The sequence below is a fragment of the Tetrao urogallus genome (genome assembly GCF_951394365.1).
Source record: "Tetrao urogallus genome assembly, chromosome: 1".
Lineage (NCBI taxonomy): Eukaryota > Metazoa > Chordata > Aves > Galliformes > Phasianidae > Tetrao > Tetrao urogallus.
In genome coordinates, this window is record NC_136813.1 from 160,135,907 (window position 1) to 160,280,085 (window position 144,179).

At 41.5% G+C, this 144,179-nt stretch overlaps 2 protein-coding genes across 2 annotated transcripts; both read right to left on the reverse strand.

The window, feature by feature from the left end:
- Nucleotides 1–649: 649 nt before the first annotated feature.
- Nucleotides 650–64,854, reverse strand: MSRB3 (methionine sulfoxide reductase B3; the record flags this gene model as incomplete). The annotated part of the gene is made up of 6 exons (XM_079542905.1): nucleotides 650–814; nucleotides 5,474–5,571; nucleotides 39,553–39,581; nucleotides 50,015–50,092; nucleotides 51,875–51,983; nucleotides 64,779–64,854. The coding sequence occupies 6 exons, from the start codon at nucleotides 64,852–64,854 to the stop codon at nucleotides 650–652; spliced, it is 555 nt and encodes a 184-aa protein (XP_079399031.1).
- Nucleotides 64,855–84,565: 19,711 nt separating this feature from the next.
- On the reverse strand, nucleotides 84,566–132,043 carry LEMD3 (LEM domain containing 3; the record flags this gene model as incomplete). Its single annotated transcript, XM_079538498.1, has 14 exons — nucleotides 84,566–84,729; nucleotides 85,016–85,094; nucleotides 85,177–85,282; nucleotides 90,204–90,285; nucleotides 98,615–98,793; nucleotides 99,037–99,139; nucleotides 100,023–100,124; nucleotides 101,940–102,088; nucleotides 102,167–102,246; nucleotides 103,430–103,497; nucleotides 109,691–109,757; nucleotides 111,871–111,908; nucleotides 113,377–113,430; nucleotides 130,621–132,043. 14 exons carry the CDS (start codon nucleotides 132,041–132,043, stop codon nucleotides 84,566–84,568), a joined length of 2,694 nt encoding a protein of 897 aa, XP_079394624.1.
- Nucleotides 132,044–144,179: the final 12,136 nt, after the last annotated feature.

Below are 144,179 nucleotides of genomic sequence, written 5' to 3' on the forward strand. Positions count from 1 at the left end.
CAGATGCTGAGACAATGTTTACACCCTTTCTAACCATGCCCTTGAAATTTTGGCAGTAAGTTAGTCAAAGGATGGGCTGTGCATCTTATCCATCTCTTCTAGTTGGGAAGTACTGCCATAAATACAAGCCTTTGCAGGGTGCGGCTGAAACTCGGGGATGGCTGAATGCATATGACCGAGGGTGCGTGCCTCGCAAGTCAGAACAAAGCAGAGATGTGCTGGGAATCTGGGATTTCTTATAGCCAGAAATTTCCTATAACCTGGAGATAAACACAATTCCCATCCCCCACACAAAAAGGAATATTATTCAGATCTACTGTAAGAAACTCCTAACTCGCAATGCCAAAGCCCCTTGATTTAAGGATTCCCCAAAGCAATCTCTAAAAAAAAAAAAAAAGAAAGAAAGAAAGAAAAAGAAAAAAGAAGAAAACCTGTAGAATCAGTCAATGCATTTTTTTTCAATCCAATTATATAGTAAAATGCACTGGCAGGCAAGGCCCCAGCTCCAGAAAGGAGCGGAAGAAAAAGGATGGTGCAAAATGCTCTCATACATTTACACATTCTTAGGATATAAGGTAGCAGGCAACTCAGAAAACATGCCTTGTGAGCTGTGCGGGATGAGAGCAGCTCTCTGAGGGTTTGCCATGTCCTACAGCTCAGCTTTGCCTGTTTGGGCAGGACGGGTGCTACCACTGCCTTCTCCAGCGCTGTTCTTCTCTGCAGGCTTGAAGGATAACGAAGCAGAGTTTATGCAGTATCGTTTGCCAGTTGGACGAGGTCCATCGTCAAAAATGTGCCCCAGGTGTGCACCGCACTGAAACAAAACACAACAGAGTATCACTGGGATTCTGCACAGCCCAACGGCGTCACAGCAGCATTACGCAGTGCTGCTTCCAGGAAAGCACGCTGGTGCCTATGTGGCCATTGCAGTTGGGATCCGCAACCTATGTTTATGGATGAGAGCTATCCAGGAGGATGATCTGCTGATACCACCAGTGCCTGAGATATAAAGCCCGACCTTCCTGCGTGTTTCATGTCATGTCACTGCACGTGACCAGCTGAGCTGCTCTCTGCTGGATCCTCATAAGGAAACATTAAGCTCCCTGATGATCCTGGCAAGGACTTGGAGCAATGAAGACATTCCTTGAAGGATGTCCTGATACTCATCCTTTTAATTTCTACAGTCTGCCATTTTGTTGAGCCTCTGGGTCCTTCTGAGTGTACCTCTGCTCCTGTCCCATGGAGGGAATGGAGCTCACCCACCACCACTCATCCCACACTACTTTCTGCAGCACATGGGACATAGAGACGAGTGACTGAAATACACCCACGGGGAGATGTGTAAAATATATCTCAATGAATACTCTCTAGCTGGGGTTAATTTATAAATAGGAATGATGCTAGATTTGTTTTCTGAAAGGAATATGAAACCACAAATCTGCCTGTTGACACTTCAGTGCTGTATGAACTGGCTTCACACACATGCAGTGTTATTTAGGGTAAACACAACTGCTCCTGTCTGAGGGAAAGGTACAGTCCCAAGACTTTCAGAAGAGCACAACATTTTGAAGTTGATCCAATTGGTCCTCATTCAAAACCAGGATTACTATCCCTGCACATTGCAGCTGACAACGTTATCAGGATAATATTAACTTCTTATAATTATTCACTTAAATTCCACAAGTTCATTTTTACAGTCTGCCACGAGAAATAAAAAAAAAAAAATAAAAGGTTGCACTGGAGAAATATTTATCTTCAACAGGAAAGTCATGCTGCTTTCCTAAAGAGCCTTTGCCTTTCAAGTCAATGGCTGATCTCAGTGAGAGCTGGAATGATGTAACTGAGATCACAGAGCTGTTAGCAGGCTCGCAGTCAGACAGCAAAAATTAGGGAGTGCCAATTATTCTTAACATTTAATTAATTCACAGCATCCCAAATGCAGAGAGGCACTACTGATTACTCTGAATGGTGAATGAGTTAGTGATGGCAACTTTCTACCCTGCAGTTAATGTGCTGCTAATGTGCTCCTGCTGTTACTGCTTTTAATTCATCAAAGCAGTAAGAAGGAGGCCTGCAAAAGCAGGTAGAGTCTTGGCTTCAGGTTATACTCTCAGCAGACTGAAGCTTTCAGGGCAGCTAGGAGAGACAAAAATGCTTCTGGTTAATGGCAGCCCACAGAAACCCTCAGGACCTGCAGCCCCAACCTCTACATCCCAGAGCAGGCTCCCAGATCTCACAGACAAGCAGAGGGAGCACCGTAGCCCAGCAGGACTTTGCAATGATGTAAGAAAAAACAAGAAAAATAGGAAAAGGCAAAGAAAAGTTGCAGGGGTATTACAGAAGACAAAGCTTGTTTTCCTGGAAGATCACTGCCTTGCAACCTTCTCTTCCATTCTCCAGCCCTTACTTCATTTTCCTTTACGCTTCCCTAAGAAGGAGGCCCTTCTTAAGGCAGCTTGGACAGAAAACCTGAGGAGTTTCTACAAGCGGAGTCTCTCACAATGAGGCATTTCACTTTGATTAAAGCTGTTCCATACCTCAGAAAAAAATCTAAGAAACTTAGTGTCCCAGAGAGAGCATTTTTCTAAATGCTCAGCATCTAATTAAATCATTTCGAGGAAGAATGCTTCAAAACCTCCTGCCTAGAAGTGTTAAACAGATCTTTTCCAGATTAACATTTGCCTGAAGATAAATCATTCCCTCTCCATTGGACAGAAACAGAAGAAGAGAAACCGTAGAGAGAAACAGTCTGCAGGAATAATATACTCACAAACATATAGACTAGGGAGACAATCTATCAAAAAGGCTTTCCTCACAAAACCTGAAAAGCTGTGCTCAAGTTCAAGGTAGTCGCATTACACCTTCTTGTGCTGGCAGAATCACACCAGGGTTGGATTACTGCAAAATTTGTTACCTTTTGAGATTACCCCTCACCAAAAATTTATGTGGCGATTCTCTCTGTAGAGGACTCTATAACTCATCTGCCCTGAAAAGAAACGTAATTCAACCCTTTGTATCGCAGCATAAGAACCCTGGCCCTCAGCTGAGAGCACAAAGGATGAATTGATTTTGCTGTCCTCTCCATGCACAATAGGTGCCGACCATTTTTCTAGGGTGTACTGCAAAGCCTCCCCAGAAGCAACAATCATCTGTTGAGGCCTTATGCACAAATATCCTTGGCAGAACGCACTGGGACGGTGACATGGTTGGAGTGAAGCATCTGAACTATGTGTTTAGGAGCAGGAAAGGGGGGGGCTGCTGCTAGCTGTCAGTATGCTTGGATCTCCAGCCTCCTGGTTCTAATATGCTGCCAGGAGTTGCAGAGAGCAGCTTGCAGTCAGCTGCTGCAACCCATTCTGAGCTAGCAATGTGCAAACAACTCTTCTGCAACTACAAAACTTTATTGATTCTTACAGGTACAAATAATAGCAAGGGAGACCTCAGGGGAAGGAACTCTCAAGCAGAAAAGAGAAAAAAAAGAGAGCTGCAAACAGATTTACATTATTCCTCAAATGCATTTGCAATTAAATTCCACCTGCCACTAAAAATTGACCTTTTAAATTCATCCAGGGTAAGGTAACATGTTTCCAAAAAGTTATTTTTAGGATAAGCCAACAGATGTCATTGCTGTATATTACAGCCATTTTCCCCTACTGTACACTTTCTATTGCGGAAAAGATTAAAAGATGTTTCTTACTCTCTCAGAGAGGTGAAAGGACTTTGAAAGAAAAAGCAACTACATTTTCATCTGCAAAAGATTAATAAGGGCTTGGTTGTAGGTTAGGGTGCTTCCCTTCTGTTTCACTAAGGCCTGCCATATCAATCCCGTGCATTTCCAAGCTGCAGTAAAGTTGTGCCTTTCTTTGCAGCTGCACGTGCGATTCACATTCCGACAGCTCTGAGGAGGAGAGGAAATGGTTTTGTTATGGATACACAATGTGGTGGTATTAACTTGTGCTGAGCAGTGGCTGCAAAGATGTTCACCACTCTTTGAGCTATTTTCCTGTGTGACTTGATTGTCTGTGGGGTTACTGCACGAGGAAGCTGGCAGAACTGATCACATGTTGCCAGTGGATTATATAGCGACTTTGGTTGCATTTTTTTCTTAACACTGTACATTCTGTTTTCGGTTTTGCTCTAAGTTTATGGTGTCTGTATGTTGCTCTGTTTATGGTGACTGCTGCTAATACTGATGGTCTCAGGTCTGCTAGTTTTGTTTGCCAACAGGCAAATGATATTCCCAGATTCCATGTCCTGACCACAGGCTGCCTTGGGCTTTGCTCCAGTGACCCCAGGAGCTGCAGCCATCTCTTGAAGGGTGTCGGCAGACACATGTTCAGCAAGCTGGCAGCACACTTATTTTAGCACTGTTCAGCCCTAAGGAGAGGTGAAGAAAGTAAGTTACATTTTTGATTACTCCTGTAATTACTGATGAAGCAAGAGACTCCCATCCTGTAGTCCTGTTGCTACCTTGCTAGGGAATATAGGCAAATGGATGTTCCAAAAGCGTTAAACAGATCTCCTAAACAATAGCCTTAATGTAAAAACTATAGAACTGTGCACAAGATATGCTGATTTGGCCATAAATATATTGGGCCAGACCCTCTACCCAGAGTGAAGTTAGTGGATTCTCCAAATAATGATGATCTTGCCTCTCTTCAGGAAGCTTCTTAACTCACTTTGAGCATTCCTATATGAGAACTGATCAACATGTAAAGACATGTTGTTCATCAGCAACGTGTATCATCAGCATTGAAATCAGTTATCCTGCCAGCACTGCTGTCTGGAAAGGGCACAGCAAGTTCTCACGGCCCAAAGGAAGCCCTGCTTCTCTTAGGAGGAAAGTGGGTGCATGGGGCACGGGCTGCAAGCTGCTGGGTGCATCTGCCGAGTGCCTCTGTTAGGCAATGGCTGCACTGTTCCCTTTGCAGAGCAGCACAAAGGGTGAGAGCAAGCAGAACAAGACAGATAACGGAAAATTTGGGTGTGATGTGAATGACTACTGACTTCATTATTACGGCAGACAGGATGGACTGTGCTGGGAATGTGTGCTGGGGCTGACTTAGCGCTGCTGCACGGTAATGTGCAGTGATGGAATCAGCACACGGGCAGTTGCTCCACTGTTTCCAGCTTCCATCCTGGCTGCTCACATGTGGAGGAGGTCGGCCAGGTGCAGAAGCTCCTCTGAAAGGACCCTCTTCAGGAAGACAATTTCTGTAGATTCAGCACCAAGCCTGGCCATTTACATCTGCTCTGTTAAATCTCACACCAGACAACAACGTGCATTCCAACAAGCCCTTTGTGCCTTCAGTCATTCCACCCAGCTGTTATACCTACAGCCCATTGTGCTCTCTTACAATGATTACTATTTAATGGAACTGAAAGGTTTGCAAATCTTAGAGAAAATACAGCAAGCTGTAATGATTTTTGCAGCCTTTGCCATCAGAATGGTCTTTGTGTGCTATAAACTAACCTGACTGCAGGATATTTCAATCCGATGCATCCCATAGGAAAAATCATCAGTGAGAGTAATTGTATCGGGACTGATCACATCATAGAAGGAAGGCCAACCTGGAAAAGAGGAACAAGGTAAGTATGAAAAGATAGTGTATATGTGGCAGAAGATGGAATTCTAAAAAGCAGAGATATAATCACATTTTGAAAAATGTTTACTTAATTCCAGAGCCTAGAAATACAGAAATGGAGATTTTAGGTCACAAACCATGTAAGTATTTTGGAAAATTTTTCTCTAAATACAAAATCTTTATTAAGCTTATTCTAGATGTCCATCTTGTATCTCTACAGAGACTCTCACACGTCACTTAGTTCAGAAAAGAAAGTGGTCAGGTAAGCCAGTTTCAGTCTCATCATCAACACAAAACACAAGTGAAAAGCAATTCCATACCAGTAGATGCATATTAGGTATAACTTTTAAGCCACCCCTCAAAAACTAGTCATAGAATCATAGAATGGCTTGGGTTAGAAGGAACCTGAAAGTTAATCCAGTTCTAACTCTCCTGATCTGTTCCTATGTCCCTAAGGACAGGGTATCTCATCCAATAATTCCTTAAACAGCCAGAATTTTGCTCTCCTGGTGTTCAGGATCCTGACTCCATTCTTTGTCAGGCCCATATTCCTCAAGATCAGAAACTCAACCAGGGCATGGTTACTATGGCCCAGACTGCTTCCAACCTTAACCTGTTTAATGATCTTCTCTGCATGTTATGCCACTGCTCCTGTCCCCATCCCTGCTCTTGAGAGGACCAAGGGCTCCAGACAGCCCTCTCCTCACCCTCGCTTCTCAGCTTTTGGAACTTCCTTTCACACGGTGAGAGGTGCTGCTCTTCAGAATGTGGCTGCAGTGGTGCTGACCACCTCGGAAAATGTCATCATACGCACCATTTCCTGAAGCTCAGTTCCCACATAAGGACCTGATAGGCCTTAGGGTCATGTCAACATCCACCAGGGCCCATCTGAAATCCCACCAGATATGCCTCCCTCTCATTCAGTCTCCTGCCAAATATTGCAACACACACAGATAACTCTTGCTCTCTGTGTATTACACATATGCCCATGCAGAGGGAACTTCCTTGTTTGTTCTTCTAGTATCTGCTAAGCATTTGCTACAGATGATTTCATAAAATGCAATAAGCTATTAACAAATAGCAGCAGTTGTGAATCACTGCATGCAGATGAGTAAAGGATGCATACAGCTTTCCATGAGTAACAGAAGTAAAATTTCCTATTCAGTAAAAGAAGATGTGGAAGCTGTCTAAATGTGGGTAAGGAAAATGTGTAAACTGAAAAAGAAAACTGTATGTCTTCAGTTGTATCTTAAGCCATTAAATACAGAATACATTTAGTAGGATGCAAGCAAAGTAGTCATACAATTTTAAGAAAAAAATGCTCAAAAATGCATTTCTCTCTCCCTTTTAGGAACCTCTGTACATATACAGCAGCATTCCTGAGCCTGAAGCCTGAAGGCACTGCAGGTCCCAAGTCCTATGCTCCCCAGGAGCCTACTAATATCACAAGTGTTTCCCCTCCCAGAACTCACTGCAGAAGTAGAGTCATTATTTTTCCCAAAAGTATTGCAGATGGGAGAATAGCAGACAGCAGACAGACTGGAGTGCAAGAACTCTGAACAGGGAAAATATCCCACAAGACAGGAACTCAATGCAGCAATGACAACCGTAAAAAAACAATTTATAAGTTCTTCCCCTCATGCAAAATAGCCCTGCCAAACAAATACCTTCACAAACAGAAAAGGAACAAACATATGACAAGTTATGAAGAAGGGCTTATCCTGTTGACAGAAAAATTGATGCCTCCTAATCGGTGGCACCTCTCCAACATCATTCATCATCTCCTTAGCTGGGCCTCTGTCTAATGAAAATTGAGGTTTTACAGAGAGTTGGTCAGAATATTTTTAATGAAACATTTTAGTTACCGAAATTTAAATATTTTGCAAACTAGACATTGCCTACTTGTCAGTTTGCCCTCATATGATGGCAGAGAATTCCCAAAGACAGAACTGCTTGGAGCAACCAGCTATCTCATCGTGTGAAAGCATTTGGAGGAGGAACACTGCAGTGCTGCAGAAATCCTCAAAGGCAACCCTCCCTCCTCCACAACGGCAACAAGGGGGAAGCTTCAAAGGCTGCTACACAGAGATTGAAGCAATCTGTGTCTTGCTGAGAAAATTATCTTGTGAGAAGAGTTTGGAGGAGATGTGTTTATGTCAGCTTTGACATTAAAGAAAGACCATCCATCCTCCTTTCTCCAGGCTTTTCCTTTTGGTCTTCCCATTCAGCACAGAAAAAAAAATTATTTGCTTTGGATACATTCCATGCACTTTTAAAAAATGAAGTCATCTGAAACCCATATAAATTGTCAAGCTCCTCCTAAAGAAGCCTTTGGACCCAAGTGGAGTGACTTCAGCTTCATTCTACACATGACACGTGTTCCAAAGACTCTACCATTGCCACATGTGTTCCCCGAGGCAGGGACTAGGAAGCAGCCTGTGCCACCATGGTGCAAACCTTCAATTCTCAGTCATGCTGTTTCTCCACTGCGGATTAGGCACCAGGCTCATTGGGCACTGGGACAAACTGGTAACTCCATAAGGGCTGACCAAAACCTGGGCAAACCTTGGGACGGAAATGTTCTTGAGGGCACTGTGAAACACTCTGTCAGTCAGCCCTGATGAGACAACAAACAAACTGCTCACCAAGTTGGGGAGCTGATCTCACCGGAAAATCAATCCCCTTCTGCTGTCCCATTTCCCCTCTTCAGACCTAAAGTGGAAAACCCATTTGATAGTTTGCTAAGCCTTCTCTGACCATCTCTTCTACTATAAAAGCTGCCAGGAACAAGCTGTGGAAGCAATCTGCTTGCCAGTACATCAGGCAATACCCAGTGACATTGGAAAACCAATTAGATTCCTGTAGGTTTTTCATATGCTCACTCTTTCTTCACAAGTGGTGAATGACCCAGTAGTGGACCGCCCTTGCAAGCCCCCGACAATCTTTCCTGCTATCCCACTGGCTGCTGTCAGCCATTCCTTCCCTTCCAGTGCCTGTTCCTTCCTGCTGTAAGGCTGCAACATGGCTGACTCACTACTTTAGACTGTTGCTGACTGTACAGGAGCACTCTGACCTGCCCCTGAAGGCTGTTTGGCTGGGCAAACACTTCTGCACTGAAGCAGGAATGGGTTGGAAGGAGATAATTTTGAATCTCTTCTGCTTCTACTAGGAGAAACAGTAATCCTTAGAGCAGTTGAGATGGAGCTCTGGAGAAGACCCTTTAAAAATGGTGGTGTCTAGTCCCAAACCTCCACAGGTTATGACCGTCTGTCGGATCTAGCTCAGCACATCTCATGGGCAGCAGGAGCAGAAGTGCTGCTATTTGAAGGATGGTAAACTGTGACAGCCAGGAAGAAATAGCTGCAGGAGGAAAGGGGCAAAGGGTAATTGCAGGGGACAGGATGGAGCAGAGAGGGGATCTCCCAGCTGAGTGAACAACTTCAAATGACATTTGCACAATTTCTCTTGCGAAGAACAGCTCAGCTTTGTGCATACATATGTCCCTGAATGTAAAGTTTAGTCTGAGGGAACATATGACACTAGAATGGTCAGCAATTCTTATCACATTATAGATATTTAGAATGGGATCATTCTTATTTTCACAATCATTTTACATCATACTGGCAATATAAAGCAAGAGTCTGTTGTGTTTGTGTTTGCTGTAGTGACCCTTTATGCAGGAATCAGACCATTATGTCCTAATGGTCAGTTTCTGGTACGTTAAGCCAGACATGCAGATGAACGGTTATTGAGATATAGCAGGTATGCTTTATTAGACCTAAAATACACCAAATAAAGGAATGATGTTTTATTTTGTCAAGTATCTAAGTGAAAGCCATCTGGAAACTGAACATCACTGACAGATCTTTTCCACTCCATCCTGCATGAGTAATAGAAGAGATCTCATGCTACAGGGCATCATACATACCAAGTCACATCCCATTCTTTCTCATTTCGGTACGTTCCCCAAATGTTTCATAAAAGCTGTGCAGCATTCATAAAATTCACCCTACACTCCTCACCAAAACAAAATCTTTTATTCCTCATGATGGGCTTTGTTCTGGCAAAGAGTAGACAGCCATTCTTACCTCGTCATCAAAGAATATCTTCTTCAGAGCAGAAACTGTGTGATACTGCCTTGGGCAGCAGAAGTGAGGAACAAGAAGGAAGAGAAGTGTTGGTTCTGGTAGCCTATGATGAATGACACTTTTGCAGCCCCGGTGATAGGGTTTCAAATTGTTTGAAAGAGGCATCTTTCTCATGGTCAGACTTATTCAAGATACCTGACTGAGATGGTGCTACCAGTGAGCCACCTAAGGTGGGCACCTTATGGGCAGCTGGCACAAGGTGAGTATCATGACAACATGGGCAACCGTCATGTGGCAGTCCAGATAGCAGATAAACTAAGATCATCTCCTTAAACTGACATGCCTAAGTCGTGGCAATGCCTGAGTAAGGCAGCTACAGCATTCCATGTGCCAAACATCTAGCATCTCCTGTGTACTCTTGGCAGAAGAACGAAGCCCCAGCCGGAGCAGGCTGTCTCATTCATGTTAACACAGGAAATTCTACAGCACCTTTGTCTCGTTGGCTTCTCCAAGACAATGCTGACCTCAGAAAGACATTTTGTTCTGTAAACATTTGGAACAGTCTAGCTGTTGATTGACTGATCAATTTTAGAAGCATCTCAATCATCCTTCCAATTTTGCACATTTGCACGCGTTTTACTGTACTTAGATCTCCAACATCCTAATAAATGGATGCAAGCACTTAGACATCTAACTGTTAAAATATGAGCCTATAATTACTTGCAGAAGCAAAACGGCAGGCTGCTTTTGAAAATCAGCCCTGCTAGGCTATTTTTCCCCCTCTCATGAACTAATATTCCTTTTGACGTTTTTTTTTGAACAGTACAATTGTGATCTCAAAGCATCTAGTGCTCTGACATTATTCCCATTTCATACACCTGCTGACTGGAGACCTCCACAGTCTTTTAATAACTGTGATGTCAGTAGTTATGTTTTTCATTTTAGAACCCAAAGAGACCCAAAGTTCAACCTGCATTTTATCATTCTTTACTGTAATTATTCCAAGCATTTACTTCAGTGAGTTATTTACAGATGGAGAAGTAGGGGGAGATGGAAGATGTTAGAACTACCAAATGGCACCAGATGGAAAAGGGGACCTTGACCTGAAAAATACCTCGTTTCTCTGATGTGCTGTATTTTTAGAATTCTGATTCCCTTTTAACCTAATGCGGATTGATGAAAACCCAAAGGCTTTTTAAGGTAGAGTATCATCATTTATCTTCACTGAGAAAGCTATGTCTGTGTAAAAGCATGAAGCATATAGGACTTTAAAAAAAAAAAAAAAGAGGTAATAAAGCTTCTGCTTTGAAATTGCTGTAAAGTTGAGGGGCCTTCACTTTCTTTCTCACAGGTTTATTGAAACGGAATCTGAAAGATGCAGGCATCCACAGCTGTAACTTCTCACATACAATTTTAACGCAGAACTACAAAGTGACATACTCCTATTATGTAGAATGCCTCTGCAAATACAGGGTTATTTTTCATAATATGCTGGGTTTTTTCATAGTATCTCCATGATGATGAATGCATAATAAATATACATACTTACAAATGTTTTACTGTCAGGTAACGCTACTTTCAGTGGAGGTCCATTTAATTTACCCAAGTGTAGCTAGAAACAGACTCAGGCAGAGAAACGTTCATGTTCACCAGCAAATGGCTGCACACTGGATACATATTTCATGAGAAAGAAAACATGGGTCCTTTCTAGCATCATCCAGGCTTAAGGACAGCATGCAGAACATGCAGAGCACTGGAGTGATAGCTAGGTTGGGGGGAAGACAAAGATAAAACGCATCTTAATTTTGGAAAGAAAAATAAAGATAAGGCTCGTCTCTAGCACACTGTCTCTCTCTTACCAGGAAAGTTTGGCTAGCATGACAGGTAAGCATGGCAAGTATCACTCTGACAGAATAATATGCAAATGGAATTTTACAAAGCAATTGAATTCCTAAAAACATATTTCACCAAACTATCACAATCTGGGCGGGTTTTTGTTGTTGTTGTTGCTGTTGTATTTTAGCTTGTGCTTCTCACAGGGGAAACAAAGAAGTAGGAATCATAAATAAATTTGGTCTTTTTCACTTTCTGTGAAACAGTACATGCAATCCAGATCCACTTCTTTGTTAGTGGGAGAAGGTTATATTTCTTTAAAGTGATTGTTAGGGAAGATCTGAAACTTCACATCTAGAATTTCATTTGGCATCTGAATTTCTCAGAATGAGACTGACTCTGATGTTTCTTGAGCAATGAAAGCATAGGGCCTGCTCACTTCAGCAATTAATAACTGTATCACAATACAGCTACTGCCACAATTGCTTCCTTAGTCCTCTTCCTGATTTCTAAAATACTGCTAAATATAAATTGGCCATTTTAGAGCCTTCCTCTAAAATACTTTTGACATCTCCAGCATCTGGGCTGCTGTTAAAATCAACAGGTAGGCAGAAGCTGGGATCTTCCTCAAGTCCTCCTGCAAAGATTGAGTTACAAATCGTTTCTTTCTTGGTTCAGGTTCAACAAAACTACTGAACCTAACTCACTTCCTCCCAAAGGATGGCTTTCTCCCCTCATCTGAACAGTGTCTCTTGTTACTTTAAATCACGGGTAATGTTTTTAAAAATATATCTTACACATAAGTCAGTTGTAGATCTTCAGCATCAAAGGAGCCAAGCAGAATCATGTAAGGTAGCATAACCTTAAGCTATAATTTTAAAATGCCACTAAGAAATGTCTCAAATAGTTTCTAAAATTTACTGGTGACCTAGTAACCTCACTCCAAAACATTCAACTTTCAGTAAGTGTTTTTATTTTCCTTCCAACAAATATATGTATCACAAAGTATCTTGAAATCTCTATTCTTATGAGTTATCTGCACAGTTCACTAAAATAACAGAAACTTTCAAGCAAGACGAGTAAATCGGGATAATAGTGTAGAAGGCAAGCTTTCCAGTAGAAATGATTTGATGAAAATCACAACCCTAATGGAGTATGTTCACAGAGAAAGTAAAAAAAAAAAAGCACACAAAAACAAAACAAAACAAACAAACAAAAAAAAAACAACAAAACACAGAACAACAAATGCAACTCCATCCGGCACTGAAACGAGCAGCAGTTGCAGATGAAGTACACATTTAAAAAATTTGTCACGGGGTGTTTCAAGTAATGAACATCCACAATTTGTTGTTAGACCGCTGAAATATTTTCCTGTCATGTTGTTGCACATGTCTGGGAAATAAAGTTTGTGAAGAATGGTCAGAACTCAGTTACACAGAAAAACTGTAACTCCAGAAGTTGATTTCTAACAGAAAATTGGTTTTAATGAAAAAGAGAAAGAAAAAGAAAAAGAAAAAAAAAAAGAAAAGGAAAAAGGAAAAAGGAAAAAGAAAAAGGAAAAAGGAAAAGGAAAAGAAAAGGAAAGAGAAAAGGAAAAAGAAAAAGAGAAAGAGAAAGAAAAAGAAAAAGAAGAGAAAGAGAAAGAGAAAGAAAAAGAAAACGAGAAAGAGAAAGAAAAAGAAAACGAAAAAGAAAAAGAAAAAGAAAAAGAAAAAGAAAAAGAAAAAGAAAAAGAAAAAGAAAAAGAAAAAGAAAAAGAGAAAGAGAGAAAGAAAAAGAAAAAGAGAAAGAGAAAGAAAAAGAAAAAGAAAAAGAAAAAGAAAAAGAAAAAGAAAAAGAAAAAGAAAAAGAAAAAGAAAAAGAAAAAGAAAAAGAAAAAGAAAAAGAAAAAGAAAAAGAAAAAGAAAAAGAAAAAGAAAAAGAAAAAGAAAAAGAAAAAGAAAAAAAGAAAAAGAAAAAGAAAAAGAAAAAGAAAAAGAAAAAGAAAAAGAAAAAGAAAAAAAGAAAAAGAAAAAGAAAAAGAAAAAGAAAAAGAAAAAAAGAAAAAGAAAAAGAAAAAGAAAGCTGCAGCCTTCATTGTCTTCCTTTTGGAGTGATACTCATGCTGACTACCATGCCCATATCAGCGTGTGCTGCAGCACACAGGCCCTCCTCAATACAGCAGGACAAACAGGCCCTCAGTGCAGTTCTAAAGCTCTGAAACAAGGGGAAGAGTTATTACACTAATGAAAAACTAAAGAAAGACAAAGGCTCCCTTTTTTCTGTTTACTTTAGATATTGAATGAGATGCCTTGGTAAGGGAACTTGGTCACAAATAACTGAGGAAGGATATCATACTCTCAGCCAGCAAGGAAATATTTGTCTGGGCCGATATGGGGGGCAGTTGGCAGCAGGCAAAGGCTGCTCAGGGTGCAAGGAGCAGCAGGGTGAAAGTGGAGCCACAAATGCCAGCTGTGCTGCAAAGGTCTTTGGCCATGGAACAAGAGGTGGGGTAGGATCCTTCTGATGGCACTGAGAGTGGTGGGGAACAGCCCCCTCCTCTCTGCTCTATATTACAGATTTTCAACTCAGTCCTTACAACAGATGCATTTCCAGCATAGGGACGTGCCTAAGGAGCTCCAGGCCAGCCAGACCCCATGAGGAGCCAGCCCTGAGGCCTTGCTTCACCTGGGAGCCACAGACAGATTGACCGCAAGGGCCACCCAGGCCCAGGGAGTGTGATCGTACCCTCTGCTGAGGCCCGGTCTGTTCAACGCATGCCTGCATGCTGCACCAAAGGATGCAACAGCAAAAGGCAGTGCATGAAGTCCTAAAAGAAGAGAAAGGGAATGATTTGTGGGGTTAGTTTGTTCCGAGTTAGTGTTGGCTTGGGGAGAGGTTTAAATCTTTTTAACAACCTCTTGTGCAAACAAAAGGAGGTAAGTAATAATGTTGACTAGAGAATAAAGACCTTTCCCCACAGAAAAGCCTGACAAAAACAATATACATGTGTACACACACCCCCACACACCCTTTTTCTTTTTTCTATGGAAAACTTCAACTGTACTTTGAAAAATTCTGAAAACTGAAACTACTGCAATGGAAAAGTTCATATTTCAGATTATAATGTTCACCTTCTGCTTTGCTTTCTGTTACGGTTCCTGAAGCAAAGCATGCCCTTTGTACTAAACCTGGCATTTTCTTTCAGGAAAGTTTTCAAAGAAAAACTTTTCACAGCCATACTCTATGACACAGACCAAGGAAAGAAGCAGCCTGGCAAACTGCTTGAAACAAACCTCATGAGGAGCATTCCTCCTTAATGCTGTGCTGGGGGAAGCCCAACATGCCTGTGGAACCACCTGGGCACAGACCAAACTACACATAGGCCTCTCATATTTGCCCATGCTATTCCTTACATGATTGCATCCTTTATCTTATTTTTTTTTAACAGATTCTACTATATTTTTGGCTTGGATAACAATAAAAAAAAAAATAAAACAGAACAAACACAACTGTGTATAAATTATGAAGATACGGAATTCATTTTCAACCTAAGCTAATAGCATTTGTAATGAGGTAAAGAACAGACCATCACAGTGGAAGTCAATCATATTCACTACATGTTTTTTTCAAACAAATAATGTTGGTTTATAAACATCCAGCTCACTTCAGGGTCTTGTTTTCTCTCACACTACCCTAAAATACACTTTAGAAGGAATAATCGGCTTGGAAAAGAAATATGATGCAATAAGCAAGAGGAGAAATAAGAGAAATTTTAGAGAGAATCAGTGAAAAGAAAATGAGCCAATGTGCAGAAGAAGATTGGAAGAGGCAAGATGCTGGAGCGGAAAGGTGGTCTTTCAAGAGATGCACTCAGATTCCTCACGGAAAACATTCTGCACTTGGGAAGATTTCTCCCTGGCTTCTCCATTATACAGCACATTCCATACTGTAATGCACATTGACAGCTCCTGGACACTTTGGGGATTATCTCTTCTATAATACAGAGTGGTGCTACAAATTTTCCTTCCTTGGGCTCTCCTTTCTCTCTCTCCTCTGAGCCTTTCAGATGTCCCAGGACTCAGACCTGTTCATGGCTCACACAGAGACCAGCGTAAGCTGCCCATGCTCAGAATGCCCCATATGGTCACAGATTGTATGGGGCCACTTTATATGGGTTGCATTAAGGCCACTGGCCTGACACAGCAAGTTTGATACACAGGTCAGCCATCAGATGTGTCTGATGCTGGGACACTCTGGACAACACAAGGGTCTGTCTTCCAAGTGAAAACACTGAAGTCCTTTTTGAGAATTACCTCCTATGAGTTATTAATGCTTTGGTTACCCACATTTGCTCCATAGACACCCTCCCAGCTATCATCAGACATAGGCGGTTTATAGTGCAACTGCTTTCTTCATGTTGCTACACACAGTTGGACCCAGTGTACCCATTCAACTGATTCTTGGGAAATAAGGAAGAAAGAAAAGAAACCTCTGTTCCTGGTGGCATCACAAAAATCACCAAATACACAGATCAGCTCCACCAAAGAGCTTCCCCACACATACAAAAGTGACAAGTGAAAGAGCTTTGTTTCGGCTGAAATGAGATAGACTGTGTTATGCCGGAAAGAGCAAAAGGAAGAAGAGCAAAGAAAATGCACTCAGACCATCAACTCTGGAGGAAAAAGCTGACGTATAGCAGCTGCTGAAGATATTCCTGCCATTCCCCCTATTTTGAACTGTCCAAGAAAGCAGAGGTCAGAAAACACCATGTAAAAATATCCCACTGGCTCCACATTCCGGAGCAGCAAACTGCGGGCAGCCCCACTCCGAGTGGGAGATGTATCCTGCCGGGGCTGAGCAGCTGCCAGCAGCCCCCAGCCAGCTTCCCCACTCTGCCTTGGGGGTGGCAGCCCCGGAGGGGGCCCCACTCGTTCCCTGCCGGTGCCACCAAACGAGGCTGCACAGTAGAGGATCCCAGAGTGCTTTTGCTTTGTTCGTGTCTCCACCTGCTGCCTGCGCAGTGAGTGTACCCGCGGCACGGGTGCACTTGCCAGCTGGTTTCCAGCCCTGCTTTCGGGAGATCTGTGAGCTCAGCCTCCAGTCAAACTGCCATTTGGAAGAGATGCGTGGATGGAATGGCAGCGAAAATAGAACTGGTGAGCAATTTCTTTCTGCTTTTTCAACCCAGCTTTTCGGAACGAACAGCGCCATGATACTCTCTGGCTCCCCTCCATGTTACTCCTGTTAGAGTATGCCCCTACACAATGTACAGCTGATGATATACAATATACTGGATTTGTCCCCTTCCTGCCACAAAAAAGCTCTTTAAAACCTGACATCGAATCATTAACTTGCTGTTTGGATCTCCAAATAAAGAATACAGCAACCTGCTATAATCAATTTTTCCCATCGGATGCACAGACCTCTGCACTCATTACGAAATGCCAAAATTGTAACTTTGAGAAATTGACTGTAACAGTCTGTAACAGACTGTAACTATCGCCCCTCACTGCCTCGCTGCCACAGGTCTGCACTGCAGTACGGGTCCGCAGACCAGCCAGTGAGCAGTGAGCCGGCTTGGCTCGCTGGGCACAGGGCAGGGCGAGACCAAAAAGGGCTGGGGCACACCAGGAGGCTCCAACAAGAGCTCGAGCAACAGCAGATTCTTTCCTTCTCCCCCTTTTCCTTCTTTTCCTTTTCCAACCCTGGGCTGTTATACCTCGTCTCCCAAAGCAGCGTGGTGAAGCTTCCTCACAGCTTTCACCTTGCCAAATGAATCTGAGCTTGCAGTGAAACCCCATCAGGTTCCCAAATCAGCTCCACTTGCTCAAAGACATTCAAACGTGCCGCCTGACCCCAATACCGGATGGCAGCTAGGCACCATCATGCTACGCATGGACGGAAACAAACACCAACAAAGTTCTTGTGTAAGCAGGACAATTTGCGCTACAATCACTCCATAAATTTCTGGAACTCACATGTCAAAAAGCATCATCCTCAACTCACTGAGCCTTTCAAAAAAAGAATGCACCAGGGCTCTGGAATTCCAGCCTAACCTGGGTTTCACCCTCTTCGGAGAGGACTAAAAAAAGACAGGGAAGGGATATACAAAGGCATTTCTCATCAACTGCTAAATGGTCCAATATACTCGTAACCTTAGCTCTCTGCTTTATAGCAAGTGAGTGATGAAAACCTGATGGGACAGGCTTGCAAGCTACACTCTAAGACTGAGCCACTGGGGTGCATTTTCAGAATTGGACAAAAATATTCTTAAGTGGACACCTGGAAAGGGCATGGGCAGCCAGGGGAAATACTGTCAGGAAAGGAAGAGTTTAAAAAAGCCAGGAAAATCACTGATTAAAACATTAAGAGGTAAAGTGCTGGCATAGATCTGTTTCCTTGAAAAGCAGAAATCAGCCTCTGAATTGGCTCTTCAGAAACTTTTGGGAGACCTCAACAGCAGAGTCATTTAGAAAGCAACCCCTTCAAAGAGTCCAACTAAAAGTACAAAGACATAAAATTCCAGTCAGACACAGGAAATTCTTAGGGGAATACAGGAATTTTATGAGTCAGAAGATAAAAATCCCTCTGAATACCTAACTAAACTAATCTAATGAAGTAGTCACCGGGAAGGGAGTTTGATGAATCTGCATGTCGTGAAGGACAAATTTAAACAAACAGGAAATTGAACAATCTGAATCTGTTTCCATTTTTACTCCCTGTGCCCTGATCCTTTTTTTCTTTAAAGGTGCAAACCAAGCTGACAGCTGCAGAAGCTGCCGAGCCAGTCTGAGGGGACCATTTTTCACCGAGATGAAGTCTCAATTTAAAATAAACGAATTGCCTGGCTTCCTTTTGCAAGGTTGGGAAGTCGTTTATTTATGATTCATTATTTGCACTATTGTAGACCCCACAGGCCCCAGTGCAATCAAGCCCACTAATCACTGCAAAGGAACACAGGGATAAAAAAGTCTTTGATGTAAAGTTTATAATCTAACATGCAGCTTCTTTCCTGTCAAGCAGAAGCGAGACAAAATTCTCTCCGGGATTTTACCCGTAGAGGGTTTGATCCCTAGTGACAGAACCACATCAGGTCCAGCTTCGTACCTGGGCACAGGGTTTGCTTTTGGCATGGAAAAGTTTGCCCTGGTTCCCAGAGAGGTGCTCATACACATGAAGGCCTTGAAGGCACAGAGAATTTCAAGACCACTTTGTAGTATAGTAGTACTGTACTGAATGCTACCATAGTCTTGACTCAAAAAGGAAGTGTTTTATCAATGCTCAGCATTGCATCCTGAATGTCTTTTCTAAGGAGAGAGAAGTTTTCCCAGTTTATAACCTTTTTGTTCCACACTCACTCACTTAGGAAATAAAAGATTAGAAATTTGGACTGTGCACTGATCCCACTAGGGATTCTTAAAACTATGAAGATTGCTACTGTTCTCTCAGTGCTGCTTCCAAAATCAAATGATGGTTGCATTAAAGCCCTTCTGTTATTTCAGTTTTACTTCAGCTTGAAGCAAATAAATCTACAGGGAAGCCCACATTTTTTCTTTCTTTCAATGATATTTATGATTTCAAATGTCTTTATTCCAGAATGAAAAAAAAAAAAAAAAAAGAAACAATCTTATTAAACAAGCTTTCCTCCAAAACTCATCTTGATTAATTAAAATGTTTCATGATGCAAAAATAAATAAATAAAATAAAAATAAAAATAAATTAGTTTTGCCGTAAACAAAATAAAATATAAAATAAACTTTGGTATTTCTCCCCTTCATTTCATGCTACATGCTAAAAGTTACAGATAAAAAATCACGCTAAAATAATTTTCAGATGAAAAATGAAACTTTCTTTCCAAAAAGACAAAAACTGCTCTCTCCACTCACATGGCCTAATGTGCTGCAGTAGGCAGCGTGTCAGGCAGAGGCCGAACTGCCTGCAGACCACTTCTACATAAATTTAGGGTACTGCTTAGTTTCCTATCTGAATGGCCTGTCTGAATCCTCCTATTTGGGGCTGATTCTGGACTCCACTTAAAATACTCATTGTTTATATTAAACCGACAAGAGAATGTGTGATGTATTTTAACTGTCAAAAGTGTTGTGAACAGCAGCAGCTGGAAGAAGAATGTTTAATTCCCTTCCCATTACCCTCAAGCTTTTTAGAATCCTCTATCAGCAGCTGTATCTTCCTCTTGCAGAGAAGAAAAGCCAGGGAAAGCAAATGGGTAGCACAGCAAAGCTGCTTGTATGGAAAAAATAAGAAGCATACAGCAGCACTGTCATCATTAGGTCAAAATAGAGCATCATTAAATCACTAAATCTACAGCATTGGTGTGTACATGAACGTTGTGCACATTTGTGTATAGAGCAGCTCACACTTGTGGCTCCCACCTTGTGCCTGTTTGCTCACTGTTGGCCCAGGCCAGAGTTGTGGTGCAGTCACTGATGGGAGGTATCACTTGAACCATCGCTGCATGACACCCCTGTAAAGGAGTCTTGATCCTACTGGTTCTGGCAATACTCCAAAATCTCCTGGTCAGCAGTGCGTGGGGGCCATCAGTAAGGGAAGCTTTCCACTCCCTGGCACTTCCCTCCCACAGGGCATCTCAGGGGAGTGGCTCCTGCTGGGCCAGGGGGCTCAAAGCAGCACAGACGGGCTGTTACTCATCAGGTGGTTTTAAATATCTGTAAAAACTTTTCAAAAGCAGAAAAAAATCTAACTACCATTAAACCATTTTGTGTATTTCCTTGAGGAAATAGGAACATAACAGCACATCAGCTGCACACAGACACATGGTTCTTCTAAAGTCGGGGGAAAGGAGTGTATGAAACACGAAATAAAGGGAAGCCAACCGCTGCAGTGCAGGTTTTCTAGGAAGGCCTCACTTCTGCGTTGGAGTCTGAGGTCTTTTTTTGTTCCAGTGCCACATTTACAGACTGGCTTTGGCACGCTCGGAAAAGGAACAACTCTTTTGTTCATCCCCTCAGTCTGTTACTTGTCCAATTGCCACCGGTGCATTAGTAGGAAAAACAGACCTAACGAGGTATAAAATAATGCTCTGCGGTCAAAGACAGCGCTGTCCCTCACTTCACTTTAATATTTACTTCAAAAGTAAACTCTGCTGAAACCTCACATAAATAGTGCCCCATGAGCATGCAGGTTATTCCCAGCTCAGCAAAGCAGCTGACTCCCACCCCTCACAGCCACAGCCTGTTTGGGTGCTCACTGCCAAGCTCAGCACTGAGCTCTGGGAAGGAGCAGGCAGGTTGGGGCAGGTAAGGCTGGGCAGGAGGGGACGTGGCTGCAGGAGCACAGCCAGGCCTGCTGTAGACCCAGCTGGGAAGCAGTAGCGGGTCGGGATTTTAATTTGAAATTAATGTGTTTTACACCTGATGTGTCCAACCTTTCATACTCAGCCTTTCCACTCTTCTCCGTTTCATTAGTCTTTCGTTACATTACAGGAAATATTCCTTTTCCTTTTTACACGAAAGGGTAGCAGTGTGGTTTCTGAGCTTTCTCTTGGGCAGTCTGCGCTTGGGAGTGTGAAGTCAAAGAACCATCTTTGGTTAGACTGGATTTTGGAAAGAGCCATACAGAGATGTTGTTTGCGTTTGAAAGACAAGTCTGTGGTTCATTTTAAAAGCAAAGTCTTTCAGAGACTTTTGCCTGAGTAGGCAGAATACAAAAACTTTACAAGGGCTCAGTAGGAAATTTTCCATAAAAACATTTTATTAAACAAAAGAAATGTAAAATGCTTACTTGCTGAAAATGAAGATTTTCAAAGGGATGTCTGGGTTGCAAAGCCCACTGAGCCCAGACCAGTTAGAATCTCATAATCATTTAGGTTGGAAAAGACTCCTAAGATCATCTAGTCCAATCATCAACTCTGGGTCCCTGCTCTCTGGCCATTCCCTGGCTCTGGTGCTTACCAGTTTGGAGGGAGAAAGTCTAACACTCAAAACCAACAGAAGATTATTCAGCTGTATTTTCTGAGTCAGACGAATCGATAAAGAGAGAGGTCAACCAACCGCTGGAGGCAAGGCAAGGCAAAATAATATAGGGCAAGGGGAGGAAGGAAAACAGAAATACAGTTCCTATGCCAGCAAGGTGTTAAATTGACTCAGCCACCTCATTAAACCTCTCCTCAAGGAGTGATGCTAAAGCAAAGGGCAAATGCACTATGGTGCAGAACTCAGAGCTGTTTTGTGCCTTGTGTCCGGTTCCAAGACTTGCACAGGAACCAAGATGTCTCTGCTGCTAGTGACAGCTCTCACTGCAACACCTCCCTTTCTCCCCTTCCAAAGCTCTCAGTTCACTATAATGCAGGACTCTGGAGACTCCCTTCCCACAGCACTCAGCTAACCCAATGCCATGGCACATCATTTCTGGGACAAACCACCCACAGAATCACACAGCCAACCTCTGTTTCACTGTCTGGGTCACCAACAAGTTATTCCTGGTTTAAAGGACTCCTCAGCAGATTGTTCTTAGGTTGGATCCATCTGTCGTGTCCTTATTTGCTGCAGCTCAAATTGCATGATAGGAACAGATCTCAGGAGGTCTCTTCCTCAAGGCTCCCTATGCCTGTACAAAAGATCACCTCTATCACAGCACTAGAAAAGGCAAAATACAAAAATTTAGAATTTAAAATAAATTACTCAAGTTATTATCTGGGATTAGTCTTTCCTTGGAGAGCGGGGAGCAGAGGATGCATTTTCCAAGAAAGGGACTGAACAGCTATAAGATATATATATTGATCAAAAAAAGCTACACTATGCCAGTTCCCAACCCTATCTTGGATATAACAAATCTAATCTTTGACACCAAGCTACCCCAATGTCAATCCTGCTCTATTCAACAACCTCAGACCTTTCTCAAATGCTGCATAACTCCACATAAGCACAATGTCTGTTTGCTTAAGTTCTGAGCGGGCAAAGCGGATTTAGCAGCACTGCAACAATGGAAGTTTCAAGGATGGGGAAGGCATGGAATGCAAGAGGCTGCTGGGCCTTCCCTCCTCTGCCCTTCAAGTGTTCATCAGATTGCAACCCAAATGGCACACATGCTGGCTGCTGAGCACTCTTAGGCACAACAGAAAAGCTTTGCCTGCAGGTAGCCAAAAGGAGCTGTTCCCAGCTTAGACCTCCACTGAAATATAAACAGCATCTACTACCCTGAAAGGTTTGTAGTCAAACTAAAAATCTCTGTGCCTCCATTACCTTCTTCCCAGCTTCCCAGAAAGCTGAGGCATACCAACAGTTTTAAATGTTTGTGCTGTAATTGTATCGTTCCAGGTGTTCTCAATAGGATTCTTCCCTATAAGAGGTAAAACACAGTCCAGGTCTCTGCAGGAAAAGAGCAGAGCCAATAGCTCAATCAGTTTGTAAAAAATGATTCAGTTCCCATGCCATGAGCAACAGCCCATAAAGCATCTTACAGAAAGTCCAAACACACCCCGCAGCTCCTGGCTTTACAGCAAGGACTGGAGGACCAGGGGACCACCGGCCCACATTCCGAAGTGGACCTTACAGTGCACTTTCCTCCCCTGCAGGCAACTTAACGATCTGCCAAGTTTCAGTGCTGGCCATATCTGACGTCAGTTTCAGAGCCCCACCTTCCACCAGATTAAAACATTTTGTACATTCTGACATGAAACATGGGGGTTCATCACTTGCACGGAACACCGTCCTATTGATTTGGTTTATTTTTGGCAGGGGAAGAGTGGGAGTGGGGAAAGCATTCCTACTCTACTGTAGTCAAAGCAAAATTTTCAGTGTTTACTATCTCTACTTCAGTGTCCAGTACTGCTATCAGGAGCTACAATGCCTGTTTCGTGATGTTACTCTTAAGTAAAAAAGCACTTTTAATCTGCACCCTAAGAATTGTTAAGCCAAAAATCCTTGCAAAACTAGGAATTGTTTTCTAGCAAGACTGAGCTGAGGGGGTCACCTCTGTGTGTGCAGGGATGGATTGTCCCCATTGTTGCTGTTCCCAGGGGTCACAGGCCAGTTCAGTTGCATTGTGCCAAGGCATCACCGAGGAGAAAGGCGGTCACGGCTGGCTGCCCGCGCCATCCCGGAAACCAGCCCGAGGGTGCCGCTAATTAAGAATCCAATTAAATGGGCCCTGAATTTGGTTTTAGTTTCTTTCTAAATCATTACATTTCCTTGAACTGCACTCTGTAGAATTCTAGAAAATTTTCTGCAAATTTCTCTAATTTTGTAGAAAATGTTGGCTGGAAATAATGGAGCATTTGGAGAAAATTCAGTAAGCTCAACTGTTTTCCACTTTCCATTTTTAAAGCACATAGTTCAAGCCTTTGTCTAAAATGTTTTCTTTCCAGTATCAACTTATGTTAAGGAAATAGGAGGGATATATATATACCATAATCTAGTTCAATACATTAAAGGAAACAAAGCTTTTGTTTCTGCTTGCCAGCTTAAAGCAAACTATCCTGTACATGCAAGTCCCAGCCTTGTTTCCAAGGTCAGGTTTGATTCTCAAATTAAGAAAGAACTATATCAAACTGTTCACACAGCTTCCAGTTGTGGCCACCACAGCCTCTGTGACTATCTTCATCCACCTCTGTTTGAACATGTTGTCTCTTCATACAGTAAAAGTGCACAGCAATGACAGTACATCCATCCAAATATGTAAAATGAGTAACCAGGGCAAACAACAAATTTATTTGCAGTTTTACACCAGCGTATCTTTCTGTCATCCCTCTGCTTAAACCATCTGCTTCCCTAAGCCCATCACACTATCAATTTTCTTCTTTTTCAATTCATTGATCTTTATTGGATCACTGAAACATTTGCACGGGCTTCAGTAAGTATCAGCTGGCTTCCTGAGAGAGAAGGATTTGACTGTCTTCACCCTTGTTTTGACTGTTTCTAATATACATGTTATCATTGTTCTTAATTCTCTAATTCCCCACCATTCAACAGTTTTAAAACAGGCTTGCACAAATAAAGCATAATGTTGAACTAATGAGACATGAGTGGGAAGTTCCCAGACATAGAGTCTGAATTAAAGATAGAATGCATAACGTAGGTAATTTTATCCTTTTAAATTACACTGAAGATGACACTGAATGCTCTTCATTTATTAATCTTTACGCATTTGAAGAACACTGTGCCTCATTTTTTAGGTTCTTCAACAGACTGCTTTTTCTTTTTTTTTTTTTTAAGTATGAAGTAATACACTGCTATGCAAAAGGTAAAGTAGAACCACAGGCTGTAATCCATTTGATTGCTTATGCATTTTAATGTTATTGTCTACATCCATCTGTGCAAGGTTTAAGCCTGGCACTGGCCAATGCTTTATGAAAATTTCAAGAAGATATGCAAGAACCACTGGCGAAGGAAGGAAAGAAATATACTGTTCTGCTTGTACAAATTACGAGAAACTCATTAAAGCTCAATCATTTGTGGATGAGTAAAAACATTCTCAGAGGCAAATTGCCAGTGGAAATCTCATGAGTTTCAGCTCCTGAAGTTTCCCAATAATCCTACTCATTGTGGGAAGGAGGGAGGGGAATGGACAAAGTCCTGTCACCATTCATCCCTTTTGTGATACGATGAAGGTCAGATCTACTCAGGGCCAAGACTGCTGGATGAAGATCTGTGTCCTTACTCCCACCCAGATGCAGGCAAGTTGCCTTGCCATGGGTCTCAGACACAGACTTTACAGGAGGTGGGAGACAGTCCCAGACTCCCTTCCCTCTGAAAGAGGAGCCCAAGAGGAGCAGTCCCACAAGGAGCTCCCAGTGAGCTGTACTTCCCAGCCCAGAGCAGGTCTGTGGGACACTGATCTTCTATGTGTGAGAAAGCAAAGGAGAACATGAAAATTTATGTTAATGTGTCATTAAAGAAATTACATTTACAGAGACTACAACAAGTGAGTTAAGATTACAGCTCTGCTATGTTCATTTCTCTGGGTTTTTAGGAGTGGGACCTTTTATACAGCCTACGCTGTGATGCTTGGAACCAGTGGAGTAAAAGCAGCTGCTGGCATGGGTTCCAGCAGCGTTCCTCATCAGTGAGACACAGCCCTGCTAACCATACTGCTACTACGGCACGGGTCCAGGTATAGATGAGGTACATCATTGTTGTGCAATGACAGAAGAGTCTCAGACATGCAAAAAGCAAAGAAAACAGAACAAATTAAAAAGAGAGATCCTGTTCTTCTCATCTCTACCAACACCTTGGTTAATAGGGTGAGTGATCATCAACGTAATTTCAGTTTGCCATGGCCTAACATGGACACTAACTCCTGACCTAATATCCAGCTCTGTCAGTTCTCTTTCAGTCAGGGATTTCCTCCTATCCTCTAATCCAGGAAGGGGTAAAATTTCAGGGAAATGCTATATCTTCCCCTCTTGTCTCTTAAACTCGTTTCCAGAGCCCTCAATACAGTATTTATGCAGCAGGCTTTATTTACTAGCACATTTTTTCCATCACTCTCCAGCCTAAATATGTCTTCATCAATTTCCAGATAGTTCATCTATCAGTGCTGGCAGTTGATGCTCCAAATCCCACCCTACTGCAAATCCATATTCCTTGGACTCTTTTAAAATCCCTTAAATATGGAGTGTGTGGCAGGAAAAAAAACTTTGAGTCAAGGTGAGATAATAGCATGGAAGGGAGCCTATGCGTTCTTTCAAAAAAATCTTGTGGCTAAACATTTCTTCAATGAGAATACAAACAGGAAAATTTAGTTCTCCTGACCACTGCTTTGAAATGCAACATGCAGAAATAGAACACTTCTGTTTCTAAATGTTAATGTTTCAATAAGACGCCTTTCAGTTTTCACAACTGCATTTATTGTGTCATCTATCCTCAGCTTGGTTGAAATGGTTAGCATAGACTACAAGATTTTGACTTCCTAAATGTTCCTAAGTAGCAGCATAAAATCAGCAAAATTTCTGCCAAGTAAAGTTTTGGAAAATTTCACCTGCTTTCTAAAAAATGCCAAAGATCACCGTAATATTTGGGTCCTGACTGAAATGAAGTTTAATACATTTCCAACACTTTTGATTCATTCTCATTACCTCCAGGCTGTCTTTCTTTACATAATTCTCTTCTTGCACAAGAATGAAGAGTGGTGAATGATGCACAAATGAATGATGATTTACAAAACATGTTTTGCCAGCTTTTACAAATCTGGTGATTCTTAGTCATTATTAGTTCAAGAGAAACAGAATAAAATTACTGCAGTTCACTGGGGTAATTATAATTAGAGATAGATAAATAGGTTGTGGGTTTGTTTTTTGTTTTTTTGTTTTTGTTTTTGCTTTTCCCCAAGAAAAGGGAAATGAGAAGAAAAACAAAGAGAACAACTAAAATAGACTCATCCAAGACAGGATGAGCTCGAGACCAATCACGCATGGTATTCCCCAGGGGTTGGTATTGGGGCTTGCCCTGTTTAATATCTTTAGCAATGACCTGGATGAGGGGATTGAGTGCACCCTCAGTAAGTTTGCAGATGACACCAAGCTGGGAGGAAGTGTCAATCTGCCTGAGGTAGGAAGGAACTTCAGAGGCATCTGGACAGGCTGGATTGCTGGGCTGAGATGAATGGGATGAAGTTCAACAAGACCAAGTCTTCGGTCCTGCATTTTGGCCACAAGAACCAAAGCCAACATTATAGGCTTGGGGCAGAGTGGCTGGAAGATTGCATGGAAGAAATGGACCTGGGGGTGCTGGTCAACACTTGACTAAACATGAGCCAGCAGTGTACACAGACCTGCAAGAAGGCTAATGGCATCCTGGCTTGTATTAGAAATAGTGTAGCCAGCAGGAGCAGGGAGGTGATTATACTCCTGTAACAGCTCTGGTTACTGTGTTCAGTTTTGGGCCCTTCAGTACTAGAAAGGCATGGGAGCCTTGGAGCGTGTTCAGAAAAGGGCACTGAAGCTGCCCTTCTTCACAAGTCTTATGAGGAGCAGCTGAGGCAACTGGGATTGCTCAGTTTGGAGAGGAGGATGCTCAGGGAAAGCCTTATTGTTCTCTACAACTACCTAAAAGAAGGTTGTAGTGAGGTGTGGGGTTGGCCTCTTCTGCATAACTAGCACAAGGATGAGAGGGAATGGCCTTAAGTATTGCCAATTAGATATTGGGAAAAATTTCTTCTCCAAAAGAGTAGTCAGGCACTGGAACAAGCTGCCTGAAACAGGGAGTCTTGGTGGAAGATGGACAGTTGGACTAGATGATCTTGGAGGTCTTTTCCAACCTTGGTGTTTCTACGACTCTGTGAACCTTCCCATAAACACACTACTTCCAGACCCTGTGTACAGGTGGTTCAGCAGCATCCAGCACAACTCAGGAGTGACTGGATTGTTCATCTCTTAAATTCACAATTTTTTTCTACTACACAGCAGCAGCTAAGTAACTTGAGGACCTCCTGCACTCAGCCTCAGCTCTCTGCTCATCCACTGTAGACATGCATAATCTCCCTTAAGTTTAACCATGCAGATTGCACGCCCAGCTAAAGTTAACAAGCAGGGATGGATACTTAGAAGGGTGACTCAATGCATGCTAGGCAGACTTCTCCAACAGAACCCCTCAGAATTAAACACTTCAAATATGGATTTTGTGACACTCATAAACATGGTATTTGGAGAAGGGTTCTAAGATCATTCAGACACCTTGGTCACGCCTGCTGAAAAGACTGGGACCACCTTGTCTGCAAGGAGCAGTGGGAGGGAATTACTACAGCATACCAAATGGTAATTCAGCCCCCTCTAACAGGAGACAAGGTTGCCAGAACTCCTATCAGATCACACAGGAACGCATTTCTCCTTGCAGACATACTTTCAGTCTTTGTAATTTAATTCATTGTCATCTGGCTTAAGGCCTGGTCATGCTGTCCTTACTTGAATAAAACTTGGTGCAAATTGTGTCTGACTTAAACTGGCAGCATTAGGCTTCATTGGTGTTTTGACTCAGCACTTAATCCCATGCAGATGGATGTTCACATGTGCAGTGGCAGTTGCAGTGGTATGACACAAACTTGTCTACCATTACATCTTAAATACTGTGGTTGCCACTAAATTAAGTCAACAAAAGGCAAATTAATGTTCTTTACCTCATACTCAGATCAACCCTGTAAGGATTTTAAAGGTGATCACTGAACATTCCAGTTTGATTAAAAGCAGCTTGAGTTTTTCCTCTCACTTTTAGTACTATAAAACCTGAAATCAGTTTCGATAAGAAACCAAAATGTGAGATAATAAAAGCTGACAGATCTTTCATATGGTTTCTTATTGGTCATAAATTTACAACACTCTATCAATGAAAGAAAAACATGAAACATTTTAATCCTCATTGAATCTTTTGTCATTAATCATTATCACTCGGCTAGTTCATAGAGTCTAATGACATGAAACTTTTTTTTTTTTCCTTCAAATAACAGACCTTTTCCTCTTTCAACTCATGCTAATCATTCTCATCATCTTACATAGGAAATACATTAAGGTTTTCTTTTCCCTTCTCTGACAAACCCAGAGGGAAGAAAAAAAAATAGCTCTCTTTTCTTTCTTATTCAAATTCATGACCTCATAAATCATGTTAATCAAAACACAAGATGTGCAGCTTTGGACAATATGCACTCAGGCACAGAAGATACCGTGCTTAATGAGACATTGCTTAAAACAAACAAACAAAAAAACTACGCTTTATGGTGGAGAGAAAATCATGAAAAAGCACACACACTGACTGTAACCATCCTGTCCTATTATATTAATCAAGGCACACAGGCAAAAAACACCTCGGTGGTCCTGCATGTCCAGTGTCTGGCTGCAGCTGGCCCATCCTCTAAGACAAGCTCATGAAATCAAAGGAGCTATCTGACAGGGCTGGAGGGGTGCACACGCAGTACACCACAGTCTTGCTCGCTCCTCTGTGCCAAAGACTGCAATGAAGCTGGTAGCAAGGTGCTCGTCCCACTGCTTATCCATGGCCCTAGCTCTCCTCTAGGCTGAACTCAGGCCAGATGCCTCCAGAAGATCACAGCTCAAATGACTCCATAGCTTTCTGAAGTAGGTGCTGTCCTTATTGACCTAGGGATCCATCCCAGAATGGGAAGGGAGAGCCAGGGCAGCTGAAGGAAAACATCCAAAGTAAGTCTCCTTCTCCCTCAACCAAAACGAGGGGGCTGGGTTGAGTTGGTTTTACTGTGGAAGTGAGCAGCCAACAAGCAGCAGATGCTAGGCTCTGTGGATGAAAAGATGGGAACACTCCTCAGCTGAGGAGTCAGGCTTTTCATATTTTTTTCTCTGATTTTAGCAAGAAGTTCCTTTCTCCATGAGAAACTGAGTGAAATTTAGTATTTCAGAGGCCATTTTGGCACTTTTCTCTCTGTTCTCCTTTGACCTTATCTATTTTCAAAGAGACATAACTGAAAGCACAATGAGGAACATGGGATACCCTTTTATAGGATGACTGATGCAGTGGTCTACCCCAAAGAAGGGTATAGGAACTACTGAGTCAGCATTTGATTTCCCAGCACAGCCATAGTCACTCTTTAAATCAAGGAAGGGCCCCAACCCAACCTTTTCAGCTGCTTGGCCTCCAGCCAAATAAATGATGAAACTTTCTGTTAGTCACTAGGAAGGAGAGTAACAGTAATTCTCAGGTGAGCAGGAATGAATGGAAAGGGAATGGAAGTACTTACGATATTTTTTGCTGCTCTTCCTGAAGGGTGGAATGGAGACTGACAAATTTACTGATTCAGTGTAAATTTGAACATATTGGGAGGGAAGTACAGCTTAAAAAGTGACTACTTAAGGAAGAAAAATCAATGTGTTTGAGAATTCCATCAGATTGTACCAAATACAGTCTATATTATAAATCATCTTAGTAAGTTCTCTTCAGTGTTAACAAGGCAACATCTCTCTGATTTCCCACCCTTTTCCCTTCAAAATCTGTGTTATTTCCACAATAGTGGAAAACACTGATCCATGGACTGATCCATGAGTGTGGAGCACCTTTAACTTGCTTGGCACCTTGCAAGATTAAAACACATTTCATGAGCTGACATTGAAAAGATGTTCAGCTTCCTCCAGGCCCCATCACGTTAAGTATCATTTACATTGGCAAACACAAAGTTGGTTTACATGTTATTGTGGTTTTCAGAAATTAATGTGTGTGTGTGTGAATGATCCTAAGATAATCACATAAAAAACTGATTTTCTAGACACAAAAGTTTTTGGAATTGTTGTATTCTATCTATATCCTCTCTTCTATATGCCTTGACCCTAATCATACCTACATGTAATTTAAACTCTGCTAATGTTACATATTGGACTCAAAGGCCTCAATTTGTTTATTAATCTATATCCACAGTCATGCATTCTGCTGCAGAAAGCATGCATTTCAGTTGGGTGAAGGTTTCTGGGCCTGGGAAGACTATATCAATTGTCTTTCTTCTTCGCATAACTGAGATCCCCTTGACACAAATACTGTGGTACTGGTGGTGACTCTTTTAGTTGAATACATTTACCATGCTGCTTTTTATACTACTTTTCAGAGACTCATTTGCTCAAACTTCATTTGCTCAGTCAAAACAGGATACTTTGCAAAGGCTACCAATTATTTGATTTATGGTGGACTTAGGAGGTAATCTCAAGTGAGAAAACCTTTCCTCCGCACTGGGTCTCAGACGTGTTCAACAGAAAGAGACAGCCCTCTCCCTTGAAAGTCTTGTAATGTAAACAAGCTCAACAGATGATGGGCAGGAGGAAAAAAGCATAGGGAAAAAGGACTTTACCCAAGGTCACTGAGCTGTCAGCCACGCTGGAACAGGGTACAGAATCTGTCAATACCCATGCAATATTAAAAATATGAAGAGCCATCCACATTGCATCCAAACCTGTGCAGTCCAGCCACCTACAAACACCCGATTGGATGCTGGTAGCTTCTGCACCAGAAGAGAGTGGAGATGTTAAGATTTCTCTTATCCTACAGAACTCCTGTTTACTGGGGTCACACAGTCAACTAAATAGTATCCCATTTTGTCATTCTTCAAAAGCTCTTCAGAAGCATATTTGTGATGCACAGTGCCATAATGTGTCATAATACTCTACTTACAAATGAATTACAGTTCATCTTCCAAATTACAAAGCAGACAAGCAATTTCCTTCCCCTCTTCATGGTTAAATGAATAGAGTACTAATAAGGCAGTGAAACAATACAACTGACTCGAACAGTACATGGTGTGGGTAAATTGCATTTGAGCTATATAACAATCTCAATGAGCCACAGCTGTGACCAGAAACCTCCCTGCTTGTTCATTCTTGGGGCTTCTCTTGTACATACTTCATTTTTGTCTAATTAAATGGGACTATGGTAAAGTTTAATTATCGCAGTTATTCTGTAACAGAGCTAATGTGACTGAATGAGTTTTCATCTATAAAGAACAGAAAAAGTCTTTATACTCTTTGTGAAGTTTGCGAGCATGGGATAACTCAAGAGTATCACCAAAAATCCTCTGCTTTGTCCACTGAACAAGACTGCAGCAATGCAAGTAGCTCTTGAAAAGTAATTAGGTAGCCTTGATCAGTAAGAAGGTGCACAACAATTAACAGGTTAATAATTAAGAGTTAACAGAAGAATCACATTTTTGTGTTTAAGAAGTCTAGCCCTCCAGGACAGTAAGGATGTTACACTGCTGAATGTTGCTAACTTGAAAGAGAAATTTCCCAACTAACAGAAATAATTCTCTTACAGGTCAAAGCTATGTGAAGAAAGTACACACATATGACAAATGAAAAATGCTCAATCTACATTATAGCTTTCATTATAATTTAGCAGAGCACTGTAGTTTCAATCCCATGTAATAAAACGATGATATAACTCACATCTTCTAAGACTGCTTTTTCCAAATTGCTTCTAAAAGACACTACTTTTTTAAGTAGCTATTTACAATGAAATGAAAAGTAGAAAAAGAAAGATCAACTTAGGTACCTAGAAAAGGGGGTAAAAAATTCCTCCTTAATAGATCTGATGAATTTGCTTACATGAACAATATTAAAATGGAAAACCTAAATCTAAATATTTTCATTACAGGGCCAATTTAAACACACTGCAAGCTTCCCAGCAAGATCCTCAGAGCAAGAGAAGAAAGAAACAGCAATGATTACTGAAGTTTATGTAAGACAAAAATAGAAAATTGTATTTGCCTTTGTTGATATTACATTACTGGCTCCTTGAGCAAGGCCTTTTAATGCACAGTTCTTACCACATGCCAAGAAAGCGCTTCACGCAGGAGTGGCACAGTGAGCATCTGTGCTAGCTTACAAGGGCAGAGCATGGTTTAGTAGCTGCCCTATTAATGAGACACAAACAGGACTTACTGCAGGGAGGCATACATAATTCAAACAATACAAAATAGAAATTACACATATCTTTAACACAGAAAGATTGAAGCCTGTTGTATGATCAAGGCCTTCAGTTGCACAGATCTAGCTTCACAGGTCTAGCTTCCCAAAATTAACAGTCTGCCTACTGATAATTCCTCAGCAGTGGAGAAGAACCATGCCCCTGACAGCAAGTAATAGCCAAGCTCAGATGCAAAGATGAACTGAGAAACTGGGGGAAAAAAAAACAACAACTGCAATTGGAACCCAGCAATAGAATTTGGAAAGGTGCACATCTGGAATCCTCTTGCAGCTGGCAGCCTTCTTCAAAAAACCTAGACAAGCAAGCTTTCCTGCATGCTTACGTTTTTAATCAGCCCTTTGCTGATTAAAACACTGTTCTATATGTTGAAATAATTTGACTGTATTTTGCCGTACTTGACAACAGAGAGAATAGGATGGCAATCATTTACCACAGGTCAGCGCTGTTACTAGCACGTAATCGCTGGGATGTATCACTTACGTGTCCCAGCCATCCATATTCCAGATCACATTTCGTGTGGCCCTGAAAGTATTCACCAGATGGTTCAGTTTGCATCTGGATCTAACGACTCATCCCACTGCTGACCAAATAGAGCAGACCATACTTTCCAACCACTGCATACATAATGATCTGCCCATAAAGATGTCAATGCAAAGAGCAAAACAGCACTACCAACTAATGACAAGTAAGATCATCTGAGCTGCTGATCTTTTCAGGAAGCTGCTTTCTCCCACTGTCTCACTGTGCCAGCTCATGTATCCTTTCAAGGATCCATACAGTTGTGGTGGACAGAGAGAAGGAAATAACTTAATTAAGAAGGAGACTCTGGAGAGGAGATTTGCCTCATCCAGAAAGCTGTGCAGCACCCCTGCTATTCATTATCCATGCTGATTTTTGCCACTTTCCCTGTTACAGACTCTGACAATAATCTGTTTACGTTTTTAAATGAAATTCCCTGATCATAGGTTGATTTGAATGAACTTGATACGATTTTGTTATGAACACCAAATGTCTTTCTCCCCCAGCTCCTCAGCCTTGTGAAGAAGAAATTAAGAACAACTCTAACAATCTGGATGCAGTTTCTGGATGAAGAAGTTGACATCAATAAACGTCAGAAATTGAGTCTGCAATCTGTACTTAGATCTACCCTCCAGTTGATAGATGGATGACATTACTTGCTGCTACAGAGACTTAAGGTTTCAGGCCAGTTTAGTGTCTTTTAGACACTGGTAGCAAGGATCAGAAAAGGATGCTTGCTTTCAAGATATCTCAGTTTTCATTTCTTTCTTATTCAGAAGATCTCTTTGTACTCTTAATAGTTGTACTGGTGGCTTTCATGCAGTGGGACTGATAAGAAGCTAAGGGAAATCAGGGCTGATAGAGTTTGGAAGGTTTACTGCTGAACATCTGGAAATGTAGCCGAGAGGAATTTATGAGAGGAAAATATCTGACCACCTCAACCTTATAATTTTCTTTGACTGTTTTCTGACACCTGTGCTGAATCATGTAGCCTAGCAAGTCAGTAGGACCTTATTAATCAGTAATTTAATTATTAATTATTAATCAGTAGGACCTTATTAAAGGAACTATAGCAGTAAATATAGAGGCAAGAGAGGAAAGGGTGGCGACTTTTATCAGGACAAAAGCGTGACAGCACTGTGCAGAGCCGAAGACACAAGGATACACTCTTTCTAGTGCAAAAAACAACATGCAGACAGGAGAAAAACCTACGGTATCATGAGTAGACACTGTGATTCCAGACAAGTGAAGGAAATTCCAGAAACTGTCGGGGTCTCTACAGCTTGCTTTGTATTTGATTTCTGGGGTGGCAAGAATCCAACAAAAGCTGGTGGATGTAGTTCTAGCTACATGGGCAACTATTATAGCTTAATTCCTGATGCTAATCAGACAATTTTCCAAAGTATGTACACAAATGGAGATACAAAATCACACAGATAATCTGTACATTTTGCTTAATCTGTATAGATGTTTGGTTCAGTCAAGCAGGGAGAGAGAACTGTTTTTCGGAGATGCACATCTCCATACATCTCTTCTGAGAGGAGTGCCAGCTGGCACAGGAAGCAATGAAGAACACGGCTGAAGGCAGCCTGCCCCCTTGGGCACACCTCTCTCTTCTGCCAGTGCTCAGAGGCATCACTAAAGCACAGAGCTTTCATCATTGTCATTCACCACACTCTGCTCACCTTGACTTCCTCCGTTCAACCATCTGAGTGACATGCACACAATAGAGACTCCACTGGAGCCCGAGTGCATTGTCCAGGGACTTGTCTCTTCTTTTTAACACAGAACTCAGATTTCTTCCCCTTCGTAATTTCACCGCCAACGCTATCACTTGAATATCATAGAGCTTACAGCCACAGTGACATGCAGGATACAACAAATGTTTCAGAGGGTGCCCCAAGAAAACTCCAGCCCTCTCTGCAGGCACTAGGAAATTCACCTCTCCCATTCACTGGTAAGCAGAGGACGTGCCAAGACAGTTGTCTGAGTTGTCTGTGCTTATTTTTCTATTCCTAAATTAGGATTAACAGCATTCAGTGACATCTTTTGAGATCTACAAGTTCTCCCTGCTATCAAACACCATTAAAAAAAGCCCTCTATTTGTATCATAATTAAAAAATAAATAAATTCCTTAACTTACTATTCTAAGATGTTTCTTGTAATTTAAATTCACTCTTATCAGCCTTGTATTGCTCTGCACCAAAAGCAAATGCGAGCCTTTAAAATTTGCTAACCAAGCACATAACACTAGAAGCGTTTTAGACACTCCCAAAATACTCATAATTGGAACAAAATTGATTCAGCTGTGCTTTTTGTGGTTTACTTTGTTCCTTCACAAATTTTGAGAAAAACTATTTTTTTTACAACCTTTCTTGCTTTCAAGTACTTTTTTAGAAAAATCTATTTTCAGTACCAGGGAAATCCATCATATTATGACAGGAAAGCAAAATTGTTTCATTTCATAAGATCTTCTAACAGCATGAAGCTAATCCCCTGGCCTCTGAGACAGAAACTCTGCCAGCTAGACTTATAAAATCAGCAGAGAAAAAAGTTTCTCAGATGGAACTGTTAGTCTTGATATGAAGAATGTGCGTCCCCTACAGATGTTATAGCTATTTATATGATAAATCCCGATCATCACTATAGGAATTTTACAGCCTTCTTTTAAGTTAATTCTCAAGTTCAAATTAATCTTCTTCTGACAATGTTTGCCTAATATTTCAGTGTTGAACAATATTTCCAAGGCTTCATTTACAGTGAGCCTACTGGGCACTTTTAAAGCTGTATCCCAGACTTTGTACTTGCTTTAGAAAGACTTCTTTCAGCTCTTCTATATTTCACACCTATTTCTAGGAAGGAGAAGTACAATAAGCATTGATAAATGCTTAACAGGGGCACATCTAGACTTGCAAGTTAACTGGAATTAACATTAAGGTTAATTTAGAGCATGCGACAGGTTGTAGAACAGCTCCCTGCAGGAAAATACTCATTCTAGAATGAAATTATCTCATTCTCAGGTTCAACACTTGAGCTGTTTTGAGTAACATGAGATATGCTCATACAAAGCATGTTTGTGTCCGTTTGCAGGATTGTTGCTTTACTCAGGAATCGAAGTCTGGGGAATTCAAAATGAAATGAGGGACATGAAAGTACCTTAAGGTGTCTCTGAGGAACTCAAGGTCATGTAAATGTAGAGTCACTGGTTTCAAATGGCAGCAACCCTTTCAAAAGCAATGTCACATTTACACATCTCAAAGGCATGCATTATGCAGAACATAGTGCTACATAGGGCATTACATCCCCTCATACAAGAAAGAGAATTTTTTGCAAAGATGCTTCTTTGTCACCACCAGTGCATACCTCCTCTCTCTGCCTTGACTCTCCTGATTGCCCAGGGGGAGCAGAAAGGTTGAGCTTAACGTCTGCTGTGGGGAAAGCGATGGCAAATTTTTTAGTGGAGAAACCAAATCAGTGGTATTTTATTTGGGTGACACATGTTGACTTGACCTCAGTGTCTCCATTTCTCTGCCTCTCTCACTTTCTGGCAACGAAAGATAAACTCTAAGTGCTTATACTATCTGACCATCAAGAACAGCTCTGTAGAATAACTGAGCACCATCCCAAGGACAGGCTGCTGTACTTTTCACAAAGATAAAGGTTTTTTCAGTCTTGATGTTTCCAGCTGTGAAGTGACTTTAAGGTTATGAACTTTCTGTGATTTCTTTTTTCTTAAAATTCCTCTTTGTTTGCTTAATCTGCTTTTTCTATTATCTTCTAACAACTATCCTTGGATGTGACACCAAAAGAGGCAGCACTGATAAAACCAAGTCATTAAAAGTCTGTAGTTCTCAATTCCAAGGATAACATTCATGGCAAAGAACAGAATGAGAGCCAGAGCCCAGCCTGGGCTGTCAGCCACCCACATGGCCATGCACTGGGAGAAGAGCCTTCAAAACTTGGGCAGATGGCTGATGTCCCATGGTAGGACTATTCTGACCAACATCTTCCTCAGGGGCTTAGGGGAAAGAATCACAAACAGAGTATGAAAGTGAGGCACTGCAGAAGGAGGAATAAATCTTAAAAGTTCCTCAGCCCTGGAACGTTCCTGTGTTGCATCCCTGATGATACGCGTACAAAGCACTCCAAAGTGAAAAGCAACACAGCACCTAAGGCCTTAAACTCCTGGTGACATCCGTGGTGCCTGTTAACATTCAGCAAAACAAAGTTAGCTGACTACCTGCTGCAAAGAATCCTGGTGCAAGTCCAGAGAATATTTAGGAGCAGCAAAAATTGTAGCGACAGAGAAGATCTTGGGGCTTTTACTGATCATTTCTATTTACATATTTTTTGTGTGATCTACAATAAATGGTCCTGATTTCCAAATTTCCTACTGCAGCATCTGGCCATGTACAAGCAATGCTTGCTCAGAAGAGCAGCGAGGCACAGAAGTGCTTGCCAGCCAGTCCTTGGGCAACCAGGCTTTTCCAGAAAGTAATGAGAGAAGACAGCCCATACACAAGGAAAGAAAGCCTGTGGGCCCCACACAGATGAAGAAGAGACATTTAAGAGCTCACACTCAGCCTACAGAGCCCAGAAAGAGAGGTGACATCTACTGAGCAGGCATTTGCCATCGCAGTGATGGTGCCGAAAGTGCATGGATACTCTGTGCTCCTAAGGAGATCCCACAGCCCCACATTCATAGCCACAGCACATGGTGGGAGTGCTGCTTCAAAGAAAACGTCAGAAGAGTGTTTGCAGCCTAACCCACTGAGCAAGCCGAAGTTCCACAGATAGCATTTTCTCCTTCAGAGAATAGTGAGACATTTGACATCCTGCTCTGCACCACGGTATTGGTGTCGTTATTAACAAGGAAAGGAGGTGACGGCACGAAATGTGTGAAGCTATCTTCCCTTGTAAAACTGATCTAAGAAACAATCTTAGCATACAGTTGACTCAAGTAACCTTGAACTCTCCGACTAAAATCATAATAGAAGCAAGATGACTCAAGTATACAAGATGTAGGAATTAGGTATATAAATGCTTCCTGCTGTAGATTTCACTCCCATACAGTTCCAAAGATAAAATCTAGCACGGAAAGAAAAAGCAAAGTAATACCTCACATTTCAAACCCAACTCATGCTGCAGCTGGGATAAAAGGGAACATGCTATTTCATAAATAATCTGAGTAATATATATTGTAAAATTCATATCATTATAAGCAATTACAACCACCACATTAAGCAAATCATATAGAAGATAACTTAAACACAAGGTTGGCCTGAACACAAGATTGCTATAATACCAGGCTTTCAGTTTAAAAAGTCATTTCCATCCTAACAAAAAATAAATTGTGAGCGATCGTTTCAGGCAATGGGCATTTCAGCTAGTTTCAGGACAACAGACTATTCTTAATCTACGTTAACATTAAGGAATGCCCAAGAATAGTTAACCAAGTAGCAGTCTGCTATTAGGAGCTCTGTTTTTCTCCCAACTGTTCTTCTGTTTGCTGTCCTGTGTTTTTTGTCTTGTTAGATACACATTAACCTGTTAGACTGACCTTCACTTCCCTCTCAATCCCTACCACACATTAAAATTCTTTAAAAAGACAACTTGAGAGAGACTGCCTTTTGGTAAACCTCCTAGAGAGAGCCCTACAGACTGGTCTGGCATGCATTGTGTACATGCATCTGTCATGAAAATTTGATGACAAATCATCTGTTTCCTGACAGATAGGCTGCACTGACTTCAAATTCCCATGAAATGTCTTTGTCCACCAGGAAGAAAAACACTCCCCTTTAAAGCAGCAATCATTCTCAAAACTTCACTTCAGTCCTCCATTTGCTTTAGTCTACATTATCATTTTTTGTTCTATAATTTTTCTGGATCAATTAAAGTCCATCAGGAGATATATCTTCCTGATCATCTTTTGGGGAAAAAAGACAGGGTATAATGAAAGGAACAAAAGCAAATGTTTCACGGTAATGACGCTGTTTGCAGAGGGTGAGAAATGAAGATCCTTTTTAAGACTGACCTACCCCAGTTTGTTTAAAACTAAACTGAACTTGAACTGATAAACTACTCTTTTGAGATTAACCCGAGTAGTGTACATTCAGCAAAACACTGTAAATCTAAACATACCTGAATTGGAGTCAAACTTCGTTTCTGACCTGCAAAAGAAAATAAAAAGATCACAAGTTACAAGATCTGCTTCATGCCACAAAAGGCTTTTGACAGACTGATACCCTCCTAGCAAATATTGTGTTTAACAAAGCTATCTGCCTGCTTGTGTTAATATTTAACGCATTCAATAGCATTTGAACCTAAAAGATAAATAAGATTCTTAATATTTGGGGCTTTTACAATGGACTGTTACAAAGACGATATTTTCAAAGACAAATCGCAAAATGAATGCAGAAAATAGAACATAAATTTAAAACAGGATTAAACTATATGCTGTTACTCATGACATACTGTTGTTCCTAACAAATAAATATTGTTTTCATTCATTTTCATTTTTAAAAAGTCATTAACAGGATTTGATTTATTCATGAATGTTTCCAATCTATTTTTGAAGCAGATACCATTTCATTAATGTCATATGTATTGTATCCAATGATCTGCACTTAATTGAACAACATCCTAGGAGGGTTTTGTTTGTGTGTGTCTTCAATTTACTCACTCTGCACATAGGAATAAGTGGTTTGATTTTCCTAAAAGTGGAAAGCAGGGGGTGGAAGAGAAGGAGAGAGGAAGGGAGCCAGACCTAAATTTTAACTTGTTTTAAAGTCTTTGCAAAAAGACAATGATGTGTGCATTATGCATCATTTGCTTTGGTCGTGCACTACAGATTTCTCTCTCTCTAACAAGCAGTGTTTTCTTCTAAGGGCTTAGCACTTAGCAAATGAACCCTATAACCTGTATATTTAATAAAAGGAAGAAAAAATTAGCCCTTGTGGGAACATCATGTTTCAGATATAGGTTAATAATACTTGTAAATGTAGAAGCCTTTGAAGATCTCAATTCAACTGTGGGAAAACTTAAGTTGGGTAATTACTCTCAAGATGCTGCTGATGTGCTGTCAAGCAGAATTAACCCTCTGACTAGGCCTATCTACACAATCTGCTATAAGACAGCATTGTCTATATCTCACTCTCAAACCAATTAGCAGGCATGTTCCAATCAGGTTCATGTTGCCCCCTAACAATCAGCAGCACACATGGTTGTGGCTGTCACAGCAGGACACCGGGTCTGACCTGCAGGAGTTGTGTTAAGGGACATTACACTGCCAGGAAAATGCATTTCCCCAGGAGTTCCAAGGGGGAACTATCTAAGGGGATCTTTGTACGTTGCATTAGGGAGGGGATGTATTTTTGGAAGTTACGGTCCTTTTTTAAAAAACAAACAAACAAATAACAGCAAAACCAACAGTTGATAAGCTCATGCATGCAAATCCCTGCAGATTTTTTTTACACATTCTATATATTCCGCGGAATTGGCACCGTAATACCTTTACCAGAGATCTACATTACAGCAAAAAGATTACAATCAAATCAATCCTAATGAAAAAGCAAACTAATTTGCACTATTGGTGCAAATAGTTAAAGCCATCAGAAAGGAAACTACTCCCTTCTCCCTTCCTGCTCATTCTCCGCCTTCCCCCTGTATGCAGTCTTTCATATTCTAAGTATAGCTCAGGTGGTGAAAAGATGGAAGAGAAAAATCACAGTTCAACTTTCTAATTGACAGAAAACCATCAAAAGCACTGAAGATGAAATGCCTTTCAAAATTCCACCAGCACCAATCGCCCAGCTACCAACCATGCTCTCATTCGGTAATACAAATAATACTTCAGTTTGTATTCATGAACAGAATGAAATTCTCACTCTGCAAAAGATGTGTGTCAGCCAAGTGTTGCCTTGTACCTGAACGCTCTGCTGATGAAGTTGTAGGCAACACTTCACACCCCCTGCTCACGCCTCTGTAGGCCTCAGTCTAGCACAAAAGCCTTCAACAGCTATCGATGCAGAATAAAGGAAATACTGACATTTCAATTTTCTTCAGGCAAGGAGAGTTTCCAACAGAGCTCTATTTAAGTGTCAGCCACCAGATGATCAGTTCATTTCCAGTTTTTTACTCCCAAACAGGCCCTCGCAGGTTTATAACTGACCTGTAATTACCCTCACAGTAAACCAATAAAGGGTGAATTATTTGTGTGTTTCTCTTTATTCATCTGTTAATTTTTTTGCAACAGACACGATACCCAGAAAAAAGCCTAAAAAGGCCAGGAGGGTCCTGCTCCATCGCTGCAGCAGAGCTAGGGGCCACCAGCAACCTCCTGGCCAGCATCTCATGGGGACAGTGACAGCATGGTGGTGACAGGTTGATGGCTGGACTTGATGATCCTAGAGGTCTTTTCCCACCTTTATGATCCTACAGATCTATGATTCTATCCTGACAGGTTGCTCAGTCTTTAGTAGTACATGCCTTTTGCTGTATTATTTTTTCTTCTGCTGAAATACCTTTCATGATACAGCACTGCACAGCCACTGTACTGACCCATGATGTCACATACTGAAAGCCGTGCAAGACCGGGCTGGTGACCTTTTATTCACCTTGGCACGGACAGAGGCCCTCCATCTTGCAGCAGTAACAACTAGCCCAGGGGCTAAGATGGCAGAGAGTAGGTGGGGAGGAGGGGTGGGTCACAAGGGTCACCGGGCAGCGTAATGAGCACCAAAGCTCCACGCAGTCATAAATTACTGGACAGCAAATCAGGAAACTGATACGGGAAGATAAATGAATAGAACTTTGTCTGGCAACAGCAGAATAGCTATGAAAGAAAATACAGCATGGGAGGTAGCACTAGGAGCCACTGATGGCCTCAACCTTTGTCATGGCCATCGTGTCACCATGGGAAAACAACACAGAATTTAAGGCACAGTATTATATAAATGGTTGGATGTTAGAAAGGTACAGAAAAGTGGGAAGAAGATAATACTTCCTGCAGTTTCAGTGGAACCAGCACTTTTCCCCTAGATCTTTTGGCACTTTGTAACATTCTCTTTATAGCACAGTAGGTAAATGTATCAGAAACAAGCTGCACATAGGAGTTAAAAAGCTGCAACTAAAAAAAAAGCCAATAAATAGAACATAGTTAAATGCTAAAAGTAAGTTCTAAAGGCATGTTCTGCTACAAACAAAAATATTTACTGTGATGCCTTTATACTTTCAATACCATGACAGCTAGGAGAAAAAAATTCTGTGCATTTTTTTTATTGCTGTACATGTTCTGATATCCAACATAAACCCCACACCAAATAAGATTCACTGTATACAGCCAGGTACTTTACAAACTGCTTTTTATCAGTTATTACACAAGAAGGCAAATTTTGAAAAAAGACCATCTTTGTGCATGTTTTCTCTGCTTTTGCTCCATAGAAGTACCTGGAAATGCAGGGAATTCAGAAATATCTTTGGAAATCTATGTGAACAAAAAGAACAAGGGGACATTTATAAAGTGCTTTCCATTTCCAACTGTGATATTATTCAGATACATATAACACACGGAAACACAACTGCTAAGTAGCTCAATTACCAAAACACAGTAGACAAGGAAAGAGGAAGCTATTGGAAAGGTTTAACTAAGGACAAAGTACCACAATACTTTTAAGTACCTCATAGATAATTAAATCCATCACAAACAACAAAATATAAAGACAGTCAATTTGTCTGTACTGTGAAAAGGTTAAAGATTGGGACCTAGGTCTTTTAAAAAGCATCGTAAACCTGATCCTCTATATGCCAAGTGGTAAGAAAAAGAGAGCAAAAGCGGGCTTGAGGGGAAAAAGGACTTACTGTTGCATTAAAACTGGCATTTTCTTTCACCTTTCTTGATGAAGTCTTTATCAGGTTTATTACGGTTTGGTTGAAGACCAATAAACGTTGAGAACAGACTTAGAAAGCAACACAGATCTCTCAGAAAGCATTCAGTGCAATTTCTGTAGTTCTGATCCTTGTAACAGTTCCTTTCTTTGTGACAGTGAGGGAGTCATTGTATCCTCTTGGCTTTCTTACACCTTTGCATTAGCGGTTTATTCCAGTCTATTCCTGGACAAAGTTTTGCTTCAAGTTTCTTTAGCACAGCATGGGAAGGGTCAGACACTGAAAATACAACTCCCCCCCATAAGGGCTTCAAATCAACATCTTCTGCAAATGTAAAAAATGACAGTCGTACCTCTGGTACAACTTCCTTCACACAGCACTTTATTCCACGCTGGCATTGGCAGTTTGCTGAAGAGACAAGGATCTAGCAGGTTCCTGACATAACGCAAGCCAACCAGTGTCCTGGCCAAGGTCACTGAGCAGAATAAAATCATTCCTCTCTTGGCAGTTTGCACCCAATAGTACAGAAAATACTAAGTTGAAGCATCAGCTTTCTTGGCTATAGCACTGCTGAAAAGTTAAGGAAGGCCAGGACAGAAGTGCTCAGTTATGCACACATCAGTGGACACTGTGCTGGCCCAAACCATGCTCATGAGAGCCAGCACATAAATGGGCAGGACAAAGGCGAGGCACAGGGCTGCACAGGCCAGGCACCATCTCCATGAGCAGCATAAGACCACACTGCTCTGCTGTGGAGCAGAGGAGAATTTAGGCTAACAAATACCAGCCATGTCTTGACCTGCCTTTAGGACCAGAGAAGAGGCTTTCATCCATTTTGTTCACAGGTAGGGACATAGCTCTTCTCTCCTGAAAAAATAAACTATTGATTGGACACGCTCACTGACCTTACTCATGAGCCCAAGCCCCAAGTAGCAAGGCAAGCTTCTAGAAGGAAAAACACAGAAGTATTTCAATGTAAGAATGAATGCCTGATGGAATACCTAGGAATTTACAAGACCTCCATCACCAGGGAATCTGAGGAGTGTTAAGGATCAAGGCATTCCGCAGGCAGCAGCAGAAGCAAAGCTGGGCTTCAGCTCCATTATGTCCAAGAGACAGGTACCAAAGTGCCTAATAAAGAAACTCATAGGCACTTCCCAGTTCTGGACATGCATAATGCCTCTCTCTCTTCCACCCTCATGTGAATTCTCTGCTATAATACAATAATATATATATATTATTTATAATAATATTATCTGGAATAATCTAATAATGTAGCTGAACTCTTGCTCAGGACTCTCCTCAGAGAGGTCATGAATGTGATCTCTCTCCCAGTTTCACAAAAGATTTAAGCACTTAATATCGTTGAGGTTTAATATCTACTCCCTTGTCAAATTTGGCTGAAATTGGCGAGTAGATTAAATAATAAGGTTTTGTTACTGAGAAGGGATTGACACACAGACAGCATGATCCTGTGAGCCACATTTCCCTAGGAAGCCTGGTTACTGATGTATTTTTAATGTTGCTTTCCTAGACTACAGAAAAAAAAGACTGATTCACTGCTGATGCAAGCCATGAGAATTTCTGTTTCGCATGTTGATGAAAAGATTCAAAAATCTTTTTAACATTTAAAAAATGTTAAAACACCATTTAAACATCATGTTAGTCAATGTGTACTCTGGGTGAGTTCTGTCCACAGTTTGCTTTAAAATGAGAGTTTAAAATAGATAAATATAGAAATCTGCACTTCTGTATTCATAATCCATAACAATACACTGTACTTGATTTTTAGTTCAGGTACGTATGTACATAGTGAGGCATAAGGTAGGTTAAGACCAGATGAAATCTGCTTCTCCAAGCTGTGAGACTGATAAGCAGTCAGCACAAAGCAGCATGTTTTCAAATAGGGGAAATTAGATATCAGACTTTAAAAATGACAGACAATAAAGGGAAATTTTACAGTACAATCAGTGGAAGTTATCTATGCATATTTTTATGATTATGGAAATCTCTGTATTTGTTTCTTTGAATTTCTTAATATGTTCTGCAGACATCTGCAATTCAGCAGTGCTCAGCAATAAGTAAATGAAAACAATTTCACAGGCTTGTCTCAGTGAGACTTTGAAATATCTAAAATGGTAAATTTGAAGTTCTCTGTTCCTTCCTTTTTGAATCCTAATTCCCGCCTCCTATAAAATCCACGTCGATCTTTTGCCTTTTGGAAATCATACTTGTTGAAAAGTCCTCTGTGAACAATGAGATCCCCCATCTTGTTGCACTTGTTTGTCCTGCTGGAGAGAGTCTTGTCCAGACGGCTCTGATGACGACAAGCACTGTGCTATTTTAATTTCAGCCAAGGTGATTAAAAGCACATAAGAATTTGTTGTCCAGAAGACTCAAAGCAAAGACACAGCAGACTCAAAACCAAGGCTGGTTTCAACCCTAAATTAATAGAGCAAGAGGAAACTAATGCTTGATTGATGATAGCAACTTCACTATTTGTTTCTCCCCTTTTCTAGGGAAGACTCACAAAAAGCTGCATCAGCTCTTACAAGTTTTAAGATCCTGAAGCTCCTCTGAGCTATGTAATACCCAAGATTTGGGTTCAGAGAAAGAACTGTTTGGTAACGCTCCCTACCATTCCTACACAAGCAAAAGCTTACTTATTCTAAATCAATTTTATTAAAAGGAAGCTCCTGGTTTTGACACACAAAACTAGAAATTTTATAAAGAAACTGAGAGTCAGTCTGGATGGATGAAATTGCTTCAGTAGGTCTATTAGCCTTATTATATCTTGTCAGAGATGCTACAGCAAGTATTTCATATGGGCTCTCCTTGCTAGATGGCCAGTGCTGATTTGTCATCTGGTCTGCCCAAATAGTGAGAAGAAAGCTACAGACCTAGCATAATGGCTGAAATCCTCCCTTACGTTAAGGAGAGGAGGGATATCATTCTAATGGCAGCATCACACAACTATGCTTTTTCCTCCTGATTTGCTTTTAGATGCCCGAGAGATGTTGAGAAGACCAGATACAGTTCATTGAAAACCAAATGAAAACATGACATGAATACGGGTGTTCCTGTTTCTCCTAGCACGTGTTCAGAATACCCAACACCATTACTGAGAGTTCCTTCCAGGAAGCAATAAAGGCAGTGGTGGGTGATTTATTAAGACTTGGCAATTCTTCCCTTGGCCCTAAAAATTGGAAACTGACACAACAATAATATTTCTTTTTTAAAGGGAAGTCATTCTCCTCAGCTTCCCAGTTCAACCCATGTATTCCACGCCTTTCTCACACGGTCTTGCATATGGTAAAGGACATGACTGCAGCTTATTAAATATGGAATATTGTTCTCCTATGGTAATAGTGCAAGCAGCAGGTTTCATTCCGGCCCCTTCTAACCTCTGCTTGCCATGGCAGAGGGCAGAATGATATTTTAGCAGAGAATACAAGACAATTCCTTGAAAAAAAAAAAAAAGTAGGTGCCATCCTTAAGTATCATCAGCCTTTAGAAGTACTGAATTTACTCATGCCCTCGGTGGCTCTCTGCGAATTGACATGGAAACAAGCACCACTGCTGCAGAGGCTGTCCAGCCATAAATGTGGCACACGAAGAACGAACATTGGAGAATACAGCTCACAGGGACTGAGTTTTTCTCTTGGTAGCTCAGTTTTCTGCTGGATCAATGTGCAGTGAAGGGGAAGCCATGAAGAACAAGAGGAAGGTGGGGGGCCAAGCCGCTGCCTTTAGCATAAGCCTGCTGCTAGACTGGGGTGTAACACAGTGTAACATAAAACCTCACATGGGCTGGCTTGCAGAAAAGGAGATACTTGAGATTAGTTTATTGTCTCTCTCATTTATTGCTTTCTTTGGGCAGCTGTACTGGGATGTAGGAGACTGTCTGGCGTGAAAGTTCAGAGATGGAGTAATTAGATTCAATGGCAAGATTATGGATTTTATGCGTGAGCCACCTTTGATTGTGGAAAAAGTTAAAGCATGTTCTCCATAAAGCTTGGGAGGTTTCTCATAACACTAGTACAAGTAGGTAGATGAAGAGATGTTAAATTCCTAATTGTTTCTTTTATCTTTCCTGTGATAGAGACAGAGTTCTGTTTTAAAGACGCACCAAAAACCAGGTCTTTCATCTGGAGTGTAAAATTCATGTGTTCCCTGACCTCGTGTGTCACATGGTAATGAAACAACGTAAATCAGAAATGTTAAAAGTTGAAGTTTGTTAATATTACTGCTGAAGCTTCAGTCTCTTTCCCGGTTAAACTGACAGGTCCATTGTCCAAATATATATATTTACAGATTACAATGACATGAAGAAAAAAATTAATGGACACCCAATGAGAACCAAATGGAAATACAAGTTTCAGATGACTATCTGGAAATTAAAAAGAAAGTTAAAAAAAAAAAAAAAGATAAAATGAAAAACCACTTGCATGCATTTTATCTAGGGCAATGGCCTTTCTTTGTGTTGTCCTACTCCTTATTCCAAAGCAAATATTCCAGTGATTCATATTTGTGGGGAAAATTTAGTAAACATCATACATTTTGCATTCTGTTATTTATGCTACCTTCTCGCTTCTTTAGTTGGCCGGGCAGAAGGAGGCACCAGGATACAGGAACGTATCTTCCCTAGTTGCAAAAAATTGTCTTCACGGTGCTAAAATCAGTTTTGTTGGTGCTGAGCATAATGCCCTCCATGGATCTTGCAGGCAAAAGGATAGATGAGGAGAGTTCCTACTGATACTGCAGTGACTGCACCAGTACTGAAAGAGCACCCATCCTACCTCAACTCTGCAGCTGTACCTGGCCCCATGGACAGAACTGATGGGCCCCTACAGTCCTCTCCATTTGTTCTCACCTCGGCCACTCATGTCAGCAGAACCAGCAGGACTCAGTGTGGATCAGAGGTGGTGAGAGCTCAGTGCCATAAAGCAACACAAAGGGCTTGGGAAGCTTGGGACACAATGAGGAAGGCTTTTTCAGGTGCCCACTGGCCTGGGAGTTATTAAAAATAAAAAACAACTTCCCTCTTTCCTCCTCTCTCCTCCCATAAAATCCATGGGGAGCCTCAAAGAGAATCTGAAAACAGGGACATTTCCATATAGCTCTTTTCACAGAAGGAAATCCAACTCATTACCTTTAACTTACAAAAGTCGACTATGCCAAAGCATACTGTGCTTTAGATAATCACAAGTAAGTCTCCTGTTGCAGTTTTTTTCCCATATGAAATAGATTGTGAAAGTGACTGGAAAGTAGTTCACATTCATTTATGTGAACTACTTCTGTCCAAATCTCACCTTACAAAAAATTACTCTTTCTCCAGCAGATGACAGAAAGGAAGCCAGTCTTGAAGGTACAAGGTGAAATCCTGGCTCCATTGTATTCATTTGCTAAATGTGAATTGACTTCAACAGAGCCAGGATTTCCCCCGCAAAGATTCAGCTATAGTAAGCAAGGGAATGTCTGAGTGGCAGAGTAGAAAAACAGGTTTTGGAGCCTTCAGATCCCCATGTGTATCCCCAAGCCAAGCACCTCAATAACACATGACATGAGAATATTGCCTTGGCTGAGCTCATAATGATCAGTTTTCCAACTCAAAAGATTCACATTATTACTAAAGTTTCTGCAGGTCATCTAACAGAGGAATCAAACTTAACAGAGATGAAGTTCTTTTCTCATCTTTACAGACAGTCTCTAGAGAAAAACTATCACTGCCACATCTTGTGATTCTGGAGCTCCATCAATTTTATTTTTGCAACCTATTACCAACCCAGTTTTCCTTACGCTATGCTGACCATCCTGCTTCATGCTGCTGCGAAGATGCCTCTCCAAGTGAGAGGGCTGAGACAATGTGAACTGAGGGAAAAACTCAGATGGAATTCTTCATCTGAATGAAGACAATTGGCCAAAAATATGAAAAAAAAAAATACACAACAGAAACGGGGCAAACAATGCAGTGATTGAGAAAATTCAATCAGCACAGCTTCTACCACCAAATTTAGAGCTGTAATTCCCACAGTACTTCTAAAGGGTATTTGTCATGCAAGACAGAAAATTTATTATGTCTTTCTTAATCCTTGCCTCAGTTTCCAACTGCAGGACAGAAAATTTATTATGTCTTTCTTAATCCTTGCCTCAGTTTCCAACTCAGCTCTCTCTGCGTGTTAATTGGGATGGATGAAAATCCAGTAAGTGATGTCATTTTCCTGAGTTTTGTTTGCTTAACTGCTTGAATTCTAAAAAAGCATCTCCTTATTTCTCCATTCTTGGACACAATGCTGTAGCATGGATGCAGCATTGCCACACAGGATCCAGATCTTAAAGTTGACTGCTAGTAATGCTAACGGCCATAACTCAGCGCTATCAGAACAGCAAAGTACTCTATTATAACTTGGCATGGGTACATATGGAAAAAAAATAAAAAAAAATATATATATATATATATATATAGTCAAAATGCCTGTTCTAATGCAGTGTTATCTTACTATGAAATTTGCTATCTTGTTTATTTACTATTTTTATGTATTTATTATTTTATTGTAACATTATTCATTACATTGCTTCTCTTGTACTCCTTATCAGTTTGAATGACTTATATTCTCTTACACAACTACATCAATACTGGAATATATGCAAGATTATATTGGAACACAGCACATAAACTAAGAGACAGTAATCTCAAAACTACATTTAGTATACTCACTTGAATAAAGGAGTTCCACAAACAACACATTTGTATATTCCTTGAGCTTTATGATGTGTGTACTCCCCCTCAAAGGCACTGGGAAAACAATAACACTACATTTTAAAAATAAATAGAGGATTTTTTTTTTTTAATTATTAAAGTAGGTAGGACTTTAGAAAAATATTACAGACAAAAGAGAAACAATTAAAAGTTTGTAGTTGTTTTTTTTTTTAATTAAATGAAGCAAATAAAGCAGGCACAGGAAAAGGGGAATGTCCTCATTAGTTAGTTTCAGGTGTTACGTATCATGCAAGAGGAAGCAAATTGTCACACAGTTCAAAGGACAGAACAACAAAAAGGAGAAAAACTGGAATCTTGGTAAGTGAAATGCACATTTTGTAAACGCGGACGCTTTCAAATTTAGTTTCATCCTATGTACTTCTATGCAAGAGGGTTTGCCTTTAGGAAATGTTTTAGCAGTGAGTTCAGATGCTGAGTGAGAGGTGCAAAGCTCTTGGGTGTCTGCCATTGAGATGATAATGAGGAATCAGTGTTTGGTTCGTCCAAGATGGGCTGCCAGGGCAACAGAAGTATTGTAGCTGAAAATGAAATAATTGCTCCATGATTTCAAGCTGCATGAGCCTTATATTTGTAGCTGAAAAGCAATATTACAGCTTTGAGGGAATATTTTTCTAAGTTAACAATCTAAAAGGCTAGGAGGTCATTCATCTAATACGAATCAGCTGTGCTAGTCCAACAAAAAGCCTATGTGCTCCGCAGCTTGTTTTTATTATCCTTTCACCCTTTTTATGAGGTCCAATTTTTTTTTTTTTTTTTTATAAACAGGATTTTTAAGAATGACCTTATCTCCGATTGTTTGTGCACATTAAATCACGTTGCTGGTCCCATACACAAGAGGGAGGGACGCGGGGCAGGAAAGCCTCGCAGCGGGGGCCGCTGTCCCCATCCCCTGGCCAGCCTGGGCGGCGGGGAAGCTGAAGGGATGGGAGCAGGGGACCGGCTCACTCGGCTCGTCCAGCAAACAGCTCGCTGTCGGGAAGAGTGCCGCCTATTAAGCAGGACCCCATGTGTGGTGAAGAGCCCTTTCAGGTCATGAATGAAAACAAGCGGTTACATCATTAGTACATTTGGATCGGAGGTAAAGCCGGGGCCTTATGCCAAGCTCAATGGTATAAATTAGACAACAAAAATGGTTAGGCCTTGGCAAGTTACCTTCGTGTTGGAATCAGCTGAGAGAGACTTTATTCACTAAAAACAGTCTTGGAAGCAAGTCTCTTTTTTCCTGCAGGATTCAGGGCTGGCTTCCAGCGACTAAAGCCATGTGAGGGCAGTTATTGAAAATTTTTGACATTCCAACCACAAATGAGCCAATAAATACCTTCTCCACATGTGCTTCAAAAAGAAATTGGAGCGGGGTGGAAAAGAACTAAATTATGCTACCTTCTTTCTGCAGCCAAAATGTCTATACTTACAATGACCACCTTCAAAACTTCAGCATCCTGGCACGGGGCCATTTCCCTCGTGGTTCTGCTTACTGTGATGTCTTCCAAGAAGTGTACCTAAACCGCTATTACTTCCACACATTTTGTAGTAAACTAAAAACAGACTCTAAACATAAGCCCTGCGACTTTATAAGACATACAGTGTTCATTATAAGTCACACAAGACCCCTGGCCATGGCCTCCGTGCTGCAGATGCTTGTCTTTTGGTGGTGTTAATTTGTAGGGGTTAGTAAACAAGTGCAGAATTCCTGGAAAAAAAAGTTGCCGGGGAGGATGAGGAAGCACCAGCGAGAGCAAAGGGAGACAAGAAAGATGCCTGCGTTTCGAGGGATGCGCTCCCTTCGCCCTGCCTTACCTTTCCGTCCCCTTCTCCTGAGTGACATGGTACTGCAAGGGTGTCAGCCGCTTCCTCAGCTCCTCCTGGGAAAAGACCACCTTACAGTCTTTTTTATCCCTACATGACCCTGCAAAGGGAGAGGATATGGGAGAAGGAGCCTTTTTAGCTTAAATCCTGAATAATTGCTTTGGCAGACGGCCACAGCATAGCTTCTGCATTCACTTGTCAATGACCAGACCGGTCCCTAATGCACGAAGAATGGCTCAGCTGAACTGCAGCTGATTATTTTTTCAAATCCAAGTTTAAAAAGAATTTTGCTCGAGAGCCAGGTGATTCCACTGGAGCAGTGACAATGTGCTACAGCCAAAGCCCTTCCGTGTGTTATACGCTAAACTGTTGCGCACAAAATCATTCACAAAAAAGTTACGTTTTCCAGCCATTTAAAAAGAAAGAAAGAAGGAAAGAAAGAAAGCAAGCTGCAATATATATATATACACACACACACATATATATATATATATAAAACTGCAGCTGAAATGTTCTTTACAAGACATCTATATTGGAGACTTATGGTAATGGGCATATGATGTTCAGCTACATCGTCCAACAATTTCATACCCCTTTAAGGTAGCTTAGAATAATGATAGATCTTTAGAATTCCAATCCAGTTATTTAACATTCAGTAGCATCTTAGTCCCTTTTTCTTTATAAAGGTAGCAGTTGTATTTTTCCCTGTTGAAGAGCCCTGAGCGGCAGGTCACGTCTTTATGCAGTATGATGTATCAGGTTCAACAATAAAGTTCCCTTAAAATTAGGGTTGCTATTGGAATTACCCGTCTCTGAGAATCTCGTATTATGCTTAATTCACAAAAAAAGGAGTACATAGGGATTACTGTAAAAAACATTTCTATGGAACAAAAGTGCGCGTCACATCAAGGAAAATAACAATAAAGCTGCTTTTGAATGAAAACTCCTAACGTAATAAGAGAAATGGCCAAATATAAAAATAACTTGAATAATCACTTGCAAAAACGAGCTGACAAAGCATGGCAGGAAAAAAGCGCTCTAATGACAGTAATTAAAATATGATACAATTAGAAATAAACAGTCCCGACAAAAATATTTTTTGCTAGTAATGTATATACGCTCATAAAAAGACCAATTGTGTTCCCAAAGTAGAGGGAACAGAGCTACCCATCTGTATGTCATTTAGTACAGGAGAGGCAATGGCAGGTTTAAATTACATGGTATTGGATTGCAATTTCCTAACATTGGATGCTTTTCTGCTTTTTTACCTTGAGTCATTACTAAGGAGTGTTCATAAAAAGTAGCTTAAAGCACAGATGCTTGCAAATCATTTAAGAAAAGATGTTTCTTTCTTCCTCCCCCTCTTCTTTTCTCATTTTTTTTAATGTGTGGGGGTGGGTGAGTAGGGGAGAGAGAAAAAGAATAATGCAGTTGGTCACTACTGACTAACCCTAGGAAGTATTTTCAGGAAGAGAAAAGTAAAATTGAAAACATCTGATTGAAGTAAATAGTGCAAACATAAAAAGCTTTACTAGTGAAAGAAAGGTATTGAAAAGCGACTTTATTTCATAAATTAGAAATTACTTTTGATCTAAACATTCTTAAAAACAGATTGTTTTCCACTCTGAGCCCTCTCATTAGCTGTGCTGCAGAGCCCGCGTTTTAATGGCAAGCTTTGAAAGGGCGCTGCTGTACGCCTTTGTTAGCTCCAATCTTATTTAGGAGAGGGATAAAGATTTCATTCCAGGTCTCTTTGTTTGTCTTTCAAGAACCACTAAAGCAGTATTCACACAAATTTTGCAGGAATGTGCCCTGTGCCATAGCTTACAAATTATTTGGTTTTGGTGCACTTAAAGGTCACCTTCCAAATTAGCAAAATTTTCCTACATCCTGGCTTTTCAACCTTAAATGTAAATATTGTTTCCTAACTGTAAGTGAGGTTTGTTCTTTACAACGTTTGGTTGCTTATTTAAAGATGTCAGACTTTGGAGGTTTTTATTCTCACAATGTGCTGGGCTCTAGGACTAGTGAGTCCTTCAAAGAAGAGAGAGCAGGGAAAGGAAGCACACGCATTACATAAATAACTATTGTTGTGTTGCTCTTCGCTGCTCAGAAGGAAACTGACAGCTGCTCTTTCGTCTGATATTGCAGTATCAAAAAATTGGTCTAGAGAGCAGCAAAGAATCCTACAGACCAACACCTCACTTTTAAAAATATCTCCCAATTGTTTCTTCCAGAAACGCCCATTTGCTCGTCAGTTGTTTCAAACAAGAAAACTAAGGATATCTTCGCTTTGCAAAAAGTCATGGAAAATACTGAACGTTTTGCAGAATAGCCAGCATTCCCTCTTTGCACTCCTTGAATAATTTCTCTTCTATCTCAGAAACACAGTGTTCTTCAACTAGCAGGCTCACTGTTACTCACTAGGAAATTTCTGTATGCCACTTGATCCATGACATAGATCAGAAGTGGGGAGCACGTTACAGAAGATTTTTCCCCACTGCTTTTAATAACTAGCCGCCTTTTTATAATAAGACGAGTATTTATGTCTGTGGGGGAATCTCGCTAATCTGCACTGGGGTAAATTACAACCTGACCCAACAAAGGACTTTCCAGGTTTCCAGTTTAATAGAGCACACGGCAGCAAAAAGCTGTGGTTGCACTACAAATCACAGAGGCAATCTCTCAGTCCAGCCCTCAGCTCTAAGGAACAGCCCTATTCAGGTAGCTGCACTCACTAGCTAACTGCTAGCAGCGACAACAAAAGGCTCCAGGAATTGACTGCACTATTCCCATGTTGCTGCAGAGCCAGGGAGGTAATGCAAGGCTCAACCATGACCGGAGAGTGTGAGGATACATTATCTGAATCACACCCCATGTACAAGCTTCAGGAAGATGGCAGGATGAAATTCTAGGAGCAGAGTCCTTCAGCTGGGAAGGAACTACCATGCAAAAGGACAAAAATGCTCAGCCTGCAGTACACGACCAGCCTGCCAATCCAAGGGAAACCAACAAGCAATGGTTGTTAAAGAGGACAAAGGTGCCCTGGCCGCCCTCCTCACCCTGGTTCCCTGCATGAGATACCACCTGCAAGCTATTGGAAGGGATCCTGAACAGCAGCAAAGCTGCAAAACCTTTCTGGGCAACTCAGGCACAAAGTAAGGCCCCACTGTTCCCTCACAAATGGTGCAGCTCCCAGAAGGAGAGATACAATGCCATCAGTTGCACACACAACATGGCAACCGTGTGATAACTCTGACAGTATGGTTAGACTAAATACATAGTGAACATAACTAAGGTTGGGTTCATTCTGTCTTTGGACTCTGAATGGGATCTGACGTTACCCAGAGGTGATGCTCCCTCACCCAGCTGCTCCACTAGGTCCGGACAGGGCTCCAAGAGTGGACTGAATGCCATCAATGATCTGCTTGTGCATTACTCTGGTCACACAATTCACCCCCTCCTTTGGCAGACATCTACAACACTTGCACAGGTTCCGTTGCAGGGTCTGAGACCAAGTGCAAGCTTTCCAGTCAGCACAGCATGGTGCCTTCATTCTCCTTGGTGCTCGTCAAGGGAGCAGTGCACACCACCATTCCATACTCAGTGCTCACATTGACACTTCAGGCCACTTGCCTTATGTCTTTTCCAGCAGTTCCATCAGTGCTAGAAGTTGCTGGAATCTTGGAACAGGATGGAAAGCTCGAAAGAAAGACCGAACTCACAAATCTTAATGTGTAAATATAAAAAAATAAAGTACAAGAGGGTGAAACAAACAAAACCAGAAACACTTCTGGTCATCCCTGTGGTTAGGAATGGCTTTTCTGAAAAGAAATGCAAAGTGTGCTGCAATTTACTGTTCACCCACAGACCATGCACATTTTAGAGTTCAGCCCTGGTGTCTGGAGGCCTTCTGTAAAAAAATGAGGTGAACAGAAAGTATTTTCTGGGTGTTGACCTGATAATGAAGACATTAAGCATATCACCTCACATATGAATTCCGATTTCAATTGACCTTTTCAAGTCTGTGGTTCATAACACAGGCGAACAAGTGCCATTTCCTTCAGTATAACCAATCACAAGGAAACTAGCAACAAGATACGTCCAGACAGACTGACATGAGTTCGCAGACCGTTACTCCTCACCACTCAGCCCTTCACTTGCTCCACCATGCCGGAGGTGTCAAGCAGTGTCTGGTGTGCCCTGACATACCCTGGCACTGCGCCTGATGCCTTTCCTCCTTTACATCCCTTTTGAACTGTTCTAATGATTTTCTCTTATGTCCTGTTGCTTCCCATCACTGCAAAATTAACTGAGCGTTTGAGCTCCGTGGAAGACACAGCATACGTTTTCCTCCTTCTGTGCATGCTTATATTCCACTAGCATTAATGGACATTACAGTCACGCATTGAATGCATACCATTAAGGCTTCCTGAATTAAATACTGCAAGATCAAACATTCCAGCAGAGCAGGGCCATATAATAAATCGGATTTCCAGTCTTCAGTACTATTTCTTTTAACAAACCCAAGCATTCTGAGGGGCCTTCCTGCACATTTGGTCATATCTATACCACCACAGTCCCAGTCATGCAATGGGACCTGTGTGGGCAAACCCCCGAGGGCATGCACAGCTCCAGTAACTGCAGAAGAGTTTGTGAAGAGCTCGGAGGACCTGGCTCTAAGTGTCTCCTGCTTCCCAAAGCTCCTTCACAGGTGGGTCCTACCTCACTCATCCACAGTGAATTATCTCACACTGAAGCTAAAAGGGATCCTGCAAGGTTAGAAAATATTTGTGTATGTGTTTTTAAATTAATATCCTTGCATATGTTATCACCAACAATCAGGTTTATTAAACTTTGACTCTCTTGGTTTTATTCTTTTAAATTTTGTTTGCACAGTTTATATCACCCCATGCACTTTTAGTCTGCACCCTATCAGGAAAAAAAGAAGAAAAAAAAAAGGTGTGGGGGATATGGAACTGTTGATCTAGTTAACAAAAATTAAAAGAAAAACTCCTGAAAATGCAAATCAGTGAAAACAGTTCTGTTAGCTTGTAAATTTGGAAGAAAAAAAAAAAGATTTACAAAGCACAGTATTTGATACATCTTTATATAATCCCATCACAAGCCATTTTAAATCACCTCAGCACGCAACTGCCTAGGAGAGATTCTACAAAAGAACTCTGAAAACTGGGAGGTCAAGTTTAAGCAAAACGCAAACTTTGACATTAGGGAAACCTTGTAAACGTTTTACACGTTGAAAAACAGATTTGTGGTTCTTCTCTGAGGGATGGCTCCTTTGCTTTCTTGCTGTAGGTAGCTAACTCCCATCTGCTGCTGAAATACCATTTGCAGTTTCATGCAAGCATTAGGAGTAATGGAGTGAAGCCCATTTCCACTATATTGTGCGTTGAAAAACCAAAAGCCAGGTACTGGGACAACAGCCACAATATGGGCTCAAGAACAACACCAAAAAATATGTGTCTCAAAAACACTGTCTAGTGTCAGTTTGGTAGTCAGGATGGTTACATAGCTACAAAGGAAGGGCAAGCCAGATCTTTGCAAGTTCACAAGCTTCCATGCAATCAAATGACAGAGCTGCCACATTTATTTTTTTCACCTGGCCATCAGCATGACTCCTGTTTTATACACACTTATATACTGAATCATCAGCAAAGATCTTCTGTGTAAGAATACCAGTTTCCTGAGCACTAAAACCCAAATAAACCCACTGCGGTCGCAGCAGGGGCAGATCTTATGGGGCAGGAGCCTGCCTTACTGCTTGCCCTGAGCTGTGAGTGCCTGTGCTGTGGTTACGTGGACAAGGCCAAGGTTACGTGGGTGATGCACAGGCCAAGGAGACTTTGTTCCCTGCAAAAGGAATCTGAAGCTGCCTGCCCTCCCTGCGAATGTAAAAAACATTCTGCAGGGGCTGGAAGTGTTTTGCATATTGGGAAAGGGGAAAAGAAGCAGCTCCATTCGTCTACTCTACTTCCTTATCTCATATTAATGAAATCAATGTCACTACCAGCCACAACCTCGCTCCCACAACCTTTAGACGTTGAGCACTCTGAGAGCAGCCTGCACCACAGGTGGGGGTGAGCATAGATACCTCACCAGGCCAGTGGAAATGGCAGCACACAGCCCCTCAGAGAAGCTGGTGAGCAGAAGCACCTCATCCAACATGGAACAAAAGTCCTTGCATTATCACTGCCACTTCTGTCAGCCCACAACAGCCAAGGACAGGCACAGAGCAGCCAGCCTGCCTGCCTTGCTCTTGGGTGCAAAGCAAGCAAGGCAAGATTGAGATCCACAGGTACAGCAGTGGGAGAGAACATTTATTATGATCTATTTCTCTTCCTCTCTCCTTTAATAGATAAAGAGACTTTTGTTTTGCTGATATAATCCCAGCACCTTTCATGGGCACTCCATCTGTTTAAATTAAAAGCAAGAAAGGCAGAGACTCTTCAAGGAAGACTAGAGCACTCTGTATCTGGTCAGTAGATTTCTGTCAGGATCAATAAAAAGGTGCACAACATATGGAAAGGCATTTTATTAACAGCAGAATTAAGTTGAATTTAATAAAAGTGCTTTATGCTACCTTTTGCATTTCAGTGAGCCATCAAAATAAGTTTATTCACACGGCTTTAATAAAGGTCTAACCCTGCAGCGGAAACAATTAAAAAGTCAGCATTTGCCAGCGGCTACCGCAGTGCTGTGTAGCTTATTGTAGCATTCAGGCTGTAGCTAAATCCTCCTGCTGCTTCCTCCACAATAGTGATGTGTGGCCTGCGAAATGAGCACTGCGTTTCAAGAACCGAAGTGCCGTGAGTGCCTGGGCTGGGGGGTGGAGGGAAGGAGCTGGGGGAGGTCTCCCCTCCGATTCCAAGCAACCCTGAGCTAAATCTGAGCCCTCAGCACAGAGCCTGCCTGCCCCGGCCTGCTGCCCCACAGCCCCCAGACCAGTAGGAGGGCAGCCAGCGGGAAGGCGCCGGGCTCCTGTGCTGCGGCTCTCACTTGGCTACAGCCACCACGGAAATCAACGTGGTAGCCCCCTCCCCTCTTAACATGCATCAGGACTAAAAGGTTGGCAGTTGCCAGCTTCTCTTGCTTGCAGGCCTCCTGGGTCGCAATTTCTCTCCACTCCTCATTTTCTTTCAAGACAGTGACCTCCAGTGAGCAAGCTGTGGTTAATGGAGCAGCTAGGCCTTGGTGCTTCCTGTGCCTCCAGACCCACTCAGAGTGCCATCCAACTCCAGCATGTGCACCCCCTGGATGAGGGACCTGCTGGATCATCTCCTCCATCGCTTGCAAACACATTCTTAATGACTCGAGGGTTAACATCCTATCCTTCTTCCTGAACTGCACCTTTTCTTGCCTGCCCTCCCTCAGCTGTGCAGCAGATAACATCTCCTTTCCCTCTGCATGCTGTCATCTCTCTTTCCCCTCACATTCCTGTCTTCTTATGTACTCCTCAGAGAAAGGCCAAGGCTGGGAGTTGCTTTTAATTGAAAGGGAAAGAGTGAAGGCAGCCCTTAAAGGTGTCCTCAGACCTCCAGTCACACCCAGATGGCCTCATAACTAAAAGAGCAGCTTTGTACTGCAGCTTTTAAAGCACAGAAACACTGTCAGCAACAGAACTTCACCTTTTACATCCATCTTTTGCTGCAGAAATGCAGTAAGCCCAAACTGCTCTGGGCGCAGCAGTGGAAGGCAGGGAATTTATGAGCTCTCAAGATTAAAACATTCTTGTGAGAAAGGTAAAAATGGCTTGCGGTGAGTCCCTTATAGGAGTAGGAAGGGAAGCAAATGCCTTAAAGAGATCCATCAGGGACTGTGCTGAGGAACTGGCTCTGTGCGCAGCACTGGGGGCACAAGGATCTCCTCATCCCATGGCTCTCAGCAGCACAGAGCCCTGAACAGCCTCTGCCCACAGCCTCCTGGTACAGAGAGAACAAGGAGAGGGGTGAAAAAGGTACATAGCCTGCGTACAAAATAAAGTGCATTAACAAAGGGTTTCTGGTCTTCTGTATCATCCCAAGATTTGCAAGCATCAGGCATCATAAGGGTATCACTCCCAGTGAGATATCTACAAATAAATGTCATGTTAAGCTGTATTAAATAAGACATTATGTTAAACTGTATTAAATAAGGCATTCTAGACTGAATACTGTTGTATTAAACAAACATTCATAAACACAGGATAACATTTTAAGCAGAAACAACATTAAATATACTTCCATTAAGACAGTTATACAGACTCATTTTTTAAACCATTCTCAAGCCTTTCAAAAAAAAAAACAAAAACAACTTTATGCTCTATTATGACAATGCAGCATTCTGTTATCATCACTATCACCAAGAAGCAAACAGAGATACAAACACATTTGTATATTAATGACACACGAACAGCTTCACATGCTGCTTGCTGCTGTGCTCACATAGTGCCTGCTCAAGCATGTGTCAAATGGATGGTTCTCCTAATCACTGGGAGGCAGTGGACAGATAATTGGTAAGACTGTAATGAAGTGAAAAACGAAACTAAACTTTTTTTTTTCCAAATTGATATATTTGCTTTTTTTTTTTTTTTTTTTTTTTTTAACTTAATTTAGTTTCATAGAACTAAGTTTTAACTTTTGCCCCCCAGTCAGTTCTGAGGAACAAGAACATCCAGCTGAGACCTTGTATGACACATGTAAGCCCAGAGCAAATTTTTACATTCATGTTATAAACCCCAGAAAATAGGGATTTATAATGAAAACACTGACAGGCATTTAACCATAGCCGTACCAGCAGCATTGTTATACAGCAACTCAGTCTCACTTTTATTCTCTTTCAGGACATGTGAAGAGCCACCTGTAATCATACATCTTTGGTGATATGCATTACGGAAAGCTAAGGGGAAGTTAAAACATGAATTACAGAAGTTACACCTCTGAGCATACAAACATACGGTATGCAACATTTTCATATCTACCCAGTGAGCAGCAAGGCTGAAAGCAGCCAACATGCTTGGAATGCATGAGACCAAGGTCTCTTCTAGGCCTTTAGTGTTGAGGGCAGATGTGGCAAACGCTGCGTGCACAGATAGTTTCACTGACACGAGCAGTTGGAGAGTTCACAGGGACAAACGCACAGGAATAACTCCTAACTGTTTGCAAGATCTGCTCCTCAGAGTAATCCTTTCTGTTCAAAGTTCAGTTTGGAGACCCAGTAACTTTCTGTTCACTAGCTATTCATTTCAATTTTATGGCAAGACAGTTTTACTGAAGCTGAGACTAACATTTAATAAAACAAGTGAGAAACAAGCTATAGATGTTTGTTAAATAAAGACTTACACCATATGCCCAGCACCATCTTCATACAGATGTATTGTATCTTAATCTAAGCCTATAAAAGCATGGTTTCCTACTAGTAGTTATTTTAGTAATTAAACACTTCACAACACTTCAGTGTTATCTAGAACTTTATTATTTCACACGTGTCCTGGAAAGAAATACCAACTCTACTCCTGTCATTTCTTTATCATTACTTTTGCTTATTTTTACAATTTTCTTTGATCCACAGAAGAGGAAAAGCCAAATTGTCTCATGCAACAAATGTGATGTAAGCAGCATAACATTCAAAGTATTAAAGGAATTTTTTTAAGAAATGAGAACCCATACTAATTAAAAGACACAGCAAAGCAAAGTCAGATAACTTTTTACTTTGTATCTCGTTGGTCTGCTACAGAAAACATGTACATGGAATCTGCACAATCATTATTTCTATTGGTTACTTGTTGTATGCTCTACAGCAGCTGAAACAGCTTTTGGATTAAAAGTTTGGGGATTTTTGTGTGTGTGTTTTCAAAAAAAAAAAAAAAAATTAAAAAAGAGGGGATTTAATTTCTGTGAACTAAATGCTGGCAGGTGCTGAGTGCATCCCACATTTCTTCGGAAATTTAGAGCATTCGACCTCAATAGGGCAGCCTCAAGAAACAGCATCTCTAAATCACACAAAAATACAATGGAGCTGTACTTTGCTGGAAATGAAATCTTGAACCGACATAGTTGAGTCTGGCTATGAGCACAGATTTATGTGATTTTCCCAATGGCCATGCGTTTACTAAAATACTTTAAAATATTCCGAAGGTCTCGAGGTGTACTTTACGTATGAATGACCACTAAACGGGAAGCTTTCCATATAGCTCGGGGTGTGTGGAACAGCATATGCTTGGTGCCATCTACTGGGGCTGCTGGGCTAGGGCCTGGCGCTGCAACGCTGTAAGCAGCGCACTGAGGGCAGACAGCACGATGGATTTGCACACATCGAAACATTTCGTCCTAGCTTCAGAAAAGAAATATTTTTAAAAGACCATTTAGAAGAGTGCGCTCACACCACGGGTGCTAATATACAAATGGAGAAAGAGAACATATAAAGACTTCTCTGGCCTAGGATTAGTTTGGTTTACCAGTCATCCAGCATAACCTGCACACGCCTGCAAAACAGCATCTGAGGGAAAAGAAAGGTGCACACTGATCTAAGGTACTTCTGAGCATCATGCCATTCATTTAGCTTGCTTCTGATCTGCCCCTGTGACTTTGTATTAAGGACAAAGTACACACAATGTGACATCATTTTGTTCCATGAAGGACAGACAGAGCACTGAAATGAAATCATACTTTCACATTGAAGACCTTGTCCTGTAAATGTTTAACTGTCTGGAATTCAGAACAGTGCTGGGAAGCTCAGCTCATACCTAAGACAGTACTGGCCTCAGCCAGAGCCTTTGGTTTGGTAGCAGAGCTCAAGGTTGAAGTCCATGCCAGCACTTTGTTCCTTTGCACTGAGTAGACAGGGGTTGCAAAAGACAGATTGTCTCCTTCCTATGAAATCTGCTATTTGGCTAGAAGCAGGACAAGCTCTGCACCATTTGAGACTTGCAGGATCCTTGGCCTGAAGTGATACCGTTGCTGAGCTGCAACTCACAAAGAAAGGGCTGGTGGGAAAAGCACCAATACAATGTAATGGTAGAAAAAAAGTCATGAGAACTTGGGGCGTTTTCTGTATATTCAAAAATGAAGTCACAGTGGATTGTGGCATTTAAACAGATGTTGCCTCCAGATCTCATTCCCATGTTTAATTTGATACATGTTACACCATTTACTTGTAACCCCCTCAGTTCACCACACACAAAAAAACAAACCAAAAGCAAAGCAAGTCTACGTTAATTTATAAGCATCTGGGGAATTCAGATTACTCTTAAAATATGTGAGATATGTGATTGTATATTATTCCACTGTTAGCAGATGAATTTTGGTTTAAAATATATACATAAGTAGTCAGTGGGTGGAACTCGTACTATTGATGCTTGCACAGTTACGGAGCAAATGCACACGAATAGGTAGTAGTGCTATCAACTTCTGATTCCAAAATTTGACTACCACATTATGGCAGTAAAAGGATTGGACAAAACTGCCAGCACAATACTTCACCAAGAGGTATGCAGTAGAACAGCCTCCTGCAGACGGTGTTCCCAGCTCGCCAATGTGACATCCCCTTTGCAAAGCAGGGACAAAATAACCAGCACAGCGACTGTCCCCGTGTTGGGGCAGGCCCCGGCCATGTGAGCGCACATCAAAAGGTGCATCAAGAGGGCTAAGGAAATTTGCTTATCCTGTATTTTTAGGATTTAAAATCTGGCAGCAAATAGAACAGGAAACAAAGGTCAGACTGACACAATGTGGGCTATTCTCTCTCTTCCTCAATATGTGTTTGTAGCTCCTATCTAGGTTAATGGGAGTTTTGTGCACATGTGGGGGAAAACAGAACACAAATGCTGCAAAAATTGGACTCAGATTTAGTTCAAATAGAATGTAATCAGCTTTAGAGAGTCCATCAGCTTGAAAACTGATGTCTTATCACTGAAAAAATCTTTAGAACATCACCTCCATATGCTTGTTAAGTACAGCTCTAGAAAAAAGTGCTTATAACATTCTGTACCCTTATGAAACAGTTGTGTCATACAGACACCCACGCTGGTTCTTATTTGATGTTTCAAACACTGATCAGCCAGGATCTTATCTTTCTTTTATCTAAGTGTCAAGAAAATTCCTAGTAACAGTCAAAATTAACTCTGCAGCTTGTATTTTCTCTCCCGTAAGCATGTACGCTGGCATTATTAGGCAGATATTACAAATACTGTTGTTTCAGTGAAATACAAAGTACTGTTGGGTTTGAGGTACAAATCATACAGGATGGGCCTTGTGGCAGCCCTCGCAGACCTAGCAGCAGGCCTTGGACATTGCTTGAGACGTGCAGTTGCACTGGAACATGAGGTTGCATATTTCCATTTAGTTATTTATTTACTTGCAGAAGTGTCAAGCCACTAAATATGCCGTCAGAGGGGAAAAAAGAATTACACTTCAAATTCTGAACACTTTTTATACATAATTTTCAGTGTAATGTATTTAAGTTACATTGAAACTTTTAAAAGGGAAACATTCAATGCTACCACAGCGCACTTCTGAAGATTTTGGAAAGGCTGTTATCAGATGCAGCTGCAATTCAATGCTGAATTCCAGTAAGTATCTTTTGAAAAAAATTGTAGACAGCACTGAACATAACTGATCTTTAATTCCACTGCTTTTCCAACAATGAGGAGAATAAAAAAAATTCAATTCAGAATTTGTTGGACAAGGAAGCTGGACAGCACTGCCAAGCAGAGTAAAATCTAGGCTATGGAAACCCTCAGCCAAGCCGGTGACTTTAAAAGAAAAGCAAACAAAGTTCTGGTTCCAAGGCAAATTTAAACAAAGCAGAGCAACCCATAGCACAGCGTTTCCTGCAGCAGAGACACCCATTGCTAACGGGCCTTCATTACGCATGACACGACAAGCAGCACCCATTCAACCTGAGGGAAGCCCACAGGCTCGCAGGGCCACTGGCTGGCTCTTTGTCACCAAATGCAGCAGGTTGAATGCAGACATCACTGTGATATCCTCACCAACAAAACCAGAGGCAAACAACAGGGGCAAGAGCTGAGTAGGGAAGAAAAAAAAAAAGAAAAAAAAAAAAAAAGAAAAAAAAAAAAGATGAGAACAAATTAAAACATCAAAAATGTTAAGATACATTCACAGAAAAAAACAATGCTTACAAGTTATTCAAGACCATCACATTCTAAATGCACCTTTCTTGGTGGGTTTCTTCTGCTCCCCCCGTTAAGGTTTCAGTACGTATTACACAGCCTTCTGCAGAGCAGCTTTCTGAGCCACACGTGAGGGAGGGGATATCTTTATTGGAAGCCTTTACAGCAGATGCTTAAGATCCCAAACACTGAGCAATGTGGGGCAGCAACTTGCGCGATCACAAGTGGGGAAGCCCTGAGGGGCAGCACTGGTGGCCCAAGCTAGATGGCAGGACTCCTGCTTTCAACATCCCATAATGTGGCAGGATTTTCCTTTTTGTTTTGTTAAAAAAACCAAGCTCCACATTTCTGAATGGTGAGCGCAAGAAATCAGTCACCGCTAAAAATTGTTCTTTTGATGACTCGTCTGAACGTGACATCTCACTGCAATAAACTTGCCAGATATCTCAAACCCACGACTTCTTGTTTTAAAGGCAGGAAATAATTTGCATTGTAAACCGTCCGTGAGATATATTTAAACAATCCTCTGGCCAGTTTAAATATAGAAAATAGAGAGAGAAGGCACTCGCAAGGTTTTCTTTGGGACGGATTTAACACCAATTGCTTCATTTCCCCGCCATGGGAAGGAGGACACGCAGCTGCCTGGCAGCACGGCCGCAGCAGGGAACGTGACACAGGATGCAGCAGCACGGCACTCAGTGATGCCGGAGGAGCAGCCCAGGCCAGGCGGTGAAGCACAAGCATGGCTCCTTGCGAGGGCCTCCCCTCCGTGGGGGCCTCAGCGCCCGGCTAGTGCTGGGCATGGTTTCACGGCGGGCATTTCCTGAGGGAAGGGGGAGGCGATCGCAGCCTCTTCCGACCCCCGAGCAAGCAAATGCATAGCGCACGCTGATGTATGTTACCGCATCGCTCTGGAGTATATCTGAGGGAAAACTGCTTGTATTAACATGCCTGAACTCTGACTTCTCCAAACTAAACTCGCTGCAAAACCAAAACATTTTTGTGTTACTAAATGGAGGCAAAGAGGAGGGGGAAGGTAAGTACCGCACAATGAACAGCCTGAGAGAGCCATTAAACATAAATAAACATGTCATTTTCACGAGAGACTGCAGGACCGGTTTAAAAAAAAAATAAAAATAAAAAAAAAAGGAAAAAAATTCCTCCAGAGCAGACTACCGACTAATAAAAGATCAAAGGTCTGTCCGTAACGAACACTACAAATAAAAACGTGACTTTTTTTTTTTTTTTTTTTTTTTTTTCCCAGCGACCTTCGCTGCCAGGAATAAAGTGCGCAGTGAAAGCGTAATTACCCGGCCGGGCTGCAGCCTCGCCGCGCTCCCGCAGCCGGCCATAAAACCTTCCCACCCTGCCCGGCAGCGCAGGCCTGCCAGCCGCGGCCATCTGGCTTGTGTCAGTGCCGGCGAGGCCGGCGGGAAACGCGGCGCTGAAGTCACGGCGCAGGTCAGCCGGGGAACAAAGGCGCATTTTGCCCTTCAAAAGCTGGGGTGCCCCAGCAGCGGGGCCCTCAGCCCGCCGGCGGGGTGATTTATGGCTGTGCAGATCCCGCTGCTACCGAGATTGGCCGGCCCCATCTAGCGGTCGGCACCGAGAGAAGACCTTGAGAAGGGAGGCATGGTCAGGGACCACCGTTCGCCCAACACCAAGCCGGGCCAGCGGGGCTCTTCGTCTCCATGCTTGAGCCCGGCTCAAGCAGACATGTTGGCCATTCGGCATCACCGCGAGGCCTCCTGGGCTGCCGAGGCAAAGGTGGGTGGTGGGGAACAGCCCCAGGTTGCCGAAAGTCACGCCCTGCCCTGCCTGTGTGTGGGCATGCGCTGAGCAAAGTCCTGACTACAAGCACAGCAAGGACATCTGGTCCCCAAGGCTGACGTTCACATCACGTCACAACCCTGCTCACTGCTGGGCTACAGACCACCAGCTGCTTCAGTGGGGACTGCGTGTCAGCAGAGCTCACCACGCAGCTTCCTGACAGCGCAGTGCCGCCAAACCCAGCAGCACAGAAACCTTCTGTCCCTGTTGCTTCAAACTGGGAGCATTCTCACCTGTGCTGGAGGCCAGAATGCCAAAAGGTAGCCAGACTTACTCCTCTCCCACCAGCTTCTCACAGGGAAGCCTTGCACCTGTCTGTGAAACATCTCCCCGTGCAGCTCGGTGTAGGCATCTGGGCGAACACAAATGCACCACCGTGGCTCTGCGGTTCATCTGTGCCTCTGTGTGCTCCATCAAGGCTACCAAACCTGCTTCTTTGTGGCACTTCATTTACCTCTCCAGAACAAAACTGTTCTCCTCCACCCTTCTGTGAGAAGTAAATGGAATTGTAACTCTCTCAAGCGTAAGCAGTTGAGAGGAAATTATATGAATTTGCCAAGGATTAGAAAATAGATCTTGACCTCTTGAAAATGTCAAATATCTCAGCGTTCACCAAAATGTTGTTATTTAGTCTCGACTATTTGTAAAGACTTGGAGGATATAAGTCCTGAAAGCCCAATAAAATATAACCGAGCATTCAAGAAAGTATTTTATTGCAGTTAGCATATTTTATTATTTTATCACTGACGTTTTGATTGCTATTTTTACTTACTCTGCACATTACAGCAGTGCCCAGTAGTTTCAAGTAGGACTGGGACCTCCCGGTGCTATGTTCTGCATACACAGAACAAAAATCCCTGCTGCAGGGTGCTTACAGTCCAAGATCAAAAACTGCTTGTAAAGAATTAGGAAAAAGAAGAATAAAAGCAAAACCATTACTATTGATAAATTTGGTGTGAAGGTGCTTAGCAGCCCTGCCTGCTGATTCTCTGAGTACCAAGATCAGTTTGATAGAGAACAACAGTGATGTAGTTTTGCCAGACCTTTTCTCTGCTCTTTCAGCAAATTTGGCTATATGCTTCAACAGGTTTAGGAACTGGGTTTGCATTTCAGCTCTATTAGACAGAAAATCAACAAACACAGGAATGAGGCACCACCCTAAGTATTGTTGCTGGTGTTTAACCTCAGGTGCTACGCCCACTTGGATCTTTGCTGAGCCCAACAAGAGCCCTACACCACTGCCGAAGGCACCAACCCAGCCCTAGGAAAGCCAGCAGTGCTGGCACAGCATTCTGCCTTGTCAACATGTCCCTGGGGACACTGGGACTGTGTGGCCTCAGACATCATGCATTTGAGCCAAAGGAATGCCGCAGTACTGCGCTCCCACCAAGCAGGCTCATCATCTACATACCCCACTACGTTTTCCTGGTGGGATAAATGCTCTGTGAAGAGCCCAGTGCAATACACACAATCCAGGGAAGGGGAGGCTGCTTTCTTTGAAGTCACCTTTGGTCACTGGTGGGGGATTCTCTTTGCTTTTTGTGTTTTTTTTTTTTCCTGAGGGAAAAGTATTAAGATCCCTGCAGTTCTGTCCCAGCTCTGAATGGAGGCTGCCCCCAAAAACCAGGACACCACTGGCTCTTCCACAGGTGTCCTCAGGTGTCCCTCCATAGCGTGACCAAGCTTCCTGGAGCCTCTTCCCTGCACTTCCTCCTTTAATGAAGTACAGAAGGGAACAGCAGGGAGTGCATGTCTGCCTGGCTCCTGTGATGTGGGCACAACGCTCAGTGATACCTTGTGAAACTTGTAAATAACAATCATACCAGTCTAGTGGTAGCTGTGTCATTAGGTGGAACTGCAACCCAGGAAAGCCTTTGTTTTAGGATGCTGACATCCTAATGTTGACAGATGGTGAAGTACTGCCAGCTTTCAAGAACTTCTATACCTTCAAATTGCAAACGTTGGAAGAAACTGCAAATTAGCCCCTCTACTCCCCCCCCAAAAAAAACAAAAAACACCACATAACCATAACTGTTAAAAAATGTAGGGAGTTGTGATTTGTCAGCCTCTGCCTGCAAATAGAGAAATTTCCCTGTGAGAGAGGCAAGTTGAGAGAGAAAATTTTGGTATGATCGTATGTTGCTTTTAAGAACTGCAAGAGAAACACCAAGGGTCTCGGGAGCCCATAACACTGTTGTTTTACCTTTTTCCATATGTAGTGTTTCTCCTGAAAATTCAGGTCCAGAATTCCTAAAATTACATGGGAACCCCAGCTCTCAAGAAACATGTGAAGCTGTAGCCCTTTAGTAGTAAACTAAAAATTAGCTGTAAAGCAACTGGCACCAATTCTTCTGGGAACAATCTTTTTTTCTTGCACCAATAATGAGACCTCAATAGTGTGAGACTTCGACTTGTTTCCCAATTTCCACCCCCTCCCCCCTGGTCCCAAGTCTCTGGCCCCACTCTGAGGACAGGAAACAATTACAGATCCCGATGTTTGCCAGAGAGCCAGGCTCCTATGTCAGGAATTTCAGAGTCACTGGACAAAGCAGAGGAGCAAAACCACTGCCATACTGGAGACACCCAAACAACTAGGAGTCACAAGCAAAGGCCTGTAAGTTTTCTACAGTCAAGTGTTACAGTGACAATATAATTTTAGTTTGTATTTGTTCTGCTAAGTTTCTCCAGTCAAGCAGTTGCTTTAGAAAGGCTTTGTTTGTTGTCCTTTCTGTTTGGCTTTGACATATATCAAACTATAAGCAAATGTTTCATGGATAAAATGTAATGGAATATTTAATATATACATTTATTCCAGTCTTAGTTGTCTTTGGACCTTTTTTTCTAATTTGGCTTTTGGTTACCAAAAGTCTGCCAGGCAGACTCAGCAGACAGGAGTGCACAATCACCAGGCACTGCAAGAATAAGAAGCACAGCCCTGAGAGAACCACATGAGCAAACGTCTCAGCATGTCATGGGTTTCTGCATCTAAGCAGCTGTGAGCCCCTCGCCATTTTCCTTTAACTACAAAAGCTGAAGGCCCGTGGTCTCACCTGCTCCTTCCATTGCCCTTGATAGTTTTTAGGTTCTTTACTGCTTGTGCCAAGGCCAGGGGGCAAAGGCAGTGCTTAACAGTTTATAGGGAGATGTTTAATGGGGGCTGATCCAAAATCCAGCACAGCAATGCCAACTATGGCAGGAGACCAGTGCACAGGAAAACTTTTCAGGAGCGGGATGAGGACTGCCAGTTATTTACTGGAGAAAGGGGAAGGGAAGAGGTGCTGTTTCCCCTGCAGATCCCAGAAGGTCTCTGATCTTTCACCAAGCTTCTCAGCTTTGAAGGGATGATGCTAGCCTTCCCCCTCGCTGTAAACACTATCCTTCCATAGGTACACTTCCAACCCTGGCTAACATACCTTCCTGTCCTGACCAAAACTTTAAAGTCAGTTAAAAAATATTTGAAAATTCATCCTTGAAGAGAGATTTTAGGATTTGCATTTTCATATACTTCTACAACAACTGATATTGCAAACTGAGAGTGTCCGCACAAGTTCCTGCTTAGCTATTAACACATGTTGCAAAAGCTCACTGATTAGTGTAAAATATTTCAGCCATAGCAGCTAACAATATGCAGCAAAACATTGTAAAGACCATTACAAATATGACCTTCTCAGAGGCTAACTAAAGAGGCATATAACATTTTGGAAGAAACTAATTGTGTTAGCTTTCCAGAAATGCAAAAGAACTGTAGCATTTAATTTGTGCGCTTGTACATTTTATTTTTTCCTCCTCCTCATAAAATACAAGCTTCTCAATTAAAGCCACACAAGTCAGAAGCATTCAGCCTGAATTCCCACATCACTTTTAACACTCTCAATTAAAGCATGTTCTCCATAGCTGTTCGCACTGGAATGTGCAAACTAAATGTCAATCCAGTCTACTTTTAGGAAGTTTACATTGCGCCCTGATAAAAGAGGTCATTACTGCCATATCCCATAATATCTGAGTGGAAAACCAGGAAATGTCAAGCTCTAAACTTGAAGTTACTGCTACTACTACTACTAGAAAGGAACCTAAGTGATGAAGTTCATAACCTTTTTCCTTTCTTCAGTTTTAAACATTCTCTCACACTGGATTTTGTTTTATATCCTGAAATACTGAGTGTGTTTACAACTGAAATTAACCTAAGTTATATACCTTTCTCCAATACAGAACCTATGATCTTAACACAAAAGCAATTTTCACATCAGTTTGGACAACACGTGCTTTGGGACACTGCCAAACCCACCTACAGGTGCTACCTTCCAGCTTCAGAGACCCTTACTAACGCAAAAGGTCTTTAGCAGAAGAAGCAGAGAAGTTGATGACAGAGAGGAACATGTAGCGTCTCCTACAGGCAAGGCAAGGCAGCTGCCTTTGCACCACAGAGGGGTTCCCTGCTGGCCTCACACAGCTCCCAGCACTGTGCCCACTGGCCAACTCACCCTCACATGAAAAGGGAAGAGATGGCCCAACCTAGCAGTGCTATTGGCGTATCATTTACAAATGCCAGCAATATTGCCAACATTCATTATTTTAACAGTGATGCTTAAGAGATGAGCCTCCTACAACCAGTTTTAGATCCTCGCACAGACTAAGATGGTCGCCTTTTCAAGCAGGTAATCCAGATTCTCAACCCCCTGCTCGCATTTCAGTGTAATCTCACTGCTTTCAACACCTGAAAAGGTCTGAAAACTTGCCAAGTAAGGAGGCGCTACTTTGGGTGTCTGTGAGTTTGCATTCATATTAGAACAGTTATCCAGAGAAGTGATCTGTGGAAAATCACGGAGGAAAACATCTGAGCAGAGAATGAAGAGCTACATTTAATTTTCATTTAATTCCTGAATGGAACTAACATTCTTTCTAGTCTCAGCTGCCAAAGATGGGAAGCTCCCAGCCCCTTACAGGAATGTGCCTTGTTGGCTGAACCAGGACACATCCTAGCTCCCAACTCGGTCTTGTGAAAAACCAAAGCAGTCTGGCAGTAATGTGCTGGTGTGCCAGGGTAACAGAAGCCCCACAGGTGTGTCCAGGGCCCAGATCAAGAAAGCAGGAGACAAGAGGGGATAATGAGAAGCAAAGGCTTTTTTGAATGCTGCACACTTGCAGGAAAACAAGAGGGGGAAAGCACATTGAATCAGAGGAAGAGAGGGAACCCCAAAAACTAGGAGGACAGAGGACCGGTTCTGATAAAGGCAGAGCTGAGAGCTCCTGAGAGCCACATGCGTTCCCACAGCTTCCATTGCCAGACTGCCTCCCAACAGCTCCAGCTACCAATACTTCTCAAAGGAGAGCCAACATAGGTTGGTTGGGATTTCCACCCTCCCTTTCTCTTCCTCCCAGATCCGATGCACTAAAATAGCATTGCTCTGCTCTGCTGCACTTTTGGTTTCCCTGCTTTGGTTGCCTGCCAGCACTCAGCACATTCCTTGTATGGCAGCAAGTTTATAACCATGGCAGTCACAAACTATTCATAAATGGGTCTTTTCTGAGAATAATCATCATCATCTTTTCAACATCTTGAAAAATATCTAATCTTTTCCATTCCAGGCAGTCCTTTCCAGTGCACTAGTAAAGGATTAATTGCTTCTGGTGCTTACAGGATGAGATACAAGTGTTCTGGAAATAACCTTTTAATTTAACAGTTCCTACTGGCTAAGCCCAAAAGCTTTTTGCTTTGCTCACCAGAGAAATATTCATTGTCAGTACTAAAAGAAAAAAGGCTGCAACCCTCCCAAGCTGTGGGCTACTGCCATGCATGGAGCTTCTTGCAGCCAGCACTGGGGGCACAGTGCCTACTTTTACTGCCAGCCAGCTTTGGAAGGGCACACTCTTCCCCTCCACCAGCACTTGCTGTGTCAAGCTTACCAGCACAGCAGAACTAACAGGCTTTCTCATCTCTCTATTTTTAATTCAGGACAAATCCCATGCATCATTTACCATGAGGTGAAACAACTTCCTTTTCTTAGCAGTGAACAGAAGCCCTTCAGTAGGATTTTCTATTCTACTTTCCTGAAACAACTTTATATCATTTTTTGAGAAATAATAATAATTTGAAAAAGATACGTTCAAGATTAAACAGATCATTTTGAAATGGAGTCATTTGAAACAGTGTTATGAAGTGCTCCATAGCTCAGGGCTCGGAGAGGAGAGGAGAGGAGAGGAGAGGAGAGGAGAGGAGAGGAGAGGAGAGGAGAGGAGAGGAGAGGAGAGGAGAGGAGAGGAGAGGAGAGGAGAGAATTTAGAAAGCTTTGTAAAAGGGTGTCCTGCTCTCTGGGTTGGGTGGCTGCACATCACATCGATTCAGGTCGGTTGTTTCTTTTTTTGCCATCCCAGCTCCCAGAACAGCGTTTCGAGTGAAAGCCACCAGAGCTGCCAGTCTCTCCCGGCACTCTCCCTTACATAGAAATTTTCTACAGAGCCGTGTCTGAAACCGATACCGCTGCTCACCACCGAGAGGAGCCGTCTCCCTGCCTAAGTACCAGGAACTCATCCTTCAAGTGACAGCATCGGCACGCAGAAAGTCTATGCAGATGTCGACAGAACAGAAGCTTTTGAAAATGTGTCTTTGATCACAAAAATCATGTCATGGTATTTAGAACAGCCTTATGACTACACGAGACGACTTCAGCCTTTTATCAAAAAAATAGGTTATAAGAATAGGCATGAAGAAATTTGAATGCCACACAAAAAGAAAGAATTGCTCACAAACTATAATAGTAACGTTAACCATGCTAAAAGCAAGGAACCTTTAAGCAGTTAAAAAATAAAATTAAAAACACATCCAATCCATACCACAAAGACGTTCCTCTAAGAAAAACAGGAATCCTCCGTTCTCCCTCTGTCACAGAGGTCCTTCTAGTTGTAGGGAGCGCTAAAGCTCTGAGAAGACACGACAACAAACAGGGCAAAAGGAGTGTTCATTTCACACTGTTAATGCTTTTTAAACATGCGGCAGTTTAAGAATGGATAAACACAGCATTTAAAAAATATACAGATATTTACATGGATGTGCTGCACCTGAAGATTCTCTTCAGTTCATGAGCAAAAGAAATACTAATTCTAGCTGAATATATGGTTTGAATACTTATTTTGGTTTCTTCTTCGTCCTTCATTTTCTCTCAGATATCCAGAATGTGAGGGTGCCTTTTCCAAAATCTAGCAAGCCTTACAGTTTTGCAGTGCAACCCTGACTGAATTCCAGACAAACAGCCCCTGCAGCTCCCAGCAAAAGGCGCTCACCTGGAGATCACAGATGCCCCCAGCTGCCCTACAGCACGGTGTCACACGCAGGTTGGAGCCTCCTGGGGCAGGGGCACATCCCCTGCCCGCTGCAAGGCTGGCAGCAACAGCAGCCCGATGGCATTCATCCCTGGGCAGCCAGCCTGCTCTGTGACAGCCACCCTGCTCCCAGTCCCCTGCTCCTTTGGAGGGCACAGGTGCGTCTGCCCAGATCATCCACTTCTTCCCTCAGCCTTCCTGAAGCTCAAGGCTTCCAAATCCCCGTGAGGATCAACAATCCAAGGGAAATTTGGGTGTTTCCCTTGCATAAGCTGTACTGAAAAGTGACATATGCCCCAGATCCTTCAGCAGAGACGTGGGCCCAGCACATGCACGCAGCTCCCTCCCCACCACCCCGGACTTAATTAAGCCTTGCCCCAAAATTCTGCTTTCTGCTGTCCTACTTGGAGTCCTGCTCCACAAAAAGGAAGCACTGCAATTAAAACCCCATGCATCACTTCCTCTCCCCTTGGCCCTGACGTCTCACACCAACATGGGAAACCCCCCAGTGAAGCTGTTGTGCCTGGATGCTTCACTGCCCCTGCAGAAGCTCCCTGCAGCCCAGCCCCACTCTAGGCACACAGGACTTCAGCACCTGTAAGTAAAATGAATGGCTACGGATGTACCAAGTTTGTGTCTACTTTGAGGTTATAAAAAGACACAACTGTTGGTCACAAGTCTGATATTGTTCCAAAAGTAATACCTCCTATTCATTTCCATAGAAATGACAACAGATACAAAGAGTACAACAACACTATTTGATAGAGAAAATTCTCAGCTACAAAACAGTACATTTCAACACAGTCACCACCATTAGCAGTGCAATTTCACCAGCGATGAACAAGAGCCTGAGTGCCACGCTCATGAAAAGTGGCACCAGCAGAGGTGCCCCAATGTTGCTGTCACCACCGCTGAAATGCACCACCCACTGCCTCACTGTGCTCACATCCACTGCTTGGTCTCCATAAACATTCAGCAAGCATTGATGAATGTCAATGGGAGCGATGTTTTCCACATGGAGGAATTCAATTTCATACATTCACTTTATACGCATTTTCATGTCAGACACCATCGTATCAGACTGCCCCTCTGCTGCCATCTGTCATACAGCAACAAAATGGAATGGGTTATTGATGGGGAAGTTCAGCTTCTACTGCTGCACCACCAACATCCACCTCTTACAGCATGGGCCAACACAGTAAAAAAGGAGGAGCAGCCTTGTATTTATTCAGTGTGTTATTTTTACAGCACTTGTATAAACGTGCAGAAAGTTTGATAATTTCTGCGGGGTTTCATTTCTGCCTGCAGAAATGCCAGAAATGGAAAAGAGCAAGTTTAGGTATTTTTAACCTGAAACTGTGAAGGCAGTAACAGGTCTCAGTTTCACACCCGCTGCCTGGAAGGGACAGGGGAGGGGTCTGTCCCCACACCATGCAGCACACTCGGGGTCCCAGTGCAGCCCTCACAATGCTTTGTCAGCTTTGTAACTGCCTAAATGCTGACATTCCACTTGTGGCCCCAGAACAAAACTATCTGATGAAATGGAGGATATACTAGAATCACAACTGTTTACTGTGCAGTACCAACTGCAACCAAAATTATGCAGGGCCTGTATTAGTCTTCTGCTAGAATCTGCACAGCTCAACCTTGCTCAAGAGCCACAGAGCTTCCTGTGAGAATCTCACACTGTGTGTTTGCACAGAGGTGAATGCTGCAGGAACAAGTGCCAGCCCCAGGCAGTAAATCATATGAGCAGAGAGAACCAAAGAGGAGCAGATGGAGGTGCATAATTCTAACCCCACTGACTGCTGGTAACTCAAAGACCCAGAACTCAGGACGGCAGTAGCACTTGCTTTCACGATGTTTCTGCTATGACTGCTGCAAACGTTCCTAGCACCACTGTGCACTTCACAGGTCTGAGGTTGGTTCTGCTGAGGCAGCTCCAGGGCATCTCAGCCCATGGCACAAACAAGCCCTTATTTGGGCTGAGCAAGACAGGACGAGCAGAAGTTTGAAACACAAAATCTACAAGCAGCGCTCTCTGCTCCAAACCCCACGTTTCTCTCCCATTGCAATGTCACAGAGCTGGTTAATCACCGGCACAGCGGACTTTACCTGTATTGATTTCATGTATTGATCAGTGGTAAAAGATAGCCTGGTTAAACTTTCCCTTTCTGCAGTCAAGATTTCAAGGGACATTAACAGCTGGAAATGACTCTCTCTCAAAAGCTGGGTGATAACTTCCATTCCTCCTCAAAAATCACCCAAAACACTCCACAAAGATCACCATTCATGATCTCCTGCTCCATTACACAAATCTCATGAAAATCTTGGGGTGATCATCATATTCCTCCCAGCATCACTTCTCTTTCAACCAAAGGTGTACTCTCGATTGTCCATTTCCCCTCATACTTGAGTCTCTTCTCCTTCCTTGCCACAGCTTTGGGGACTGTGTGTGCCAAATCAGTCACACTGATGTGAATCACTGTATTCCTGGACTATGAAGCTATCGTATGTCTGCAGCCCTTCTCTGAGGCTGCACTTCCTCCTCTGACAGGTTACAAAACTCACCCTAAAATATCTGGGAAATAACTTGAGATAATCATTCAGAAAAGAGTGAGCATCTCTGAGGATTTCTGAAAGGCTTTTGCCTTTCCCACAGCTCAGGGGTAAGGTGACAACGTCCCCTTTGAAAAAGGAAGAAAGCGACTGGTGTACTGCACATCTGTGAGCATACCTCCACATCCAGAAAGCTTTTGAAACAAAACAACAACAACAACAACAACAAAACACATACGTAGGCAATTGAAAAGTAACAAAGCAATAAGCAGTCAAGATGGATTTGTAAGATCCTACACCATCAAACTAGTACTAGTGCTTCCTCTTCTACGAGCTCCTAGTGGTATTTTCATAAACAGACTGGAAAAGCATCTTCCTTCTGGATTATGGTACCACAGCTTGGGAATGTCAGGCTGAAGAACACCTGCCAAGGGCCCAGCTCTGATCAGCACTTCTGCTGCTGGGACCTGCAAGCACTCCTATGTGAACTGCAGACACCAACCTGGAAGGAGCATACAGCACTGCAAAGAGCCCAGCAGAAATCAACATAATCCTCAGGAAGTGGAAAAGGGTCCAAAATCAGTAAATGGAATTCAGTACAGCCAAGTACAGAGAGATGTACAGAGTACAGCCAAGAACAGAGCCAAGTACAGGTCTTTTTTTAAAAAAAAAATAATAATAATAACCACAAAAGCACTCAAATGCACAAATCGAAATGGAAACTACAAGACAAGCAGGGGTACCACAGAAAAGGATGTCAAGGTTACAGTGTCCATAAGCTGAGCCAATACTGTGATAACTGCTGCAAAAAAAAGGCAAGTGAAATTTGGAGTTTATCAAAAAGAGAAGCTAATACCTAATAGCAGGAGCTGGGGAGGGAGCAGAGCTGCTGAGCTCTGCTCAGCACCAATGAGGTACCAGCTGCAATCTCATGCTGGCTTGAGGCATAAGACAGAAGAAACTGGGGAGAGTTCAGAAGAGAGAATGAAAGAGATTCAGAAAATCTAACTTCTGCAAAGACCTGGGAAGAACTTTATCTACAAGAGCTACTGTGGTAGTGCAACGCTCTGAAAACCTGTGTCTCTTCTTAAACAGCAATACACTAAGAAGCTATTACACTGAGTGTACTGCTGCCACAATTATTAATTATCATACTATAGATAAAACTGTATTATGCTAATCCATATGCAGCAACAGAAAGCCTCCCTCTCTGAGACAACTCTGCAAGGGCAGTCTGAGGCTCTCGCACAGTATCCGCAGTAACCCTACCCAGCATGGTTCCACCACTGCTCCAGCAGCTCGGTGCAGCTTGGCACCTCTCTGAAGTCCAGAGGCAAGCAGCAAAGCTGCCTTGAGCTTTTGCAGATAGAGTGCCAAGCTCTGTGCAAAACTGGAAACCAACAGTCCCCAGTGCTTCCCTTGGTGCCAGCCTCTAATTGCCTGCAGGAGCCACGGCAAAGAAGGTTCCCTACATTTCTCTTATGGAAATAGGTTTTAATAAGATACTCTATCAGCATGGAGTATCCTTCCACTGATTCTAATCCTGTAAAAAATAGGAGGAATTAAGGATACAGTCCAAAAGCACAGTTCCCACAGCAAGCAGTCAAAGACTAAGGCTCTCTGTCCAACAGCGCTGACTTTCTTTTCCTGCAGCCTTTAGAAAGTAGAGATGATTAAACTACAAAAAACCCCAAATCCCTTTATCTGGGAAGTTTCTGCTGCACATTTCAGGCCCTAATGTCGCAGAGCTGCCTGGCTCCCCTTGACCCTTCTGCCCTCCCCAAGCCCACAGCAGTGTGCCCGCTCCCTCCTTGCCTCCAGCTCACCCACCCCACAGCCCCACAGCCACAGGAGCCGAATCTCACCAGCTGCTCTGTCAGCCCTACTCTCAGGATCACCTCCACTGTATGGCTGGACTCAGCAGGTCCAGCAACTCCACATCAGATCGATGCTTGCTCTATATAGGCTCCGTGCTCTGGAAGCAGACACAGGAATACTAAAGCCAGGCTCACTGTGCTGTCAAATGCCATCACGTGGACTGAGAGCAACACCCATGTGAACTCGACCCCAGGCAACCAGCTGCACAGAGCCCTTCAGCAGAGCAGCGTTGCAAATCACCCACACCTTCCCTGCCTGCATTTGGAGGCACAGCACAGTCAAGATCAAGATGCTGGGGAACAGGACTTGGCAAGGACAAGGCAATGCTTATCTGGGCAGGGCATGTTCTGGACTGCTTTCTTTTGGCATTGACGGGCATGGATCGCTTCCTCAGGAAGCTGTTGAGATGCCCTGGGTTGATTTCTTTTTCCTACTCACATTGTGCAGCCCAAGTGAAACCGATGGCATTTGGCAGTCCCTTCCTCAGAGCTATTGTTGTTTCCTGGCAGCGGGGCTTTGTTTTCCATCAGGTGGAAGGCAAAGGCGTTGTCCCTGTTTGGAGGAACATGGAGTTACAAAGCTCCCTGGGGACATAATTCCATACGCCACACATGGTGTCACTCTTAAGAGCTGTTGGACATGACAGCACTTTCCAACAACACAATACATGAGCACACCATGTACGCTTCGCTACGCTGCTGTGTTTCAAACGTATCATTAATCCCCATGTTCAGATGCCACTGAACAGAGAGCGCAAACCAGGGAGCTCAGCAGAAGTCCTTTCTTCAGACTTTATGCAACACTCAAAAGCTGAATCATGTTTCAATACAAAACTTACTGGAAACATCATTCCCAATGCTCGCTATAAATAAAGAAGTACTTGTGCCATTAATCATCTTAGAGAACATGCTATGCCAAAATGTAAGTCTGTAGAAACAGCAGAAGTGTGTTAGCACCATGTAAGTCTAAGCACTGCCCTTGCTGGTTCGGGCTAGCATTGTTTGAGCTCCTCGGGTGCTAAAGCCCTCACCAAGAAAAGCCTCTTTATGCCCAGGAACAGTGCTGGATTGTGTGGCTGTCAGATAATGCCACTGGAACTGAGCTGTTACATGAGAACCAGAAGGCTGGAGCAAAGGAAAGAAATTATAATTTCCAATTGCCTCATCGTGAATGGAGTTCCCAAAGAATTCTCGCAGCCTGTCTTCAGACAACACCTAAGGATCGCATCCTCGCAAGTGAAGGACACAGAAGTCCCCTCTAAAACCCAGAATGCCACTCTGCACCCTCTGGCAGAAGCTGATGCTGTAACACATGCTCCCTTCCCTTTCTTAAATGGAAGATTTAAAGTTAGTTTAGGACACTGCTAGTTTCTTATATGTCCACAGGTTTCCACAGAGGAGGACTTGAACATTCAGTTTTTTAAGCTCCTACATCCAGTAGTTTGCTGAGAACCAAACATCCTCCCAGTCTGGGCTAGGCATCTGGAAGATCATAATGCAGCCCTGCAGAAGCGATAAGAGTGAGGGAAGGGATTGTTCACCTGCAGCCCCTTCTTGCTCTACAAGACACTACAGATTGAACACCCTAAAGGCTGGCAGGTTTTTCTGGTTTTTATGTTTCAAAGCTCTCTAGTTCACGTAGAGAAAGTTGCCTCTAAATAAATCCATGTATGGACGCAAATACTCCAGAGCAAGAGACACCCAATTTCCCTCCAGCCTTGGAGCCTGCTCCAAAAAAAGGAAAATAAAAGATCCTATTCCCCACCTATGACTGAAGTTGCACATTGCTTAAATGTTGATCTGTAACGAGGACGCTTGAATGACGCAACCCAGTGGAGCTGTCTGACAATTGGATGGCTGTCCCGCACTTGTAGCGATGCCAGTGGATGCAGACAGCAGACTTCTTAACCTCCGGCTGAGAAGATTAAATCCTTAACAGCGAGATCTCTTCTCCCCTTTCTCCCTCCTGCTCCCTGCTCCCATACAATACAGCCAACAGCATAACAGAGGAATCTTAACAATATACCTAAAAGGGAAATTTGATTTTCTAGCGTTGCTCATGCACAAAACAGGCTAGGCTTTCAGTGCCACAAACAGGTATCATCTTACAAAGCTGCCTGAATGCAAGCAGGCAAACAAAATCCTCCCATGCCTTAATGAATATCAGGGCAAAACACCAAGTGTTTTCCTCATGTGCAAGTTTCCCTTCCCACAAAGCCGTCAGGAATCCATAGGGCACATGCAGGCGGAAAAAGTGCATTAACTCAACACCAGCAGGAGGGCAGAGCAGCCCTGCTTGGAAAAACCAACAAGGCCATTCCGTCAAAAGATTTTATTTGTGTCAAGGATCAACTGCTTTATATGGCTTTGTCACCAAATATAGCAACGCTACCCCATACACAAAGGCACTATTTTTAAGGACAGCACTTCTGGAGGAAAAATGGGAGTTCTTTTTTCCTTTTAAAAGCTCTTCTCAGATGTGTACGATACAGATCCAAGAAACGTCAGACAGGAAAACACCCAACCAACCACAGCTGAGCTACGTGTGGCCCAACTCCACCAGGCTCAGCGGTTTTGGGGAAATCACTGCACAGCTCCATCCAAACCAAACCTTCCTTCAGCTGAGACTTACAGAATTATTCAGTACCTCCAGTTAAGACGTTCACCTCACTTAATTCCCGACACAAACTCTATACGACAATAAAGAAACGCTGTTTTAAACGAAGCCGCGCCTCCAGCGACGCCGCGATCCTCTGAGAAGCTCTGAGCGGACGGCAGACGAGGATGACGGGCGCACGGGAACCGCTGTCACAGAGGCGCAGAAGGCACCGCTACCGACCAAATTTGGCAGCGGGGAGCCGTGACAAACTGCAAAAGCACGCAGCAGCGCAGCAAATGGCCCGGAATTCTCCGCTAAGAGCGCTGCGAGCACCCGCGTCTGTTCGGCGGGGGGAAGAGCACCGACCGGACGGACAAACCGCCTCTGGGCTCCAAACGCGGCACTGCGCCCCGGTGTGAGCGGCTGCGGTGCTCCGTGTCGTTATGCTGCTAAACGGGGACAGGAGGAACCGAGCTACACCCGATTCCCGCACGTCCCGCGTTGGTCAGCAGCGCAACACAACCCGCACGCAGGCAGGGGACAGCCGCCGAGTTTCGAGAGCGCACGCGAAGCCCGAGCTCCCCTCGGGGCCGGTAAAGCTTCACGTACGCGGCGGACGGCCGCAGCGCAGCCAGCAGGCCGTGCCCTCGCCCCGCCACCGCTCCGCCGCCTTGCTCTGCGGACGGACAGCCGGCACTCAGAGCGGCACGGCGCAGAGGGTGGCGGAGCGGAGGGGAGCGGAGCGCGGCACGACACGGCGCGGCACGGTACGGCCCTCCCGCCGGGCCCCGCTCCCCGAGGGCGCCCCCGCCCCGCCCCTCCCCCAGCAGGTGCTGCCCGGCCCCGGCTCGCTGTCCCGCCGCCCCTCCCCCGGCCGCAGCCCCCGGCCCGCCCTTCCCGCGGCGGTGCGGGGCTGGCGAGGCGGCAGTGGGAGCTGCCCGCCGGCTCCTACCTGCGGCTCCTGCGTTGGCCGCCAGCGCCAGGACGAGTGCGGAGAGGAGCGGCGGCGGCGGCGCAGCGCGCATGAGGGGAGGCCCGAGGGAGCGGCGGCCGCGGCTCCAACCCCCCCTCCGCCCTCCGCCCTCCGCCCCCCGGGATAGCGGGGACGGGCCCGGCGCCCAGGGAGGCATGACGGGAAATTCCTGGGCACCGGCGGCCAACGCCAAATAAGAGCACGGCGCGGGCGCCCCGGCCCCGCAGCGCCGAGCTCCAGCGTGCGCCGGGCCCTGCGCGGAGCCCCCGCTGTGTCCCCGCAGCCCTCACGGGAGAGAGGCGCCCACAGATGGACGACGTCAGACGCGTGTAAAAAACCCTAATAAACCTTTAATTCGAGTCTGCTTCGCGTAGCGTCAGTTTGTACAGGACAAGGTGACAAATTACAGCAAACATCTGATTCCTCTCAAATGTTCGGTATTATACACGTCCCCCTCCCTCGTGCAGGAAGGGACACTGGTCAACTTAACAGTTTAAGGTAAAAGAAGCTGCATAATAGTACATATTACAATAATAATGTACAGTGTTTACAAGAAGTATATTTCAGAAGCAAGATGGATGCAGCTGCATCAAGAGGCGACCTTTGAAAATGCCACAACTATTTTTACATTCACTCTTGCAACGGGTCACAAGATGGGTCACTAAGGTCAGGTTAACAAGTCACTGATGCACATCGATACAACGCCATTAGTTTATATACATATATATAGTACATATACATGTATATTATACATATATGTATATAGTAAAACTCGTCAAAATCTACCAGTCCTGGCACAATTCACTTACCCATCAAAAATATGTACTCGTCCTCGGTAAGCGGAATTCTGCGTGGCTGATTATATATTATATATACTCATTCATTAGCATCTGAGACATAAAACTGAGGATTTAAAAGTTCTCGGTTAACAAACTCTCCGATAATAAACATGGTGCCCACAAAAGCACGAAGGTAAGGCACAATAGGATTTCTGTTGCAGAACAGTGTGCATCATGTTTACTTAACCGTACGAAAAACGTGCATTATTTGTGCAAGTCCATGCTGCAAATCCATCGTATCTACAAAGTAAAGTGAGTTTCAGTTGTTTCTTTGGACCGGCGCGCTTCCAGTCCAAGCACGTCCCTGTGGGATATTTCCCCTTGCTACTCGGATAACATCACGGTAGGAGCGACGGGATTAAAGGAGCCAATAATCTCAGATTTGCAACTACGCTTCTCAGCAACAATTTTGCACTTCCAGGCAAATTTCTGCCAAGTTTACAAACTCACAATCACCAGATTTACTGTCAGCCGCACTTGCAGCTCATGTCAGCCAAAATTGTAGCAGGGAAGCGAGCACCTTCTAACATTTTAAAAGGAAACTGCTTCATCACTTAATCCCAAATGGTATTTTGTCACAGCCCTGGCAATAGTAGTAATAAATACAGCTTTTCACAAAATACTTTTCCAGTATCTGCCAATTGTGTCTTTATTGCTCACAAATTTGAATTTGTTACAATTGGTATCAGACCTCTCACACAAAATCATAAGGTATTTTAATATAAAACCTATAAAAGATATTTAACCTGTATCTAACACTTTAAGGTATTTGGCCTCTTGTCACGGTGCAGCCAAACCCATATAAAACATCAGGTGTTGGATAAAATAGGAAGCCTACCCACTGCTTCGATGCAGACATCCTCACAGAACAAAACCAGTTTTGCCACCACCAGCATTTACATTTATATACAAAACCCATTACATCCGCATTCAGCTCGTTTTCCCTCACGCTTATATGCAACCACTAACGCCAGATTAACTTCCCCCATACCCTAGCTGCAGAAAATTATTATTTTACGGCAAGGAAAAAAAAAAAAAACAACTAATATTGAATGAAAAAAAAATATATTTTTTTCTTTTTTTTTTTTTTTTCTTTTTTTTTTTTTTTTCTTTTTTTTTTTTTTTTTTAAACTTATTCACCATCAGGAACTGTAGGTCGTTTGTTACAAAATACCCACAAGATTATTTCACAGGAAACTATGGAAATACAGGAAGTCTTCTTTTCTCCATGCTTTTGTATTATCAAAAACACCTCTTGGTGCAAAAATACAGTCACCACATCTGAAAATGTTTAATGAATTCGGTATTCCACATGCAAAACTTAAATGCATTGCTTTAACGTAGCCCCGGATAACTTCCTGAAGCAATTTCTTTTTCCTGTCAGCTCAGTATTACTGCCTCACCGCTAAGTCCCTTTGGAAACAGGATTTCTGGAACGTTCCAACTTTTATTTAAATCATTAAAGTATTACATACAAAAAGCACTAAAAAAGGAAGACGGCAGCCAAACAGGAATAGTCCTGTTGCAAGTAACAGTCCTAGCAGTTGTAGAAAATCTCCTCAGGAACTTCCCTGAGAATGAGTTGTGCCTGTCCGAAGACGGAGATGTGACATAGAGTTCATGTGTTTATTTGATGGCTTTAGTGGAGTGTTGCAGGTGAGAGCCTGAGGAAAACGATGATGGTATCGATCTAGCCGCAGGTATTTTACTGTTACCAGCTTTCCTGGAAGGCAAAGAAATACAAAAACAAAATCCCTCTAGTTTACCATTATTACATTTGGCCTCAGGATGCAGCGAGCAAACCCAAACACGTTCATTGTAATGAAATTAGTTTACCAGCTGATAAATACTAATAATGGATATTATTATGGATAATACTAAGAACACAACTTCTATATCTAACAAAAGTATCAAGATGTAATAAAACGCTTGGTCACTTAAAAGGACTCCAACCACAACCATCTTCTGCCATTTCTCCCCACATTTTGCCATGAACCCTGATTTCTTACCATCAAACCAAGAGCCATGTAATGCCTTAAAAGCCTTCCCCGCATACTCTGGAGACAGACACTTGACATATACACAGCCCTGCAGTAAGAAAGAGTCTTTGTTACAGTCCAGCTGACAAGGAGAAACAACATTATTAAGTTGTTACTGGAAGGATGCTCACCTCACGTGAATTTTTGTCCACAGCAATATGAACAATTCCATCATTATCACTGCATTTCTCCAAGATTGCTTCTTGAATTGCTAAATGCCAGTGATCACCTATTTCCCTGTGCAAATAATAAAGGGTTTAATTAAGCATGTCTACTCTCAAGAAGTTACAGAAGATGAAGATGACAGAGGAACAAAAGCATTAACAGCTCTAGCAGCATGACAGAACGCTAGCCTGAAGAACACAGATTCTGATTCAGTAGTTTTTATGAAAATGCATGTTTTCTCCCATCTGCATGTTCTGTGCTTTGGTTTGCACTACCAAAATGTCTTAGAGTATACCAAGTAAGATATTCTGGGATTTATCTGAAAGATATATTTGAGAGGACATTTAATGCACTCCAGCAGCTAACAGGTATTTATTTAGTCCGTAGGATCTGATTACAGTAGTTCAAAGCATAAGTCTTAAGTTGCATACAGCATAATGTCAGGTCTTTAGCATCCTTTTTCTCTACAGATGTTCTCCTCTTGCACTGTGCTACTTAGACATACTCTGTACATTTTTGATTGATTACTTGAGCTGAGATCAAGAACTTGGATAAAGTACAAAACCATATCTTAAGACGTACCTACTTGCAACTAATTTGGAATAAAAACTGAAGATTTCAGCTCCATTCGTAACAGAACAATTTTTGGTTTTATGACATACAGGAATTCAAATGTGATATTTGAAAATCCCTTCAGAAAACAAAGGAAGTTCTCTTTGGTTGTAACATGCATGGTGCTAAAGTACAAAATCCCGTAGGGCAGAATTTCCCATGAATGCACACGCATGCATGGTAACTATATCACTTCAGAAAGGAATATCAAATTCCCAGAGCTGCTCAGCATCTACTGTGTCAACAGCCAGACAAAATTTAGTTACATTACTCACCTTTCTCCTCTAAGATGAAAGGCAGAAGTAAAACATTTTATATTGCTCCTGGTTAAAGAAACTACTTGGACCTATGGGCAGGCATTAAGAACATTCAGAAGTGGAATCCAGCCTGAAAAATCCACTTGCTACTGAATCAAAGTTTTTTTTCTTCAAAGGAATCTCCTGACACTTTCAACCACCATTCTCTACCCCTTCAGAGTTACGTGCACAGAACTGTTTATCTGAAGGCCAGTGTAAAGTCTACTGGTACTTAGTTCATGGAAAGTAAACATCCTCCTGTCATACTGGCAGTAATCTCATTCTTGCCAGCTGAGTGGTTTCTTTAGGACTCTACACAACCTTCTGGCACGTGAGATGGACTGAGTACTTGAAGCTATCAGATGGTCAAGTAAATTGGGTGCCCATGGCCTGCTTCAGAAAATTCAATCCTATGAACCAAAAGGAACAATCCACACTTTGGGTGTTGCAGCCTGTTATCACCACCTTCCTATCTGAAGCTGCAAGCAGTCAAAGTTCATCGTTCCACACCTACTTAGACAGGCTGGCTGTTGTTCCATGAAGGACAATCTTCAGCTGCTCCTCCCTCAGCAGCAGAAGAGCAGAAGGCAACAGCATACAGACCTATGCCACTTTCCTTGTCACCTCTACCAGCAATCACAGAGCAACATTAAATGGTCAGCCTTCAGCAAGCCGAAGCAGCTTCTTAGCTATTTAGACATTATTCATCACTGAAACGGCTGCTGCCTTCCCCAAACAAAGCATCAAGTTGTACTTGTCCCAGAAGGCACCCACAGAACATGCTGAGTGAGCTCCAGAAACAGAAGTTAGTAAAAACTGATTCAATTTTTGACAGACTTTTAATGAAAAAGTATTTTATTGTTAAGATTAACCAACCTTTAAATATATCACTAGAGAACACAAAATATATGTATTTTTTCTGAAGGTGCAGCAGTCTATCTGCCTCCAGGAAGATAAACCGAAGCAGAGGGAAAACAATTTCAACAGCTTTAATACACCTTTAGCCTACTTGAATGGCATCCGCACAAACAATGAGTCTGCTTTTTCAATAATACTATCAAAAGCTTTGAGCAGTTTTCCCTAAGGCCAAAATTCTTGAAATCTCTGCCTTCTTTCTTATTTAGGATAAAAAACAGAAAACAAGTACCATGTAAAACCCCGCAAAAATTCGAAGATACATCCTGCTCAGACCGAAAGTGTTTTCTTTTTACTAGCTAAAAATGGAGGGAATATACAGGTCTCGTTCCCTTTTGATAACAGCTTGAACACTATTTAGAAAATAGTAACATGCTGTGCTCAGAATGTTAGGGAGATAAAATAATTCAAAGTTACAAGATCTAGGTTTGGGTTCACTCCCTCCCAGCTCAGGACTCATGTCCAAGGGGTCAGATTTTTCTTAAACATGCGGTTATCTGCACAAAGCCAGCTACTACAAGGAGAGATCATATTGTTCCAAGCAGGCAGTCATCTTTTCAGCTGGTCTGTTGTAAACCAAACGTTCTTTTTCCCAAACACTGCAAGTCACTCTGCAGTGCTGCACCGCAGTACTGTGAAGCGCTCATTTCCTGTTTGGAAATTTAAGTATATTATTCACATACTGTGCTTACTGTGTTTTGTAGACCTGGGACATGAAACATTAACAGCTGTCAACTAACTTGGAGTTGCTGTAATGAAACAGGCCCCTCACAAAAGGAACGACTTGCCCTTCCATGATCCTGCATGTACAGCCCATCAGCTTTCAGTGTGATCCTTGCAGCAATGCAAGAAATGCTTTGTGAATCCTTCTCACCACTGTTTTAGAGGCAGATGCAGATAAATTGTTTATTCAAATGATGCCTAGACTGCTATTCCCAAGGAAAATTCTGCATCTGGCATAGTAAATGACCAGGACAGTCAAAACAAATCATAATTTTAAGTCAGCTGCTGTGGTCTGAGGGTTCACAATGTCCAGGTAAGTTTTCTGATTTTAGACAGTGGAAAGAATTACTGACTCTATCGGTACTGATAAATACAAATTAACCAGCATATTTTCCAGATGATTCTCAGATCAATACAGAAGAGCACTATTACGGATGGCTTCTTCTACCAGCTACTGGCATGCTGTTGAAGCATACTCAAGTTGTTTATAATTAGCATACAGTAGCATGATACAAAGAACAGCTTAAAACTTACTCCTTTAAACATATTTTGGAGCCTTTGCAAATGTCTCATCTGGAATCAAAAAACATTTGCAAACTTAACCACATACACAGTGTATATTCTGTGTTTCGGCTAGTCTGAAGGCATTCAGCTCCTCCAAACTAGAATAAGAACATCGCCCTTCTTCCTCCTTTGACATGAGCAGTTGAATAAAGTATTTCTTCTTGCACAGAGGGTTTGCTGTTTATTTTTAAGTCACTCCAAGAGTGTGAAAAACATACTCCCTTAAGCAACAGCCCTCTGCAAGACAGCTAATGGAAAAGAAGTGGGCTGGAAGGTACAAAATGAAATTGGACCAGGTATCCCTCTAGGACTATAAACCATCAGTTCAGTAATGAAAGACAACACTCAAAAGGAAAGCTCAAAAAAAAAAAAAAAAAAAAAAAAAGTTTTTTTCTTAAATGAATGTATTAGATAGAAGTTGCAGTATCCAAATAGCTGAATGGACACAAATGCTGGTTTATAAAACATAGCTTAACACACTTGTTGACTGGGTCAGTTCTAGAAACAAGTCTACAACAAAGGCATCCCTATCTGAGAAGACTGTTTTCAACCAATTAACATCCCAGTTACTACTTCCATTAACAATATAACAATTAATACAGTATAACACTAAATGTTACACTGAAATTTCAGGAAGTGATTTCTGCACTACTGGGACTGATCATTCATAGTCTCCTTTTAGCAAGGACTGTAAGGACACTGATCTCACCCAAAATTCTCAGCAAATCTTATCTTCCATCCTCCTATAAAAGGATCTATCAATCTGTCTGAAGAACAATGCCTACATGTTCAGTCTTGCTGAAGCTATGAAAGAAACAACAGTGGGGGGTCTCTGTCCACAACAATCACCAAGCCTTAAAGCCAACAAGAAACAGTTTTTAGGGTAGTTCTCTATGCTAGGAATAACACTGTCCTCAGCTACACTAGCTAACACCTTTCTAGATAATAAGAAACTAAAATAACGAAGAATGACTAAAAGCGAAACAAAATTGAAGATATATACCTGAAGTTAGCAACAACTTATGTCTATCTCCACTATCCTCTCCATATTCTTCATTCTCAATTAGCATGACAGTACTTCTCAGAAGCAGCACAGCACCTTCATCTTTCCCTTATGTAACCGTATCAGGGTAAAAGTTACTTCAAAGAGGTTACTGAAGTCCTTGCACTGCACTGAACAAGGATTAGAAAGCTGTACCTGATAGAACCAATGTCAATTTTCTGTGTGAGGCCCAGCCCCTAACACGATCTAGCCCACATCAAGGACAGTAGGTGAAGCTTTTAAAGACTACAAAATTTAATTATCTTGCCTTAACTCCTGACACGTGATTAAGTTTGGAACTTCTTTATATACATTACACGTGAGTATTAGAAGACTATTTTGTAGTAATTTGCTTCAAAACCTTTTGAAAAACCCATTTGCTTAGTTAAGCAGTCACACTGGCGTAAGATAGCGAATGCTTTTAATTCAGCATTTCAAATGCAAACCACATGACTTCTATCACAGTCTAAACGCTTCAGAATACTTAACCCTTGAGAAATCTGTCATCTTTTAGGATTGGGCCCAAAAGTCTTCCCCGTCAGTTGCTAGGATTGAACATTTACAGCATCAATTAACGGAGAAGAATAAGTCATTGCTCCAAACAGCATGATTATATGCCACACTCTTAAATAAATGACTCAGAGACAAGAAACGAGACAACGAAGGACAGGAGACAGACACTAAAATTATGCCTTCCCATAGATGCTAAAGATAGATCTTGTACAACTGGCTTGCTTCTTTCAAGGTATACATGTTTACTCACTTCTAAACCCTTCCCAGATGACAAAAGCAGACACCTTCATATGAATACAGAAATACAGAGAGAACAGTTTTTACTTACATAACAGGGTCAAACATATTGCGAATCTTTAGACATGGTGTCAGGCTGTTTGGAGGTGAATTTCTTCTATCTAGATGAAATGCTAAAAAAATAAATTAAATAGTATTTATTGACATGCACAACATTATCTAGGTAATAACGCCATACATTAAAAACAGAATACTTTCACCCACGTATGAAAAGGCTTCAAACAAATTAAGCTTTCCCAGTTTTTTACTGCACTAAGGAAAATGTACCACACCTATTGATTATTTTTTTTTTTTTAATACAGAACTAGATGTAAACAGATAATGCATTCTCTCATGTTCAGTCCATTGTAAATGAAAGGAATTAAGGGCATTTAAAAATACCATACAGTTGAAAATAAAATGTTGGTATTGTCTCTGAAAAGACAGATGCTCTTAGAATCTGGATCAAGTTTTTGGAGCTGTAGGTTAACACTCAGTTTCAAATACCTAATAAATTAACATCCCTTTCCACTTCGAGGGCAGTCTGTTGTCCATTTGACTAAGAAACAGGGAGAGTCAAACATACATCTGTGTTGCAGTAACAACTGTCAAGAATGGAGCTTTTTTAAGCCTAGATGCTCTACACGTATAATCAGAAACTTGGGAAAAAAAGAAATGAAATGCACCAAAAAACACAACAGATACAAGAAAAATGGAAATTAAAAATAACGAGCAATTCTTTCAAAGATGAGCAGGCCCATTAAATATTTATGTGGACTTCTAAAATAAGTATCCTCCTTCTAAAGTTCCTGAATTCTCCATTTGGGAGTCACAACAGAAGATTGCATCATGAAAAAAGAAATAACGGAGCCCTTTAGATTCAGCTAAGGCAGTCCCACATCACAAGGGGCCAATGATGTGTGCAAAACAACTTCCAGCACTCCAAAGAAGTTTCACTTTGAAGATTTGGAGATGAGTAGATACAAGAGTTTAAGGATCAAAACTCTCAACAAGACAAAATCATGTTCCAAGCTGAGGCTACTGCTTCTCCTTTTCAAAGCCTACTTTGTAGATTCAAGATGCCACGTTCCAGATGTTACGAGTCCAAATTCTGGGCAGCAGTGCTTGGTACTACTGACCTTTTAAAACAAAATCTTGCAAGTACATCCAAGACACATCAACATCACTGTTCTTCTGTAACTCATCAAAACAAAACCCTACTATCAGTCACACAAGATACTGCACATCAAAAAGCTCTAATGATGAGAAAGCAGCCTGCAGACACAGCACTAACTTAAGAAGAGAAATTTGAGGTTGAAAAGAAAAAAAAAAAAAAAAAAAGCATAGTTACGTATTATAAGTTACAAGAAGTGGCCTCTGAATCTAAAATGAAAACCACCACAAGTTCCTCAAATAATTATAACTGTTTTTATTAGAGCATAAAAGCACACAGTCCAAGTCACCAACAACTATAACAATTGTCCAGTCTTTCTTGACAATGGATTCCTAACTATGCTGGTGACACTGCATCCATCTCTGAGCTGCCTACATTTAAGTTTAAGGAGTTTAAGGACAAGTCCTTTTTCAATAGCACATGGTTTTGTAAAGTTTTTTGTCCCAGGTTTAAAATTACACAGAGGGTATACAATAAAACTTTACAGAACTAAGCAACATTGAAAAATAAAAGGACTTACCTTACTCATGTAGGTTGGCTCCAGCAGATCAAGGGAGGGTGAAATGTCACCAGCATATTGTACACTGGGGCACAAGACCATACTGGAGAAGGTGATCTGGGGTGGCCTAGTCATGGACCCGGACCTGAAAAGGCGTGGGGTTGAGGAAATTATGTGCTGATTGTTAATAGCTAGGTTTATTCAGCACACTCTTTTATTCCAATGATAAAGAACGGTGAGATTATTTGCAGAAACTGAAGGCACGCAGGATCAACATTTCTAAAAAGCTATTTCTGAACTAAAAAAAGATAAAATACACCAGTAAGCTGTGCAAAGTAACAAAATATAAAGTGCTTTTGTAATCATCTTCACTAACGCAATCTCTGCCTGCTCCCATTCCTAATAATCTTTCAATCGAAAGCTCAAGAGGATTTCGGGTGTTTGCAAAGATGACTTCAGTCAGATCAGAACACCAGCACTGGTGCAGAACTGATCTGCTACCAACTTTATGTAAGCTCATAGTAGTAGAACAGATGTGCTTGGAGAAGTGTGGTACATGAAAATAAAGATAAATTCTGCTTTTTCTAAAAATGCTTTCAAGTCACTGTAAGGTAAAAGAAAAGTTTTTCAACACAGATGTAGATCCTTATGCATAAGGGAAAACCAGAACTATGGAAATCACTGAGGTACAAAATAATTGCTACCACAGTAATAAGAACTAAAATGTAATACCAGAAATTAGACCAAAAGGGAGGCTAGTGAAGAAGCAGGCAAGGAAAAAAAATAAATCAGTCTGTCTCAACAACAAAATTCAAAATAGTGCAGTAAACAGATGTCTCTTGAACTTCATTCCACATCTGTAACAAATAATTTTACCCCTTCCCTACGAAACAGCAAGTTTAAATTAATAGGTAACACAGACTTCAAATTACAGCATTGATGACTTAGAAGTTTACACTGATATGGAACATACTAACTATTTCCACAGCAGCAGAGCTCCTCAGAACATGGGCACGCGCAAGCGTTCTTGTAGGACAAGTGTAAACTCCACTTAACTAAGCATCTCAATTGCCATTTCTTTCCCTAGGTCTCAACAGTTAGGATTACAAGACGAGAGCAAAAACACGGATATGAAATGAGAAAGTGGAAGTAACTCTGTGTTAGTTAGGAAGTTACTCTGTGTAGTGAATCGCTGATAATTATTTTAGGACTTTCTTTGGGACCAGAGAGCACTTTCAAGAAAATCCAGTCACGCTGCACCTCAGTCACACTGCATTTTATTACTTTAAACTGATTAAGACAGCATCATTCCACACTCAATCATCAACGGTCAAAAGGGAGTGTTTTCAATAACCCCTGCACCACTGTGACTGAAAGGGGTCTATGATGGAACAGCGGCTCCTGCACAAGCTTCAAAACAAACACTAATTGTGGCACAGCTTCAATACCTCTTGATCCACTAGTGTGTTACTGCAAAAGAGATCACCCAGCATCTCCACCATGAGTTATAAAACAGCACAACAAATCTTTAGATTTGGATTCAATGCATTTGATGAGACTGAAGACTCAGGTAACTGTATTTCTGACAAGCAGATTTATTCATGTTAAGCCACAGGTAACTAATTTATCAAGTACTAGCCTTTTGTATCAAAGCAGGAGAAAAAAGAAAATGCTCTGATGAAATTCTAAAGTTAAGCACTGTCACGCAACACACAAAGTTTGCCAGTAGACAGAAAATACACTGAAGTCAAAATACTACTAAATGTTAGTAAGAAAGGAGACTCAGGTTGACTTGGGTTTTAATAGCGTTAAGATGCAGAAGGGATAGAAAACTAGATTGGATCAAAACTGCATTTTATCACAAGAGTATTTTCCAGTTTTCTTGCAGTACTTATGTGAGCCTTTTCAACATGGAGAAAGGACTGTATTCTTAGAAACAGGGTAGGAGAGCTATCAGTCACTCAACATAACAGATTAGCTTGCATGCTTCAGGATGAAATATCATCCCAGTCATGGTACTTCAGAGAACCTTCTTATCTTCAGAGCTTTAAAGGAACTTCAGCCACTGCTGTTAGTTTAGCTTCTTTGGAGTTCATGGTACATATTTTTCCTTACAGTTGCAGTTATTGAAGACATGACAGGACAATAGCATCTCTTCATTCAAAAGCAAGCTGAACACACTAAAAATATTCTTTATTCCTTTAATTAAGTTATACTTTGACCTAAACAAGATCATTTCTGAATTGACAATATCTTGTTCATTATTTTCATTGAGCTTACCTACCCACTCTTCTTTTGACAGATACGTCAACCATTTACCCAGGAGATGATACCCCAAAGTACATTAGATTTTATTCTGAGATGATTAAAAAAATCCCAAACTACTGCCTTTAAAAGCACAGGCTGCATCCTGCAGCACTGAACAAAATGCCACAACATTTGAACTGTGGATGACTGCATAGATACAACAGAACCTAGACATCCATGGACGATACAGGTCCCACACTTAAATTCATGGCGTCATACACCAATAACTTACTACTACACAATGATGAGTCAAAAGGACATCAAGTCAAAAGGACTTCAAGTTTATGTACTAAGTACTGTGCTCTGCTACAGAGCTGTACCAGATTTCAAAATTTAATAAAATAAAGCGTGGTGTTGAAATAATTCACAAGACCCCAAACCAGAATTAATTCTGCTTCAATATGTATTGAGTTTGTTGAGGATTTACCAACCAGAAGAGAATCTAAAACAGTCTCCAGTCTGATTTATGAACACCTATCTTCAAACTTTAGAACACAAGTACAAACTTACTCTATTTATTTGTAATTCCAGAAACAAAGGCAGTGACACATACTTAATTGTTAATATCAGGAAAAAACCTTCTAATATGAAAATAGCCTGCTAGCTGGATGTACTAAAACACAGAGTCCAAACAACTTTGTTACTTCAGCAACTCCCAAGCTCTTCTGTTACAGCTGAAATATATCAACTTTTTAAATACCTTTGCTGAACTACAAACTTAAGAACCAGGAAAAGAGCTGTTGAGAAAAGTGTTAACAGAACAGCTGTTAATATATTCTATGCAGTAAGAAAAAGCACAGCGGGAACCCTACCAAGTAGATGTTCTATGCAACGTGAATGAGGCTAAATGGCACAGCTTAGAAGCAAAACACACCTATAGTGTGCTGAAGTCAATATTAGATACTCAAATTTTCATGGTACCAACTGGAAGCTACTGCTGAAGTTTCCTAAAAAGTTTTAGAAGTTACAAATCTGTTGGAGACTTAAATGAGTATTTCATGTAGCAAAACAATACCTGAGCCATCTCAACCAAGAATTCTTCCACATGAAGAAAAAAAAAAAAAACAACACACTGATCTCTGGTACAGGACAGAACATTATCAAGCTATCTATATTGAGATCGGATCTAACAAGAAAAGCTGGAAACAAACGAGTGGTAAATAAGAAATACCAGAACTCGAGTGCCATGTTTCACAGCCTGCACTGAAGAGTACACAACAAAAGATTCAACACAGTAGCATACATAGCCTGCAGAAGCCACATTCAATTTAAATATCTGAAACTCAGTCACGACAGTATTACAGAGAATGGAACAGATAGCTGTAACATTCACCATTGCAACTTTACCTAAAGCACTCTCACAGTCCCACAGGATGTCACTAGTTGGAGTGGAAAGCTCTGCAATTCTCATAAATTTACTATTCTCATCTTACTAAAACGTTGAGAAACCGAAATAACGTAACATAGTTGTCACAGAATATTACATTACCACTGTTTCAAGACACCAACTGCAGAACCTTAAGCCTACAGTAGTGACCAAATAAAAAGGAACAATACCTCATTTCCAATGACGATTAAAAATGAGAAGCATAATGCTAAAACTAATGGCATAACTTTGTGAAGTATATTATTATATCCCAATACAACGTATCACACAGACAAGCAAGAATTGGATCCCAATACCACAAAGACCCTCATCAAGTAACACGCAAATCTCTCAAGATACTTGGCTTTACTGATGGGGGAGAATTGCTTGTTTTTGCTTTGAACTTAAAAATAGCAAAACTTAAGACTCAAGAGCTGAAGGCCTACACACACAAGCTGGGATAAAAATCAAGATGTTAGCACTCCTTTTATTCAGGCAATCAAGCCTGCTACAGTTAAGTGCGCCAGGCCACAAAGAAGCCCTTTCTGTCGGGAAAGGAAATAACCACAGTGGAAGAATCACTTTAAAACTATATCCTCTATACACCAGGAATAATAAGAATATTGTTTTTTTACAAGTAAGAACATATGTTAATTTCCTTTTATTGATGTAAGCCAATTACTATTTGCATTTGTGAAACTAAGACCAAAATAAGCATACTCCAGATGAACATGTCAGTGCATAGCTGCTTGACAGTAGGAATTGTTTTTATTTGCTTAAGTGGGACCAAGAAGGGAAGAAAATCTGCTTGGTTTTTAACAAAGCTTCTTTCAACATCTAGTTCAACATGTGACTCAACCTCAGCAACATCCATTTAACAAAAGCAAGCTAACTAAAAACTGGAGAAGCAGCAGCTTCCTCTTCCCTTACCAGTAAAATAAGCCACATTATCACCTGATAAACTAGGATTCTGTAGAGTTCACATCAGCCACACCAATGAAAGAATACAACATTTCAGAAGAACAAAAGACACTCTTTAAAAGAGTCTCAAAATTTAAACTACTGAAGACTTCACGTTAAACATTTACCTTTGTCACTTACATTTTGATCAAAACAATCTCTTACATAGCAGCCCAAAATTCAAGACTTAAGGCTTGAAAACTTCTAAGTATGAATGCACAGTGAAGAAAGACATTTACGACAAAGGAAACACTACTAGGAGATTCCCCACATCTACACACTGCCAACTGAGAAAACTTCTATCCCAGCAGATTCCCCTTCAAAATAAGCATGCAGCTCTTCTTCCAAACTCTGATTTCAGGTACATGACTAATAACAAGATGTTCATGATCTAGAAGCTCTGGTTTATGGGCTGTCAGATAGAAACAACTGCATTAATTCTAACAAGTATAAGGGATATGAGAATTCAACCAACTAAAAGAGTGCTTTTTTACTGAGGGAATTACCTGATGTAGTCACCAAGCCAGTCTCAGTGATATCTGAAAAGTCATGGTAATCAGGTGAAGCCTGGTAACTGGAGAAAAGGAAACATCACACCCATTTCTAAGAAGGGTATAAAGGATGACCTCTGTCAGTCTCACCTCTGTACCAGGAGAGATCATGGAACACATCTTGAAAGCTACGCTAAGGCACATGGATGACAAGAAGGTAATATGAGAGAACCAACATGGCTTCAGCAAGGGCAAATCCTGCTTCACTAACCTAGTGCCATTTATGATGGCATCAACAGACAAAGGAAGAGCCATTGACATTATCTATCTGGACTTCAGTAAGGCCTTTGACACAGTACCACACAACATCCTTCTCTCCACATTGGAAAGATACAGATTAGATGGGTAGACTGTTCAACAGTCTACAAACTGGCTAGAGGACTGAGTCCAGAGAGTGGTGGTCAGTGGCTCAGTGTCTGGATGGAGATCAGTGTGACAAGTGGTCACTGGGGTCAGTGCTGGGACTGATACTCTTCAGTACCTCACTGTCAGTGTCACTGATGAAGATGAGTGCACACACAGCTAGTTTGCTGATGACATCAAGCTGTGGGTGCAGTCCACACCCAAGGGACAAGATGCATCCAGAAAGACCTAAACAGGCTAGAGCAGTGGGTGCATGTGAACCTCATGAGGTTCAACAAAGCCAAGTTCAAGGTTTCTCACCCGGGTTGCGGCAACCCTCACTACCAATACAAGCTGCAGGATGAAAGGACGGTGTGCACTCCTGCCAAAAAATACCCAAGGGTACTGGTGGATGGCAAGCTGGACATGAGTCAGCAATCTGTCCTCACTCAGAAACCCAACCATATCCTGGGCTGCATCAAAAGCAGTGCCAAAAGAGGTGATCCTACCCCTTTATTCTGCACTGGTGAGGCCTCACCTGGAGTACTGCATCCAGATGTGGAATCCTCAGTACAGAAGAGGCACAGACTTGTTGGAGTACATCCAGAGGAGGGCCACAAAAATGATCAAAGGGATGGTACACCTCTCCTATAAGAACAGGCTGAGAGCTGGAGCTGTTCAGCCTGGAGAAGAGAAGGCTGTAAGGCAACCTGATAGAGGTGTTTCAATATCAAAAGGGGAGCTACAGGAAAGAAAGGGACAGACTCTTTAGCAGAGTCTGTGCTGACAGAACAAGGGGAAATGGCTTCAAGCTTAAAGAGGGTAAATTTAGGTTGGATAAGGAAAAAGTCTTTTACAGTGGGAGTGCTGAGGCACTGGAACAGGCTGCCTAGAGATGTGGTGGATGCTCCATCCCTGGACACTTTCAAGGTGAGGTTGGATCAGGCCCTGGGCAACCTCACATAGCTGTGCGTGTCCCTTTCATTGCAGGGCAGTTGAACAAGATGACCTTTAAAGGTCCCTTCCAACATTTTGTTTCTTTGTTTAAATTCACAGAAAGGAACAAGTAACCCAATTTGGCTGTATGCCTTTAGGGATGATAGAAAAGCTTATTCAAAGCATTCAAACTGGATAAGTAAATCTACAGAATGGGATGACAAAAATGGTGCCGACTTTGTAAAAACACTTAAAGAGATAAGAGAAAGCAAGTCTTCCATTCCCAAGTGACAAAATACCATGAAATAAATTAAAACAATTGTAATACCTTGGCCTTGCCACACTTTTGACGGTATTACTAAAACTTTGTCACATGCAGCAGAAGGTTGCATCCATTTCCAAACCAAGAACTCAGCACCACCTATTCTTCGTGTCTCTGTGCGAACTCTAGGTTCATTTGCTGCTAGGAAGTCAACTGCTCTACTCCAGACTTTCCTCATTTTCCTCCTTGAAAAAAAAAAGAATTACAACGTTAGCATTATAATAACCTGCACAGCTGACATCAATCACAGGAGTAAATCACAGGAGGAATTCATGTTCATGTTTTTTCCCTACCTTTATTGATAAGAATCTCCAAGAATATTATTGTATGTAATCTACTGCTATTTAACTACAGCAACCTATTTATAATTACTGAGTCACATGCTTTATTCCATGTAACAAAATGAAGTACATACAGTGAGTACATACCTGTCCTGAGCTGGTATTAGAGAATCATGCACATGTAAAATAGGCATATAAGGCTGCAAGTCTTTATTTTCAGAACATGCCTCACTGTGACTTCTTAGAACATCTAGAACAGCATTTAAAAAAAAAAAAAAAATAATTAAAAAAAAAAGGGTAATCATCTAGTACACAGAAACATGAAGAAAAATATCAATTCTGGCTATGAACAGCTAGTCTGAAATCCCTTTCCAATTCCAGGAATTTGAAAAAGTTTTCAGGTTTTGGAGTTTTGAGCATTTTTAATCCTAATCTGGCTGAAAGGCAAATCAAGAAAACTAATTGTGTGCACAGTACCTCCAAGCACCCCAAAGAACTCTGGAATAAGGGAGAAAGAGTTCTCACCTGACTGCTACTTTTAACTGTTAGCAAAGATGGCCACATTTGGAAATAAAAGTGCTTTCCCCCTACAACATCTGACTAACAAAGAAAAGTACACTGAAGTAGAAAGGCAGAATTGCAGAAAGTGAACAGGCATTCTGTTTTGGTAACACAATTTTGCTCAAGTCAACTAATTAAAAGGTTTTTTTTTCTATCATAAAACAGTAAGGGCAGAAATGGTAGCTAACATTTAGGCATTTTGGATAAAGATAGCTGAAAAACAAATACGCAGAAAGCAATATCACCATATATCCAGTAAATAAACATTGTTATTTATACTGTTTACCAATGTAGATAAAATACTTCTTTGTCAATAGGAATTCATTATAGCCATGATGATGAACTACTTAAATTCAAACTTTAAGTTTTTGTTAAGGAGCTTTGAAGTGTAATTTAAAAAAAAATACAAGCAAAAAAACCCAAAGCACAAAGCAGGCCTTTTTCAGAAGACTGTAACAGCATGACAGTAACTAAACAGAAAGAAAACATAATTGAATGAACTAAGGCCAGTAGCTTGAAAGCTTGTGCACAGATGTACACATATATCAGATATGAAATTCAAGAAAACGTACCTATGATTTTTACCACCATATCATACATCTGCCTCGTTTCCTCCTCTTCCTTTGCCCAACGGTATTTCATGTAGTGCAAGACTCCCCAAACAATCGCTACGCCTGCATCAACATGTTTAAATACTCTTTAAACAGTATTAGAAAATTAGTTACTTAACATGACGCATTATATTTAAGAAGTTGCTTGAATTACCTAACATTTTATATTCACATTTCAAAGCTAGTGAAGTACACTGTCCTTGCTGCCCATATTTTTATATTTTATTAACACAGCAACAGTAACTCTCAAGCTTTGAGCAGTAGATTCTTTTGAGAAAATGGTTTATTGTCTAAATAATGGCCTGGTGCCCAACTACCACTATTGACATTTGAAATTTAAATTTAATTTGTGAGGACAAACAGTAAAATAATTATCTTGGAAAAATTTGAAGTCATAAAAGTTAAACTCAGTACAGAACTCGTTACGATGTTAAAATGCACAATATTCACTAATTTAAGGATAAGTCACAGACTTTAGATATATGGGTGAAAACTAACCAACTTGAACAGCAACAGATTAGTATTTCTTGTCATGATGTACAATGTACAACATGTTATTTTTATATTATCTTCTAGATGCCAAAAAAGACAACCTAGTTAAGGCGGCCAACCATGTAGGCAGAGAACAAAAGTCTTATTTCTTCCATCTCAGACTGAGGGCACCACTACACCTACGGTCTCTTAACACAAAGAAGAACAACACACATACAAACTATCATCATGAAGTTGGCCTTCAGGCACCAGTGATCACAAAGCAATGTTAACTGACAGAAAAAGTGACTGAGGAACACCATCACCTTAAGTCAAAACGGGTATTAATGACAACATATCCAACTTTTACGTGATGTTGATTTCTGAAAAGGTGCTTCATGTTAATCTCAAATGTAGATGAGTTGTAACACTGCATGAGTGTTGGCCCTGAATGTGGCAGGGGTGTTGGAGATACACGATCCTTGAGGTCCCTTCCAATCCTGGCCATTCCGTGATTCTGTGATACTAAGCAAGTTGCTCAGCATGACTGATGAGACCTGTTGTTGACCTGCACACTGAGTTTTGCCTCCATCTTCCAATCCAACCCTCATATTCATTATCAGAAAGACAGCCATCTGGGACAGCTTGCCTTGTAGTTTCTCAGAAGGCTAGTGAAGGACATTAAAAAAAACCACTATAAAATTGTTAAGAATCTATGATGTGATTCTAAGATAAATGACCTCCTGAATATTTAACACATGCATGAGATGAGTCATACATCTTCAGTTCTTTCCATGTGCCTGGTTAGAAATACTGAAACGTCTACACTCAGTTGGTCCTTCTTATTATTTTGCACCACTTTCAGTATGGATAAGAGTTACATCAACTTGAGAGTACATGAAACTTAACTAGAAAACTATCAGATTAAGTCTCACTGAAAAACTGCACACCTTTTCTATAACAGACTTATAAGTAAGAATATTTGGTAACAAGCAGGTAATTAAACTGATAGAAATGGAAATGTAACTACAGAAAAGATGATTTTCTCTAGTTCCTAGAATAGCAGTGAAATAGTCTGAAAATAAAGACCAACATGTCTTTTTTCTCAAATACATCCAAATTTGCAATTTTTTTTTTTTTTTTTTTTGGAAACACACAAAGCATTGTTTTGGCAGGGAAAAAGCCAAAGTTTGTAGAGGAGGGATCAGTTTAGCTGACTACAGCAACAGATGATAGCAAATAATGCAAAAATACATGCGTGGTTCAAAAGTGTAAAGCAGACTATGTTGTAACTTACTGAAATTCTAGGTTGTATGGCTGAATAAACACTTAGAGAGCTGCTTTCTTATTTTTATCAAGTACACAGGGAAAAGTTATAATTAAAAAGAAACATTTTTGACAACTTACCTAAAAGCGGTATTGATAATCTATGAGTTACGCTAATGAACGCACGGCGAAAACGACACCTGAAAGACATCTTTGGACTGGTGGATTCCAGGTACTTCACATCCGTCACATTAGTGACATCCACATCATTAGGGTCACTGCCAAGACACCTATTGAAACATATTACACATTTACAAAAAAGAATACACTCCATCAGAACACACTGCTATGAAATAAAGCTCACTTACTTTATGCCAACATCTTCCCCACTATTCAATATCCATTGTAGTGCTGTATTAAATACACTTTCATATTCTGGATCTATATTCTGTCAAAAGACAAATATGAATGAGAAACTTTCTAAATAACCAGAAGGTTACCGTGCCACAGTAAAATACAAACATTCTGTAAAAGATGAGGCAATTTGCAGCAGCAGTCAAACCTTAATCCTGAATTTTCAGGTTTTGCACAGCTTCTCACATTGGAAAAGTGATTTCGTACATGCTGTCAGCAGCTACAGCACTTGCTAATATTCCTCAAACAAAGAATTACACAAAAAGTAAGTCACCATCACCATTTATTAACAATTCTGACCTACGTGGTAAAATAAATTCAGCCACTAGGTGGTGCTCATTGAAAATCTATTCCAGAAATAAAAGTAGTTACAAACCCAGCTGAAAATTGGTCCTATAAAAAGCAGCTGAGGTATTTTTTGTTTTGTTTAAGTCATTTTCCTCAAGCATCTTAGTTGATATTCTGCAAATAATCTTGTGTTTGTAGTTCAGGAACGATAGAAGGATGTAAATTCCCATGTAGTTAAGTTAGTTGATATCAGTTATTGTAGGAGGATATATACTGCAATTTGAGCAAAGACAAGTGTCCACAGTTCACCTTACAAGTCCTTTGCAGAAAAAGAAAAGCAAAACAATGGAAGTTAATACTCTATTTGAACTGAAACTGTCCAAAACAATTTTTATCTCCACCTTCTCTTTGAGTCTTACATCAAAAGAGAAGCCCCTAAGGAAAAAAAAGAGGAACAGTAGCTATTTTCACTTCGAGAATAAAAAAAGTTTACCATCAAACACTGAAATTCAGCAAAGGAATCACATCTATAATCACAAAATGAGGCAATGTTAGGTTAAATAAAGTTTCGTACTGACAGATTTTCATACAAACTTTGAGCTTAGAGCTAGAACAGTTGTTACAATAACCATCATTCTTTTGATGTAATAGAAATGCTAGTCCATTTATCATCTATCATCAGTTCTTTTCCCCTGCTGCTTTTTTCTATTTGCCGTTCCCCTCCTCCAGAATCTCCCTACCTCCTCAAATACAAATCATGAGCAGCATGCATTAAAGATGTTAATTCTAAACATTTCCAATTAACATTCTATTCTAATTCAAATGTTAGTCACTAAAATGAAACCACATGAAAACAAAAATAAGACCTTAAAATTTTTGCTTACACAGATCTCAAGTAAGAACCCACGAATAATACCAGAATTACTTACTTTCAAATACGCAGCTGCCTCCTGGACGGTAAGGTTTCTTTGAACAGAGCTGCCACATTCATGTTTCCCTGGTAAAATTAAATTTGTTTATTTTGATCATACATATTACTAATCATACAAAATAAAATCACCAAAACACAATCATATGGTTCATGTAATCTACACAAGCAGGAGTAGCCAAATAATTATCTTTAAAAAAATCAGGATGAAATATAAAAAAAAAGACTGTCACAGCTAATAATATGTAGAAATAACAGCAATACAACTTCATGCGATGATCAGAAAACATACTTCAATATTTATACTAAAAAAGTTAGTATAAAGATCAACCAGAAGAACATTACCATGAAAGAGTTGCTACACCCTGACTCAACATCTCCCAGATAATTTAATTCATTTCCTCTGAAACAGGTGTAAGCTTTTATAGAGAGCATTCTAGTTCTAGTTCTATCGTATCCACAGCAGTACTTCTGCCACTATGAGGCTACTACATTATAGCTTGCTCCAAGTTACTGCAGTACTTCCTTCCCTTCCTGCAGGCATACAACATAGCAATCTGCCCCCAAACTGCTGGTTTTACCATCTTCCTAATTCTTTCAGAAATAATGCAGAAGCAGCCAGGAAAAAAAACGCACGGTCAGCTCACTGCCACATACCATCTTCTTTCTCATTTACTTTTGCTAAACTGAAAGAACTCGATTTATGTTGAAATAGATTTAGTGACAGTCATGCTAACACAAAGTCTCATGCAAAAGCAAAACGTCTAACATCAGTTTTATCCACCGCTAGGCTATTATTCCTGAAGAACCGGAAGAGAATAACAAATCATTTCTTTCTTGATCCTTCTGAAAAAAAATCAAAATTTAAAAAAAAAAAAAAAAAACAACCAAAAAACCACCACCTTGGTACCTGTATCTGCACCAAAACAGAAAAAAAAAAAAAAAGGAAGAATAAATCCAGCCTATTACTAACTCAAGGTGAGCCTTACCCTCCTGCACCCACACCCATTAATAATTCCCAAAGCAACTGCAAAGCTAGGGAAGTTTATATTTTATATACGTGTGAGATTCTTAAACTTCTGTTTAAGTCTCACCAATTATTTCAAGATGAAACTGCTCCATACTGGGCTACCTTTTAAAGGTAGCAAATGCTAGTATTAACTACCTAGATTCAGGGTAAAATAAGCAAACACTACCACCAGTTATGGGAAATCTTTTCATGCCTCGCTCAAAGGAGGGAGTTCCAAAGGAATAAATGTTTTTATGAAGCAGAAGTCCTTTGCAGACTGTTTTGTTTAATATACTTCTGATATGAAAGATAGTAGTTTAGAAGTTGCATCACTTGGTAATTAGCACACATCTTAGATTTAGTCAAAGCTCATTAGATCTGATACGATAGCAAAACTAAAGGTCACTAATGAAAAATGATAGCATTTTTGCCAAAAAAGAAGTCAGCACAAGAACTGGAGCTGTAAATTATTCTAGCTTATATTTTAGGCAGACATTCTTCTTGTTCTGCATAAACTCTACTACCTGCAATGTATATTTACAGGCACCGGTGATTTCATGTTTCAAAAATGGCAGACTTGGGAGAACTATGTATCATATTCAGTCTCAACCACAAACATATTGTTTAAAACTTAGAATTTTTAGTAAAAAAAAAAATATCCCAATTGTCTACCTACAATCTCAGCCAGGTATTAGCTTACATAGCATTAACATGACTACTAACACTACACACAAAAAAAATCTGAATGAGTAAGACCTGAAGTTTTCGAGCATGTGAGTCACCATTTGAACAGAACAGCTTAAGGAGCAAGGGGATGAAACTCTTCTGCTCAATGGCTTGGGGGTTTGTGTTTTAAATAGTAAGAAATAGTAAAAGGATGCAGTTAACAAACACAGAAAAAACAGCACCACAAAACAATCAGATGTGAAGACAGTGAAAAACGCATTCCTAAAACAAGCCAGAGGATTTGTTTTAGATTTTTACTCTTAGAAGAGCACAGCACTACAACTGACATGAGGACAGAATCTCCTTTAGAAGCAGACTTCTAGCAGCTGTAAAATAATCTTATTTGCCTCCTTTCAGGAACCACATTTGCACAGTATGCAGCCAACATGTCAACTTCACAGCTTCTTGCCTCATTTTTAAAAAGCCAGCAATCAAATTCTTCACTGCACTTTTCCTGACAATTTTTTTTTCCTAACTGAGCAAATTTACCTCTTAAAAATGCTTTTGATGCTCAGGCACTGACAATATTTAAGGCCCATCAGTATAAATTACTCTCATACAATCCCAGAAGAGAATAAATAAAAACCAATTCTATCTTGCCTCCCACTCCTGAAATCAGTAAGCTAACCACTCATGTAGTTTCAGCCCCATGCAAAAAGCTGCTAGAACTGCAGCTATTCAATCCTATTCATCTGTTGCTGAGAACTGGAAAGCTTGCAGAAAGTTGGAAAATTCGCAAGGCAGGTGGATGTCCATGCTACTGAAAGCAGCAAGATATTCCTACGTGCCACTTTAGCCACTCTTTTAGCTAGTGGTTCTGCAAATGAAGGCTTACATTGAGTTACTTTGGTGTAATTATTAACCACTTGGCTTGGAAACTCAGTCTGATGCTCAGAGAAGTGAGTTATCAAAGAAAAGTAAGAGCAGAACAAACATTGTGAAAGCAAGTACAAATGACTGATTCTCCCATAGGCAAATTCAACAACAAATTCTAACAATGTGGAAAACCAGAAATTGTTATATGGGTTTTAAAAATCAGGCTAAAAAAGAAAAATCAAATATCTGAAGAACTAAAGGTTAAGGTGTGTGGCAGAACAGGAGCTGCCAGATACAGTAGCTAACGCTTTAAATTAATGATAAGGAACAGCCAGTGCTTTGCCAGGCCTTTCTGCCAGCCTTGGATTTACCAGCAGGTCTGATTCCATACGGAAGTCCAATTCACCTCACCTCTCAAGGACCTGTACTGTCCTTTAGTGCAGAAGGAAACCATTCAAGTTTCACAGACCCCCCTGTGGAGAATGCCAAGCCAAAGATGCTTCTTACTAAGTAAAAATCCTTTGTGCACAAGGAAACACAGGAGATGCTTCTTTGGAGGATGGCGATTAGGCTTATTCATTTTGTAAACCTAAGAATGGAGCTATCTACTGAAGACTCTCCACAAAAGACAAACATCCAGTAATCACAGAATCACCCGGGTTGGAAGGGACCTCAAGGATCATGTAGTTCCAACCCCCCTGCCTAGCAGGGCCACCAAACATACACACTTAGATCAGGTTGCCCAGGACCCCGTCCAACCTGGCCTTGAACACGTCCAAGGACGGGGCATCCACAACCTCCCTGGGCAGCCCGTTCCAGGGCCTAACCACTCTCCTTGTAAAGAACTTCCCCCTAACATCCAACCTAAATCTTCCCTCCTTCAACTTGGATCCATTTCCCCTAGTCCTGCTATTGTCAGCCCTTTTGAAGAGTTTACTCCCCTCCTGGGTGTAGGTTCCCTTCAAGTATTGATAGGCTGCAATGAGGTCGATAATAAACACATACATGCCGGAAGGAAGCCTGATTGAAATAAAACAGATTTTGTTTTAAAATAAAGTGTTAGGCACTGAACTATACAGTGTCTACAAACCTTGCTGCATTTAAAAAAGGCAGAATGAAAAGACACAAACAAGAATATAAAATTCAACCCAGAACTGAATGAGTAGATTCTGCTTTTCCCTCTGGTTTCTTTTGAGGTAGGCATTACTCACCACAGATTTAGTAGACTAATAATTCTGAGAACTGTGATGCATTAAAAGGCAATCTATTTTTACAGAGGATAATTAAATTATTTTACATAATATCAGAGCACCACAGAATAGAATAGGCATCTATAATTGGAAAACAATATATTGAGTCAAATAAAAATAATGAAGCATTACAGTGACTCTTTGTTACTTAAAAAAAAAAAAACTTCCAATGCATCATCTTTTATATTTAAAGCCCCATCATTTGCTCTCCAATTAAAGTTGACAAAGCAGAAAACACTAGCTCAATAAAAATACAATAAGTTTAATTAAACAGAAGGCTAGAAACTGAATTCTGAAGTGATCATCTCCACTGCAATTAGAACACTGAATAAAGCTTAACAGAAAACACTAGTGCAAGTTTCCATCTTGCCTTTTTAATATTAACAGTAATAACATGAGCAAATGATTCATAGCCAAGCATGAAATGAGAGAAATTTTTCCAAGTATGTGACAGGCCTGAAGAGAATCGTTTTTACTAAAACTATCTTCCATTACTTCTCTCTTTTGAGATGCTGCATTATGTATAAGATTAACATTCTTAAACCCTGCATCTCTCAAGCAACCTCCTGTGTCATACAACTTTTAAACAGTTTCCACCTGTTGTGCCAGGCTGACATCACTGCAGGACTGAAAAAGTGGAGGACAGACCTCTACCTCTCATACCCTGAAGACAGTTGGCACTGAGGATAACTTCTGAGTATCAATGAAATAAGTCATTCTTCAGACTGCATGCAAGCTATTTTGCTGAGCAACAAGGCAATCTTGCAATGTGGTTTCAATTTGAGGATATTTTTTGCAAGTAAGCACTGAAGATTCTCCTGGCCAGAAAGAGATTAACAGAGACTGACATATCCTTGACATCTAAGGAAGAAAGCAGCAGGTCATCTTGGAACATATATTTTCTTCTTGTAAGGAAGACTGCTAAATGTATTCTTTTAAGTGTTCATCACATATGAAAACTGCAATTAATGAAGAAAATTCACGTTCCTTCACAGATGCAGAAATGAAGCACCAAGCAATTTTATCCATGCAAATAAATCATCTACCATACAGCCACTGGAGGGCCAGATAACACTGAGGAAAGGGCAAGCTGCTACACTATTTCTCTTCCTCTTTTGAAAAAAGAATATAATTCATTACTTCCATTTCACGCCACTCAGCGCTTTGCTGCACACAGCTGTAGATCTCAAAAGACACTCCTGCACAGCACAGGTTAGCTACTTTGCATGAAAGAAATATTTCTGTCTCAATGATTGATAGCACAGAATTATCCACTATCATCTATTCAGCATGAAATAGTCTGAAACGGATAAAAATATCAAGACATAACTGAACCAAAAATTCAACCTGCACAACATTCACAATCAGAATGCAATAAATTTAAAACTAAGAAAAGAAATGCTATCTTGAACACATTCAGGTTAAACATTCTTTCACTAGCTTGAATTAAAACATACTGTAAACAGGGAAAAATTTTGTGGGGTTTGTCCAAACATTGCTTTTATTCACTGTAGATATTGTAAATATTCTGAAAACAAAAGCTTCTGCAAGAAGGTCCCTCTTGCAATTTAAAGGTATTATAGAGCTGCTCAGATTTCTCACACATTTCCTCTATAGTCCCAGACATAAACTGTCAGTCTCACAGCTGTTGCCACATTTTCACCCTTTGAGAAACACCTGCATTATCTGGCAATAGCGAGTCTGTATACAGAGAAAACAAATACACTGAGAAGCCTTCTCAGTGGTACCTGCTGTTGCAAAACAAATAGTTGTCACAAAGAACAGTTACGAGAAAAAAACTGAACCATTGCTTGTAAATACTGAACAAATGGTAATCACAGAGTAGTTTCTGCTGTAAATCATACTAGATGTCAAAGTTATACAATAGTCTTAAATCCTACCACTTCCCAATTATTATGTGTAAATATCTATACAATTTAAAGCTGTCTTAATTGTGAAAGCTCAGTGGTTTTATTTTGAATATTCAGTAATTCTAAACATCACCTCTTACATAATACCATACATACTAATGAAATGTTCTATGTAATTAAAGTTAGACTAATTTGTCTAAACAAGGCCATCTTGTTTAACCTCTAAACATTTTTGCTTGTTGTGAAATAAAGTTGTAAGCATTTTTCCAGAGTGAAATAACCACCTTTGCCTCAGCACACACAGCATATTTAAACCCTGTAATATCAAAATCAAAAATATAATCAAAAATCTTGAGATAAAAATATTCACTCTTCCATGTTAACTCAAAAAAGTTGCAACGAAAGATGCTACGCTGGTGGAAAAGGCAGTGTGCATGATCTAGAAACAGGACTTCTGGTTTCCCAAAGCGGAGCTCTAAAGGTAATCAGGGCCTCAGAACGCACCAGTTGCTGCAAATCACTGTCTGAGCACAGACATCTCAGTAGCTGTTACAATAATACTCTTAGTCACAATATTTTTGAAGTGTTACCTGCTACTTGTGCCAATTTATCATGAAGTGCATATAAGCTGTTCATCATGAGACTTATTTCAGCTTCCTAGGATTACAAAAAAGAAATCATTGCATTAATATTAAAACATTACTAGCATGAAATTTTCTTACACTTAATCCAAAAATTTTACACATCATCAGAAGAAAGAATTTTGTTTTAAACACATGTACAGGTAGAAGACTATAATAACATTTCACACATCAACAAAAGTTAGAGATTTTGAAAAAAGTATTCACAATACTAATTTTTCAGATCTTGACTGAAACTGAACTAGATTGCTGCCTGGAATCTGTTTGCTCAGCCAATTAAAACAGACAGCTCAGAAGGTTATTTTAATAGCGTCGAGAGAAAAGTGCAGTGACCTACTGCAGGAAACCTGCTTTAGCAGGGAGTTGGACTAGACGATCTCCAGAGTCACTTCCAAACCCTACCGTTCTGTGACCCAAAAGAAGCCAGGTGGGTCTTTTTTGAAAGCTACTATGTAAAAATAAAAGTGAGCTTTATTCTTAAGTGTGGGTGGTGACACCACACATGGACAAGACTGGAGTATCATATGGCCATATTCCCCATGTAAGACTCACAGACAACAAAAATCTGATTTTGCTGTCTCCAAACTACTGTAATTTTTTAAGAAAAGCCATAATTTACATCATCTTTTCAGGGCTTCCTGCATAGGCTACTTGTATAAGGCCTATTTACCAATATATAAACATGAACACCATAGCAGTGTTACTTTATGACAGATTTAAACTTCTTTAACAAGACATTGAGCCACTTCATTGAAATTCATTCCGAAACCTTTTATATTGGAATAAGTTACTCAAAATATGAAGACAAGGAACAAGTTATTTATTTACACTTGAGTACCCTGAAGGCCACTGCAAAAAGTTGTGGGTTGCTGTTTTGAAGCTGGCTCTGATTTCCAGGCAGAGCAAAATGGTTGAGATAAGACAAGAACCTTTATTCAGAAAATGTGCAAAAGAAAGTTTTCCAGGCTGTTCACCTTCTGCTTTTACTTGCATTGAAAAAAAAAAAAAAAAAAAAAAAAAATCCACGTATTTTTAGCATAATTCCCTGCTGCATGAGTGCAGTCTGACAACATTTTAAAGACTGAATAGCTCCAATTATTTTCCATAAGAAAACTGCTACCAAAAGGGAGAACACTTTTCATTGATCAAAAATTTGACAGATTAATTCCCCACAGACAACAGTAGAAACTGCCTCTTGTACTCTGGCTCTACAAATCCACCACAGTATTACAGTTGGTACTACCCAGGAAGTTAACCAACCTCGTTAACCCATTTCCTGAATGGAAAATATCAGCCCTTTAACACAAACAGCAGTGCTCTAAGTTCAGCTTATTTGCCTGTCAGTACCTCAGAACCTACTTCACAAAATTTAATTTGTTCAGAAGATTCAGTAAAAGTTTCTTCACAAAAACTAGATACTCAATGAAAATATGCAACAACTCAATTGCAGAGCTCAACACTAGATCCCCCAAAAATTATCTTGCAAAACTTTCACGTACATGCCAATTAAAAGCAGATCGCTGTTTGCAAGCCAGCCAAAAAGACTGAAGGCCCCCAGAGAGAAACACTAAAATGCAAGTTGCAGAACTGAGACTTACCTGGCTACCTTTCATGGATCTCAAAATTGGTTATCCTGATATTTCAGTTGAGAGAGCAAATAGAGCAACTAGCAACAGCATCGATTCAAAGTGAAAGAGACAAGTTTTCAAATACATTTTCTGAAGACAACTAACCCTTGGCTCTTCTGCAGTACTACGTAAGACCATAAAGTCTCACGACAATCATCTCTTGTCAGTTGTCCTTTCACAGTTGAGAAACAAATGGTAGAAGTAAAGGAAAACTGATCAACTTAGCATCAAGAAGATCTTAGAATATTTTTTTCTCATACGTATACAACACGAATTAGGTATCATTTTCTCATTATATAAAGCAACAAGCATGAGATAGCCAAGTCCTGTAATCCTATTTTCATCCCGAAATCAAAACCAAAAACTTAAAATATTCAAGTAACAGAAATGGACTAATCTCATATGAAACATTCAGAAACCACACCATTCTGAAAAGATCACTATGGCTTTTACAGAACCATTTGACAGAGTGAAATCTCAACATTAAATGTTTTTACTTACTTCTATGCTTTGTAGTTCTCCACTGAAGGGATTCTTGACTATCAAAAAAAAAAAAAAAAAGAAAAAATAATTCATTCTATAGTTTAAAAATTGTTTAAAAAAAAAGTATGTCATCACTGCGATTTTATAACAACGCTGTATTGTTTAAATAAAAACAAACAAGTCCATAACGTGAGAAATAACAATTAGGCAGCTATTAGCATTTGACATAAGCTCCACATTTTACATCAGGCTACAGCAGCATTTAGGTTAAACCAGAATTCTGTTTATCTGCATATTTCACAGTTGTTTGCATGCAAAGAAAAATATGCTTGTCATTTGCCAAACACTTGCTTTAATGACTCAACCACATTAAAATCATAATTTGAAGGCTTTACATACTTTAGATATCTATTTAAAAAGTATGACTACTTTTTTTTACTATTATTAAGCCACAATCCACATACAGAGCTGTACAACTACACAGTACTTAGTGTATTGATGGAAGTAAGAGACAACACATTGAGGACTTAGGCGAGAAGTGTGATGTGCCTAAATGACCACTCTATTACAAAGAGAACAGTTTGTACAGCTCCCCAAAGCATACGCTTATCTGTTATATTCCTCTTGGCTACAACAATAAATTCCTCAAGCAAGAGAAACTGAAGCTAGACACATCAACTGCACTCAAAAATGACTGCCTGGTAACTGAAAAACTACCAAGGCAGGAGGAAAACACCATTAAAGCACAGTATCTTGCCTTTCTAAGCTATGAACTCAGACACCCACAGACTAAGCTTACACAGCAGTGAGCAGTTCCGTGTCCTATTCAAATGGGAAACGAAATTTCTACTGGCCTCAGTTCACCAAGCACATACATAATCAGGATAAAGAAAACACCTTGGGAAACCTGTCACAATCTTGAAGGTCTGGATTAAGTGCCACCATATTGATGCACAAAGCACATCAAAAATGGGCATGTACATGGGACACACTGCTTAATGTATTTCTACAGTCCAACCTTCTAACTGAAGCACAGTAAAATACACGCACTGTCTTAACTGAAGTCCAAAATAAGTAACTCCATTTACACAATATGGTTAGCCTCCACTCCCAAGGCATCACACCTGTTTCCACTGCATTCCTGGTTGCACCTGAAGGCACCCAGCAACAGTCTCTGATACAAACATGACCCACACAAAGCCCTCCCACACAAAGTTCTTTACAATGCATCACCAGCTGCCTCCTGGCAGCCAGCTGACTGACAGCATCCTAAACCACATAGGATGACTAAGCTGATCAATTAGTTTAGTCACAAATGGGAAAAATCAATAGAAATAAAGGTAGAGACACTAGATTTCTATAAATTTGAAGCAGGATTTCTCATGTATGGGGAATGGAAGGTACAAAGGAATCGAAGTACCAGCTCATAAAACAGTGGTTCCCTGACCTTTGCCATATGTGAAGTTATTTGGAAATGTAACCGCAGAAGTCATAATGCCTGTAAAACAGTGCAACTTACATTACCTGCAAAAACTTCCAAAGCACTTCTGCCAGGAGACAGATGTTGACCCACTTCACCTTAATTTTGAAAAACAAGCAGAAGCGAGAATGATTACGGATTTATTACTCCTATATGCAGTGGTGATAAGGAACGATTAGAGCCAACAAACCATGTGGGGCAACAAAAATGTTTTCTGAGTAAAGAAAAGAGCCTGACCCTTTGAAACTCTGCAAACAAGAGGCTGTTCTTGTGTCTAGGCTCAGAAGTGCGTCACTTGCCCAAAGCAATAAATAAGTTCACTTCCTCTGACACCAAAGGAAAAAAAAAAAAAAACAAAAAAAAAAACAGCCCAACACAGGGTCTGGTTTTTATAGACCTAAACACTTACTTTGGATATCAGACTAATCAATGCTAATAGAAGCAGAGGATGTTCAAATGAAGCCTTATAGTGCTTCGACTTCATTCCTTCAATGCAAATTCTCCAAGATTGACTACCGAGTTATCAAGCTACCAACTTTACAAAGCTTCTATGTATTTCATCATTAACTCTGTAGAATGTTTCCAGCACACTCAATTTTTAATCTCAATAGCCTGAAATGGAATTAGAGACAGTTGAGGCTCTACATGACTGCCAACATCCCAATTTATTTGTTACTTATCCAGACTGGGTAACAATGGGCTTTTTCCAGAGTCAACCTTATTGTACATATATGAAAACTTGACTGTATGATTTTAGATGCAGGAGAGACCTGCAAGACAGAATAGCATGTAGATTTCCATATATCTGACAGACGTGTTTCAGAACTGATGAAAGCCGTGGAACAAATACAGTACAAGCACAGCTGCAAAGATGCCAAATGAAAGCTGCCAGCTGCAGTTCCATGTACCGCAACTAAGCAAAGGCAGTGGTGTTCCTGTGTTCGCACTGAGATTGGGGAAGTTGTGAAGTCAGACTCTTAGGTGAACAACTTCATATTTGGGTAAATTGAAAGACTGCCTTTATGAAGCATCCAGATGAGATATGCCAATGTTCCAACGTTTTCCTCTCTTTCACGAAGACAATATGACCAAAAAAAAAAAAAAACAAAACCCACTTCCCTTCAAAATGATTGAATCAATCCCTTTATCTCACACAGTAGAATTTCTTAAATTTGTGATTTTATGGGCAGTTAACCAGTACAAGAGAGTGACATTCCATGCAAGATGTTAACCTAGCTCAGGATGCTCAATGCCTTAAGAGGCAAGTATGCAACGTGCTACTACAGCAACTTATTGCCTATGTGTGCAACTGATAGCTGTTAAGAAATCTGGATCTACTTACCACTTAAACTTCACTAACAAGAATCAATAAGGCCCCTCCATAGCTACTTTTATTTCTTTATTTTTTTCAGTTCTGTTCACAATCAAAACTCTTACCAAACCATCTCAGTTGCCACAGCCTCTAGTGCAAAGTTTTGATCAGCTGCCCCAGCTCATCTCTGTTGCTTCAATGCATTACATCCACATTATTGGTTCAAAAAAACTTTCTCCAAAGTTCTTAAAATACACAAGTTTATCTTAACCAGCAACAAGTCCTTGCTCTACCAAAGCAAGTATTAATAACTAATTGCTGATAGAAAGCTTTCTTATGTGAACATATACTTCCAAGGCTTCTCAAAGAGGGTTCAATATCTCAGCCATACAGCACTGACTAAGAGACTTCAAGTGGCTTCTCTATCAAGCTCAATTTTTATAAGCATCAAAGAGCTACATCTCCAAAAGAAATGAACTAGCTGAGTGTTCTGCATGGAGGTTTGCTATCCTGGAAGAAGAGCTGTTTTCCTAGCAAGGCTTTCCCTTGACTGATAACAGGACAATTTAACCTGAGTCAGAAGAAAATAAAGCATTTCTTTTTTATAAAGATATTGGAACAGGAAGGGACATTCTATTTAAATTCCATTTTGAAGAGGCAATCTTATTTAAATGCTAGTTAATAAAAAACAAGACAACAAGACTACTGAAAAGCCTGTGAAATTAATATAAGCAGCACATAAATGTTTTTCAGATTAACTGAATGCCAATACCTCTAGAAGCACCTGTCATATGTACCTTAGTTGGGGCAAGCTGTCAGTGATGACTTACAGTGGCAGAACTGCTTGGTCTCAAAGAACAAAAAATCACCTCTAAGGGTCACAGTTCCAAAGCATTCCAGCCAAAGCTGTCAGCACAAACACACCAAGTATCACAGAGATACTCAATTTTAAGAATACAAATGCGGTCAGTGTCAACACACAAGGTTAATTTCCAAGGGAATACAGCAGCTGTCATCTCAAAAGCAACAATAAAACCACTCACTGGCCCCAGTTTCCTGCCTAATACATTGGTAACAATTGCAGACAGTGTTTACAAAAGAATCCTTCAGTTTTTCCACAAGGACAAACAGAGAGCACAAAGTGGGATTTCTCCTCTTTGTCAATGCATGCTTTAACAGACAAGAAGCCGTAGCCTAGCTGCACACATTTGTGAATGCAAAAGTCAGCTCTTACAGAGCCCTAATAGGCCAAGTTCCGAAGACTGACACAGCTTCACCTAGCAAGAAGATATATACAAACATCTTAAGCAAGTGTACTTTTTTTTTTTTTAGGATAGATATGTATCACTAAGGCAGTACAAAACTATGGTCTGTGTTTATTTTCTGGTCACTAAAGTTGGTTGAAGAAAAAAAAAAAAAAAAAAAAAAAAAAAAAAATAGTCAATCCTTCCACAACAGGCATCTAGAGCTGCAGTACCTTGTCCTGAGCTGCATTACAATTCTTGCTGTCACAGCATTCAACACTTCAACAGATACCAAAACTGACGCATGAAGAAACAGTCACATTGGGACAAACCAAGGACTCGTGAGCAATGTCAGGAAGGTTTTATTCTTCTGCTCTTAACTGGACAGAGAAATCAAGAGACCACAAGTAAAAGCAATGATCTGAGCATAGGAATATTGATACTTCAACAGAATATTCCCCTAGCCATCAACAGATTTTCACCTCAAGTTTTCTGAGTCAGACAGAAGTTTTCTTTTCCTACATGCATCAGTAACAGTGTACTTTTCCCCACCAACTCGTGTAATCTTCCATTAAAGCCAAGCTTCAGCAACATAAGGGACACAGTTTCACAAGTTAACGTGAATACATGAAAAACCATTTGCTTTGCTTTTTCTGAACCTGCCACTTGCCAACTTGAGAAATTCCTCCTCATATTACAGGAAGCAGTGAGTAATCAGACTGCATTCAGCTCCTCCATAATACTCACCCCCCCCCTTACTTCATTCCCCAGTCCTTACTCTTCCACATGGATGAGTCCTACCCCTCCTTGCTATGATACCCATGTGCCTTCAATCACAGTACAATTCTATGACTTTTTTCAGCTTTGCTTTTCTACTTCATCTTTTCCACCGTTAGGAAACAGAGGTAGATACTACCCAAAAATAAAGGAGCACTATGGATGTTCTCAAATACATATTCTCAAGCACACTTTGTGCTCAATTCTCTTTCTCAAAACCGCTACCATTGTGTTTGCTTCTTGACCACTACTGAAAATCAAGTTACCATTTTTGACAGAATCGCTGTAATCTCATAGTCTACTTCTGAAAGAACAACAATTTTATAAATCAAAAGCAACTTTTCAATGCAACTTTAAAGAGTTGTAAAGTCACATTTGCAGAATGAAATCCGTCAATATTACTTCTGAATGTGATAATTCAGGAAGCACTAAATGCCATCTGCATGAGGATTCAGAGACAATTTACAGCAATGCAAAGTTCAAAGCCAGTAACTTCCACAGAAGCGAGCACATTTTCCCTACAAAGAGAAAATTACTTTTCTCTCCATCTACTTAGACACACACAGACTAACCCCAAAGTATTAGCCTGACTTTTTTTTTTTTTTTTTTTTTTTTTCTTTCAAAACTTGTCCTGGAAAAGACGACTTGTGCTCAATCAGAGGATAGCCTAAGGGTTTCCATTCATTTTCTCTTCATTAGAAAAAGAACGAAACAAAAATACAGATAATGTTAACAAAAAAAGCAACAATGCTGGAAGCTCTGCTATCCAAAACAGACCTCTGTGCTGCCTTGGAAACAAGCTGTCATTAATTTTGTAGTTCAAGTACTTTCAACATCAACCAAAGGCTCAGCCATTTTATTTTTGGTAACTCAAATCAAATACTGATCCCACCTAGCAACATATCATGTATGTGTCAGACAGCTCCTAGTATGTCATCTCAATGGTCCTAAACCTTTAAGTTTGGAGGGAGGAACAAAAACTATTACAGCTCCTAAGATGTACATAATAACAGGATGTCTACACGCTTTCTGTAACAAACTTGGAAGGCACTCCTTTTAAAAGCCCAAGAGGATGTTTTACCACAAGTACGTCCTATTTAAAGTAAACATGTCAGTCCCTTCGTGATTCCAGAGCTCCATCTTTCAGACAGCTTAAACAAAATAATCCTGCCCTTATTTTCCTCTCTGCAATTACTCAATACTCAAAGCTTTCTATGATCTTCAACTCCAGATTGTTTAAATTCAGGTGGAAACCACTTCGAATGAGTAGATCAAATATACATGCTGTTATAAGATGACACAAAGTCACACATAACGCCAAGCAATTCCTTCACCACAGATATTCTTTGCTTCAGAACAGGTTTTTGTACTTCTAAATCAGTACATACATAAGATGAAAACAAGCTGCTTGACAGCAGCAGTTTGACCACTCCTTGGCTACGCTCTTTTTGAACAGTAGTGCAATCTGCCAGAAGGATTGGAGAATTCTAAAAGGATGTTAAGGAAAAACAGAGTTCAAGTCAGTTTTCGAGCTGTCTCAATCAGTTTAGTGAACTTTCATTAATAATTTTCTCCAGTATCATTTGAATTAATCCTGCACTCAAATAGGCGAGATAAGGGTTGATGAAACAACCAAATTACTTCATTATCACTTCTTTTCTGACAAAAGCCTCCTCTCAAAGAATCAAAGTTATCTTTTTGTGACAGACATCCAGATATTTTTCTCTCTGCGCTAGTAGTAGCAAAGCCCTCATTATTTTAGGTAAAAGAACATATATATATATATATGTTATATAAATATATATGTATATATATAAAACAAAAATATATTTTAAAAGTATATAAAATATGTACATATATAAAATATATATTTAATATATATATATATTTATATATTTTTTTAAAGTTCTTCGCTGCCTCTTAAGTGGGGTCAAAGGGGAACTCTCCATATTTCAGTCGTATCGCCCTACATAGAACCATTCAAATGCATTCTTGCCTATTCAAATACTGGTGAACACAGACCTGAACACTGAGAGATTCTATTAATAGAACCACAGCAATTCAGTCCATGTTTAAGGTGACTAGCATTTTGGGAGAGCTTCTCATTAGATTTGAGGGCTGGAGCACCTTTCCTATAGAGAAAGGTTGAGGGAGTTGGGATTGTTTGGCTTGGAGAAGAGAAGGCTCCGGAGCGACCTCATTGTTATCTTCCAAAACTTGAAAGAAGTTACATGCAGGACAGACTCTTTACACAGGTAGACAGTGACAGGACAAGGGGGGATGTATATAAACTCAAAGAGGTGATGTTTAGGTTAGATGTTTGGAGGAAATTCCTTTCTCAGAGGGTGGTGAGACACTGGCACAGGCTGCCCAGATAAGCTGGGGATATCCCATTTCTGGAATTGTTCAAGGGTGGCTTGATGGGTTCACAGACAGACTGATCTAGTTGTTGGCAACCCTGCCCACCACAGGGGGTTGTAACTAAATGATCTTTGAGGTCCCTTCCAACTCAAGCCATTCTACAATTCTGTGATTTAGTATCATCTGAATAAAAACAATACTTCCATTTTTAGCGCCTTCATTATTTATAAAAACTCTAGAAAGTCTATGTTTCGTGCTTAAAAGATACATTATTTTGATCCGTGTAACGTCTATAAATATTCCAGCATCAGAAAAGTGAAACAGAAGAGCAGGCTGTCAGTTCTTAAGAACTTCACTTGTCTTTTTTCCTAATAAATCATAAAATAAATCCAAAACTTAAACAGTTGCCAAAACACCAGTGCTGACTTTAGAGCAAGTTTTGACTACAGTGTTACCAGTCTATCAACAGTACTACTGGTGAGAACCTGCTGTACTAAAGCACCCACTGCAAGCTACTGTGTCTACAAAGAGAATGGAAGACCTTGAAAATAACCGCAAATAGGCATATAATGATAAAAAAAGGTAAACAAACCCACACCAGAATCAATGCAGCTACACTGTGAAACAAACTTGAGAATAACCATATCCACCAGAAGGTAATACTGCAATGTAAGTCCCTAGTTCTGTCAAGAGATGAAAAACTCAGGCAAATAAGATTGTTCTGCACTTACACAACTGCAGTACAGCTACAACAGCAGTATCAAGCGCAAGCCACCAGATGCTTACCTCAGTATTTCCAGTTAACATGCCCACCCAGAAGCTGGTCTTCACACCTAATACTGTCTCGTCTGTGCTTACATTACTCTCAGTGGAGCATGCTCAGTAGAAGAGCAACTTGTACAATAAACATTTTAATGTGCTCTTGTTATGTTTAATGTACATGTTTTATAGTAATGGAATTTGCACGCACAGTCTTTTACATTGCATTACAGAACACACTATATTTCAATGAGGAAACACTTCTCAGTGTTCTATTAGAAAGAAAAAAGCTTGGAAGCGTGTTTGCAATGCACAGTAAAAATTTGTTAGTATAACATTCCTTGCATACATATACACAAATGGTCTGCATTACGGGCTAGTGTTTTATGTAGGAGAAAACACTAAGGCTGCATTTATTAGCAGCTGCAAAATATTATCAGGAAAAACATTATATTTTAGACACCTCCCAGAACTTTACAGCAGGTAAAGAATACTTTTGCCTGCAAGAGAATCACAACAGGCTTCTGTATTAACTCTTCTTTCTTCTCTGCTCCCTCCCAAATATTTTAGGTCCTTGTACATTGTAAGGTCAAGAAAAACCCAAGACTTCAATAAATGAACACTGAAATGGAAAATATATTGAGAAGCTGTGAAATGCCCCCCTGAAAACACTGCAGCAGAGGCAGCTCAAATATCAGATTAGGAAGCTGCCTGGCTTTCCTCAAGCTCCCAAGTTCAAGCTGGAGAGCAAACCGGTAATGCAAGTGTTATTAAAACACAGAAGGTTTAACAATTATTGGGAAGCTGCAATTAAATATTAAATACATTGTCATTCCCCTGAGGGGTCAATCTGCATAGAAACACTCCTCCTCATCTTGCACAAGCAGAAAGGAAAGATTCCTGTCTTGAAGATTGAAGAGAGTCCAACATAAAAATACAGTCAACCTCTTCTTCCAAAGACTTCAGTTACCAAGAATTAGAATCATGCTACAGAACTATGAGCAGCTTACAGCACCCAAAGATAACATTCAAACAGAGAGCACTGACAGAAGAATCCTTAAAAGACCCTCAATCATAAGAGCTAAGCCATTAACAAATTAAAGATAAAGATCACATTGGGAATTTTTTCTTTTCAAAAGTGGTGTTCTGCTGTGCCTTTGTCCCTTTAACTGTTCAGCCTGGTCTGACTATCAGCACCTGCAGAGAAAGAAGTAGCACAACTGCTAAACAATGGTTCATAACCTATACACAGCCTGAAAAGAGCTGCAAACCTCTGAGAATAGTATCCCGGTGTAACCTACAGAGAAAGAAGAGCTTTCTCTCCATTGTGTAGGTGATACAGATTTAGCTGCTAGCGGGTTTCGCCTCCCCACAGAGAAGAGCTTTCTGAGAAAAAGCAATAGGCAGGTTACCAAAGTACCCATACTGGCTACAGAGAAGCTGCCCAGTAGGCACAGAAGTTTGTGCAGCTGGAAGCCAGGATGAGGTCAGCAACATTTGAGTGAAAATGAAAGAAGTGGGTGATACTCAGCAACTTTCATTTTTACTCAACTGAAGCAAGACTAACCTTCCACTCTGCCTCCACCAGCACCTGCCCTTGGCTGATAGCTTAACTGGCAGGTTCAAATAGAACTGATTATCTGAAGAGAACAACCAGGCTACCACAGCCATACACCACAGCTGTCCTTAGGCTTAAGGCTTACCTTTACCTCCACTCTCAGCCCAACAGCCTGTTTGAACTGAGGCCTCCAATTTTGTTATCATAATTGGTTTGTGGTTGTTGTTTCGTTGTTGTTGTTTTCTTCCTTAAATTAAAAAGGCTACGCCTAAGGAGGTGCTTGCGGATTGAGGTGCTGAATCTGGTATATGAGTGCTGGTAATAGCTACTAGTACAATGCCAAGATTTGGGTAAGAAACTCTGCAGTCCCATCTTCTGAACGGCAAAAAACACAACACACCAATTCATTCCCTTACAACAGGGACAGGCAGACCCTATTTGGCCTTTGGACCTCAAAATGGGAATGAGATGTCCTGGTATTTTCATGCAATTGTTTCTTTCTAGTCTGATCTTCCCACACAGCAATGACATTACTGCCAAACGGAACATACAGCAGAATAAAACATATCTCGCTTTAACATCTCATTATTTTTTCCTATTTCAAGTGTCACCTACTAAATCCTTAATTCCTAAAATACTAGATTTTATTGTTTCTTCATGAAAAGCATCTTAAGCTGAAGGTCAAGGAAAGAACAATATTTCAAGTTACAAATGAGAAAACATTAGCAGCTGCTTTGTTCAATTCCACAGTACACAAAGCACATCTTTGCTCAAGGTGAACAAGCTAAAAAAAAAAAAAAAAAACAAAGAAAAAGGCTATTGCATTTAAAGACACTGCTCACAATACACTGAGGATCACCAAGTCAGACACACATCTGCCCATGCTGAATGGCTCAGCTCTCAAGAGTACTTAACAGTACAGCTGGTATTTCTGGTTTTCACTGTGTAAAAAAAGAAGTAGCTCAAAAGACACTGTACAGACAATACAGCACTAGGGCTCTCTAGATGTTCTCAACAGTTTCAGATTTTTCTAAGGGTTTATCAGAACAAAAGTTTGTCTTCTTCTCTACAAAATATGAAGTATGCAAACATGAAATACCCTTTTAGATACAGCTCAGACTATCCATTTCCCACAGTTATTCAGGAAAAAAGACCTTTATCTAGAGCTGCTCCTGGGTAAGCATTACTTCATAGGCTTACAGAAAAACTCAAAAATAAGAATTAAGACTAGTTTCTTGTCCAGACGGAAGTCTGCATTTTCTTAGCTGGGCAAACTCTGCCCTGGGCAGCATAAGCTTCTTCTAAAAATTAAAATACCACACCATGCCTCTCACCTCCAGAAACTTCCTTGATTCACACATCAGGTCCAAACCAATACAGAAACAGACTGATGAATTTGACATCACACTCCACTCTTCAATATCACACTGAGGAATTTCATTAATCATTTTCTCTTATTTACAAAGTAACACTAAACTCCTTCCAAGGAATTTGTAAGAGTGAGGAACAGCCCAAACAGGACAGCCAGACTGGCTCTCCCCCAGTAAATCTGACAGGATTTCCAAGCCTGAAAGAGGCCTCTCAGGGGTTTAATCACACATGCACCACTCGGTCTGTCAATGGAAAGTTAACAAGTATCTTCTGTGGTTGTCTGAATAATACTGCTTGAACAAGAACAAACAGCCCGCTAAACTTTTAGACATAGGTCAAATGTCAGAGATGATCAGAAATGTCATGATTAATATTTCACCATTTCCCTGAAAACATGTTGGGAATTAGAAGGAAGAAAAAAAAAAAGCATATCACAACCAGGAGCATTTTAAGGCAACTGTAACAAAAAAGTACCTTCTGTTATTTGGAACCCCTCACTTGCAGTAAATTCTCCGTTGCTCAATTTCTACCAGCAGGTTTTGCATCAGGTTTAGCTACATTTCTGTTCAATCAACACATTCAGGTAGAGCTGAATTTGTTAGAGATGTGATGTGACATTTGGGAACACTGCACCTGAGATGTCTTTGTCGTGCAGCCTGATGACACTGAAGAGGTCTCACAGAATGAGTCTGCTGAGGGATGTTTTGTGGTATAACTACAAAATGACACGATGGGAATTGAGGAGGCTGATGGTTAAGGTGAATGGTTTTGATACACTACCTACTGAAAGCATCCAGAAGCCAACCTAAGCATTAGCAAAATTAGCATTAGCATGGAAAAGTCTAAGGCTTCTCTGCTAAGCAATTCACGTACTCAACTGACCTTCACAGAAAGTGGGGAGAAAATGAAAATTAAGATCCAGATGTTGCCTTAGAAACCTGCCTGTTTTGTGCAATTCATCCCTACAGTCTTCTTGCAATAGTCTTATTCAGTGCACTAACAAGGGTAGACTCATGACTCTTTACCAAGATGCTACCTAAATACAAAGGCTCCTGTACCTTTCCAAAGGTCAGGATGCGTCCTGTATATAAACTCTGTATTGAGACCTACGTGAATAAATGCAGTCTTAGAAAACAATTGTTTTACATACAATCTAAGATGCTGCCTTCCAACTTTTAGTTAAGTAAATGACCTCTATTTATACAATAGAGAAAAATTAGAAAATAGAGAGGGCTAAGGAATTGGTATACAACCAGTCATTTGTGAAGAGTCATACGTCTTATCTACCACATCATTACTGAAATCCAACTGATCTACTTAGTAGGCTTTAATGCCACTCAATTCAACGTTAAACTTCTTTTAACCTCCCTACCATCTCTTCCTCTCTCCACATAAGACAACCTTCTAAATCAATTCAGAGCGTAACTCAGTTCATTTAAAAGAGTTAATGGAATTTAAGACTACAAAAAGACACTTGTTTTCAAGGTACACGCATTACAAGATGAGCAGAAAACTTCATTTTTCTCTGCCAAAACATCAGAGGTTACATCACTTCTCCAACAAACTAGGCCCAAGAATCACGTGGAGTTTGCCAGCTACACTTTTAGTATGTATGACATTCACTTGCTCCTTTATCCTTTCGCTCTCCACAGCGCACTGGAAACACAGTAGAAATGAGAAATGGCACTAAAACGTATGGGTAGAAGTACAGCACAGCAGCAGGGAAAGAGAGACGATTATAACGTCACAGAAAACGACCGTCAGTGAAATACAGAAGGCTGTGGCCTTAGCTTCCTCATCCCTAATGTATTTCCTTATTACAAATGGTAAGCTTATTTCTTACTCATCATACAGCATGCTCAATTGTTCAAAAATACTTGATTCAACTTTTCACATCTCTTATCAACATACCTTCAATTCCTCCACCTGGGCTGAGCTTACTGAATTGACAAGTTTCTAAAGATTACTCAAAGCTTCTAGGGAAGAATATCAGCAGTATCTCAGAATAGGTTCGTGTGAACACAAGGCACTTATTTGCCTACACAGAAACTGTAGGAATACTGAGATGACATGCAGGTGCTGTCTTATCAGCTGTGCAAAGAGGCCGTACCTGCATGCAGTCAAAGCATCCAGTTTGTCTTATTGTTTCTTCATTTTCCAGGAACAGACTGCGCTCTGACATCAACTGCAAAGCCTTTACATCACCACTTTCACTCAAGAACCTGATCCTTTTTTATGTTTACAGGAGGGCTCAACAGCAAACATCATAAACTGAAGCAAACTCCTAACAGTAGGAACCTGCATGAGATCTGCTGCAAGTTGTTCAGTGGTTCTCCCATCTGTACTTGCATCCATCAGTATGCTTTTCTGCACCAGTACACTGACCCTTTTCCAAATTTTGCTCAATCCAAATTCTTCAGTAATCATGATACAAGACATGAATAGTTACTTTGATCAGAGGCAGAGCTAACCCTATCCTCATGCATTACAGTTATGGTAAAGGCTTTATCACTTTCTCTTGCAATTCTAAACCTCCCAGCAAAAACAGAAGAAGCCAAGAAGGGACAGTCAGGACAAAGATACTGCTATGGAATTTCTTAGACAAAACAAATCCCCTGAAAATCACTATTTCTTTTTAATGCATCTTGACCAGTCAACGCACTCCCTTTAATCTACCTCAAATCCCAAAACACAAGCACTTTTTCCAATTGACACAGTTATTCAGGAGTTTTTAACACTTAAGGAACACATCCAATGATTACAAAGGACTTTGAAGCAGCAGTTTCATTAACAAAAAACTAAAGTACATGCTTAATATACTTGTTTGTTCAGCTTTTTTTTTGTCAACTGATCAAACAAGGTTGTCAAACAGCAGCTCTGCCCTGCCATTCACATGTTCATATTATTTCTGAAGCACAAGGCAAGAAGCCTGACAGGGATCAGCTTGGTACAACCCCAGCACTCCCGACAGCCTAGCTGAATAAGCATTAAGGCAAAGTTTTGCAACCTAGTACTCCCACGTGAAATACACGTCAGCATGTGTTAAGTGTACAAGTGTAAAAAAACAAGTGGTTTTTTTAGAAACATCAGCAGCCCCCATCAATAGAAAGACTGTAGGTATGATTCTCCTTTCCTGCTGGTATGCTTTAAGAAACAGTACAAGTTGGGGTTCCTACAATGCTACACTAAATGTATGTCCTTGGGTAATATGGGCTCCTCCTTAAAAGACTTCAACTGTAACCACTGTTGCTGTAACAGAAGAAACACAAGTTTGCTGTTTGCTTTCCCACTTTTGTGCACTCTGCAATGCTCCATAAACATGGAAAAGTCGCAGATCTTTCAGCTCATAAACTGCCCTCAGTTCTCACACCAGAAACCAAATATTCTTTTGTGAAAAGTACCACGTACAAACTTTCAATTAGTTTCTGACAGCTTGTGCAATCAGATCCTGTTAGAGCTCTTCTGCATGCCCACTCCCCAGGTGGGTAGTTTCAGTTCTGATTTCTCATCACTACACAAAAAAAAAAAAAAACAGCCTGTGACAGTAATGTCGTAAATACATTCAAAGAACATCTGAAGTCATGGCATAAGGAAAGTCCTGCGCATGTTGGCATACGGCAGTACTCTTAAGGCCTGCATCCCAAGTTAGTTTTACATATTCCAAAGGAAGTACAAACACCTATCTCCTTAAAATACAGGCATTATGAAGGCAAGCCAAATTTCAACAGTTAATTGTGAAATGCCACAGCACTTCAGCAGTAATGTGCAGATCGGTGCACTTAATAGTCCATCTCTTGCCTTTCACACAGCAACTCTAGCTTTTTAATCACTGAAATTCCCTGCACAAAATTCCATGGAAGTTTCAATACATGAGATATTTAGAAGTTTAAAAAAGAAAAAAAAAAGAAAAAAAAAAAAAAGAAATGGAACGTCAATGGAACAGAATTAAAGCCTTCGAATTACGATTTTCTTAAGTTTCCACTTGCAATATAGACAACTACCAGAGGTTTCCCTAAATTAACATTTCAAAAATGCAAGTTAGAGTGAACAGACTAAAGACTGTGCTACCAGCAGTTATGTTTTAACAATTTACATGGAAAGATCAAAATCACTAACGAGACCCCCGCTTTCGAAAGCCTCTCTAAGAACCTCAGACAATACAGAATAACTACCTGAACGTTTCAAAGGGAAGATTCACTTCTTTGTTACATCAACCACTCCCAATGCAAAGTACTGGAGCAGAGGGCATGAAAGTAACATAAAATGCCATACCTTTGAAATTACTGCCTTAATCAGCACCTACAGTAATAACCTCACCTTCCAGAAAGTATACCAGGCCTCAAAGTAACACCCACTGATCTTAGCATCAATTTTCCCCGAAAAATAACTTTGTAACTAACTCCCAGAAGTGCCAACAGCTACATGAGATGCTCCAAGTAACACCACAAAATTAAGTGAATGAAATAGGAAGAGATGATGAACTCTTCAGAATTTAAAGACCTCTAGGAAGAAGACAAAAGCCAAATTGACCGTTTTCCTTACAAATCATTATGCAAGATTTCATACAATGCCATCACATTTAAAGGCAGGTGCAAGCACGATATCTTACAGCAAGAACCACATGAATTGTTATCAGTATCAAGCACAAGTAAACCTTTTCATGTATAAGACTGCCAGAGACAGCAAAAGCACAATCTACTCACACATTATCTTTTGTGAGCTTACAACCATTTATTTCAATATTTCAAGAAAAGCCTTACAGAGAATACATTTATCAGCATCTTAGATAACTAAATGCTGAAAAGCTTTACCTCAAGTGGCCATACATAGCTTAGATATAGATAAATAAGCCAATCCTAATTCATCTTTGAACACTGCTTGCCACACGTGCAGAAAAACTGAAGTACTTTATAGCTCTGAATAAGACAGTATTTCAACATTTTGCATGATGTGACAACCTTCTTCTGAAGTCTTCCATTTTTTACTTATTCCATTTTACCTAGCCTAAATCCAACCCTAGTACGTTGTTCCAAGCCTCCACTCATTACAAGCATCTCCTCTAAGCTCACATCACAGCCCAGCAAACTTATGTGCTAACACTGGCTGTAGCTGGTGAGCAATGTTTTTCAGTGTGTCACACAAAACAGCACCTTATTTTGACAGAATTTAACATCAGAAAAAGAACAAGACAATCAACTCAAACTTGTCATGTAACACGCCCTGTAGGAGGAAAAAAAGCAGCTCAAATATACAAACATTTATATACAATCTTCTTACATTCTCACATTAACTGTGAGAGTTCGTAGTCTAAAATAACACTTTTCATAATAAAACCATTCACAAACAACGAAGTCTTGCCTAAAGCCAAGTAAAAGACAAAAAAAAACCCAGTACCTAATTATCTAGCTGAAAAGTTGTTTCATGAGCTATTCTATTATTTTTAATAAAAATGCATGAATCAATTCTGCTTCTATGAAGAAAACAATACATAAGCTCAAGAACTACAGGACTCGCTCAGATGATGTTCAACTAAGCTTAGGGAACCACCCCAAAGACAACTGGTTTCCTTCCCAGTAGGGATGCATTTTCAGGGCCTGTCTTGTCTTTCTTGTCCATCCTATGGACCCACTGTGTTCTCTTCACACACATACATTCCAGAAGTAGGAATTCCAATTAGTATGTGCTGAGCACATGTACAAGGCAATTCCCTGCACATTTCCACATTATTAAAAAAAAAAAAAAAAAAAAAAAAAAAAAGGAAAAAAGTAGCCTGTGTCCTTCTCCACTTCCTACCAAGAAGCCAGCCACAAAAACGGCTGTTTGTTTCCTTTCAATGGGCCCTACCCCTCAAGCCCAGGGCTGCAAGAAAGGAGGACAGAAGAAATGTGAGTGCCAAAACCAGAACGCTTCCTCAGAAAATCCACTTTCTAGAGTTCCTCTGATAAAAGAACAAACAGAAGCAGGCCAAGGACTGGTTTAATTGAACTTCTGAGCAACCCTGAACCACCAGACCTTTGGCTGAGCAGCCAAACCAAGGCAAATAGAACATTCCCTGCTTGCTAGGTCCATCCTTGTCAACTTTAAAAACAATATAGACTCAAAACAGTGATCCCACATTTCTGTAGGAAACTTCACACATTAAAACAAAAGGGATTTTTTTTTCCCAAGACAAGGAGCTCAGAGCATTTATTTTCTCAGCATTACTGTTGCCTGCATAGTTGAGACATTCAGCTTTACCAATCAGCATGACAGGGCAACTTTTAACCATGACTGTCACAGTTGGGAAGTTTACCCCAGGAGCTGAAAGATCATCTTCTCTATTAAAATAACTGGATTTTAAGAACTTAAGACTAGGACAGAAAAAATAAGCAAATGTGTGTTTATGGAACTGCACAGCTTATCAGTACACAAAACCATTTATGTAGGTATGGTCAGAAGTTAACCACAGAACAAGAGTATGTATGGTCCCAACAGTCACACTACAATAAATGTGTATCACCACCTTCCCAGAAACAGGACTGAGCAGTATTTATTAAGAGCCACGCAGACAGTCAAAGAAACTATAGCAGATGCTCTAGCCTTTGCTGCTATTGACTTTTCTAAACACTGCATTCTTTGCTTCCAGACCTCCTACAAAAAGCACGAAGAATAAAAAAAACTATTCTGCTATTATAGTTATTGCAATGTAATTAATAAGGTCTAAAAGGAAAAAAAAAATAAAAACAAATAGTACACTCTCTGCTACTTCTGCCCTGTAACTTCTAGCAGATCCCAAACTAGCAGCAGCATCATTCCATGCAAGACGCTTGTATTCGTGTTCACACATGGCCATACACATGCCCTACTATCCATATAAGGAAACACCCCACATTTTTCTCCTCAGTGATTGCAAGAACACTACACAGGAATAGGTTGCCTAAGGAGGCTGTGGATGCCCCATCCACGGATGGTGGCTCTGGGCAGCCTGGTCTGGTGGTTGGTGACCTGCACATAGCAGGGGGTTGAAATTGGATGATCACTGTGATCCTTTTCAACCCAGGCCATTCTATGAATCTCCAAGATCCCTCTAATGGTCTCACATCCTAAAACTAGCTTTTCAAACAATTTTTCATTGCTCCCAATGAGCAATGGCATGACTTTTCATTCTAATATTAGTGCCTCCTTAGGTGGAAATGGTACACTTCCATCTCCATATATTTTGTGAATAGAAAATAGTAGTTTCTACATCCATCCCAAAAAGTTGTTTCCTTGTATTAAAGATACCCCCAATACAGGATTTAAAAAAAAAGCTGTGAAAATCAAACTACAACATAACAGTATTTAGTGTATAATCACATTCTCATTCTGAATTTATAAGAAAAGCACATATTAGAAAATAATACATAACAGGTCCAAAGTCAGCACAAAGTTTGTCATAGCATTGAAAAAACACCTCAGCCTAGCATGCTCCCCAAGCTTCAACATACATTCATAAAGGCAACCTGCTTAATTGCTTAATAACTACATTGGAACCTTCACTCTGCAAGAATCCCAGGTATCCAGATGTGCATCTTCTCTGAAATGGGTAGAAGCCTTACCTCGTTGATTGTCTATTAACCATGTATCTTCTAGACTGAACAAAACATGAAATTGCTTTGTGAAGAAAACATGCTAGAAAACAAGGTATCAATAGATTACAGCACAGAATAATCAGGATACGGGTTTATCCCCAGATGTCTAGCAAGCTTCACTACATCACTTTAGGAAGGCCAGTCTGTTTCTGCGTGCTCTATCCTAAAAGGGAAATTTATAGAACAGTGGGACCCCAAACTGTGCAGCACGGACCTCCTGAGAACGCAGAGTTGGATTAGCAGCAGTACATCCCCTTGCAGAAATTAACTGCCCTTCCCCTTGACCTAATACTTACTGTTGGCTCCCACATCCTCAGCTACTCCAGAACCTCTCATTCTCAGGTATGTGAATCCCAGTATCAGAAAGAACAAGCATGCAGCAGTTAAGAGGAACATGGACAGGTAATGTGCACTGAAGCCTCCAGTGGTGGATACCTCCTCTCTTTTGAACTGTTGGAGAAGCTCCTCCTCGGGCTCGGAGAGATTCTTCTTGTAGGTGTTTTTCAGGTAGGCGTGATTTGAACCCGTATGATTGGAGTGGTTGAGTCTGAGGGAGGCGCTCCCGCCCGGGGGGAGGCTGTTGGTAGCGGAATAGATCCTGGGCTCGGCGCCGTGGCTGCCGGCGGCCCCGCCGAGGACGTGGTTGTCGGTGGCCTTCCTGGCGGCGCCCGGGGGCTCGGCGCCGTCACCGCCGTCCGCGTCCGGCGCCGTGGGGGCTTTCCTAGTCGGGCCGAGGCGGTACCGGGGGCCGGCGGGACCCGGCTCCGGTCTCTCGCATCTTCCCCCCGCCGCCGCCGCCGTCTCCTCGCGGCTCCCGCCCCCGTCTCGGCTCCCGGCAGCGGCCGCCCCCGCCGCCCCGTCAGTCGCGCCGGCCGCGCCGGCACCGCAGCCCCCGCCGGCCCTCTCCCGAGCCGTCTCCATCGTGCCAGCGCCGGCCGCAGCGCATTTGCTCGCTGTGAACGGAGCGGACTTGCCGAGGCTCCGCCTGGGCCGGCGGGTCGCCGGTTCCTCCCTCGGTACCTGCTGCCGGGCCGCCGCCTCCTCTTCCTCCGAGTCGGAGTACTTGTCCCCGCCGCAGGCGAGCAGCCGGCTGCCGTTCACGGTCCGGTTCTTCCACCGCCGCTGCTCGCCCTTCTCCTCCTCCTCCTCCGCGTCGTCGTTCTCCTCCTCGCCGCCGTCCCCGTGCTCCCAGGCGCCCGGAGCCGCTCTGCGGGCCGCCGCCGCTCCCCACCAGGCGCCAGGCTTCCGCCGGGCCGCCTCCTCCGGGGGCGCCGTGCCGCCGCCGCCGCCGGGCCTCGCGCCGCGGAAGAGGGGCGAAGCCCGCTCCCTCCTGCCGCCGGCCTGGCCGCGAGGGCCGGCCTCCGCGTCCGACTCGTCCGAGCTGAAGCCCAGCAGCACTTTGCCGCCCCCGGCAGGGGGTGCTGCGCGGCTCCGCCCGCCGCCGGCGGCCCCGGAGAGGCAGGGGTGCTCGGCGCCCGCCAGCCGCCCGCCCGCGCCCGCTCTCCCGGCGCCGCCGCCTCCGGCCGCCGTGTTATTGTTGTTGCTGTTCCGGGTCTTGTTGGCGCCGCCGCGGGCCCCGGCCCGCTCCTCCTCGCGCAGCTTCTTCAGCTTCTTCAGGTAGACGGGCCGGGTGCTCTCGGTGACCGGCCCCGGAGAGAAGCCGAAGCGCCTCAGCTCCGAGAAGAGCTCCTCATCCGTGAGCTGTGCGGCCGCCGCCATTTTCCGCTCCCCCGCCGCCGCGGCGTTTCCTACCCACGCGCCGCGCCGCGCTCCCCGCCGGAACTGACGCGTGCGCACTCGGCTGTGGCCTAGACCCGCCCGTCACCCCCAGGCGCCGCCCGGCCCCGGCACGGCTGCGTCTCCGGCGCTCCGCGAGCTGCCCTGCCCTGCCCTGCCCTTCCCTTCCTTTCCCTTCCCTTCCCTGCCCGCCCTGCGCCGCGCCGTACCCGAGGCAGGGGAGTGGGGCGGCCGGTTCCCGTCAGCGGCCGATGTGAGAAGAGGTCGGGAGCGGGAGCTGGTTGGACTGCAGTAGGGACCCCTGAAAGGCGCCGCAGGGCGAGGCTCCAGCGCATCTCGCTCGGATCGAGCGCTGACCGTCTCCTAACGCCGCTTTCCAGTCACAACGCTGAATACACCCAGATCCCACCTGCGTGCCTGGCGTGGGCCGTCTGCTCCTTCCTACCCACCCGCTTCTCACTCCTGGCTGAGCTCTCCTCTTGTAGAAAGACAGGCAGCGCTGTGAGATGTTGCTGTGCTATGCTCAGAAGTGAGCGCTCCTTGAAGATGTGCCCTGAGCATCACCCTCCTTAGGTTTACATTGCCTGGAGACGTTGTTTTCTTTAAGAAAATACGCTGTCTCAAATTTAGAACCAGGAAAACTAACAACATACATCAACGTGTGTTTGTCAGATGGGTGTTTGTCAGAATGGTTGTGCCAACTGGCATTTCTCAGCATGGGGCATGTGCCAGCCCTCCTGATTGCTCCTTTGCATGTAGGCCTCGAGTGGAGCCTGCAAAGTCCCCTACTGACTTGTGTGCCTCCGTCTGTCCATCCCAAATGTCAAACTCTTGGCCTATCCACTGATGAGAACACCGTAAAGGCAGCACACAATCTACCTATAATTGCCCTTGTAGGAATGCACACACAGTGGTGCAGAAGCAAGATCTGGTGGTAAGAGTAGGTGTACGTTTTCTGTTCTGGGTCTGCTGCAGTGAGGGATGTGGCCTGCTAATGTCAGAACTGAATCTGCTAAGCTCACTCGTGGAGGAACATTTGCAGAGCAGGAGTTCAGATTACTGTTCTGTATCTATGTGCTGGAGACTGAGCCAAGCTGCAGAACTAGAAGACTGTCATGAAACCATCCTTCATAATGATGATGAATTGTGATGATTAACTGCTGTACTCCAACTTTCATTTCTGACCAACCACACCTGGAAACACAGAGCCAACCATCTGATCTCAGCCTCCTTTAACATAACCTTTCTGAAGCTGCGGGGTCTGCTACTGGGCTATTCTGTTGGTGCTGCTATGTTCCACGTGCAGGGGAACCATTTCACATGCAACAATGTGCTTTGGAGCAACATGCTGAGCTCTATGTATACTGAAGATTACCTTCAAAATCAACTCTACTGTACATTAAACCACTAACACAAATGCACCCACTGACTTCTCTCCCCACCTGAAAGAAACTAACTGATATGCCAAATGCCATGAGAAATGCTTCCAACATTCCACCCCTTCTCTTCAGTATGAACAGCCCAAGCCTTCCAGCATCCCTTTGAGCTGATTCCTGAATATGCCACCACGCTCTGCTTACTTCCTGTGCCTATGGCACTGCCCAGAGCACCTGCTATCAGTCCCAGGCCTGATAACAGTGGGACAAGTGCACTCCTGGCTACACACTGACACCCTTCTTTTGTGAGATGAGTGTGTGTTGTGCTAGAAGTTTAGATCCCTTGATTTTACCAATATTACTCAGATATTCCAGCTTTTTATAACAGCAAGGTCATTAATTAGTTTATAAACCTATTTACTTGGCAGCAGGAGGCAGTAAATACTATAAATTGTCAACAAATTAATCACCTCCTGCAGAATTATATAGTGCATATACATAGAGCAGCTGACTGAAAAGCCTTTAAAATGTGTGCCAAAACATTTTGAAATGTTTCAAAAATATGTCTCCTGGTTGATACTGAAGTAGGGATTCTACCAGTCCCAGATCTCCATGTTTGTTGATGACTATAGATTTATATCAATACCTCCAGGTAGCAGATTTTTTCAACAGATGCCAAATAAACTTAATCTTTTAAAGATTATGGGAGGGACTGTGGAGTTTGTTCTTTGAGAAAAATTTGGCTGTTGGTTTTTTGAACAAGACGTTTTGAATTTTCCACTCATCTTTAAGAATTGATGTTTTAAGGAAATCTCTGGTTCTTCCATCAAGTGAAACTGTGTTCTTGTGCAAGTCAGCAATCATGTTCCTACCAACCTCATTGGGCCTGGGATTTGAAGTACTATCTTAGTACTGCTTTTATCTTTCTTTCCTGATTTCAAGTTTGTGTGACGCCTATGAATTTTTGTAAGTATTCAGACTCTCTGAATGACAGTTTGCCTTTCTAGGTTTAGCACCTCTTTTACTGCAACTTTGTATTTTGCTGATACATCTTCTGCTGATATGCTTTTGTTTCCTGGGGGCACCCTGTAAATATTTAAAAGATCTATGCCATCTCTTGCCTTTGGATTGCTGCTGGTTTGTGGGTCAGATATGGGCACCCACAAAAAGTCTAATGCTTGTACTTCCCACTTGGTGCTGGACTGCTTGCTCTGTGTGAGCACAGCATGTTAGATATCTTCATCTCAGAAAGAGGCCGCTGTCTCCACATTGCAGTACTTACCTATGAGTCTCATAGCAGTTCAGCTCCCACAAAATGTGTGATAACTTGCTATGACTGTGTACCTCTTGTCTCTAAAAGATAACAGTCTTCGTTTGTAAGTCTGAGCATTCAGACTATCCAGCTTCCCAGGAATTGAGGTTAAAGTACACCAGTTATCATAAGACACCTCAAAGCTATTCACAAAGAAAGAACAAATCTCTTGCAGTACAAAAAAGTCAGTCAGCTGCTGGCCCCTAAAGCTTTCTTGCCCCGTTGTATTATGTTCAAATTGTTGCTGTATAAGACTACTGGATGCTGTAACATACATTTAAAGCGGATGACTAATGGATTGTGCCATTCATTCTTTAAATCATTGCAGTGGTTTATCTCCCGAGTATTCCAGTTAAATTTGAAAAGGAAAAAAATGAAGCTGATCTTGGTGATCAGACAGCGTATTTTTCATATTGTTTGACTTCTCTTAGCATATAGAAGCTGTGCATATAGAATACATGTAACACATATTTGTGGCCCAGAATCAGCAGTTATTTTTGCACATGCATGTGACCAATTACTTTCTTTCTATTGAGTACTTCTTCTATTGCTTTCAAGGACTGGGGAAACTCTCAAGTTCTTTACTATGAGAGTGGTGAGGTGCTGGAACAGGCTACCCAGAGAGGCTGTGGATGCCCCATCCCTGGAGGTGTTCAAGGCCAGGTTGGATGGGGCCCTGGGCAGCCCGGTCTAACATTAAAAGTGGAGGTTGATGGCCCAGTGGTGAGGAGTTGGAGATTCATGATCCTTGAGGTCCCTTCCAACCATTCTGTTGGAATGGGCCATTCTGTGATTCTGTGAAACATAAAAGCTAGAGAGGCATCCTTAACCACTGGAGGATACAGGGAATGGATCCCTTCATCCTGAAATTGACAGAACGCTGAATGCTTAGAGATGCCTTATTACCTACACTCTTGTACCTTTCTTGCTCTCTCAGAACCTTGTGGGATGCAGATCTGTTGAATAAACCTGAGGAGATATTTTGATGATGTCCTGAACATCCTTTAATGCAGGGGCAGACATGGCACTTTAGCCTGAGACTTTGATAGTGCTTGGCAGCAATGTAAAGAGCGGCGTAGTCATAGCCACAAAAAGCTTACTGTTTACAGTTCCATCTCTGACTTTGATTTAATGCGAATGTCTTGAAAACTTATGTTTATTTCATTCATTTAATAACCTTTAAAAGAAGAGCCATCATTCATGGAACAGAATGAATGAACTTCTTATGTTTTCATTTTAAGGCTAATTGTGCAATGTTTTTCTTGTGCCAAAAGGCTCAGATTTCACTTTATTCAATAAATAAGCAAAGCACTAAATTCAGTGTGTTCTAAATAACTATTAGCACTACTGTAGGTGAAGGCTTCTGCCAATTTAATTGCTCTCTTGTACCCATAACACAGGAGAAGTTATTCCTTATCTCTAGAATACACATTTGCCTCCATGACCTTCCATCAGAACTGCATGCAAGATATGACGGCAGGAAGCCAACAGTCCTTAACAAAACCCACATTTCTACAGAACCTCTTTTCATCTCAGCAGCACAGACTGCCACAAACAAATCAGTCTCTCCTGCTTTCAGCTTTTTATTGAGTACTGAATCAATTATTTTGTTGCTAGTGCTCAGTGGTGTGGGCCTTGCGTACTTAGAAGATTTTCTTAAGCTGTGCAATTTTCTCTGTCAATAATTCCACATAGAAAATTTCTCCCGTGGAGGCAGAAGGAACTTCCTTAAGAATGACTCACAGGCAAGGGGAGTGAAGTCCCACTGGCTTTAATGACTACCATTTCTACTTCAAATACGTGCTTCATTTATATGACTTTGTTTTCTCTCATAAAAATTAAGATCATTTAGGAAGTGTTCACAACAGCTGATTTTGGCCTGCTGGTAAGTTATCCACATCTCCACTCTAAAGACATCTTAGTTCTACCTGAACCAAAGCTTCTGTGTCACACCATGGGAGTCTCCAGCATGCACTGAACATTCTGGTTGTCTGCCATGTATAGACAACATCACTGCGCTCAATTCCCATCTAGGAGAGTGGCACACTGGAGGTTTTCCTTTGTCCCTGCTTACCCTTCAGCTTCTGGGGTATGACATGGCAGCTGGGCCAAGAGTAGGCCACATTTCTCCTTTGCACTGCTGAACTCTATATGCCTGCTCTGTTGGCTTAGTGTTGGGGCACTGCGTGGCAGAGAGGGCCAGTGTGTGTCTTGGTTGGAGAATGGAGCTAAAGATGTCCAGCATCTGAAGCCCTGGAATATCCACAGGAATATCCTCCAGTTATGGGCCCTTTTGTTCTTATCTCTGCATGGTCTCTACAGGCCAAAGATCTCCCTTTTCCCCTTGTGTTACGTTTCATGTGAAGGCCAGATCTTTCAAGTTCACAGTGTACTGTGCAGCATCCTGGCCAAAGATTTTATGTAATTTTCCAGACTGGAGACACATCTGATGAGCCATTTAGCTTATTGTATGTGACCTGAAAAACCTTATTGAACTTGCATTAAAACTGAAGTCCTCTTACTGTAAATTGTTGGACCAGCTCCAATAATACTTCTGGGAAATCCACACAGCAGCAAAGCCCTCGTCCTCTCCCTGTGTAGAGCCAGACAGGAGCAATCCCAATGCTTTCTGCCTTATCTCCAGCTCACCTTCATGAGACTGAAATTGGGCTGCAGTGGAACAGATCTTTTTTCTTGTGGAGAAAAAGCATAAAATATAAAAATTAAAATTAAAAAATCCAACACAGATACACACAAAAAAATCCACATAGAATAGAAACAAGGATCAAACAGTAGAAATATGGGAAATTGTATAAAAAAAGAAAGAAGGTAAAAAAAAATAGAAGAAAGCAGAGGGAACAGCAGAATAGCAATAGCAAAACACACAGTAAGTTAGAAGGCAAACACTGGAGTGTTGCTGAAGGTGTAACACAAAAGGCTTTGTAGGACAGTATAGAGCTGTTCATTCAAGAAAATCTAGAGGAAATTGTTAGAGGAGCTCCCTGTGCAGCTGGAGTGAGACAAGGCAGGGGAAAAAAGCTGTGATTCTGCTCTCCATCCCCAGTCCATCAGGAGCAGTAGATGAAAGGGTGAACACTCCTCTCACAACTTCATCCATACTGCAAACAGTTGTGCTCCAGCTGTGCCTATGGAAAAAGAAAACAATACCTGCATAACTGAAAAATTGGGGACCAGCAGCAAGCCAGGTAACACACACTCTGAGTAACACAATAGAAGCTCCTCTAACTTACCACTGTTCATCAACTGTGGACGAAAGCTTCTTGTGCTAAAATTAGTATTTATGAAAAATGTCCAGGGGAAAAAAAAGCAATTACAGTATAAAAAATAAAATGTTGTCAAATGTACCAGTGCTCTGAACAAACAAATCTCTGCAAAGAACCAGGGAGAAAAAAACTGATTGCTCCTCCATTGTGGCCACTGTACAGGTAAAGGCTGTTCAGAGAGTTCTGGTCTGAGCAGTGTGAGAAATGAGAACAAAATTCTGTGATTGTGTGATTCTGTGTGAAAATAGGTTTCTGTCCTCTCAACCCGAAATAGTCAAAGCAATCTGCAATGGGATAAGAGACAAATTAATACTACAGTTTTGTGGATAGAGAACTAAGGCACAGGGTAAGATACAAACTTCTTACACGTTTCTGTTTCTTATTGTCTTAAGTACTATGAGTAATCTTTAAAAAATGCTTAAATTGAGCAAACACTCCAGTATTAGCGGCGTGAAGGACCTAAATGACTCACCTGGGGTCATAAAGACAGCTGTGAGCTGTGAACAGAGCTGTGAACTGAGCTCATGAGGGCACCAGAGAGAAAGCGAAGAGACCTGTACTTCACCCCTGGCACTCGACTGCCTTGCTGTGTGGCAAATCACTTCCTCTTCAGGTGACTCAGTTTCTCATACAGGCAGATGGAAATAATGATTCATCTTTGTGAAAGTCCTCTAAGAACGAAGATGGAAAGTGTTGTAGAAGAGTAAAATAGCAATTCCATTCCAGTGCTTTCCCAGCCCATTCTTGGTCCTTGACTTGCTGGATATTTTAGAGTATGATACCTTGGTTACTGTGAATGGTATTCTTGTTAGAGACAATGAAAGTGAAAATTATATGGAATTAAATGCAAGATAACTGTTATTATATGCTATAAACAAACAGAAGATGTACCAAAAGAAAATGTTCTGTGTTGCAGTCAGTCAGCCAAAAAATAAAATGCCAGTTGACTACTCAATCCAGAGGGAAAAAAACCCAGTATGTAACCGTGCAATTTAAAAAGTTGTCATAACATAATCAGAAACAAAGTGGGTAGATATAATTAGACCCTTAGAGATGTGCTGAAACAGGCACAGACAGAAGAGCTGAATGGGAAAGCGTTAGATCATGAAAGGAAGATTTTTAGAGTGAATAGCCTTGTTAACAGCAAAAAATATGCAACAGTTGAAGTAAGATAGGAAGACAAGAAGAGAACAGATGAGATTACAGGCCTTGTATTGTGGATTTGTGACTAGGAAAAACGAATTAACTCTGTGACAAGCTCAGACAGTAACATAGAGAAGATGTGCAAGCTAAGCTTTCAAATGAGACCTTTGCAGGGTGTTCATGATGTTCTAGATGTTCAAGTTCAGATGTATAGAAGACCACTTCCTAGAAACTCTAATCACAGATCTAACTGAAATTAATTGGAAATTCATCCAGAAAGATATAGGATGGAAACCTTTCCAGCTAAAAGTTATAATAATCATTATTAACTACTCGCACGCAAATTTTCAACATCCTATGTGCACATTTTCAGCTGAGTGTATGTTTGCCGTTTGTTATATTCATATGAAAGACAATCCATAAGTGTCCAATTAGACAGCTGTATCTTAGCCAGCTACATTGTATCAAAATGGTACCTGTGAATCAATGGTTGAATCTATATATTACATATGTAAATTAGCAGGTAAAATTTAGAAAAGACATTCCAATTTTTTTTTATAAAATGTTTAAAACTCTCTGGCACCGAGAATTTAGTGTAATCTCAGTGAAAAGAATATCCAGTAGCCTTAAACATCACTTCATTTCATCTCTTACCCGCGCACGGTTTCCATGCTCCTTTGCGGATCCTCTGTTCAAGTACAACCCCATGTCCATTCTTAGATACATCTGGATCTACTTTGATCTTGTGAAAGAAAACAAATATATGAAGGAAGCAGAATTGTTCTGTGAAAACTATAAGCGCTTCAATTGCTTCCGTATATTTTGCACAACATTGACATGTATATCGTATCACTGTCTTGTAATTTGGTTTGGGGTTTCTTTTACAACACATCTTTGCTTTCCATGGCTTATGTTACTAACTCTCTGGAGCATTTCCTATTTTAATTATCATTTTTTAAAGCCATGCTTTAGGACATATTAATCCTCAGTCCTTCCCTTAGGAGCTGATTTACTATGCACAGTTCAGCACTTTTTGCATTATTTTACATCATTCATATTGACACTGTGCTGGCTGCACAAGTTCCCTCATCCTTCTGCTAACTGTGGAGGTCTGGACCCTTTTAAATCTATTTGCAGTTGTCAGGATTTTCTGAAAAACTTATCCCAGACAAAAGTCACTGAATACCATTACAGGCATGTATATATTTTAACACTTTCTTCATCCATCTGTTGCTCTCAAAATTTAGTTTTAACTTCCAACTGCTCCACAATTTGACATTATTTCTTCTCCTTTTGACACCTGGTAATGCTGTAATACTGCATCTGATAACTTGCTGAGAACACACACAAGTTCCAGATCCTCCATCATCCCCTTCACTGAGTCTCTGCATTTCTTCGCTGGAGTTACCTGACTCCCCACTCTGCTCAGCCCATTTGGTAAAGCCATAGTCCTCACTGGGGCCACTGAGTGCAAGAAGAACTTTGCAAGTCAGCACCATGCTGTGCAAGAAGGACAACATCAACACATTAATAAACATGTTCAGACATTGCTGTGCTCACTTCAGGTGCTGCCTGTGTAGTTTGGACCCAAAAAGGGTCTTGCCTGCTCTCTGCATAGAGAAACAAGGTTCCTGTGTCCTGGCTACTGCACAAACCTTCCCCAGGAATTAAAACAAGGAAAAAACCCAGAGCTGAGCACTGGGTTTCTGAGAAGTGCGAGTCCCTTTAAGCATCACTCAGGCACCTGCTCTCACTGCCTGCTGCAGTCACAGCCTAAGTCCCCTGCTATATCCACTGACTTCAGCAAGAAGCAGTGCCAGACCTCTGCAGAGATTCAGTAGTCTATTCTTTTCTCAGAATACTCTATTTTGGTTAGATAATTTTCAGACGTGTCATTGAATAAATGTGGAAGAAGGTTAATGTGATTAAAAAGTGTTGCAGCTACTGTGTTCAATGCCAGGCATGTCCAATCTTCTTGCTGATTGGATCCTTTTGTGCTTTTTGAACTTGCTGACACCCTGTCCTCCTGCGTCTGGCACTGCATTTCTTCCTCTGGCTTTCTTCCCTGAATGTCAGGATCAAAGCCCTTAGCATTTTCTTCTCCAGCTCTTTGCCCTTCACCCCCAAAAGACTGCAAAGCCTTCGTCCTCAGTGCAGATATTTTGGTTCTCTGTGCCTCCTCCCACATGAAAACCTCTTCTTGGTCTGCTTCTCTCCAAGTAATGCTGCAGCAGAAAGTCTCTGAGAGATACATTCCGTCCTGTGGGGGAAATTAAGCTTAGCAAGTTCTAGAAGTGTTATGAGATAGAAAATAAGGAGTGATACTTGGATACCTGGGGAACAGAAATTAAAACTTCTGTGGAAGAAAATAATTTGCTAGAGGAAGAATATTCCACAGTTAGAAATGTAATAGGCCCTAATTATGAGTTCATTGTTTTCATGGCATAGTTCTCTACTGCTTCAGATGACTTCATTGTATTAATTTTTTCCTCCATTTGGCTTTGCCCGTAGTTCAATGTATCATATAATCACAGAATGGCTTAGGTTGGAAGGCACTTCCAAGCCTCTGCCATGGGCTGGTTGCCACCAAACCAGCTCAGGCTGCACAGAATCTCACACAACATGTCCTTGAGCACCTTCAGGGATGGGGCATGCACAGCTTTTCTGGGCAGCCTGTGCTAGTGCCTCACCATCCTCTGATTAAAGAATTTCCACCTAACATCTAACCTACACATCCTCTCTTTCAGTTTAAAGCCATTCCCCCTTGTCCTATCAGACTATGTAAAAAGTTGGTACCCCTCCTGTTCATTAGCTACCTTCAAGTACTGGAAAGCTGCAATGAGGTCTCCCCAGAGCTTCTTTTCTCCAAGCTAAACAAGCCCAGCACCCTCAGCCTTTCTTGATAAGAGAGGTGCTCCAGCCCTCTGATCATCTTCATGGTCCTTCTCTGAACCCTCTCCAACAGCTCCATATTCTTGTGCTGTGGGCTCCAGATCTACTTCAGCACATGGATCTTGACTGGAAGTCCTAGAAAACACTCCTTGAAGATATCTCAGTCATGCGTTCCCATCTTTCTGGCTGCACAGTGAGGAAAGCAGCAAAACTAAGGAACCTGAGAGGTTTTGCTGCAGGGATAAAGGCAGCTGGATTCTTTGCACTGTAGAGTTACAGAAAAAAAAAAAAAAGAAGAACAAATAATATGACAGGAAAGGAAGAGCAGAAACATCAGCAGCTCTCCCACTGTCATATGAACCACCCAAAACCCACACAAACCCAGGACACAGGTAGCCCTGCTTCACGTTCCATGTCTGCCACTCTGGCTTAGTTGGGAGGTGCCTGGGATGTGGTCTCAGCAGCATCTGCATCCTGTGTTAACAGGATGAGCAGCAAGACAGGCAGGGCTGCCCATTTGGCAATGCTGGCTTTACCACTGCCTGGCCTGGATGGCATCCCCACACCTGGCCTGTGTGCTGTTGCAGCTCTGTGCCAAGGCCCTGCTGCTGGCTGCCCTGCTACCTTGCACAGTGTGGAAGGTATGACAGAGATGTGACTGGAGCTGTGCAGCCCTTCCCTTTGCGCTGCCCAAAATGGTTTGAAAACCACCTGATTTTGGGATTATTTCCTGTTCTTGTGCTGTTTGATGCCAGAGGAAAACTTATGGCTTAAGGTGATTTTTTCCTACTTTGCTGTTCACACATTCTTTACCATGTGCAAGGCACGATTTGAGGCTGTGGCATCTGTAAACCCTCCACATCTGTCCTTTCTTATCTCGGGTGGACAATGCAAATTGTATTCTGCTCCCAAGGCCATATTAAGGTGACAGACTTTTGAGACATCAGCTACAGTTTTCTGAGAATTCTCCTACAAGCTTTCAGTATGCTTTTTGATTCTATCTCTGAGAAATATTAACAATGTGATTAGTTTTAACCTTGACTTTGCAAGCAGTAAAGCTTTCTTGCTAAGTAAGTCACAGACCAATGAAACTTGCACAATGTCAGGGCTGGAAAAGGTGAGCTCTTACTCTCCTGTGTAGGAGATGAGCATTGGAGCCCTCAGGGCAGCTACATTCAGCCACAAATCATGCAGCTCTCACACATTCTGTTCATTTTCAGAGATCAATAATTATCACATCTGCCCACTATCTCCTCCAGTATATGTAGATATTCAACTGTCTGAAGCTGATGTCGTAAGTTCAAGTATGCAAGTATTCAACTTGCATAAAACAGACTTTTTTTCCACTTTAGTGCAATACAATAATAATTTGCAAAGGATGAGTTAGGTTAGATGTTAGGAAGAAATTCTTTAGTCAGAGGGCGATGAGGCATTGGCACAGTCTGCTCAAAGAAGCTGTAGGTGCCCCATCTCTGGAGGTGTTCAAGACCAAGATGGGCAGCTTGAGCTGGTGGGTGGCAGCCAGCCCACTGCAGTGGGGATGGAACTGGGTGGGCTTTAAGGTCCCTTCTAACCCAAGCCATTCTATGATTCTATGAATCACTGTCAGCACTCAATGTCCTTTGCCATTTCTAAGGTACAAACTTCCTCACTTCTGCTCTTCTCCCTTTCTCCCCTTTTATTTTTCACTTTGCCAGGATCATCTGACTTTCCCTGCAGTACCCCTCTGCAGAACTGAAGGAGGCTGTTAAACCCAAACAGATTGAAGTAACAGAGGCAGTCAGAAAAGAGCTAGAAGAGAATTAGTTGATGCAGAAATAGGAAAATTAACATTACTAGCAGCCTCATAGGGTCCTGAATCTAACATAGACTGGACTACTGAAGTTTGCCTCTCATGATGGACTCTGATTTCACTCAGAGAAGTATGGTCTTTGACTGAAGTTTTGCCTGCATTTGGGGATGTCTCTGCGGTCCCTTCTCCATGTAATGCTTCTGATGTGTAACAGTGTGTGAGAACAGACTGCACCTCCTACTACTGACAGCACAGAGGATGTCTCTTTTCTTCTTCTGCAGTAACTGCTTTCTATAAGATACCTCCTGAGACCTGCAAT